This window comes from Macaca mulatta, chromosome 12, assembly GCF_049350105.2.
Source record: "Macaca mulatta isolate MMU2019108-1 chromosome 12, T2T-MMU8v2.0, whole genome shotgun sequence".
Taxonomy (NCBI): Eukaryota; Metazoa; Chordata; class Mammalia; order Primates; family Cercopithecidae; genus Macaca; species Macaca mulatta.
The window spans coordinates 30186711-30330889 of record NC_133417.1 but is presented as its reverse complement, the minus strand read 5'-3'; positions in this window follow the sequence as shown (position 1 = coordinate 30330889).

The following is a 144179-nucleotide window of genomic DNA, read 5'->3' as shown; positions in this document are numbered from 1 at the left end:
TGATATTTGGAAGCCCATAGAGTGGTATGGTGAAAAAGAAAATATCCTCAGAGAAAAAATGAAAAGAAGCTTACTGGGAAACTGCTTTTGATGTGTGACTTCCACTCCCAGAGTTTCATCTGTATGTCGTTGATCTGTTTGCTAGCCTTATTTTTGTGCAATCTGAGAACTGATATTTCGGATCCCTTTGAAGACTATAGGGCCAAAGGAAATATCCTCCGATAACAGAGAGAAAGAAGCTTTCTGAGAAACCTCTTTGAGTTCTGTGAAATCATCTCTCAGAGTTACAGCTTTCCACTCAAGAAGCCTTTCTCTACGGCTGTTCTTGTGGAATTGGCAAAGTGATATTTCGATGCCCTTAGAGGGCAAAAGTGAAAAAGGAAATATCCTCAGATGAAATCTGGAAAGAAGCTTTCTGAGTAACTGCTTTGTGATGTGTGGCTTCCACTCTCAGAGTTACATCTATATTTCGTGGACCTGTTTGGTAGCCTTATTTCTTTGGAATCTGAGAACTGATATTTCGGATCCCTTTGAAGACTATAGGGCCAACGGAAATATCTTCCTATAACAAAGAGAAAAAATCTTTCTGAGAAACTTCTTTGTGTTCTGTGAAATCATCTCACAGAGTTACAGCTTTCCCCTCAAGAACCCTTTCGCTAAGCCTGCTCTTGTGTAATTGGCAAAGTGATATTTCAATGCCCATAGAGGGATACCGTTAAAAACGAAATATCCTCAGATGAAATATGGAAAGAAGGTTTCTGAGAAACTGCTTAGTGTTCTGTGAAATCATCTCACAGAGTTACAGCTTTCCCCTCAAGAAGCCGTTCGCTAAGCCTGTTCTTGTGTAATAGGCAAAGTGATATTCGGAAGCCCTTAGAGGGCTATGGTGAAAGAGAAAATATCCTCCGAGAAAAACTGGAAAGAAGCTTTCAGAGAAACTGCTTTGTGATGTGTGACTTCCACTCACAGAGTTACATTTGTTTTTCGTGGACATGTTTGCTAGCCTTATTTCTGTGGAATTTGAGAACTGATATTTCGGATCCCTTTGAAGACTCTAGGGCCAAAGGAAATATCCTCCGATAACAAAGAGAAAGAGGTTTCTGGGAAATTTCTTCGTGTTCTGCGAAATCATCTCACAGAGTTACAGCTTTCCCCTCAAGAAGCCTTTCCCTAAGCCTCTTCTTGTGGAATTGGCAAAGTGATATTTCGATGCCCATAGAGGGCTATTGTGAAAAAAGGAAATATCCTCAGATGAAATCTGGAAAGAAGCTTTCGGAGAAACTGCTTAGTGTTCTGTTAATTCATCTCACAGAGTTACAGGTTTCCCTCATGAAGCCGTTCGCTAAGCCTGCTCTTGTGGAATTGGCAAAGTGATATTTGGAAGCCCATAGTGGGCAATGGTGAAAAAGAAAATATCCTCCGAGAAAAACTGGAAAGAAGCTTTCTGAGAAACTGCTTTGAGTTGTGTGACTTCCACTCACAGAGTAACATCTGTATTTCGTGGAACTGTTTGCTAGCCTTATTTTTGTGCAATGTGAGAACTGATATTTCAGATCCCTTTCAAGACTCTAGGTCCAAAGGAAATATCCTCCGATAACAAAGAGAATGAAGTTTTCTGAGAAAGTTCTTCGTTTTCTGTGAAATCATCTCACAGAGTTACATCTGTATTTCGTGGATCTGTTTGCTAGTCTTATTTTTGTGGAATCTGAGAACTGATATTTCGGATGCCACTGACGACTTTTGGGCCAAAGGGAATATCCTCTGAAAACAAAGAGAAAGAAGCTTTCTGAGAAATTTTTCGTCTTCTGTGAAATCATCTTACAGAGTTACAGCATTCCCCTCAAGAAGAATTTCGCTAAGACCTTCTTGTGGAATTGGCAAAGTGATATTTGGAAGCCCATAGAGGACTACGGTGAAAAGAAAATATCCTATGAGAAAAACTGGAAAGAAGCTTTCTGAGAAACTGCTTTGTGATGTGTGACTTCCACTCATAGAGTTACATCTGTATTTCGTGAACTGTTTGCTAAACTTATTTCTGTGGAATCTGAGAACTAATACTTCTTATCCCTCTGAAGACTATAGGGCAAAGGAAATATCCTCCGATAACAAAGGGAAAGAAGCTTTCTGAGAAACGTTATTGGTTCTGTGAAATAGACTCACAGAGTTACAGCTTTCCCCTCAAGAAGCCTTTCGCTAAGCTTCTTCATGTGGAATTGGCAAAGTGATATTTCGACTCCAATAGAGGGCTACGGTGAAAAAGGAAAAATCCTCATATGAAATCTGGAAAGAAACTTTCTGAGATACTGCTTAGTGTTCTGTTAATTCATCTCACAGAGTTACAGCTTTCTTCTCCAGAAGCCTTTCGCTAAGCCTGTTTTTGTGGAATAGGCAAAGTCATATTTGGAAGGCCATAGAGGACTATGGTGAAAAAGAAAATATTCTCCGAGAAAAACTGGAAAGAAGCTTTCTGAGAAATTGCTATGTGATGTGTGACTTCCACTCACAGAGTTACATCTGTATTTCGTGGAACTGTTTGCTAACCTTATTTCTGTGGAATCTGAGAACTGATACTTCTTATCAATCTGAAGACTATAGTTCAAAGGAAATATCCTCCGATAACAAAGAGAAAGAAGCTTTCTGAGAAACGTCATTGGTTCTGTGAAATAGACTGACAGAGTTACACCTTTCCCCTCAAGAAGCCTTTCACCAAGCCTCTTCTTGTTTAATTGGCAAAGTGATATTTCGATGCCCATAGAGGGCTACGTTGAAAAAGGAATTATCCTCAGATGAATTCTGGAAAGAAGCTTTCTGAGAAACTGCTTAGTGTTCTGTTAATTCATCTCACAGAGTTACAGCGTTTCCCTCAAGAAGCCGTTCGCTAAGCCTGTTCTTGTGATATTGGCAAAGTGATATTTCGATGCCCATAGAGGTCTTAGTTGAAAAAGGAAATATCATGAGATGAAATCTGGAAAATAGCTTTCTGAAAAACTGCTTAGTGTTCTGTTAATTCATCTCACAGAGTTGCAGCTTTCCCGTCAAGAAGCCGTTCGCTAAGCAAGTTCTTGTGGAATTGGCAAAGTGATATTTGGAAGGCCTTTGAGGGCTATGGTGAAAAAGAAAATAACCTCCGAGAAAAAATGGAAAGAAGCTTTCTGAGAAACTGCTTTGTGATGTGTGACTTCCACTCACAGAGTTACATTTGTATTTCCTGGATCTGTTAGCTAGCCTTATTTCTGTGGAATCTGAGATCTGATATTTCGGATCCCTTTGAAGACTCTAGGGCCAAAGGAAATATCCTCCGATAACAAAGAGAAAGAAGCTTTCTGAGAAATTTCTTCGTGTTCCGTGAAATCATCTCTCTGAGTTACATCTTTCCCCTCAAGAAGCCTTTCGCTAAGCCTCTTCTTGTGGAATTGGCAAAGTGATATTTCGACGCCAATAAAGGGCTACGGTGAAAAAGGAAAAATCCTCAGATGAAATCGGGAACGAAGCTTTCTGAGAAACTGCTTAGTGTTCTGTTAATTCATCTCACAGAGTTACAGCTTTCCTCTCAAGAAGCCTTTCGCTAAGCCTGTTCTTGTGGAATAGGCAAAGTGATATTTGGAAGCCCATAGAGGACTATGGTGAAAAAGAAAATATCCTCTGAGAAAAACTGGAAAGAAGCTTCCTGAGAAACTGCTTTGTGATGTGTGACTTCCACTCACAGAGTTACATCTGTATTTCGTGGAACTGTTTGCTAACCTTATTTCTGTGGAATCTGAGAACTGATACTTCTTATCCAACTGAAGACTATAGGGCAAAGGAAATATCCTCCAATAACAAAGAGAAAGAAGCTTTCTGAGAAACTTCTTCATGTTCTGCGAAATCGTCTCACAGAGTTACAGCTTTCCCCTCAAGAAGCCTTTCCCTAAGCCTCTTCTTGTGGAATTGGCAAAGTGATATTTCGCTGCCCATAGAGGGCCACAGTGAGAAAGGAAATATCCTTCCATGAAATCTGGAAAGAAGCTTTCTGAGAAACTGCTTAGTGTTCTGTTAATTCTTCTCACAGAGTTACAGCTTTCTCCTCAAGAAGCCGTTCGCTAAGCCTGTTCTTGTGGAATTGGCAAAATGATATTTGGAAGCCCATAGAGGGCTATGGTGAAAAAGAAAATATCCTCCGAGAAAAACAGGAAAGAAGCTTTCTGAGAAACTGCTTTGAGTTCTTTGACTTCCACTCACAGAGTTACATCTGTATTTCGTGGATCTGTTTGCTACCCTTATTTTTGTGCAATGTGAGAACTGATATTTCAGATCCCTTTGAAGACTCTAGGGCCAAAGGAAATATCCTCCGATAACAAAGAGAAAGAAGCCTTATGAGAAAACTCTTCGTTTTCTGTGAAATCATCTCACAGAGTTACATCTGTATTTCGTGGATCTGTTTGCTAGTCTTTTTTCTGTGGAATCTGAGAACTGATATTTCGGAATCCACTGAAGACTATTGGGCCAAAGGAAATATCCTCCGGTAACAAAGAGAAAGAAGTTTTCTGAGAAACTTCTTTGATTCTAAGAAATCATCTCACAGAGTTACAGCTTTCCCCTCAAGAAGCCTTTCGCTAAGCCTGTTCTTGTTTAATTGGCAACGTGATATTTCGATGCCCATAGAGGGCTACAGTGAAAAGGGAAATATCCTCAGATGAAATCTGGAAAGAAGCCTTCTGAGAAACTGCTTAGTGTTCTGTTAATTCATCTCACAGAGTTCCAGGTTTCCCCTCAAGAAGCCGTTCGCTAAGCCTTTTCTTGTGGAATAGGCAAAGTGATATTTGGGAGCCCATAGATGGCTATGGTGAAAAGGAAAATATCCTCAGAGAAAGACTGGAAAGAAGCTTTCTGAGAAACTGCTTTTGATGTGTGACTTCCACTCACAGAGTTACATCTGTATTTCGTGGATCTGTTTGCTAGCCTTATTTCTGTTGAATCTGAGAACTGATATTTCGGATCCCTTTGAACACTCTAGGACCAAAGGAAATATCCTCCGATAACAAAGAGAAAGGAGCTTTCTGAAAAACTTCTTTGTGTTCTGTGAAATCATCTCACAGAGTTACAGCTTTCCCCACAAGAAGCCCTTCGCTAAGCCTGTTCTTGTGGAATTGGCAAAGTGATATTTCGATGCCCAGAGAGGGCGGCGGTGAAAAAGGAAATAACCTCAGATGAAATCTGGAAAGAAGCTTTCTGAGAAACTGCTTAGTGTTCTGTTAATTGATCTCACAGAGTTACAGCTTTTCCCTCAAGAAGACGTTCGTTAAGCCTATTCTTGTGGAATTCCAAAGTGTTATTTGGAAGCCCATAGAGGTCTATGGTGAAAAAGAAAATATCCTCAGAGAAAAACTGGAAGGAAGCTTTCTGAGAAACTGCTTTGTTATGTGTGACTTCCACTCACAGAGTTACATCTGTATTTCGTGGAACTGTTTGCTAACCTTATTTCTGTGGAATCTGAGAACTGATATTTCGGATCCCTTAAAGACTCTAGGGCCAAAGGAAATATCCTTCAATAACAAAGAGAAAGAAGTTTTCTGAGAAACTTCTTCGTGTTCTGTGAAATCATTTCACAGGGATACAGCTTTCCCCTCAAGAAGCCTTTCGCTAAGCCTGTTCTTGTGGAATTGCCAAAGTGATATTTCGATACCCATAGAGTGCTACCTTTAAAAAGGAAATATCCTCAGATGAAATCTGGAAAAAAGCTTTCTGAGAAACTGCTTAGTGTCCTGTTAATTCTTGTCACAGAGTTATCGCTTTCCCCTCAAGAAGCCGTTCGCTAAGCCTGTTCTTGTGGAATTGGCAAAGTGATATTTGGAAGCCCATAGGGGGCTATGGTGAAAAAGAAAATATCCTCCGAGAAAAACTGGAAAGAAGTTTTCTGAGAAACTGCTTTGAGTTCTTTGACTTCCACTCACAGAGTTACATCTGTATTTCGTGGATCTGTTTGCTACCCTTATTTTTGTGCAATGTGAGAACTGATATTTCAGATCCCTTTGAAGACTCTAGGGCCAAAGGAAATATCCTCCGATAAAAAAGAGAAAGAAGCATTATGAGAAAATTCTTCGTTTTCTGTGAAATCATCTCACAGAGTTACATCTGTATTTCGTGGATCTGTTTGCTAGTCTTATTTCTGTGGAATCTGAGAACTGATATTTCGGAATCCACTGAAGACTATTGGGCCAAAGGAAATATCCTCCGGTAACAAAGAGAAAGAAGTTTTCTGAGAAACTTCTTTGATTCTAAGAAATCATCTCACAGAGTTACAGCTTTCCCCTCAAGAAGCCTTTCGCTAAGCCTGTTCTTGTTTAATTGGCAACGTGATATTTCGATGCCCATAGAGGGCTACAGTGAAAAGGGAAATATCCTCAGATGAAATCTGGAAAGAAGCCTTCTGAGAAACTGCTTAGTGTTCTGTTAATTCATCTCACAGAGTTCCAGCTTTCCCCTCAAGAAGCCGTTCGCTAAGCCTTTTCTTGTGGAATAGGCAAAGTGATATTTGGGAGCCCATAGATGGCTATGGTGAAAAGGAAAATATCCTCAGAGAAAGACTGGAAAGAAGCTTTCTGAGAAACTGCTTTTGATGTGTGACTTCCACTCACAGAGTTACATCTGTATTTCGTGGATCTGTTTGCTAGCCTTATTTCTGTTGAATCTGAGAACTGATATTTCGGATCCCTTTGAACACTCTAGGACCAAAGGAAATATCCTCCGATAACAAAGAGAAAGGAGCTTTCTGAAAAACTTCTTTGTGTTCTGTGAAATCATCTCACAGAGTTACAGCTTTCCCCACAAGAAGCCCTTCGCTAAGCCTGTTCTTGTGGAATTGGCAAAGTGATATTTCGATGCCCAGAGAGGGCGGCGGTGAAAAAGGAAATAACCTCAGATGAAATCTGGAAAGAAGCTTTCTGAGAAACTGCTTAGTGTTCTGTTAATTGATCTCACAGAGTTACAGCTTTTCCCTCAAGAAGACGTTCGTTAAGCCTATTCTTGTGGAATTCCAAAGTGTTATTTGGAAGCCCATAGAGGTCTATGGTGAAAAAGAAAATATCCTCAGAGAAAAAATGGAAGGAAGCTTTCTGAGAAACTGCTTTGTTATGTGTGACTTCCACTCACAGAGTTACATCTGTCTTTCGTGGAACTGTTTGCTAACCTTATTTCTGTGGAATCTGAGAACTGATATTTCGGATCCCTTGAAGACTCTAGGGCCAAAGGAAATGTCCTCCAATAACAAAGAGAAAGAAGTTTTCTGAGAAACTTCTTCGTGTTCTGTGAAATCATTTCACAGGGATACAGCTTTCCCCTCAAGAAGCCTTTCGCTAAGCCTGTTCTTGTGGAATTGCCAAAGTGATATTTCGATACCCATAGAGTGCTACCATTAAAAAGGAAATATCCTCAGATGAAATCTGGAAAAAAGCTTTCTGAGAAACTGCTTAGTGTCCTGTTAATTCTTGTCACAGAGTTATCGCTTTCCCCTCAAGAAGCCGTTCGCTAAGCCTGTTCTTGTGGAATTGGCAAAGTGATATTTGGAAGCCCATAGGGGGCTATGGTGAAAAAGAAAATATCCTCCGAGAAAAACTGGAAAGAAGCTTTCTGAGAAACTCCTTTGTGATGTGTGACTTCCACTCACAGAGTTACATCTGTATTTCGTGGTTCTGTTTGCTAGCCTTATTTTTGTGCAATCTGAGAACTGATATTTCAGATCCCTTTGAAGACTCTAGGGCCAAAGGAAACATCCTACGATAACAGAGAGAAAGAAGCTTTCTGAGAAAATTCTTGGTCTTCTGTGAAATCATCTCAGAGTTACTTCTGTATTTCGTGGATCTGTTTGCTAGTCTTATTTCTGTTGAATTTGAGAACTGATATTTCGGATCCCTTTGAAGACTCTAGTGCCAAAGGAAATATCCTCCGATAACAAAGAGAAAGAAGCTTTCTGAGAAACTTCTTTGTGTTCTGTGAAATCATTTCACAGAGTTACAACTTTCCCCTCAAGAAGACTTTCACTAAGCCTATTCTTGTGGAAATTCCAAAGTGATATTTTGATGCCCACACAGGGCTACGGTGAAAAAGGAAATATCCTCTGATGAAATCTAGAAAGAAGCTTTCTGAGGAACTGCTTCATATCTGTTAATTAATCTCACCGAGTTACAGCTTTCCCCTCAAGAAGCCGTTCGCTAAGCCTGTTCTTGTGGAATTGGCAAAGTGATATTTGGAACCCCATAGAGGGCTAAGGTGAAAAAGAAAATATCCTCCGAGAGAAACTGGAAAGAAGCTTTCTGAGAAACTGCTTTTGATGTGTGACTTCCACTCACAGAGTTACATCTGTATTTCGTGGATCTGTTTGCTAGCCTTATTTCTGTTGAATCTGAGAACTGATATTTCGGATCCCTTTGAACACTCTAGGACCAAAGGAAATATCCTCCGATAACAAAGAGAAAGGAGCTTTCCGAAAAAATTCTTTGTGTTCTGTGAAATCATCTCACAGAGTTACAGCTTTCCCCACAAGAAGCCCTTCGCTAAGCCTGTTCTTGTGGAATTGGCAAAGTGATATTTCGATGCCCAGAGAGGGCGGCGGTGAAAAAGGAAATAACCTCAGATGAAATCTGGAAAGAAGCTTTCTGAGAAACTGCTTAGTGTTCTGTTAATTCATCTCACAGAGTTACAGCGTTTCCCTCAAGAAGACGTTCGCGTAGCCTGTTCTTGTGGAATTGGCAAAGTGATATTTCGACGCCCATAGAGGGCTTTGGTGAAAAAGGAAATATCCTGAGATGAAATCTGGAAAATAGCTTTCTGAGAAACTGCTTAGTGTTTGTTAATTCATCTCACAGAGTTACACCTTTCCCCTCAAGAAGCCGTTCGCTAAGCCTGTTGTTGTGGAATTGGCAAAGTGATATTTGGAAGCCAACACAGGGCTATGGTGAAAAAGAAAATATCCTCTGAGAAAAACTGGAAAGAAGCTTTCTGAGAAACTGTTTTGTGATGTGTGACTTCCACTCACAGAGTTTTATCTGTATTTCGTGGATCTGTTTGCTAGCCTTATTTCTGTGGAAAATGAAAACTGATATTTCGGATGCCACTGAAGACTATTGGGCCAAAGGAAATATCCTCCGGTAACAAAGAGAAAGAAGCTTTCTGAGAAACTACTTTGGTTCTGTGAAATCATCTCACAGAGTTACAGCTTTCCCCTCAAGAAGCCGTTCACTAATCCTGTTACTGTGGAATAGGCAAAGTGATACTTGGAAGCCGATAGAGGATTATGGTGAAAAAGAAAATTTCCTCGGAGAAAAACTGAAAAGAAGCTTTCTGAGAAACTGCTTTGTGATGTGTGACTTCCACTCACAGAGTTACATCTGTATTTCGTGGATCGGTTTGCTAGCCATATTTCTGTGGAATCTGAGAACTGATATTCGGATACCTTTGAGGATTATAGGGCCAAAGGAAATATCCTCTGATAAAAAAGAGAAAAAGTCTTTCTGAGAAACTTCTTTGTGTTGTGTGAAATCATATCACAGAGTTACATCTTTCCCCTCAAGAAGCCTTTCGCTAAGCCTGTTCTTGTGGAATTGACAAAGTGATATTTCGATGCCCATGGAGGGCTGTGGTGAAAAAGGAAATATCCTCAGATGAAATCTGGAAAGAAGCTTTATGAGAAACCGCTTAGTGTTCTGTTAATTCTTCTCACAGAGTGACAGCTTTTCCCTCAAGAAGACTTTCGTGAAGCCTGTTCTTGTGGAATTGGCAAAGTGATATTTCGATGCCTATAGAGGGCTTTGGTGAAAAAGGAAATATCCTGAGATGAAAGCTGGAACATAGCTTTCTGAGAAACTGCTTAGTGCTCTGTTAGTTCATCTCACAGAATTACAGCTTTCCCCTCAAGAAGCCGTTCGCTAAGCCTGTTCTTCTGGAATTGGCAAAGTGACATTTGGAAGCCCATAGAGGGCTAGGGTGAGAAAGAAAATATCCTCTGAGAAAAACTGGAAAGAAGATTTCTGAGAAACTGCTTTGTGATGTGTGACTTCCACTCACAGAGTTACATTTGTATTTCGTGGATGTGTTTGGTAGCCTTATTTCTGTGGAATCTGACAACTGATATTTCGGATCCCTTTGAAGACTCTAGGGCCAAAGAAAATATCCTCCGATAACAAAGAGAAAGAAGCGTTCTGAGAAACGGCTTCGTGTTCTATGAAATCATCTCACAGTTACAGGTTTCCCCTCAAGAAGCCTTTCGCTAAGTCTCTTCTTTTGGAATTGGCAAAGTGATATTTCAATGCCCATAGAGGCTACGGTGAAAAAGGAATTATCCTCAGATGAAATCTGGAAAGAAGCTTTCTGAGTAACTGCTTAGTGTTCTGTTAATTCATGTCACAGAGTTACAGCTTTCTCTTCAAGAAGCCGTTCGCTAAGCCTATTCTTGTGGAATTGGCAAAGAGATATTTGGAAGCCCATAGAGGGCTATGGTGAAACAGAAAATATCCTCAGAGAACAACTGGAAAGAAACTTTCTGAGAAACTGCCTTGTGATGTGTGACTTCCACTCACACAGTTACATCTGTATTTCGTGCATCCGTTTACTAGCCTTATTTCTGTGGAATCAGAACTGATATTTCGGATCCCTTTGAAGACTCTAGGGCCAAAGAAAATATCCTCCGATAACAAAGAGAAAGAAGCTTTCTGCGAAACGCCTTCGTGTTCTGTGAAATCATCTCACAGTTACAGCTTTCCCCTCAAGAAGCCTTAGCTAAGTCTCTTCTTGTGAAATTGGCAAAGTGATATTTCCATGCTCATAGAAGGCTGCGGTGTAAAAGGAAATATCCTCAGGTGTAATCTGGAAGAAGCTTTCTGAGAAACTGCTTAGAGTTCTGTTAATTCAGCTCACAGAGTTACAGCTTTCTCCTCAAGAAGACGTTAGCTAAGCCTGTTCTTGTGGAATTGGCAAAGTGATATTTGGAAGCCCATAGAGGGCTATGGTGAAAAAGGAAATATCCTCAGATTAAATCTGGAAAGAAGCTTTCTGAGAAACTGCTTAGTGTTCTGTTAATTCACCTCACAGAGTTACATCTGTTTTTCATGGATCTCTTTGCTAGCCTTATTTCGGTGGAATCTGAGAGCAGATATTTCGTATCCCTTTGAAGACTATAGTGCCAAAGGAAATATCCTCCGATAACAAAGAGAAAGAAGCTTTCTGAGAAACTTCTTTGTGTTCTGTGAAATCGCCTTACAGAGTTACAGCTTTCCCTTCAAGAAGCTTTTCCCTAAGACAGTTCTTGTGGAATTGGCAAAGCGATATTTGGAAGCCCATAGAGGGCTACGGTGAAAAAGGAATTATCCTCAGATGAAATCTGGAAAGAAGCTTTCTGAGAAACTACTCTGTGATATTTGACTTCCACTCAGACAGTTACGTCTGTATTCCATGTATCTCTTTGCTAGCCTTATTTCTGTGGAATCTGAGAACAGATATTTCGCATCCCTTTGAATACTACAGGGCCAAAGGAAATATCCTCCGATAACAAAGAGAAAGAAGCTTTATGAGAAACTTCTTTGTGTTCTGTGAAATCATCTCACAGAGTTACAGCTTTCCCTTCAAGAAGCCTTTCGCTAAGACAGTTCCTGTGGAACTGACTAAGAGATATTTTGAAGCTCATAGAGGGCTATGGTGAAAAGGGAAATATCCTCTGATAAAATCTGGAAAGAAGCTTTCTGAGAAACTGCTTAGTGTTCTGTTAATTCATCTCACAGAGGTACATCTGTATTTCTTGGATCACTTTGCTAGCCTTATTTCTGTGGAATCTGAGAACAGCTATTTCGGATCCCTAAGGAGACTATAGGGCCAAAGGAAATATTCTCCGATAACAAAGAGAAAGAAGCTTTCTGAGAAACTTCTTTGTGTGCTGTGAAATCATGTCACAGAGTTACAACTTTCCCCTCAAGAAGCCTTTCGCTAAGACAGTTCTTGTGGAATTGGCAAAGTGATATTTGGGAGCCCATAGAGGGCTATGGTGAAAAAGGAAATATCCTCAGATGAAATCTGGAAAGATGCTTTCTGAGAAACTGCTCTGTGATATGTGACTTCCACTCACAGAGTTACATCTGTATTTCGTGGATCTCTTGGCTAGTCTTATATCTGTGGAATCTGAGAACAGATATTTCGGATCCCTCTGAAGTCTATAGGGCCAAAGATATATCCTCCGATAACAAAGAGAAAGAAGCTTTCTGAGAAACTTCTTTGTGTTCTGTGAAATCATCTCACAGAGTTACAGCTTTCCCCTAAAGAAGCCTTTCTCTGAGACAGTTCCTGTGGAACTGCCTAAGAGATATTTGGATGCCCATAGAGGGCTGTGGTGAAAACGGAAGTATCCTCAGATGAAATCTGGAAAGAAGCTCTCTGAGAAACTGCTTAGTGTCTGTTAATTCATCTCACAGAAGTACATCTGTATTTCTTGGATCACTTTGCTCGCCTTATTTCTGTGGAATCTGAAAACAGCTATTTCGGATCCCTTTGAAGACTATAGGGCCAAAGGAAATATTCTCCGATAACAAAGAGACAGAAGCTTTCTGAGAAACTTTTTTGTGTTCTGTGAAATCATGTCAGAGAGTTAAAACTTTCCCCTCAAGAAGCCTTTCGCTAAGACTGTTCTTGTGGAATTGGCAAAGTTATATTTGGAAGCCCATAGAGGGCTATTTTGAAAAACGAAATATCCTCAGATGAAATCTGGAAAGAAGCTTTCTGAGAAACTGCTCTGTGATATGTGACTTCCACTCACAGAGTTACATCTGTATTTCGTGGATCTCTTTGCTAGCCTTATTTCTGTGGAATCTGAGAACAGATATTTCGGATCCCTTTGAAGACTACAGAGCCAAAGGAAATATCCTCCGATAGCAAAGAGAAAGAAGCTTTTTGAGAAACTTCTTTGTGTTCTGTGAAATCATCTCACAGAGTTACAGCTTTCTGCTCAAAAACCCTTTCGCTAAGACAGTTCTTGTGGAATTGTCAAAGAGATATTTGGAAGCCTATAGAGGGCTATGGTGAAAAAGGAAATATCCTCAGATGAAATCTGGAAAGAAGCTCTCTGAGAAACTGCTCTGTGATATGTGACTTCCACTCACAGAGTTACATCTGTATTTCGTGGATCTCTTTGCTAGCCTTATTTCTGTGGAATCTGAGAACAGATATTTCGGATCCCTTTGAAGACTATAGGGCCAAAGGAAATATCCTCCTGTAACAAAGAGAAAGAAGCTTTCTGAGAAACTTCTTTGTGTTCTGTGAAATCATCTCACAGAGTTACAGCTTTCCCCTCAAGAAGCCGTTCACTAAGCCTGTTCTTGTGCAATTGGAAAAGTGATATTTGGAAGCCCATAGAGGGCTATGGTGAAAAAGAAAATATACCCAGAGAAAAACTGGAAAGAAGATTTCTGAGAAACTGCTTTGTGATGTGTGACTTCCACTCACAGACTTACATCTGTGTTTCGAGGATCTGTTTGCTAGCCTTATTTCTGTGGACTCTGAGAACTGATATTTCGGATCTCTTTGAAGGCTTTAGTGCCAAAGGAAATATCCTCCGATAACAAACAGAAAGAACCTTTCTGAGAAACTTCTTTGTGTTCTGTGAAATCATCTCACAGAGTTACAGCTTTCAACACAAGAAGCCTTTCGCTAAGCCTGTTCTTGTGGAATTGGCAAAGTGATATTTCGATGCCCTTAGAGGGCTGCGCTGAAAAAGGAAATATCCTCAGATTAAATCTGGAAAGAAGCTTTCTGAGAAACTGCTAAGTGTTCTTTTAACTCATCTCACAGAGTTATAGCTTTCCCGTGAAGAAGCCGTTCGCTAAGCCTGTCCTTGTGGAATTGGCAAAGTGATATTTGGAAGTCCATGTAGAGCTATGGTGAAAAAGAAAATATACTCAAAGAAAAACTGGAAAGAAGCTTTCTGACAAACTGCTTTGTGATGTGTGATTTCCACTCACAGAGTTACATCTGTATTTCGTGGATCTGTTTGCTAGCCTTATTTCTGTCGTTCTGACAACTGATATTTCTGATCACTTTGAAGATTATAGGTACAAAGGAAATATCCTCCGATAACAAAGAGAAAGAAGCTTTATGAGAAACTTGTTTGTGTTCTGTGTAATCATCTCACAGAGTTACAGCTTCCCCCACAAGAAGCCTTTCGCTAAGCCTGTTCTTGTGTGATTGGCAAAGTGATATTTCGATGCCCATAGAGGGCTGCGCTGAAAAAGGAAATATCCTCAGATGAAATCTGGAAAGAAGGTTTCTGAGAAACTGCTTAGTGTTCTACTAATTCATCTCACAGAGTTACACCTTTCCCCTCAAGAAGCCGTTCGCTAAGCCTTTTCTTCTGGAATTGGCAAAGTGATATTTGGAAGCCCATAGAGGGCTATGGTGAAAAAGAAAATATCCTCCGAGAAAAACTGGAAAGAAGTTTTCTGAGAAACTGCTTTGCGATGTGTGACTTCCACTCACAGAGTTACCGCTGTATTTCGTGGATTTGTTTGCTAGTCTTATTTCTGTGGAATCTGAGAACTGATATTTCGGATCCTTTTGAAGTCTATAGGGCCAAAGGAAATATCCTCCGATAACAAAGAGAAAGAAGCTTTCTGAGAAACTTCTTTGTGTTCTGTGAAAATATCTCACAGAGTTTCAGCATTCCCCTCAAGAAGCCTTACGCTAGCCTGTTCTTGTGGAATTGGCGAAGTGATATTTCAATGCCCATAAAGGGCTGCGGTGAAAAAGGAAATATCCTCAGATGAAATCTGGAAGGAAGCTTTCTGAGAAACTGCTTAGTGGTCTGTTAATTCATCTCACAGAGTTACAGCTTTCCGCTAAAGAAGGCGTTCGCTAAGCCTGTACTTGCTGAATTGACAAAGTGATATTTGGAAGCCCATAGAGTGCTATGGTGAGAAAAATATTATCCTCAGGGAAAATCTGGGAAGAAGCTCTTTGAGAAACTGCTTTGTGATGTGTGACTTCCACTCACAGAGTTACATCTGTATTTCGTGGATCTGTTTGCAAGGCCTTATTTCTGTCGAAGCTGAGAAATGATATTTCGGATCCCTTTGAAGACTACAGGGCCAAAGAAATATCCTCTGATAACAAAGAGAAAGAAGCTTTCTGAGAAACTTCTTTGTGTTCTGTGAAATCATATCACAGAATTAGAGCTTTCCCCACAAGAAGCCTTTCGCTAAGCCTGTTCTTGTGGAATTGGCAAAGTGATATTTCGATGCCCATAGAGGGCAGCGCTGAAAAAGGAAATATCCTCAGATGAAATCGGGAAAGAAACTTTCTGAGAAACTGCTTAGTATCCTGTGAATTCATCTCACAGAGTTACAGCTTTCCCCTCAAGAAGCCGTTCGCTAGGTCTGTTCTTGTGAAATTGGCAAAGTGACATTTGGAAGCCCATAGAGGGCTATGGTGAAAAAGAAAATATCCTCCGGGAAAAACAGGAAAGAAGCTTTTTGAGAAACTGCTTTGTGATGTGTGACTTCCACTCACAGAGTTACATCTGTATTACGTGGATCTGTTGGCTAGCCTTATTTCTGTGGAATCTGCGAACTGATATTTCGGATCCCTTTGAAGACTATAGGGTCAAAGGAAATATCCTCCGATAACAAAGAGAAAGAAGCTTTCTGAGAAACTTCTTTGTGTTCTGTGAAATCATATCACAGAGTTACAGCTTTCCCCTTAAGAAGCCTTTCGCTAAGCCTGTTCTTGTGGAATGGGCAAAGTGATATTTCGATTCCCATAGAGGGCTTCGCTTAAAAAGGAAATATCCTCAAATGAAATCTGGAAAGAAGCTTTCTGAGAAACTGCTTAGTGTCCTGTTAATTCATCACACAGAGTTACAGCTTTCCCCTTAAGAAGCCTTCCGCTACGCCTGTTCTTGTGGAATTGGCAATGTGATATTTGGAAGCCCATAGAGGGCTATGGTGAAAAACGAAATATCCTCCGAGAAAAACTGGAAAGAAGCTTTCTGAGAAACTTCTATGTGTTCTCTGAAATCATCTCACAGAGTTACAAATATCCCCTCAAGAAGCCTTTCGCTAAGACAGTTCTTGTGGAATTGGCAAAGTGATATTTGGAAGCCCATAGAGGGCTATGGTGAAAAAGGAAATATCCTCCGATGAAATCTGGAAAGAAGCTTTCTGAGAAACTGCTCTGTGATATGAGACTTCCACTCACAGAGTTACATCTGTATTTCGTGGATCCCTATGCTAGCCTTATTTCTGTGGAATCTGAGAACAGATATTTCGGATCCCTTTGAAGACTATAGGGCCAAAGGAAATATCCTCCGATAACAAAGAGAAAGAAGCTTTCTGAGAAACTTCTTTGTGTTCTTTGAAATCATCTCATAGAGTTACAGCTTTCCCCTCAAGAAGCCTTTCGCTAAGACAGTTCTTGTGGAATTGGCAAAGTGATATTTGGAAGCCCATAGAGGGCTATGGTGAAAAAGGAAATATCCTCCGATGAAATCTGGAAAGAAGCTTTCTGAGAAACTGCACTGTGATATGTGACTTCCACTCACAGAGTTACATCTGTATTTCGTGGATCTCTTTGCTAGCCTTATTTCTGTGGAATCTGAGAACAGATATTTCGGATCCCTTTGAATACTATAGGGCCAAAGGAAATATCCTCCGATAACAAAGAGAAAGAAGCTTTCTGAGAAACTTCTTTGTGTTCTGTGAAATCATCTCACAGAGTTACAGCTTTCCCCTCAAGAAGCCTTTCGCTAAGCCTGTACTTGTGGAAGTTGCAAAGTGATATTCCGATGCCCATAGTGGACTGCAGTGAAAAAGGAAATATCCTAAATGAAATCTGGAAAAAGCTTTCTGAGAAACTGCTCAGTGTTCTGTTAATTCATCTCACAGAGTTACAGCTTTCCCCTCAAGAAGTCGTTCGCTGAGCCTGTTCTTGTGGAATTGGCAAAGCGATATTTGGAAACCCATAGAGGGCTAGGGTGAAAAAGAAAATATCCTCCGAGAAAACCTGGAAAGAATCTTTGTGAGAAACTGCTGTGATGTGTAACTTCCACTCACCGAGTTACATCTGTATTTCGTGGATCTGTTTGCTAGCCTAATTTCTGTGGAATCTCAGAACTGATATTTCTGATCCCTTTGAAGACTATAGGTCCAAAGGAAATATCCTCCGATAACAATGAGAAAGAAACTTTCTGGGAAACTGCTTAGATTCCTGTAAATTCATCTCACAGAGTTACAGCTTTCCCCTCAAGAAGCCGTTCGCTAGGCCTGTTCTTGTGAAATTGGCAAAGTGACATTAGGAAGCCCATAGAGGGCTGCGGTGAAAAAGGAAATATCCTCAGATGCAATCTGTAAAGAAGCTTTCTGTGAAACTGCTTAGTATTCTGTTAATTCATCTCACAGAATTACAGCTTTCCCCTCAAGAAGCCGTTCGCTAAGCCTGTTCTTGTGGAATTGGCAAAATGATATTTGGAAGCCCATAGAGAGGTAAGGTGAAAAAGAAAATATCCTCCTGGAAAAACTGGAAAGAAGCTTTGTGACAAACTGCTTTGTGATGTGTGACTTCCACTCACAGAGTTACATCTGTATTTCGAGGATCTGTTTGCTAGCCTTATTTCTGTGGAATCTGAGAACTGATATTTCGGATCCCTTTCAAGAGTATAGGGCCAAAGGAAATATCCTCCGATAACAAAGAGAATGAAGCTTTCTGAGAAACTTCTTTGTGTTCTGTGAAATCATATCACAGAGTTAAAGCTTTCCCCACAAGAAGCCTTTCGCTAAGCCTGTTCTTGTGGAATTGGAAAGTGATATTTCGATGCCCATAGAGGGCAGCGCTGAAAAAGGAAATATCCTCAGATGAAATCGGGAAAGAAACTTTCTGAGAAACTGCTTAGTATCCTGTGAATTCATCTCACAGAGTTACAGCTTTCCCCTCAAGAAGCCGTTCGCTAGCCTGTTCTTGTGAAATTGGCAAGGTGACATTTGGAAGCCCATAGAGGGCTATGGTGAAAAAGAAAATATCCCCCGGGAAAAACAGGAAAGAAGCTTTTTGAGAAACTGCTTTGTGATGCGAGACTTCTACTCACAGCGTTACATCTGTATTACGTGGATCTGTTGCCTAGCCTTAATTCTGTGGAATCTGCGAACTGATATTTCGGATCCCTTTGAAGACCATAGGGCCAATGGAAATATCCTCCGATAACAAAGAGAAAGAAGCTTTCTGAGAAACTTCTTGGGGTTCTGTGAAATCATATCACAGAGTTACAGCTTTCCCCTTAAGAAGCCTTTCGCTAAGCCTGTTCTTGTGGAATGGGCAAAGTGATATTTCGATGCCCATAGAGAGCTTCGCTTAGAAAGGAAATATCCTCAAATGAAATCTGGAAAGAAGCTTTCTGAGAAACTGCTTAGTGTCCTGTTAATTCATCTCACACAGTTACAGCTTTCCCCTTAAGAAGCCTTTCGCTACGCCTGTTCTTGTGGAATTGGCAATGTGATATTTGGAAGCCCATAGAGGGCTATGGTGAAAAACGAAATATCCTCCGAGAAAAACTGGAAAGAAGCTTTCTGAGAAACTTCTATGTATTCTGTGAAATCATCTCACAGAGTTACAGCTTTCCCCTCAAGAAGCCGTTCCCTAAGCCTGTCCTTGTGGAATTGGCAAAGTGATATTTGGAAGTCCATGTAGAGCTATGGTGAAAAAGAAAATATACTCAAAGAAAAACTGGAAAGAAGCTTTCTGACAAACTGCTTTGTGATGTGTGATTTCCACTCACAGAGTTACATCTGTATTTTGTGGATCTGTTTGCTAGCCTTATTTCTGTCGTTCTGACAACTGATATTTCTGATCACTTTGAAGATTATAGGTACAAAGGAAATATCCTCCGATAACAAAGAGAAAGAAGCTTTATGAGAAACTTGTTTGTGTTCTGTGTAATCATCTCACAGAGTTACAGCTTCCCCCACAAGAAGCCTTTCGCTAAGCCTGTTCTTGTGTGATTGGCAAAGTGATATTTCGATGCCCATAGAGGGCTGCGCTGAAAAAGGAAATATCCTCAGATGAAATCTGGAAAGAAGGTTTCTGAGAAACTGCTTAGTGTTCTACTAATTCATCTCACAGAGTTACACCTTTCCCCTCAAGAAGCCGTTCGCTAAGCCTTTTCTTCTGGAATTGGCAAAGTGATATTTGGAAGCCCATAGAGGGCTATGGTGAAAAAGAAAATATCCTCCGAGAAAAACTGGAAAGAAGTTTTCTGAGAAACTGCTTTGCGATGTGTGACTTCCACTCACAGAGTTACCGCTGTATTTCGTGGATTTGTTTGCTAGTCTTATTTCTGTGGAATCTGAGAACTGATATTTCGGATCCTTTTGAAGTCTATAGGGCCAAAGGAAATATCCTCCGATAACAAAGAGAAAGAAGCTTTCTGAGAAACTTCTTTGTGTTCTGTGAAAATATCTCACAGAGTTTCAGCATTCCCCTCAAGAAGCCTTACGCTAGCCTGTTCTTGTGGAATTGGCGAAGTGATATTTCAATGCCATAAAGGGCTGCGGTGAAAAAGGAAATATCCTCAGATGAAATCTGGAAGGAAGCTTTCTGAGAAACTGCTTAGTGGTCTGTTAATTCATCTCACAGAGTTACAGCTTTCCGCTAAAGAAGGCGTTCGCTAAGCCTGTACTTGCTGAATTGACAAAGTGATATTTGGAAGCCCATAGAGTGCTATGGTGAGAAAAATATTATCCTCAGGGAAAATCTGGGAAGAAGCTCTTTGAGAAACTGCTTTGTGATGTGTGACTTCCACTCACAGAGTTACATCTGTATTTCGTGGATCTGTTTGCAAGGCCTTATTTCTGTCGAAGCTGAGAAATGATATTTCGGATCCCTTTGAAGACTACAGGGCCAAAGAAATATCCTCCGATGACAAAGAGAAAGAAGCTTTCTGAGAAACTTCTTTGTGTTCTGTGAAATCATATCACAGAATTAGAGCTTTCCCCACAAGAAGCCTTTCGCTAAGCCTGTTCTTGTGGAATTGGCAAAGTGATATTTCGATGCCCATAGAGGGCAGCGCTGAAAAAGGAAATATCCTCAGATGAAATCGGGAAAGAAACTTTCTGAGAAACTGCTTAGTATCCTGTGAATTCATCTCACAGAGTTACAGCTTTCCCCTCAAGAAGCCGTTCGCTAGGTCTGTTCTTGTGAAATTGGCAAAGTGACATTTGGAAGCCCATAGAGGGCTATGGTGAAAAAGAAAATATCCTCCGGGAAAAACAGGAAAGAAGCTTTTTGAGAAACTGCTTTGTGATGTGTGACTTCCACTCACAGAGTTACATCTGTATTACGTGGATCTGTTGGCTAGCCTTATTTCTGTGGAATCTGCGAACTGATATTTCGGATCCCTTTGAAGACTATAGGGTCAAAGGAAATATCCTCCGATAACAAAGAGAAAGAAGCTTTCTGAGAAACTTCTTTGTGTTCTGTGAAATCATATCACAGAGTTACAGCTTTCCCCTTAAGAAGCCTTTCGCTAAGCCTGTTCTTGTGGAATGGGCAAAGTGATATTTCGATTCCCATAGAGGGCTTCGCTTAAAAAGGAAATATCCTCCAATGAAATCTGGAAAGAAACTTTCTGAGAAACTGCTTAGTGTCCTGTTAATTCATCACACAGAGTTACAGCTTTCCCCTTAAGAAGCCTTCCGCTACGCCTGTTCTTGTGGAATTGGCAATGTGATATTTGGAAGCACATAGAGGGCTATGGTGAAAAACGAAATATCCTCCGAGAAAAACTGGAAAGAAGCTTTCTGAGAAACTTCTATGTGTTCTCTGAAATCATCTCACAGAGTTACAAATATCCCCTCAAGAAGCCTTTCGCTAAGACAGTTCTTGTGGAATTGGCAAAGTGATATTTGGAAGCCCATAGAGGGCTATGGTGAAAAAGGAAATATCCTCCGATGAAATCTGGAAAGAAGCTTTCTGAGAAACTGCTCTGTGATATGAGACTTCCACTCACAGAGTTACATCTGTATTTCGTGGATCCCTATGCTAGCCTTATTTCTGTGGAATCTGAGAACAGATATTTCGGATCCCTTTGAAGACTATAGGGCCAAAGGAAATATCCTCCGATAACAAAGAGAAAGAAGCTTTCTGAGAAACTTCTTTGTGTTCTTTGAAATCATCTCATAGAGTTACAGCTTTCCCCTCAAGAAGCCTTTCGCTAAGACAGTTCTTGTGGAATTGGCAAAGTGATATTTGGAAGCCCATAGAGGGCTATGGTGAAAAAGGAAATATCCTCCGATGAAATCTGGAAAGAAGCTTTCTGAGAAACTGCTCTGTGATATGTGACTTCCACTCACAGAGTTACATCTGTATTTCGTGGATCTCTTTGCTAGCCTTATTTCTGTGGAATCTGAGAACAGATATTTCGGATCCCTTTGAATACTATAGGGCCAAAGGAAATATCCTCCGATAACAAAGAGAAAGAAGCTTTCTGAGAAACTTCTTTGTGTTCTGTGAAATCATCTCACAGAGTTACAGCTTTCCCCTCAAGAAGCCTTTCGCTAAGCCTGTACTTGTGGAAGTTGCAAAGTGATATTCCGATGCCCATAGTGGACTGCAGTGAAAAAGGAAATATCCTAAATGAAATCTGGAAAAAGCTTTCTGAGAAACTGCTTAGTGTTCTGTTAATTCATCTCACAGAGTTACAGCTTTCCCCTCAAGAAGTCGTTCGCTGAGCCTGTTCTTGTGGAATTGGCAAAGCGATATTTGGAAACCCATAGAGGGCTAGGGTGAAAAAGAAAATATCCTCCGAGAAAACCTGGAAAGAATCTTTGTGAGAAACTGCTGTGATGTGTAACTTCCACTCACCGAGTTACATCTGTATTTCGTGGATCTGTTTGCTAGCCTTATTTCTGTGGAATCTGAGAACTGATATTTCTGATTCCTTTGAAGACTATAGGTCCAAAGGAAATATCCTCCGATAACAATGAGAAAGAAACTTTCTGGGAAACTGCTTAGATTCCTGTAAATTCATCTCACAGAGTTACAGCTTTCCCCTTAAGAAGCCGTTCGCTAGGCCTGTTCTTGTGAAATTGGCAAAGTGACATTAGGAAGCCCATAGAGGGCTGCGGTGAAAAAGGAAATATCCTCAGATGCAATCTGTAAAGAAGCTTTCTGTGAAACTGCTTAGTATTCTGTTAATTCATCTCACAGAATTACAGCTTTCCCCTCAAGAAGCCGTTCGCTAAGCCTGTTCTTGTGGAATTGGCAAAATGATATTTGGAAGCCCATAGAGAGGTAAGGTGAAAAAGAAAATATCCTCCTGGAAAAACTGGAAAGAAGCTTTGTGACAAACTGCTTTGTGATGTGTGACTTCCACTCACAGAGTTACATCTGTATTTCGAGGATCTGTTTGCTAGCCTTATTTCTGTGGAATCTGAGAACTGATATTTCGGATCCCTTTCAAGAGTATAGGGCCAAAGGAAATATCCTCCGATAACAAAGAGAATGAAGCTTTCTGAGAAACTTCTTTGTGTTCTGAGAAATCATATCACAGAGTTAAAGCTTTCCCCACAAGAAGCCTTTCGCTAAGCCTGTTCTTGTGGAATTGGAAAGTGATATTTCGATGCCCATAGAGGGCAGCGCTGAAAAAGGAAATATCCTCAGATGAAATCGGGAAAGAAACTTTCTGAGAAACTGCTTAGTATCCTGTGAATTCATCTCACAGAGTTACAGCTTTCCCCTCAAGAAGCCGTTCGCTAGCCTGTTCTTGTGAACTTGGCAAGGTGACATTTGGAAGCCCATAGAGGGCTATGGTGAAAAAGAAAATATCCCCCGGGAAAAACAGGAAAGAAGCTTTTTGAGAAACTGCTTTGTGATGCGTGACTTCTACTCACAGCGTTACATCTGTATTACGTGGATCTGTTGCCTAGCCTTAATTCTGTGGAATCTGCGAACTGATATTTCGGATCCCTTTGAAGACCATAGGGCCAATGGAAATATCCTCCGATAACAAAGAGAAAGAAGCTTTCTGAGAAACTTCTTTGTGTTCTGTGAAATCATATCACAGAGTTACAGCTTTCCCCTTAAGAAGCCTTTCGCTAAGCCTGTTCTTGTGGAATGGGCAAAGTGATATTTCGATGCCCATAGAGGGCTTCGCTTAGAAAGGAAATATCATCAAATGAAATCTGGAAAGAAGCTTTCTGAGAAACTGCTTAGTGTCCTGTTAATTCATCTCACAGAGTTACAGCTTTCCCCTTAAGAAGCCTTTCGCTACGCCTGTTCTTGTGGAATTGGCAATGTGATATTTGGAAGCCCATAGAGGGCTATGGTGAAAAACGAAATATCCTCCGAGAAAAACTGGAAAGAAGCTTTCTGAGAAACTTCTATGTATTCTGTGAAATCATCTCACAGAGTTACAGCTTTCCCCTCAAGAAGCCGTTCCCTAAGCCTGTACTTGTGGAAGTGGCAAAGTGATATTCCGATGCCCATAGTGGACTGCAGTGAAAAAGGAAATATCCTAAATGAAATCTGGAAAAAGCTTTCTGAGAAACAGCTTAGTGTTCTGTTAATTCATCTCACAGAGTTACAGCTATCCCTTCAAGAAGCCGTTCGCTGAGCCTGTTCTTGTGGAATTGGCAAAGTGATATTTGGAAACACATAGAGGGCTAGGGTGAAAAAGAAAATATCCTCCGAGAAAACATGGAAAGAAGCTTTGTGAGAAACTGCTTTGAGATGCGTAACTTCCACTCACCGAGTTACATCTCTGTTTCGTGGATCTGTTTGCTAGCCTTATTTCTGTGGAATCTGAGAACTGATATTTCGGATCCCTTTGAAGACTATAGGTCCAAAGGAAATATTCTCCGATAACAATGAGCAAGAAGCTTTCTGAGAAACTTCTTCGTGTTCTGTGAAATCATCTCACAGAGTTAGAGCTTTCCCCCAAGAAGCATTTCGATAAGCCTGTTCTTGTGGAACTGGCAAAGTCATATTTCGATGCCCATTGAGGGCTGCGCTGAAAAAGGAACTATCCTCAGATGAAATCTGGAAAGAAGCTGTCTGAGAAACTGCTTAGTGTTCTGTTCATTCATCTCACAGAGTAACAGCTTTCCCCTCAAGAAGCCGTTCGCTGTGCCTGGTCTTGTGGAATTGGCAAAATGATATTTGGAAGCCCATAGAGGGCTATGGTGGAAAGAGAAAATATCCTCCTAGGAAAACTGGAAATAAGCTTTCTGAGAAACTCCTTTGGAATGTGTGACTCCACTCACAGAGTTAAATCTGTATTTCGTGGATCTGTTTCCTAACCTTATTTCTTTGGAATCTGACAACTGATATTTTGGATCCACTTGAAGACCATAGGGTCAAAGGAAATATCCTCCGATAACAATGAGCAAGAAGCTTTCTGAGAAAGTTCTTTGTGTTCTGTGAAATCATCTCACAGAGTTACAGCTTTCCCCACAAGAAGCCTTTCGATAAGCCTGTTCTTGTGGAATTGGCAAAGTCATATTTCGATGCCCATAGAGGGCTGAGCTGAAAAAGGAAATATCCTCAAATGAAATCTGGAAAGAAGCTTTCTGAGAAACTGCTTAGTGTTCTGTTAATTCATCTCACAGATTTACAGCTTTAACCTCAAGAAGCCGTTCTCTATGCCTGATCTTTTGGAATTGGCAAAGTGATATTTGGAAGCCCATAGAGGACTATGGTGAAAAAGAAAATATATCCAGAGAAATACTGGAAAGAAAGTTTCTACGAAGCTGCTTTGTGATGTGTGACTTCCACTCACAGAGTTACATCTGTATTTCGTGGATCTGTTTGCTAGCCTTATTTCTGTGGAATCTGAGAACTGATATTTCGGATCCCTTTGAAGACTATAGGGCCAAAGGAAATATCCTCCGAAAACAAAGAGCAAGAAGCTTTCTGAGAAACTTCTTGGTGTTCTGTGAAATCATCTCACAGAGTTACAGCTTTCCCCACAAGAAGCCTTTCGCTAAGCCTGTTCTTGTGTAATTGGCAAAGAGATATTTCGATGCCCATAGAGGGCAGCGCTGAAAAAGGAAATATCCTCAGAAGAAATTTGTAAAGAAGCTTTCTGAGAAACTGCTCAGTGTCCTGTTAATTCATCTCACACAGTTACAGCTTTCCCCTCTAGAAGCCGTTCGCTAGGCCTGATCTTGTGGAATTGGCAAAGTGACCTTTGGAAGCCCATAGAGGGCTATGGTGAAAAAGGAAATATCCTCAGAGAAAAACTGGAACGAAGCTTTCTTAGAAACTGCTTTGTGATGTGTGACTTCCACTAACAGAGTTACATCTTTATATCGTGAATCTGTTTGCTAGCCTTATTACTGTGGAATCTGAGAACTGATATTTCGGATCCCTTAGAAGACTATGGGGCCAAATGAAATAGACTCCGATAACAAAGAGAAAGAAGCTTTCTGAGAAACTTCTTCGTGTTCTGTGAAATCATCTCACAGTTACAGCTTCCCCCTCAAGAAGCCTTTCGCTAAGCCTGTTCTTGTGGAATTGGCAAAGTGATATTTCGATGGCCATAGTGGGCTGCAGTGAAAAAGGAAATAACCTCAGAAGAAATCTGACAAGAATCTTTTTGAGAAACTGCTTAGTGTTCTGTTATTTCATCTCACAGAGTTACAGCTTTCCCCTCAAAAAGCCGTTCGCTAAGCCTGTTCTCGTGGAATTGGCAAAGTGATATTTCTATGCCCATAGAGGGCTGCAGTGAAAAAGGAAATATCCTCAGATGAAATCTGGAAAGAAGGTGACTGAGAAACAGCTTAGTGTTCTGTTAATTCATCTCACAGAGTTACAGCTTTCCCCTCAAGAAGCCGTTCGCTAAGCCTGTTCTTGTGGAATTGGCAAAGTGTTATTTGGAATCCCATAGAGGGCTATGGTGAAAAAGAAAATATCCTCCGAGAAAAACTGGAAAGAAGCTTTCTGAGAAACTGCTTTTGATGTGTGATTTCCACTCACAGAGTTACATCTGTATTTCGTGGATCTGTTTGCTAGCCTTATTTCTGTGGATTCTAAGAACTGATATTTCGGATCCCTTTGAAGCCTATAGGGCCAAAAGAAATATCCTCCGATAACAAAGAGAAAGAAGCTTTCTGAGAAACTTCTTTGTGTTCTGTGAAATCATCTCACAGAGTTACATCTTTCCCCTCAAGAAGCCTTTCGCTAAGCCTGTTCTTGTGGAATTGGCAAACTGATATTTCCTCGCCTATAGAGGGCTATGGAGACAAAGAAAATATCCTCAGATGAAATATGGAAAGCAGCTTTCTGAGAAACTGCTTAGTGTCCTGTTAATTCATCTCACAGAGTTACTGTTTCTCCTAAAGAAGCCGTTCGCTAATTCTGTTGTTCTGGAATTCTCAAAGTGATATTTGGAAGCCCATAGAGAGCAACGGTGAAAAACAAAATATCCTCAGAGAAAAACTGGAAAGAAGTTTTCTGAGAAACTGCTTTGTGATGTGTGACTTCCACTCACAGAGTTACATCTGTATTTCGTGGATCTCTTTGCTAGCCTTATTTCTGTGGAATCTGAGAAATGATATTTCGGATCCCTTTGAAGTCTATAGGGCCAAAGGAAATGTCCTCCGATAACAAGGAGAAAGAAGCTTTCTGAGAAACTTCTTTGTGTTCTGTGAAATCATCTCACAGAGTTACAGCTTTCCCCTTAAGAAGCCTTTCGATAAGCCTGTTCTTGTGGAATTGGCAAACTGATATGTCGATGCCCATAGAGAGCTGCGCTGAAAAAGGAAATATCCTCAGATGAAATATGGAAAGAAGCTTTCTGAGAAACTGCTTAGTGTCCTGTTAATTCGTCTCACAGTGTTACTGCTGTCCCCTCAAGAAGTCGTTCGCTACGCCTGTTCTTGTGGAATTGGCAAAGTGATATTTGGAAGCCCATAGAGGGCTATGGTGAAAAAGGAAATATCCTCCAAGAAAAACTGGAAAGAAGCTTCCTGAGAAACTTCTATGTGTTCTGTGAAATCATCTCACAGAGTTACAGCTTTCCCCTCAAGAAGCCTTTCGCTAAGCCTGTACTTGTGGAAGTGGCAAAGTGATATTCCAATGCCCATAGTGGACAGCAGTGAAAAAGGAATTATCCTAAATGAAATCTGGAAATAAGCTTTCTGAGAAACTGCTTAGTGTTCTGTTAATTCATCTCACAGAGTTACAGATTTCCCCTGAAGAAGCCTTTTGCTGAGCCTCTTCTTGTGGAATTGGCAAAGTGGTATTTGGAATTCCTTAGAGGGCTACGGTGAAAAAGAAAATATCCTCAAAGAAAAACTGAAAAGAAGCTTTCTGAGAAACTGCTTTGTGATGTGTGACTTCCACTCACAGAGTTACATCTGTATTTCGTGGATTTGTTTGCTAGCCTTATTTCTGTGGAGTCTGAGAACTGATATTTCGGATCCTTTTGAAGACTATAGGGCCACAGGAAATATCCTCCGATAACAAACAGAAAGAAGCTTTCTGAAAAACTTCTTTGGTTCTGTGAAATCATCTCACAGAGTTTCAGCATTCCCCTCAAGAAGCCTTTCGCTAAGCCTGTTCTTGTGGCATTGGCATGTGATATTTCGATGCCCTTAGAGGGCTGTGCTGAAAAAGGAAATATCCTCAGATGAAATCAAGAAAGAAACTTTCTCTGAAACTGCTTAGTGTCCTGTTAATTCATCTCACAGAGTTACAGCTTACCCCTCAAGAAGCCGTTCGCTACGACTGTTCTTGTGGAATTGGCAAAGTGACATTTGTAAGCCCATAGAGGGCTATGGTGAAAAAGAAAATATCCTCCGAGAAAAACTGGAACGAAGCTTTCTGAGAAACTGCTCTGTGATATGTGACTTCCACTCACAGAGTTACATCTGTATTTCGTGGATCTCTTTGCTAGCCTTATTTCTGTGGAATCTGACAAATGATATTTCGGATCACTTTGAAGACTATAGAGCCAAAGGAAATATCCTCCGATAACAAAGAGAAAGAAGCTTTCTGAGAAACTTCTTTGTGTTCTGTGAAATCATCTCACAGAGTTACAGCTTTTCCCTCAAGAAGCCTCTCACTAATCCTTTTCTTGTGGAATTGGCAAAGTGATATTTCGATGAACATAGAGGTCTACGGTGAAAAAGGAAATATCCTCCGATGAAATCTGGAAGAAGCTTTCTGAGAAACTGCTTAGTGGTCTTTTAATTCATCTCACAGGGTTACAGCCTTCCCCTCAAGAAGCCGTTCGCTGAGCCTGTTCTTGTAGAATAGGCAAAGTGATATTTGGAAGCCCATAGAGGGCTATGGTGAAACAGAAAATATCCTCAGAAAAAAACTGGAAAGAAGCTTTCTGAGAAACTGCTTTGTGATGTGTGACTTCCACTCACAGAGTTACATCTGTATTTCGTGGATCTGTTTGCTAGCCTTATTTCTGTGGAATCTGAAAACTGTTATTTCGGATCTGTTTGAGGACTATAGGGCCAAAGGAAATATCCTCCGATAACAAAGAGAATGAAGCTTTCTGAGAAACTTCTTTGTGTTCTGTGAAATCATCTCACAGAGTTACAGCTTTCCACTCAAAAAGCCTTTCGCTAAGCCTGTTGTTGTGGAATTGCAAAGTGATATTTCGATACCCATAGAGGGCTACGGTGAAAAAGGAAATATCCTCAGATGAAATCTGGAAGGAAGCTTTCTGAGAAACTGCTTTGTGAAGTGTGACTTCCACTCACAGAGTTACATCTGTATTTCGTGGATCTGTTTGCTAGCCTTATTTCTATGGAATCTGAGAACTGATATTTCGGATCCCTTTGAAGACTCTAGGGCCAGAGGAAATACCCTCCGAGAACAAAGAGAAAGAAGCTTTCTGAGAAACTTCTTTGTGTTCTGTGAAATCATCTCATAGAGTTAAAGATTTCCCCTCAAGAAGCCTTTCGCTAAGCCTGTTCTTGTGGAATTGGCAAAGTGAAATTTCGATGCCCATAGAGGGCTACTTTGAAAAAGGAAATATCATCAGATTAAATCTGGAAAGAAGCTTTCTGAGAAAATGCTTAGTGTTCTGTTAAATCATCTCACAGAGTTACAGCTTTTCCCTCAAGAAGACGTTCCCTAATACTGTTATTCTGGAAATGTCAAATGATATTTCGATGCCCATAGATGGCTACGGGGAGAAAGGAAATATCCTCAGATGAAATCTGGAAAGAAGCTTTCTGAGAAACTGCTTAGTGTTGTGTTAATTCATCTCACAGAGTTACAGCTTTCCCCTCAAGAAGCCGTTCGATAAGCCTGTTCTTGTGCAATTGGAAAAGTGATACTTTAATGCCCATAAATGGCTGCGGTGAAAAAGGAAATAGCCTCAGATGAAATCTGGAAAGAAGCTTACTGAGAAACTGCTTAGTGTTCTGCTAATTCATCTCACAGAGTTACAACTTTCACCTCAAGATGCCTTTCGCTCAGCCTGTTCTTGTGGAATTGGCAAAGCAACATTTGGAAGCCCATAGAGAGCTATAGTGAAAAAGTAAATATCCTCCGAGAAAAAACGGAAAGAAGCTTTCTCAGAAACTGCTTTGTGATGTGTGACTGCCACTCACAGAGTTACATCTGTATTTCGGGAATCTGTTTGCTAGCCTTATTCCTGTGGAATCGGAGAACTGATATTTCGGATCCCTTTTAAGACTATAGGGCCAAAGGAATTATTATCCGATAACAAAGAGAAAGAAGCTTTCTGAGAAACTTCTTTGTGTTCTGTGAAATCATCTCACAGAGTTACAACTTTCCCCTCAAGAAAGCTTTCGCTAAGCCTGTTCTTGTGGAATTGGCAATGTGATATTTCGACGCCCATAGAGGGCAACGGTGGAAACGGAAATATCCTCAGATAAAATCTGGAAAGAAGCTTTCTGAGAAACTGCTTAGTGTTCTGTTAATTCATCTCACAGAGTTACAGCTTTCCCCTCAAGAAGCCATTCGCTAAGCCTGTTCTTGTGGAATTGGCCAAGGGTAATTGGAAGCCCATAGGGGGCTATAGTGGAAAAGTAAATATCCTCCGAGAAAAACTGGAAAGAAGCTTTCTGAGAAACTGCTTTGTGATGTGTGACTTCCACTTACAGAGTTACAACTGTATTTCGTAGATCTGTTTCCTAGTCTTATTTCTGTGGAATCTGAAAACTGATATTTCGGATCCCTTTGAAGACTATATTGCCAAAGGAAAAATCCTCTGATAACAACGAGAAAGAATCTTTCTGAGAAACCTCTTCGTGTTCTGTGAAATCATCTCACAGTTACAGCTTTCCCCTCAAGAAGCCTTTCGCTAAGCCTGTTTTTCTGGAATTTGTAAAGTGATATTTCCATGCCTATAGAGGGCTACGGTGAAAAAGGAAATATCCTCAGATGAAATCTGGAAAGAAGCTTACTGAGAAACTGCTTTGTGATGTGTGATTTCCACTAACCGAGTTACATCTGTATTTCGTGGATCTGTTTGCTAGCCTTATTTCTCTGGAAACTGAGAAGTTATATTTCGCATCCCTTTGAAAACTCTAGGGCCAAAGGAAATATCCTCCGATAACATAGAGCAAGAAGCTTTCTGAGAAACTGCTTAGTATTCTGTTAATTCATCTAACAGAGTTACAGCTTTCTCCTCAAAAAGGCGTTAGCTAAGCCTGTTCTAGTGGAATTGGCAAAGTATTATTTGGAAGCCCATAGAGGGCTATGGTGAAAAAGAAAATATCTTCCGAGAAAAACTTGAAAGAAGCTTTCTGAGAAACTGCTTTGTGATGTGTGACTTCCACTCACAGAGTTACATCTGTATTTCGTGGATCTGTTTGCTAGCCTTATTTCTGTGGAATCTGAGAACTGATATTTCGGATCCCTTTGAAGAATCTAGGGCCAAAGGTACTATCCTCCAATAACAAAGAGAAAGAAGCTTTCTGAGAAACTTCTTCGTGTTCTGTGAAATCATCTCACAGAGTTACAGCTTTCCGCTCAAGAAGCCTTTCGCTAGGCCTGTTCTTGTGGAATTGGCAAAGTTATATTTGGAACCCCATAGAGGGCTATTTTGAAACAGAAAATATCCTCAGAGAAAATCTGGAAAGAAGCTTTCTGAGAAACTGCTTTGTGATTTGTGACTTCCACTAACAGAGTTAAAGCTGCATTTCGTGGATCTGTTTGCTAGGCTTATTTCTGTGGAATCTGAGAACTGATATTTCGGATCCCTTTGAAGACTCTAGGGCCAAAGGAAACATCCTCTGATAACAAAGAGAAAGAAGCTTTCTGAGAAAGTGCTTTGAGATGTGTGACTTCCACTACTAGAGTTACATCTGTGTTTTGTGGATCTCTTTGCTAGCCTTATTTCTCTGGAATCTGAGAACTGATATTTCGGATCCCTTTGAAGACTATAGGGCCAAAGGAAAAATCCTCTGATAACAAAGAGAAAGAAGCATTGTGAGAAACTTTTTCGTGATCTGTGAAATCATCTCACAGTTACAGCTTTCCCCTCAAGAAGCCTTTCGCTAAGCCTGTTTTTGTGAAATTGGCCAAGTGATATTTCGATGCCCATAGAGGGCTACGGTGAAAAAGGAAATATCCTCAGATAAAATCTGGAAAGAAGCTTTATGAGAAACTGCTTAGTGTTCTGTTAATACATCGCACAGAGTTACAGCTTTTCCCTCAAGAAGATGTTCGCTAAGCCTTTTCTTGTGGAATTGGTAAAGTGATATTTCGATGCCCATAGAGGCCTACGGTGAAAAAGGAAATATCCTCACATGAAATCTGGCAAGAAGTATTCTGACAAACTGCTTAGTGTTCTGTTAATTCATCTCACAGAGTTACAGCTTTGCCCTCAAGAAGCTGTTCGCTAATGCTGTTCTTGTGTAATTGGCTAAGTGATATTTGGAAGCCCATAGAGGGCTATGGTGAAACAGAATATATCCTCAGAGAAAAACTGGAAAGAAGCTTTCTGAGAAACTGCTTAGTGATGTGTGACTTCCACTCACAGTGTTACATCCGTATTTCGTGGATCTGTTTGCTAGCTTATTTTTGTGGAATCTGAGAACTGATATTTCGTATCCCGGCGAGGACTCTAGGGCCAAGGGAAATATCCTACGATAACGAAGAGAAAGAAGCTTTCTGAGAAACTTCTTCGTGTTCTGTGAAATCATCTGACAGAGTTACAGCTTTCCCATCAAGAATCCTTTCCCTAAGCCTTTTCTTGTGGAATTGACAAAGTGATATTTCGATGCCCATAGAGGGCTACGGTGAAAAAGGAAATATCCTCAGATAAAATCTGGAAAGAAGCTTTATGAGAAACTGCTTAGTGTTCTGTTAATTCAGCTCATGGAGTTACAGATTTTCCCTCAAGAAGACGTTCACTAAGCCTTTTCTTTTGGAATTGGCAAAGTGATATTTTGAAGCCCATAGAGGGGTTCGGTGAAAAAAGAAATATCCTCAGATGAAATCTGGAAAGAAGCTTTCTGAGAAACTGCTTAGTGTTCTGTTAATTCATCTCACAGGTTTATAGCTTTCCCCTCAAGAAGCCGTTCGCTAAGCCTGTTCTTGAGGAATTGGCAAAGTGATATTTGGAAGCCCGTAGACGACTACCGTGAAAGAGAAAATGTCCTCCGAGAAAAAACAGATAGAAGATTTCTGAGAAACTGCTTTGTGAAGTGTGACTTCCACTCACAGAGTTACATCTGTATTTCGTGGATTTGTTTCTTAGCCTTATTTCTGTGGAATCTGAGATCTGATATTTCGGATCCCTTTGAAGACTATACGACCAAAGAAAAAATCCTCTGATAACAAAGAGAAAGAAACTTTCTGAGAAACGTCTTCGTGTTCTGTAAAATCATCTCACAGTTACAGCTTTCCCCTCAAGAAGCCTTTCACTAAGCCTGTTTTTCTGCAATTGGCAAAGTGATATTTCCATGCCCATAGAGGACTACGGTGAAAAAGGAAATATCCTCAGATGAAATCTGGAAAGAAGCTTACTGAGAAATTGCTTTGTGATGTGTGATTTCCACTCACCGAGTTACATCTGTATTTCGTGGATCTGTTTGCTAGCCTTATTTCTGTGGAAACTGAGAACTTATATTTCGCATCCCTTTGAAGACTCTAGGGCCAAAGGAAATATCCTCCGATAACAAAGACAAAGAGGCTTTCTGAGAAACTTCTTCGTGTTCTGTGAAATCATCTCACAGTTACAGCTTTCCCCCAAGAAACCTTTCACTAAGCCTGTTCTTGTGGAATTGGCAAAGTGATATTTTGTTGCCCATAGAGGGCTACGGTGAAAAAGGAAATATCCTCAGATGAAATCTGGAAAGAAGCTTTCTGAGAAACTGCTTTGTGATGTGTGACTTCCACTCACAGAGTTACATCTGTATTTCGTGGATCTCTTTGCTAGCCTTATTTCTGTGGAATCTGAGAACTGATATTTGGGATCCCTTTGAAGACTCTAGGGCCAAAGGAAATATCTTCCGATAACATAGAGAATGAAGCTTTCTGAGAAACTGCTTAGTATTCTGTTAATTCATCTAACAGAGTTACAGCTTTCTCCTCAAGAAGGTGTTAGCTAAGCCTGTTTTAGTGGAATTGGCAAAGTGATATTTGGAAGCCCATAGAGGGCTATGGTGAAAACGAAAATATCTTCCGAGAAAACCTGGAAAGAAGCTTTCTGAGAAATTGCTTTGTGATGTGTGACTTCCACTCACACAATTACATCTGTATTTCGTGTATCTGTTTGCTATCGTTATTTCTGTGGAATCTGACAACTGATATTTCGGATCCCTTTGAAGACTAGGGCCAAAGGAAATATCCTCCAATAACAAAGAGAAAGAAGCTTTCTGAGAAACTTCTTCGTGTTCTGTGAAATCATCTCACAGAGTTACAGCTTTCCCCTCCAGAAGCATTTCCCTAGGCCTGTTCTTGTGGAATTGGCAAAGTTATATTTGGAAGCCCATAGAGGGCTATGGTGAAACAGAAAATATCCTCAGAGAAAATCTGGAAAGAAGCTTTCTGGAAAACTGCTTTGTGATTTGTGACTCCACTCACAGAGCTACGTCTCTTTTTCGTGGATCTCTTTGCTAACCTTATTTCTGCAGAATATGAGAACTGATATTTCGGATCCCTTTGAAGACTACAGGGCCAAAGGAAAAATCCTCCAATAACAAAGAGAAACAAGCTTTCTGAGAAACTTCTTCGTGTTCTCTGAAATCATCTCACAGTTACAGCTTTCCCCTCAAGAAGCCTTTTGCTAAGCCTGTTCTTCTGGAATTGGCAAAGTGATATTTTGATGCCCATTCAGGGCTACGGTGAAAAAGGATATATGCTCAGATGAAATCTGGAAAGAAGCTTTCTGAGAAACTGCTTAGTGTTCTGTTAATTCATCTCACAGAGTTACAGCTTTCCCCTCAAGAAGCCGTTCGCTAAGCTGTTTTTGTGGAATTGGCACCGTGATATTTGGAAGCCCATAGAGGGCTATGGTGAAAAAGAAAATATCCTCAGAGAAAAACTGGAAAGAAGCTTTCTGAGAAACTGCTTTGTGATGTGTGACTTCCACTCACAGAGTTACAGCTGCATTTCGTGGATCTGTTTGCTAGGCTTATTTCTGTGGAATCTGAGAACTGATATTTCGGATCCCTTTGAAGACTATAGGGCCAAAGGACATATCCCTTGATCAAAATGAGAACGAAGCTTTCTGAGAAACTTCTTTGTGATCTGTGAATTCATCTCACAGAGTTACAGCTGTCCCCTCAAGAAGTCTTTCGCTAAAACTGTTCTTGAGGAATTGGCAAAGTTATATTTGGAAGCCTCTGGAGTGCTATATTGAAAAGGGAAATATCCGTATTTAAAAACTGGAAAGAAACGTTCTGAGAAACTGCTCTGTGTTCTCTGAATTCATCTCACGGAGTTACAGCTTTCACCTCCAGAAACCGTTCGTTAAGACTGTTCTTGTGGAATTTACAAACGGATATTTTTAAGCTCTTAGAGACCTATGGTGAAACAGAAAACATCCACAGATGAAAACTGGAAAGAAGCTTTCTGAGCAACTGCCTTGTTATGTGTGACTTCCACTCACTACGTTCCAGCTGTGTTTCGTGAAGCTGTTTGCTATCCGTACTTCTGTGGAATCTGAGAACTGATATTTGGGGTCCCTTTGAAGACTATAGGGCCATAGGAAATATCCTATGATCAAAATGAGAAAGAAGCTTTCTGAGAAACTTCTTTGTGATCTGGGAATTCATCTCACAGAGTTACAGATTTCCCCTCAAGAAGCCTTTCACTAAGACTGTTCTTGTGGAATTGCAAAGTGATATTTTGAAGCCCATGGAAGGCTACGGTGAAAAGGGAAATATCCTCAGATTAAAACAGGAAAGAAGCTTTTTGAGGAACTGCTTTGTGTTCTGTGAATTCATCTCAAAGAGTTACAGAATTCCCCTCCAGAAGCCGGTCACTAAGACTGTTCTTGTGGAATTTGCAAACGATTATTTGGAAGCTCATACAGGCCTATGGTGAAAAAGAAAGTATCCTCAGATGAAAACTGAAAAGAGGCTTTCTGAGCAACTGCTTTGTGATAGGGGACTTCCACTCACGGAGTTACCACTGTATTTCGTGGAGCTGTTTCTAGCCTTATTCCTGTGTAATATGAGAACAGATATTTCGGATCCCTTTGAAGACTACAGGGCCAAAGGAACTATCCTCCAACCAAAATGAGAAAAAAGCTTTCTGAGAAACTTCTTTTTGATCTGTGAATTCATCTCACAGTGGTACAGCTTTCTCCTCAAGAAGCCTTTCGCTAAGACTGTCCTTGTGGAATTGGCAAAGTGATATTTGGAAGCCCATGGAGGGCTATGGTGAAAAGGGAAATATCCTCATATAAAAATTGGAAAGAAGGTTTCTGAGAAACTGCTCTGTGTTCTGTGAATTCGTCTCACAGAGTTACAGTTTTCCCTCCAGAAGCCGTTCGCTAAGACTGTTTTTGTGGAAATTCAAAAGGGATATTTGGGAGCCCATAGAGGCCTATGGTGAAAAAAAAATATATCCTCAGATGAACACTGGAAAGAAGCTTTCTGAGAAACTGCTTTGTGATGTGTGACTTCCACTCACTGAGTTACAGCTTTATTTCTTGGAGCTGTTTGACAGCCTTTTTTCTGTGTAATCTGACAACTGATATTTCAGATCCCTTTGAAGTCTCTAGGGCCTAAGGAAATATCCTCTGGTCAAAATGAGAGAGAAGCTTTCTGAGAAACTTCTTTGTCATCTGTGATTCATCTCACAGAGTTACAGCTTTCCCCTCCAGAAGCCGATCGCTAAGACTGTTCTTGTGGAATTTGCACAGGGATATTTGCAAGACCACAGAGGCCTATTATGAAAAAGAATATACCCTCCGATGAAAACTGGAGAGAAACTTTCTGAGCAACTGCTTTGTGATTTGTGACTTCCACTCACTGCGTTACAGCTGTATTTCGTGGAGCTGTTTGCTAGCCTTATTTCTTTGGAATCTGAGAACTGATATTTAGGGTATCTTTGAAGACTATAGGGCCAAAGGAATTATCCTCCGATCAAAATGAGAAAGAAGAGTTCTGAGAAACTTCTTTGTTATCTGTAAATTCATCTCACAGAGTTACAGCTTTCCCTTCAAGTAGCCTTTCGCTAAGACTTTCTTGTGGAATTGCAAAGTGATATTTGGAAGCTCATGGAGGGCTACGGTGAAAAGGGAAATATCCTCAGATAAAAACTGAATAGAAGCTTTGTGAGAAACTGCTCTGTCTTCTGTGAATTCGTCTCACAGAGGTACAGCTTGACCCTCCAGAAGTCGTACGCTAGGACTGTTGTTGTGGAATTTGCAAAGGGATATTTGGAACCCCAAAGAGGCCTATGGTGGAAGAGAAAATATCCTCAGATGAAAACAGGAAAGAAACTTTTTGAGCAACTGCTTTGCGAAGTGTGACTTCCACTCACTGAGTTACAGCTTTATTTCGTGGAGCTGTTTGCTTGTCTTATTTCTGTGGAATTTGAGAACGGATGTTTCGGATCTCTTTGAAGACTATAGGGCCAAAGGAAATATCCTCCGATCAAAATGAGAAAGAAGATTTCTGAGAAACTTCTTTGTGACCTGTGAATTCATCTCACTGATGTACAGCTTTCCCCTCAAGAAGCCTTTTGCTAAGACTATTCTGGTTGAATTGGCAAAATGATATTTGGAAGCCCGTGGAGGGCTATGGTGAAAAGGGAAATATCCTGAGATAAAAACTAGAAAGAAGCCTTCAGAGAAACTGCTCTGTGTTCTGTGAATTCATCTCACAGAATTATAGCTTTCACCTCCAGAAGCCGATCGCTAAGACTGTTCTTGTACAATTTGCAAAGGGATATTTGGAAACCCATAGAGGCCTATGATGAAAGAGAAAATATCCTCAGATGAAAACTGGAAAGAAGTTTTCTGAGCAACTGCTTTGTGACGTGTGACTTCCACTCGCTGAGTTACAGCTGTATTTCCTGGAGCTGTTTGCTAGCCTAATTTCTGTGGAAACAGAGGACTGATAGTTCGGATACCTTTGAAGACCATGGGGCCAAAGGAAATATCCTCTGATCAAAATGAGAAAGAAGCTTTCTGAGAAACTTCTTTGTGATCTGTGAATTCATCTCACAGAGTTACTGTTTTCCGATCAAGAAGCTTTTCGCTAAGTTTTTTCTTGTGGAATTTGCAAAGTGATATTTGGCAGCCCATGGAGGGCTATGGTGAAAAGGGAAATATAATCAGATAAAAACTGGAGAGAAGTTTTCTGAGAAACTGCTCTGTGTTCAGGGAATTCATCTCACAGAGTTACAGATTTCCCTTCCAGCAGCCGTTCGCTAAGACTGTTCTCGTGGAATTTGAAAAGGGATATTTGGAAGCCCGTAGAGGCCTATGGTAAAAAAGAAAGTATCCTCAGATGAAAACTGGAAAGAAGCTTTCTGAGCAACTGCTTTGTGATGTGTGACTTCCACTCACTATATTACAGCTGTATTTCGTGGAGCTGTTTGCTAGCCTTATTTCTGTGGAATCTGAGAACTGATATTTCGGATCCCTTTGAAGACTATAGGGCCAGGGAAATATCCTCCAATCAAAATGAGAAAGAAGTTTTCTGAGAAACGGCTTTGTGATCTGTGAATTCATCTCACAGAGCTACAGCTTTCCCCTCAAAAAGCCTTTCACTAAGACTGTTCTTGTGGAATTTGCAAAGTGATATTTGGAAACCCGTGGAGGGCTATGGTGAAAAGGAAAATATCCTCAGATAAAAAATGGAAAGAAGCTTTCTGAGAAACTGCTCTGTGTTCTGTGAATTCATCTCACAGAGTTACAGTTTCCCCTGCAGAAGCCGTTCGCTAAGACTGTTCTTGTGGAATTTGCAAAGGGATATTTGGAACCCATAGGGGCCTATGGTGAATAAGAGAATATCCTCACATGAAAACTGGAAAGAACCTTTCAGAGCAACTGCTTTGTGATGTGTGACTTCCACTCACTGAGTTACAGCTGTATTTCGTGGAGCTGTTTCCTAGCCTTATTTTTGTGGAATCTGAGAACTGATATTTCGGATCCCTTTGAAGACTATAGGGCCAAAGCAAATATCCTCCGATCAAAGTGAGGAAGAAGCTTTCTAGAAACTTCTTTGTGATCTGTGTATTCATCTCAGAGTTACAGCTTACCCCTCAAGAAGACTTTTGCTAAGACTATTCATGTGGAATTGGCAAAGTGATATTTGGAAGCCTGTGGAGGGCTATGGTGAAAAGGGAAACATCCTCAGATAAGAACTGGAAAGAAGCTTTCGAAGAAACTGCTCTATATTCTGTGAATACATCTCACAGAGTTACAGCTGTCGCCTCCAGCAGCCGTTCGCTAAGACTGTTCTTGTGGAATTTGCAAAGGGATATTTGGAAGCCCAAAGAGGCCTATGGTGAAAAAGAAAATATCCTCAGATGAAAACTGGAAAGAAGCTTTCTGAGCAACTGCTTTGTGATGTGTGACTTCCACTCACTGAGTTACAGCTGTATTTCGTGGTGCTGTTTGCTAGCCTTATATTTGTGGAATCTGAGAACGGATATTTCAGATCCCTTTGAAGGCTATAGAGCCAAAGGAAATATCCTCCGATGAAAATGATAAAGAAGCTTTCTGAGAAACTTCTTTGTGATCTGTGAATTCATTTCAGCGAGTTACAGCTTTCCCCTCAAGAAGCCTTTCGCTAATACTGTTCTTGTAGGATTTGCAAGGTGATATTTTGAAGCCCATGGAGGACTAGGGTGAAAAGGGAAATATCCTCAGAGAAAAACTCGAAAGAAGCTTTCAGAGAAACTGCTCTGGGTTCTATGAATTCATCTCACAGAGTTACAGCTTTCCCCTCCAGAAGTCGTTCGCTAAGACTGTTCTCGTGGAATTTGCAAAGGGATATTTAGAACCCCTAGAGGCCTATGTTGAAAAACAGAATATCCTCAGATGAAAACCGGAAAGCACATTTCAGAGCAACTGCTTTGTGATGTGTGAATTCCACTCACTGAGTTACAGCTGTATTTCGTGGAGCTGTTCCCTAGCCTTATTTTTGTGGAATCTGAGAACTGATATTTCGGATCCCTTTGAAGAGTATAGGGCCAAAGGAAATACCCTCCGATCAAAGTGAGGAAGAAGCTTTCTGAGAAACTGCTTTGTGATCTGTGAATTCATCTCACAGTGTTACAGCTTTCCCCTAAAAAGCCTTTCGCTAAGAATGGTCTTGTGGAATTTGCAAAGTGACATTTGGAAGCCCATGGTCGGCTATGGTGAAAAGGGAAATATCGTCAGATAAAAACTGGAAAGAAGGTTTCTGAGAAACTGCTCTGTGTTCTGTGAATTCATCTCACAGAGTTACAGCTTTCCCCTCCAGAAGCCGTTCGCTAAGACTGTTCTTGTGGAATATGCAAAGGGATATTTGGAAGCCCCTAGAAGCCTATGGTGAAACAGAGAATATCCTCAGATGAAAACTGAAAAGAAGCTGTCTGAGCAACTGCTTTGTGATGTGTGACTTCCACTCACTGAGTTACAGCTGTATTTCGTGGAGCTGTTTGCTAGCCTTATTTCTGTGGAATCTGAGAACGGATATTTCGGATCCCTTTGATGGGTAGAGCCAAAGGAAATACCCTCCAATCAAAATGAGAAAGAAGCTCTCTGAGAAACGGCTTTGTGATCTGTGAATTCATCTCACAGAGCTACAGCTTTCCCCTCAAAAAGCCTTTCACTAAGACTGTTCTTGTGGAATTTGCAAAGTGATATTTGGAAACCCGTGGAGGGCTATGGTGAAAAGGGAAATATCCTCAGATAAAAAATGGAAAGAAGCTTTCTGAGAAACTGCTCTGTGTTCTGTGAATTCATCTCACAGAGTTACAGCTTTCCCCTGCAGAAGCCGTTCGCTAAGACTGTTCTTGTGGAATTTGCAAAGGGATATTTGGAACCCATAGGGGCCTATGGTGAATAAGAGAATATCCTCACATGAAAACTGGAAAGAACCTTTCAGAGCAACTGCTTTGTGATGTGTGACTTCCACTCACTGAGTTACAGCTGTATTTCGTGGAGCTGTTTCCTAGCCTTATTTTTGTGGAATCTGAGAACTGATATTTCGGATCCCTTTGAAGACTATAGGGCCAAAGCAAATATCCTCCGATCAAAGTGAGGAAGAAGCTTTCTAGAAACTTCTTTGTGATCTGTGTATTCATCTCAGAGTTACAGCTTACCCCTCAAGAAGACTTTTGCTAAGACTATTCATGTGGAATTGGCAAAGTGATATTTGGAAGCCTGTGGAGGGCTATGGTGAAAAGGGAAACATCCTCAGATAAGAACTGGAAAGAAGCTTTCAAAGAAACTGCTCTATATTCTGTGAATACATCTCACAGAGTTACAGCTGTCGCCTCCAGCAGCCGTTCGCTAAGACTGTTCTTGTGGAATTTGCAAAGGGATATTTGGAAGCCCAAAGAGGCCTATGGTGAAAAAGAAAATATCCTCAGATGAAAACTGGAAAGAAGCTTTCTGAGCAACTGCTTTGTGATGTGTGACTTCCACTCACTGAGTTACAGCTGTATTTCGTGGTGCTGTTTGCTAGCCTTATATTTGTGGAATCTGAGAACGGATATTTCAGATCCCTTTGAAGGCTATAGAGCCAAAGGAAATATCCTCCGATGAAAATGATAAAGAAGCTTTCTGAGAAACTTCTTTGTGATCTGTGAATTCATTTCAGCGAGTTACAGCTTTCCCCTCAAGAAGCCTTTCGCTAATACTGTTCTTGTAGGATTTGCAAGGTGATATTTTGAAGCCCATGGAGGACTAGGGTGAAAAGGGAAATATCCTCAGAGAAAAACTCGAAAGAAGCTTTCAGAGAAACTGCTCTGGGTTCTATGAATTCATCTCACAGAGTTACAGCTTTCCCCTCCAGAAGTCGTTCGCTAAGACTGTTCTCGTGGAATTTGCAAAGGGATATTTAGAACCCCTAGAGGCCTATGTTGAAAAACAGAATATCCTCAGATGAAAACCGGAAAGCACATTTCAGAGCAACTGCTTTGTGATGTGTGAATTCCACTCACTGAGTTACAGCTGTATTTCGTGGAGCTGTTCCCTAGCCTTATTTTTGTGGAATCTGAGAACTGATATTTCGGATCCCTTTGAAGAGTATAGGGCCAAAGGAAATACCCTCCGATCAAAGTGAGGAAGAAGCTTTCTGAGAAACTGCTTTGTGATCTGTGAATTCATCTCACAGTGTTACAGCTTTCCCCTAAAAAGCCTTTCGCTAAGAATGGTCTTGTGGAATTTGCAAAGTGACATTTGGAAGCCCATGGTCGGCTATGGTGAAAAGGGAAATATCGTCAGATAAAAACTGGGAAGAAGGTTTCTGAGAAACTGCTCTGTGTTCTGTGAATTCATCTCACAGAGTTACAGCTTTCCCCTCCAGAAGCCGTTCGCTAAGACTGTTCTTGTGGAATATGCAAAGGGATATTTGGAAGCCCCTAGAAGCCTATGGTGAAACAGAGAATATCCTCAGATGAAAACTGAAAAGAAGCTGTCTGAGCAACTGCTTTGTGATGTGTGACTTCCACTCACTGAGTTACAGCTGTATTTCGTGGAGCTGTTTGCTAGCCTTATTTCTGTGGAATCTGAGAACGGATATTTCGGATCCCTTTGATGGGTAGAGCCAAAGGAAATACCCTCCAATCAAAATGAGAAAGAAGCTCTCTGAGAAACGGCTTTGTGATCTGTGAATTCATCTCACAGAGCTACAGCTTTCCCCTCAAAAAGCCTTTCACTAAGACTGTTCTTGTGGAATTTGCAAAGTGATATTTGGAAACCCGTGGAGGGCTATGGTGAAAAGGGAAATATCCTCATATAAAAATTGGAAAGAAGGTTTCTGAGAAACTGCTCTGTGTTCTGTGAATTCGTCTCACAGAGTTACAGTTTTCCCTCCAGAAGCCGTTCGCTAAGACTGTTTTTGTGGAAATTCAAAAGGGATATTTGGGAGCCCATAGAGGCCTATGGTGAAAAAAAAATATATCCTCAGATGAACACTGGAAAGAAGCTTTCTGAGAAACTGCTTTGTGATGTGTGACTTCCACTCACTGAGTTACAGCTTTATTTCTTGGAGCTGTTTGACAGCCTTTTTTCTGTGTAATCTGACAACTGATATTTCAGATCCCTTTGAAGTCTCTAGGGCCTAAGGAAATATCCTCTGGTCAAAATGAGAGAGAAGCTTTCTGAGAAACTTCTTTGTCATCTGTGATTCATCTCACAGAGTTACAGCTTTCCCCTCCAGAAGCCGATCGCTAAGACTGTTCTTGTGGAATTTGCACAGGGATATTTGCAAGACCACAGAGGCCTATTATGAAAAAGAAAATACCCTCCGATGAAAACTGGAGAGAAACTTTCTGAGCAACTGCTTTGTGATTTGTGACTTCCACTCACTGCGTTACAGCTGTATTTCGTGGAGCTGTTTGCTAGCCTTATTTCTTTGGAATCTGAGAACTGATATTTAGGGTATCTTTGAAGACTATAGGGCCAAAGGAATTATCCTCCGATCAAAATGAGAAAGAAGAGTTCTGAGAAACTTCTTTGTTATCTGTAAATTCATCTCACAGAGTTACAGCTTTCCCTTCAAGTAGCCTTTCGCTAAGACTTTCTTGTGGAATTGCAAAGTGATATTTGGAAGCTCATGGAGGGCTACGGTGAAAAGGGAAATATCCTCAGATAAAAACTGAATAGAAGCTTTGTGAGAAACTGCTCTGTCTTCTGTGAATTCGTCTCACAGAGGTACAGCTTGACCCTCCAGAAGTCGTACGCTAGGACTGTTGTTGTGGAATTTGCAAAGGGATATTTGGAACCCCAAAGAGGCCTATGGTGGAAGAGAAAATATCCTCAGATGAAAACAGGAAAGAAACTTTTTGAGCAACTGCTTTGCGAAGTGTGACTTCCACTCACTGAGTTACAGCTTTATTTCGTGGAGCTGTTTGCTTGTCTTATTTCTGTGGAATTTGAGAACGGATGTTTCGGATCTCTTTGAAGACTATAGGGCCAAAGGAAATATCCTCCGATCAAAATGAGAAAGAAGATTTCTGAGAAACTTCTTTGTGACCTGTGAATTCATCTCACTGATGTACAGCTTTCCCCTCAAGAAGCCTTTTGCTAAGACTATTCTGGTTGAATTGGCAAAATGATATTTGGAAGCCCGTGGAGGGCTATGGTGAAAAGGGAAATATCCTGAGATAAAAACTAGAAAGAAGCCTTCAGAGAAACTGCTCTGTGTTCTGTGAATTCATCTCACAGAATTATAGCTTTCACCTCCAGAAGCCGATCGCTAAGACTGTTCTTGTACAATTTGCAAAGGGATATTTGGAAACCCATAGTGGCCTATGATGAAAGAGAAAATATCCTCAGATGAAAACTGGAAAGAAGTTTTCTGAGCAACTGCTTTGTGACGTGTGACTTCCACTCGCTGAGTTACAGCTGTATTTCCTGGAGCTGTTTGCTAGCCTAATTTCTGTGGAAACAGAGGACTGATAGTTCGGATACCTTTGAAGACCATGGGGCCAAAGGAAATATCCTCTGATCAAAATGAGAAAGAAGCTTTCTGAGAAACTTCTTTGTGATCTGTGAATTCATCTCACAGAGTTACTGTTTTCCGATCAAGAAGCTTTTCGCTAAGTTTTTTCTTGTGGAATTTGCAAAGTGATATTTGGCAGCCCATGGAGGGCTATGGTGAAAAGGGAAATATAATCAGATAAAAACTGGAGAGAAGTTTTCTGAGAAACTGCTCTGTGTTCAGGGAATTCATCTCACAGAGTTACAGATTTCCCTTCCAGCAGCCGTTCGCTAAGACTGTTCTCGTGGAATTTGAAAAGGGATATTTGGAAGCCCGTAGAGGCCTATGGTAAAAAAGAAAGTATCCTCAGATGAAAACTGGAAAGAAGCTTTCTGAGCAACTGCTTTGTGATGTGTGACTTCCACTCACTATATTACAGCTGTATTTCGTGGAGCTGTTTGCTAGCCTTATTTCTGTGGAATCTGAGAACTGATATTTCGGATCCCTTTGAAGACTATAGGGCCAGGGAAATATCCTCCAATCAAAATGAGAAAGAAGTTTTCTGAGAAACTTCACTTTGATCTGTGAATTCATCTAACAGACTTACAGCTTTCCCTCAATAATCCTTTCACTAAGACTGTTCTTGTGGAATTGGCAAAAGGATATTTGGAAGCCCCTGGAGGGCTATGGCGGAAAGAGAAATATCCTGAGATAAAAACTGGAAAGAAACTTTCTGAGAAACCGCTCGGTGTTCTGTGAATTCATCTCACAGAAGTACAGCTTTCCCCTCAAGAAGCCGTTCGCTAAGCCTGTTCTTGGGGGATTGGCAAAGTGATGTTTGGAAGCCCATAGAGGGCTAAGGTGATAAAGAAAATATCCCACGAGAAAAACTGGAGAGAAGATTTGTGAGAAACTGCTTTGTGATGTGTGACTTCCACTCACAGAGTTACATCTGTATTTCGTGGATCTATTTGCTAGCCTTATTTCTGGGGAAGCTGAGAACTGATATTTCGGATCCCTTTGAAGACTATAGGGCCAAAGGAAATATCCTCTGATAACAAAGAGAAAGAAGCTTTCGGAGAAACTTCTTTGTGTTCTGTGAAATCATCTCACAGAGTTACAGCTTTCCCCTCAAGAAGCCTTTCGCTAAGCCTGTTCTTGTGGAATTGGAAAAGTGATATTTCGATGCCCATAGAGGGCTACGGTGAAAAAGGAAATATCCTCACATGAAATCTGGAAAGAAGCTTTTTGAGAAACTGCTTTGTGTTCTGTGAATCCATCTCACAGAGTTACAGCTTTCCCCTCAAGAAGCCGTTCGCTAAGCCTGTTCTTGTAGAATTGGCAAAGTGATATTTGGAAGCCCTTAGAGGCCTATGATGAAAAAGAAAATATAATCAGATGAAAACTGGAAAGAAGCTTTCTGAGCAACTGCTTTGTGTTGTGTGACTTCCACTCACTGAGTTACAGCTGAATTTGGTGGAGCTGTTTGCTTGCCTTACTTCTGTGGAATCTGAGAACTGATATTTGGGATCCCTTTGAAGAGTATAGGGCCAAAGGAAATATCCACCGATCAAAATGAAACAGAAGCTTTCTGAGAAACTTTTTTGTGATCTCGGAATTCATCTCACAGAGTTACAGCTTTTGCCTCCAGGAGCCGTTAGATAAGACCATTCTTGTGGAATTTGCATAGGGATATTTGGAAGCCCATAGAGGCCTTTTATGAAAAAGGAAATATCCTCAGATGAAAACTGGAAAGACACTTTCTGAGAAACTGTTCAGTGTTCTGTGAGTTCATCTCACGGAGTTACAGCATTCCCCTCCAGAAGCCGTTCGCTAAGACTGTACTTGTGGAATTTGCATAGGGATATTTGGAAGCCCATAGAGGCCTATGTTGAAAAAGAAAATATCGTCAAATGAAAACTGGAAAGAAGTTTTCTGAACAGCTGCTTTGTGATATGTAACTTCCACTCACTGAGCTAGAGCTGTATTTCGTGGAGCTGTTTGCTAGCCTTATTTCTGTGGAATCTGAGAACTGATATTTCGGATCCCTTTGAAGACTCTAGGGCCAAAGGAAATATCCTCTGATCAAAATGAGAAAGAATCTTTCTGAGATACTTCCTTGTGATCTGTGAATAAATCTCACAGACTTACCACTTTCCCCTCAAGAAGCCTTTCGCTAAGACTTTTGTGGAATTGGCAAAGTGATATTTGGAAGCCCATGTAGGGCGATGTTTCAAAGGGAAATATCCTCAGGTAAAAACTGGAAAGAAGCTTTCAGAGAAACTGCTCTGTGTTCTGTGAATTCATCCCACAGGGTTACAGATTTCCCCTCCAGAAGCCATTCACTAAGACTGTTCTTGAGAATTTGCAAAGGGCTAATTGGAAGCCCATAGAGGCCTATAGTGAAAAAGAAAATATCCTCAGATGAAAACTGACAAGAAGCTTTCTGAGCAACTGCTTTTTGATGTGTGACTTCCACTCACTGAGTTACAGCTGTATTTCCTGGAGGTGTTTGCTAGCCTTATTTCTGTGGAATCTGAGAACTGATATTTAGGATCCCTTTGAAGTGTATACGGCCAAAGGAAGTATACTCAGATCAAAATGAGAAAGTAGCTGTCTGAAAAACTTCTTTGTCATCTGTGAATTCATCTCACAGTGTTGCCTCAAGAAGCCGTTTGCTAAGAATGTTCTTGTGGAATTTGCAAAGTGATATTTGGAAGCCCATGGAGAGCTATGGTGGAAAGGGAAATATCCTCAGATAAAAATTGGAAAGAAGCTTTCTGAGAAACTTCTTTGTGATCTGTGAATTCATCTCACAGAGTTACAGCTTCCCTTCAAGAAGCCTTTTGCTAAGACTGTTCTTGTGGAATTGGCAAAGGGATATTTGAAAGCCCATGTAGGGATATGGTGAAAAGGGAAATATCCTCAGATAAAAACTGGTAAGAACCTTTCTGAGAAACTGCTCTGCGTTCTGTGATTCATCTCACAGCGTTACAGCTTTCCTCTCCAGAAGCCGTTCGCTAAGACTCTTTTTGTGGAACTTGCAAAGGGATATTTGGAAGCCCATAGAGGCCTAGGGTGAAAAAGAAAATATCGTCAAATGACAACTGGAAAGAAGCTTTCTGAGCAACTGCTTTGTGATGTGTGACTTCCAGTCACTGAATTATAGCTGTATTTCTTAAAGCTGTTTTCTATACGTATTTCTGTGGAATCTGAGAACTGATATTTCGGATCCCTTTGAAGACTATAGGGCCAAAGTAAATATCCTCCAATCAAAATGAGAAAGAAGCTTTCTGGGAAACTTCTTTGTGATCTGTGAATTCATCTCACGGAGTTACAGCTTTCCCCTCAAGAAGCCTTTCGCTAAGACTATTCTTGTGGAAATTGCAAAGTGATATTTGGAAGTCCATGGAGGGCTATTGTGAAAAGGGAAATACCCTCAGATAAAAACTGAAAAGAAGCTTTCTGAGAAACTGTTCTGTGTTCTGTGAATTCATCTCACAGAGTTATAGCTTTCCCCTCCAGAAGCCGTTCGCAAAGACTGTTGTTGTGGAATTTGCAAAGGGATATTCTGAACCCCTTAGAAGAGGCCTACGGTGAAAAAGAAAATATCCTCAGATGAAAACTGGATAGAAGCTTTCTAAGCAAGTGCTTTGTGAGGTGTGACTTCCACTCACTGAGTTACAGCTATATTTCTTGAAACTGCTTGCTAGCCTTATTTCTGTGGAATCAGAGAACTGATATTTCGGATCACTTTGAAGAGTATAGGGTCAAAAGAAATATCCTCTGATCAAAATGAGAAAGAAGCTTTCTGAGAAACTTCTTGGTGATCTATGAATTCATCTCATAGAGTTACAGCTTTTCCCTCAAGAAGCCTTTCGCTAAGACTGTTCTTGTGGAATTGGCAAAGTGATATTTGGAAACTCATTGAGGGCTATGTTGATAAGGGAAATATCCTGAGATAAAAACTGGAAAAAAGCTTTCTGACAAACTGCTCTGTGTTCTGTGAATTCATCTCACAGAGTTACTTCTTTCCCCTCCATAAGCCTTTCGCTAAGACTATTCTTGTGAAATTTGCAAAGGGATATTTGGAAGACCTTAGAATCCTATCGTGAAAAAAAGAATATCCTCAGGTGAAAACTGGAAGGAAGCTTTCTTAGCAACTGCTTTGTGTTGTGTTACTTCCACACACTGAGTTACAGCTGTATTTCGAGGAGCTGTTTGTTAGCCTTATTTCTGTGAAATCTGAGTTCTGATATTTCAGATCCCTTTGAAGACTATAGGGCCAAAAGAAATATCCTCCGATCAAAATGAGAAAGAAGATTCCTGAGAAACTTCTCTGTGATCTGTGAATTCATCTCACAGAGTTACAGCTTTCCCCTCAAGAAGCCTTTGGCTAAGACTGTTCTTGTGGAATTTGGAAAGTGATATTTAGAAGCCCATGTAGCGCTATGGTGAAAAGGGAAATATCCTGAGATAAAAACTGGAAAGAAGCTTTCTGAGAAACTGCTCTGTGTCCAGTGAATTCGTCTCACAGAGTTACAGCTTTTCCCTACCTAAGCTGTTCGCTAAGACTGTTTTTGTGGAATTTGCATAGGGATATTTGGAAGCCCATAGAGACCTATGGTGAAAAAGAAAATATCCTCAGATGAAAACTGGAAAGAAGCTTTCTGAGCAACTGCTTTGTGATGTGTGACTTCCACTCACTGAGTTACAGCTTTATTTCGTGGAGCTGTTTGGTAGCTTTATTTCTGTGGATTTTGAGAACTGATATTTCGGTTCACTTTGAAGACTATAGGGCCAAAGGGCCAAGGAAATATCCTCCGATCAAAATGAGAAAGAAGCTTTCTTGAAGCTTCTTTGTGATCTGTGAATTCATCTCACAGAGTTACAGATTTCCCCTCCAGAAGCCTTTCCCTAAGACTGTTCTTGTGGAATTGGCAAAGTGATATTTGGAAGCCCATGGAGGGCTATATTGAAAAGGGAAATATCCTAAGATAAAAACTGAAAAGAAGCTTTCTGAGAGACTACTCTGTGTCCTGTGAATTCATCTCACAGAGTTACAGCTTTTCTCTACAGAAGGCGTTCGCTAAGACTGTTCTTGTGGAATTTGCATAGGGATATTTTGAAGCCCTTAGAGGCCTATGGTGAAAAAGAAAATATCCTCAGATGAAAACTGGAAAGAAGCTTTCTGAGCAACTGCTTTGTGATGTGTGACTTCCACTCACTGAGTTACAGCTTTATTTCGTGGAGCTGTTTGCTTGCCTTATTTCTGTGGAATCTGAGAACGGATATTTCGGATCCCTTTGAAGAATTTAAGGCCAAATGAGATATCCTCCCATCAAAATGAGAAAGCAGGTTTCTGAGAAACTTCTTTGTGATCTGTGAATTCATCTCAAAGAGTTACAGCTTCCCCTCAAGAAGACTTTCGAGAAGACTGTTCTTGTGAAATTTGCTAAGTGATATTTGGAAGCCCATGGAGGGCTATGGTGAAAAGGGAAATATCCTCAGATAAAAACTGGAAAGAAGCTTTCTGAGAAACTGATCTCTGTTCTGCGAATTCATCTCACAGGGTTACAGCTTTCCACTCCAGAAGCCGTTTGCTAAGACAGTTCTTGTGGAATTTGCAAAGGGATATCTGGAAGCCAATAGCGGCCTATGGTGAAAAAGAAAATATCGTCAGATGAAAATTTGAAAGAAGCTTTCTGAGCAACTGCTTTGTCATGAGTGACTTCCACTCACTGAATTACAACTGTATTTAGTGGAGCAGTTTGCTCGCCTTATTTCTGTGTAATCTGAGAACTGATATTTTGGATAACACTGAACTCTATAGGGCCAAAAGAAATATACTCTGATCAAAATGAGAAAGAAGCTTTCTGAGAAACTTTTTTGTGATCTGTGAATTCATCTCTCAGAGTTACAGCTTTCCCCTCAAGAAGCCTTTCGCTAACACTGTTCTTGTGGAATTTGCAAAGTGATATTTGGAAGTCCATGGAGGGCTATGGTGAAAAGGGAATTATCCTCAGATAAAAACTGAAAAGAAGCATTCTGAGAAACTGCTCTGTGTCCTGTGAATTCATCTCACAGAGTTCCAGCGTTGCCCTCCAGAAGCCAATCGCTAAGATTGTTCTTGTGGAATTTGCAAAGGGATATTTGGAAGACATTAGGGACCTGTGGTGAAAAAGAAAATATCCTCAGATAAAAACTGGAAAGAAGCTTTCTGAGCAACTGCTTTGTCATGTGTGACTTCCACTCACTGAGTTACAGCTTTATTTCGTGGTGCTGTTTGCTCGCCTTATTTCTGTGGAATCTGAGAACTGATATTTCGGATCCCTTTGAAGACTCTAGGTCCAAAGGAGATATCCTCCGATCAAAATGAGAATGAAGCTTTCTGAGCAACTTCTTTGGGATCTGTGAATTCATCTCTCAGAGCTACAGCTTTCCCCTCAAGAAGCCTTTCGCTAAGCCTGTTCTTGTGGAATTGGCAAAGTGATATTTCGATGCCCATAGAGGGCTGCGCAGAAAAAGGAAATATCCTGAGATAAAAATGGAAAGAAGCTTTCTGAGAAACTGCTCTTTGTTCTGTGAATTCACCTCAGAGAGGTACAGCTTTCCCCTCCAGATGTCGTTCGCTAAGACTGTTCTTGTGGAATTTGCAAAGGGATATTTGGAAGCCCATAGAGGACTATGATGAAAAAGAAAATATCCTCAGATGAAAACAGGAAAGAGGCTTTCTGAGCAACTGGTTTGTGATGTGTGACTTCCACTCACTGAGTTACAGCTATATTTGCTGGAGCTGTTTCCTAACCTTATTTCTGTGGAATCTGAGAACTGATATTTCGGATGCCTTTGGAGAGTATAAGGCCAAAGTAATATCCTCCGATCAAATACAGAAAGAAGCTTTCTGAGAAACTTCTTTGTGATCTGTGAATTCATCTCACAGAGTTACAGCTTTCCACTCAGGAAGCCTTTCGCTAAGACTGTTGTTGTGGAATTTGCAAAGTGATATTTGGAAACCCATGGAGGGCTATGGTGAAAAAGAAAATATCCTCAGATGAAAACTGGAAAGAAGCTTTCTGCGCAACTGCTTTATGATGTGTGACTTCCACTCACTGAGTTATGGCTTTATTTCGTGGAGCTGTTTGCCAGCCTTATTTCTTTGGAAATTGAGAACTGATATTTCGGATCACTTTGAAGACAATAGGGCCAAAGGAAATATCCTCCGATCAAAATGAGAAAGGAGATTTCTGGAAACTTCTTTGTGATCTGTGAATTCATCTCACAGAGTTACAGCTTTCCCCTCCAGAAGCCGTTCGCTTAGACTATTCTTGTGGAAATTGCAAAGGGATATTTGGAAGCCCATGGATGGCTATGGTGAAAAGGGAAATATCCCCAGAAAAAAATTGAAAGAAGCTTTCTGAGAAACTTCTTTGTGATCTGTGAATTCATCTCACAGAGTTACATCTTACCCCTCAAGAAACTTTGGGCTAAGATTGTTCTTGTGGAATTGGCAAAGTGATATTTGGAAGCCCATGGAGGGCTATGGGAAAAGAGAAATATCGTCAGATAAAAACTGAAAAGAACCATTCTGAGAAACTGCTCTGTGTTATGTGAATTCATCTCACAGAGTTACAGCTTTCCCCTACAGAATCCCTTCAGAAAGGCTCTTCTTGTGGAATTTGCAAAGGGATATTTGGAAGCCCATCGAGGCCTATGGTGAAAAAGAGAATATCCTCAGATGAAAACTGGAAAGAAGCTATCGGAGCAACAGCTTTGTGATGTTTGACTTCCACTCATTGAGTTACAGCTAAATTTCAACGAGCTGTTTCTTGCCTAATTTCTGTGGAATCTGAGAACTGATATTTCAGATCCCTTTGAAGAGTATAGGGCCAAAGGAAATATCCTCCGATCAAAATGAGAAAGAAGCTTTTTGAGAACCTTCCTTGTGATCTGTGAATTCATCTCATAGAGGTATAGCTTTCGCCTCAAGAAGCTTTCCCTAAGACTATTCTGGTGGAATTGGCAAAGTGATATTTGGAAGCCATTGGAGGGCTATGGTGAAAAGGGAAATATCCTCAGATAAAAACTGGAAAGAAGCTTTCTGAGAAACTGCTCTGTGTTCTGTGAATTCATCTCACAGAGTTACAGCTTTCCCCACAGGAAGCCTTTCGCTAAGACAGTTGTTGTGGAATTTACAAAGTGATATTTGCAAGCCCATGGAGGGCTATGGTGAAAAGAAAATATTCTCAGATAAAAACTGGAAAGAAGCTTTCTGAAAAACTGCTCTGTGTCCTGTGAATTCATCTCACAGAGTTACAGCTTTTCCCTCCTGAAGCCGTTCGCTAACACTGTTCTTGTGGAACTTGCATAGGGATATTTGGAGGCCCATAGACTCCTATGGTGAAAAGAGAATTATCCCCAGAAAAAAACTGGAAAGAAGCTTTCTGAGAAACTTCTCTGTGTTCTGTGAATTCATCTCACAGAGTTACAGCTTTTCCCTCCAGAAGCCATTCGCTAAGACTGTTCTTGTGGAATTTGCAAAGGGATATTTGGAAGCCCCTAGAAGCCTATGGTGAAAAAGAAAAAATCCTCAGATACAAACTGGAAAGATGCTTTCTGAGGAACTGCTTTGTGATGAGTGACTTCCACTCACTGAGTTACAGCTGTATTTCCTGGTACTGTTTGCTAGCCTTATTTCTGTGGAATCTGAGAACTGATATTTCGGATCCCTTTGTAGAATACAGGGCCAAAGGAAATATCCTCCGATCAAAATGAGAAAGAAGCTTTCTGAGAAACCGCTTTGTGATCTGTGAATTCATCTCACTGAGTTACACGTTTCCCCTCAAGAAGCCTTTCGCTAAGACATTTCTTGAGGAATTTGCAAAGTGATATTTGGAAGCCCATGGAGGGCTATGGTGAAAAGAAAAATATTCTCGGATAAAAACTGGAAAGAAGCTTTCTGAGAAACTGCTCTGTGTTCTGTGAATTCATCTCACAGAGTTATAGCTTTGCCCTCAGAAGCCCTTCGCTAAGACTGTTCTTGTGGAATTTGCATAGGGATATTTGGAAGTCCATAGAGGCCTATGATGAAAAAGAAAATATCCTGAGATGAAAACTGAGAAGAAACTTTCTGAGCAACTGCTTTGTGAAGTGTGACTTCCACTTACTGAGTTACAGCTTTATTTGGTGGAGCTGTTTAGTAGCCTTATATCTGTGTAATCTGAGAACACATATTTCGGATCCCTTTGAAGACTATAGGGCCAAAGGAATTATCCTCTGATCAAAATGAGAAAGAAGCTTTCTGAGAAACTTCTTTGTGATCTGTAAATTCATCTCACAGATTTACAGCTTTCCCCTCAAGAAGCCTTTCACTGAGACTCTTCTTGTGGAATTGGCAAAGTGATATTTGGAAGCCCATGAGGGCTATGGTGAAAAGGGAAATATCCTCAGATAAAAACTGGAAAGAAGCTTTCTGAGAAACTGCTCTGTGTTCTGTGAATTCATCTCACAGTGTTACAGCTTTCCCCTTCAGAAGCCGTTCGCAAAGACTCTTCTTGTGGAATTGGCAAAGTGATATTTGGAAGCCCATGGAGGGCTATGGTGAAAAGGGAATATCGTGAGATAAAAACTGGAAAGAAGCTTTCTGAGATACTGCTATTGGTTCTGTGAATTCATCTCACAGAGTTACAGATTTCCGCTCCAGAAGCCGTTCGCTAAGACTGTTCTTGTGGAATTTGCAAAGGGATATTTGAAGACCATAGGGGCCCGTGGTGAAAAAGAAAATATCCTCAGATGAAAACTGGAAAGAAGCTTTCTGAGCAACTGCTTTGTGATGAGTGACTTCCACTCACTGAGTTACAGCTGTATTTCGTGGAGCTGTTTGCTCGCCTTATTTCTGTGGAATCTGAGAACTGATATTTCAGATCCCTTTGAAGACTGTAGTGCCAAAGGAAATATCCTCTGATAACAATGAGAAAGAAGCTTTCTGAGAAACTTCTTTGTGATCTGTGAATTCATCTCCCAGAGTGACAGCTTTCTCCTGAAGAAGCCTTTCGCTAAGACAGTTCTTGTGAAATTTCAAAAGTGATATTTGGAAGCCCATGGAGGGCTATTGTGAAAAGGGAAATATCCTGAGATAAAAACTGGAAAGAAGCTTTCTGAGAAACTGCTCTGTGTTATGTGAATTCATCTCACAGAGTTGCAGCTTTCCCCTCAAGAAGCCATTCGCTAAGACTGTTCTTGTGGAATTTGCAAAGGGATATTTGAAAGACCATAGGGGCCTGAGGTGAAAAAGAAATATCCTCAGATGAAAACTGGAAAGAAGCTTTCTGAGCAACTGCTTTGTGATGTGTGACTTCCACTCACTGAGTTACAGCTGTATTTCGAGGTGCTGTTTGCTGGCCTTATTTCTGTGGAATATGAGAACTGATATTTCGGATCCCTTTGAAGAGTATAAGGCCAAAGGAAATATCCTCCGATCAAATACAGAAAGAAGTTTTTGAGAAACTTCGTTGTGATCTGTGAATTCATCTCACAGAGTTACAGCTTTCCGCTCAAGAAGCCTTCTGCTAAACTCTTCTTGTTGAATTGGCAAAGTGATTTTGGAAGCCAATGGAGGGCTATGGTGAAAAGGGCAATATCCTGAGATAAAAACTAGAAAGAAGCTTTCTGAGAAACTGCTATGAGTTCTGTGAATTCATCTCACTGAGTTACAGATTTCCCCTCCAGAAGCCGTTCTCTAAGACTGTTGTTGTGGAATTTGCAAAGGGATATTTGGAAGCCCATACAGGCCTACGGTGATAAAGAAAATATCCTGAGATGAAAACTGGAAAGAAGCTTTCTGAGTAAGTGCTTTGTGACGTGTGACTTCCACTCACTGAGTTACAGCTGTATTTCCTGGAGCTGTTTGCTAGCCTAATTTCTGTGGAAACAGAGGACTGATAGTTCGGATACCTTTGAAGACCATGGGGCCAAGGGAAATATCCTCCGATCAAAATGAGAAAGAAGCTTTCTGAGAAACTTCTTTGTGATCTGTGAATTCATCTCACAGAGTTACTGCTTTCCGATCAAGAAGCTTTTCGCTAAGTTTTTTCTTGTGGAATTTCCAAAGTGATATTTGGCAGCCCATGGAGGGCTATGGTGAAAAGGGAAATATAATCAGATAAAAACTGGAGAGCAGCTTTCTGAGAAACTCCTCTGTGTTCAGGGAATTCATCTGACAGGGTTACCGATTTCCCTTCCAGCAGCCGTTCGCTAAGACTGTTCTCGCGGAATTTGCAAAGGGATATTTGGAAGCCCATAAAGGTCTATGGTGAAAAAGAAAATATCCTCAGATGAAAACTGGAAAGAAGCTTTCTGAGCAACTGCTTTGTGATGTGTGACTTCCACTCACTGTATTACAGCTGTATTTCGTGGAGCTGTTTGCTAGCCTTATTTCTGTGGAATCTGAGAACTGATATTTCGGATCCCTTTGAAGACTATAGGGCCAGGGAAATATCCTCCGATCAAAATGAGAAAGAAGTTTTCTGAGAAACTTCATTTTGATCTGTGAATTCATCTCACAGACTTACAGCTTGCCCTCAATAATCCTTTCGCTAAGACTGTTCTTGTGGAATTGGCAAAAGGATATTAGGAAGCCCATGGAGGGCTATGGTGGAAAGGGAAATATCCTGAGATAAAAACTGGAAAGAAACATTCTGAGAAACTACTCGGTGTTCTGTGAATTCATCTCACAGAATTACAGCTTTCCCCTCAAGAAGCCTTTGGCTAAGCCTGTTCTTGGGGAATTGGCAAAGGGATATTTGGAAGCCCATAGAGGGCTAAGGTGATAAAGAAAATATCCCCCGAGAAAAACTGGAAAGAAGATTTCTGAGAAACTGCTTTGTGATGTGTGACTTCCACTCACAGAGTTACATCTGTATTTCGTGGATCTGTGTGCTAACCTTATTTCTGGGGAATCTGAGAACTGATATTTCGGATCCATTTGAAGACTATAGGGCCAAAGGTAATATCCTCTGATAACAAAGAGAAAGAAGCTTTCGGAGAAACTTCTTTATGTTCTATGAAATCATCTCACAGAGTTACAGCTTTCCCCTCAAGAAGCCTTTCCCTAAGCCGGTTTCTGTGGAATTGGCAAAGTGATATATCGATGCCCATAGAGGGCTACGGTGAAAAAGGAAATATCCTCATATGAAATCTGGAAAGAAGCTTTTTGAGAAACTGCTTTGTGTTCTGTGAATCCATCTCACAGAGTTACAGCTTTCCCCTCAAGAAGCCGTTCGCTAAGCCTGTTCTTGTGGAATTGGCAAAGTGATATTTGGAAGCCAATAGAGGCCTGTGATTTAAAAGAAAATATCCTCAGATGAAAACTAAAAAGAAGTTTTCTGAGCAACTGCTTTGTGATGTGTGACTTCCACTCACTGAGTTACAGCTATATTTCGTGGAGGTGTTTGCTTGCCTTATTTCTGTGGAATCTGAGAACTGATATTTCGGATCCCTTTGTAGAGTATAGGGCCAAAGGAAATATCCTCCGATCAAAATGAGAAAGAAGCTTTCTGAGAAACCGTTTTGTGATCTGTGAATTCATCTCACTGAGTTACACGTTTCCCCTCAAGAAGCCTTTCGCTAAGACATTTCTTGAGGAATTTGCAAAGTGATATTTGGAAGCCCATGGAGGGCTATGGTGAAAAGAAAAATATTCTCGGATAAAAACTGGAAAGAAGCTTTCTGAGAAACTGCTCTGTGTTCTGTGAAGTCATCTCACAGAGTTATAGCTTTGCCCTCCAGAAGCCCTTCGCTAAGACTGTTCTTGTGGAATTTGCATAGGGATATTTGGAAGTCCATAGAGGCCTATGATGAAAAAGAAAATATCCTGAGATGAAAACTGAGAAGAAACTTTCTGAGCAACTGCTTTGTGAAGTGTGACTTCCACTAACTGAGTTACGGCTTTATTTGGTGGAGCTGTTTAGTAGCCTTATTTCTGTGTAATCTGAGAACACATATTTCGGATCCCTTTGAAGACTATAGGGCCAAAGGAATTATCCTCCGATCAAAATGAGAAAGAAGCTTTCTGAGAAACTTCTTTGTGATCTGTAAATTCATCTCACAGAGTTACAGCTTTCCCCTCAAGAAGCATTTCGCTAAGACTGTTTTTGTGTAATTTGCGAAGTTATATTTGGAAGCCCATGAGGGCTATGGTGAAAAGGGAAATATCCTCAGATAAAAACTGGAAAGAAGCTTTCTGAGAAACTGCTCTGTGTTCTGTGAATTCATCTCACAGTGTTACAGCTTTCCCCTCCTGAAGCCGTTCGCAAAGACTCTTCTTGTGGAATTGGCAAAGTGATATTTGGAAGCCCACGGAGGGCTATGGTGAAAAGGGAAATATCCTGAGATAAAAACTGGAAAGAAGCTTTCTGAGATACTGCTATTGGTTCTGTGAATTCATCTCACAGAGTTACAGATTTCCGCTCCAGAAGCCGTTCGCTAAGACTGTTCTTGTGGAATTTGCAAAGGGATATTTGAAGACCATAGGGGCCCGTGGTGAAAAAGAAAATATCCTCAGATGAAAACTGGAAAGAAGCTTTCTGAGCAACTGCTTTGTGATGAGTGACTTCCACTCACTGAGTTACAGCTGTATTTCGTGGAGCTGTTTGCTCGCCTTATTTCTGTGGAATCTGAGAACTGATATTTCGGATCCCTTTGAAGACTTCAGTGTCAAAGGAAATATCCTCTGATAACAATGAGAAAGAAGCTTTCTGAGAAACTTCTTTGTGATCTGTGAATTCATCTCCCAGAGTGACAGCTTTCTCCTGAAGAAGCCTTTCGCTAAGACAGTTCTTGTGAAATTTCAAAAGTGATATTTGGAAGCTCATGGAGGGCTATTGTGAAAAGGGAAATATCCTGAGATAAAAACTGGAAAGAAGCTTTCTGAGAAACTGCTCTGTGTTATGTGAATTCATCTCACAGAGTTACAGCTTTCCCCTCAAGAAGCCATTCGCTAAGACTGTTCTTGTGGAATTTGCAAAGGGATATTTGAAAGACCATAGGGGCCTGTGGTGAAAAAGAAATATCCTCAGATGAAAACTGGAAAGAAGCTTTCTGAGCAACTGCTTTGTGATGTGTGACTTCCACTCACTGAGTTACAGCTGTATTTCGAGGAGCTGTTTGCTGGCCTTATTTCTGTGGAATATGAGAACTGATATTTCGGATCCCTTTGAAGAGTATAAGGCCAAAGGAAATATCGTCCGATCAAATACAGAAAGAAGTTTTTGAGAAACTTCGTTGTGATCTGTGAATTCATCTCACAGAGTTACAGCTTTCCGCTCAAGAAGCCTTCTGCTAAACTCTTCTTGTGGAATTTGCAAAGTGATTTTGGAAGCCAATGGAGGGCTATGGTGGAAAGGGAAATATCCTGAGATAAAAACTAGAAAGAAGCTTTCTGAGAAACTGCTATGAGTTCTGTGAATTCATCTCACCGAGTTACAGCTTTCCCCTCCAGAAGCCGTTCTCTAAGACTGTTGTTGTGGAATTTGCAAAGGGATATTTGGAAGCCCATACAGGCTTAAGGTGATAAAGAAAATATCCTGAGATGAAAACTGGAAAGAAGCTTTCTGAGCAAGTGCTTTGTGACGTGTGACTTCCACTCACTGAGTTACAGCTGTATTTCCTGGAGCTGTTTGCTAGCCTAATTTCTGTGGAAACAGAGGACTGATAGTTCGGATACCTTTGAAGACCATGGGGCCAAGGGAAATATCCTCCGATCAAAATGAGAAAGAAGCTTTCTGAGAAACTTCTTTGTGATCTGTGAATTCATCTCACAGAGTTACTGCTTTCCGATCAAGAAGCTTTTCGCTAAGTTTTTTCTTGTGGAATTTCCAAAGTGATATTTGGCAGCCCATGGAGGGCTATGGTGAAAAGGGAAATATAATCAGATAAAAACTGGAGAGCAGCTTTCTGAGAAACTCCTCTGTGTTCAGGGAATTCATCTGACAGAGTTACAGATTTCCCTTCCAGCAGCCGTTTGCTAAGACTGTTCTCGCGGAATTTGCAAAGGGATATTTGGAAGCCTATAAAGGCCTATGGTGAAAAAGAAAATATCCTCAGATGAAAACTGGAAAGAAGCTTTCTGAGCAACTGCTTTATGATGTGTGACTTCCACTCACTATATTACAGCTGTATTTCGTGGAGCTGTTTGCTAGCCTTATTTCTGTGGAATCTGAGAACTGATATTTCGGATCCCTTTGAAGACTATAGGGCCAGGGAAATATCCTCCGATCAAAATGAGAAAGAAGTTTTCTGAGAAACTTCATTTTGATCTGTGAATTCATCTAACAGACTTACAGCTTGCCCTCAATAATCCTTTCACTAAGACTGTTCTTGTGGAATTGGCAAAAGGATATTAGGAAGCCCATGGAGGGCTATGGTGGAAAGGGAAATATCCTGAGATAAAAACTGGAAAGAAACATTCTGAGAAACTGCTCGGTGTTCTGTGAATTTATCTCACAGAATTACAGCTTTCCCCTCAAGAAGCCGTTGGCTAAGCCTGTTCTTGGGGAATTGGCAAAGGGATATTTGGAAGCCCATAGAGGGCTAAGGTGATAAAGAAAATATCCCCCGAGAAAAACTGGAAAGAAGATTTCTGAGAAACTCCTTTGTGATGTGTGACTTCCACTCACAGAGTTACATCTGTATTTCGTGGATCTGTTTGCTAGCCTTATTTCTGGGGAATCTGAGAACTGATATTTCGGATCCGTTTGAAGACTATAGGGCCAAAACAAATATCCTCTGATAACAAAGAGAAAGAAGCTTTTGGAGAGACTTCTTTATGTTCTGTGAAATCATCTCACAGAGTTACAGCTTTCCCCTCAAGAAGCCTTTCGCTAAGCCGGTTTCTGTGGAATTGGCAAAGTGATATATCGATGCCCATAGAGGGCTAAGGTGAAAAAGGAAATATCCTCATATGAAATCTGGAAAGAAGCTTTTTGAGAAACTGCTTTGTGTTCTCTGAATCCATCTCACAGAGTTACAGCTTTCCCCTCAAGAAGCCGTTCGCTAAGCCTGTTCTTGTGGAATTGGCAAAGTGATATTTGGAAGCCCATAGAGGTCTGTGATTAAAAAGAAAATATCCTCAGATGAAAACTAAAAAGAAGTTTTCTGAGCAACTGCTTTGTGATGTGTGACTTCCACTCACTGAGTTACAGCTATATTTGGTGGAGGTGTTTGCTTGCCTTATTTCTGTGGAATCTGAGAACTGATATTTCGGATCCCTTTGTAGAGTATAGGGCCAAAGGAAATATCCTCCGATCAATATGAGAAAGAAGCTTTCTGCGAAACTTCTTTGTGATCGTGAATTCATCTCACAGAGTTACAGCTTTCCCCTCCAGAAGCCTTTCGCTAAGACTATTCTGGTGGAATTTGCAAAGTGATACTGGAAACCCATGATGGCTATGGTGAAAAGGGAAATATCCTCAGATAAAAACTGGAGAGAAGCTTTCTGAGAAACTGCTCTGTGTTCTGTGAATTCATCTCACAGAGTTACAGCTTTCCCCTCAAGAAGCCTTTCGCTAAGATAGATGTTGTGGAATTTGCAAAGTTATATTTGGAAGCCCATTGAGGGCTATGGTGAAAAGAAAATATTCTAAGATAAAAACTGGAAAGAAGCTTTCTGAGAAACTGATGTGTGTCCTGTGAATTCATCTCTCAGAGTTACAGCTTTTCCCTCCAGAAGCCATTCGCTAAGACAGTTCTTGTGGAATTTGCATATTGATATTTTGAAGCCCATAGAGACCTATGGTGAAAAGGGAAATATCCCCAGATAAAAACTGGAAAGAAGCTTTCTGAGAAACTTCTCTCTGTTATGTGAATACATCTCACAATGTTACAGGTTTGCCCTCCAGAAGCCGTTCGCTAAGACTGTTCTTGTGGAATTTGGAAAGGGATATTTCGAAGACCATAGGGGCCTGTGGTGAAAAAGAAAATATTCTCAGATGAAAACTGGAAAGAAGCTTTCTGAGCAACTGCTTTGTTATGTGTGACCTCCACTCACTGAGTTACAGCTATATTTCGTGGAGCTGTTTGCTAGCCTTATTTCTGTGGAATCAGAAAACTGATATTTCGGTTCCCTTTGAAGACCATAGGGCCAAAGGAAATATCCTCCTATCAAAATGAGAAAGAAGCTTTCTGGGAAACTCTTTGTGACCTGTGAATTCATCTCACAGAGTTACAGCTTTCCCAAAATAATCCTTTCGCTAAGACTTTTCTTGTGGAATTGGCAAAGTGATATTTCGAAGCCCATGGAGGGCTATGAAGAAAAGAAAAATATTCTCAGATAAAAACTGGAAAGAAGCTTTCTGAGAAACTCCTCTGTGTCCTGTGAATTCATCTCACAGAGTTACAGCATTTCCCTCCAGAAACCGTTCGCTAAGTCTGTTCTTGTGGAATTTGCATAGGGATATTTGGAAGCCCATAGAAGCCTAGATGAAAAAGAAAATATCCTTAGATGAAAACTGAAAAGAAGCTTTCTAAGCAACTGCTTTGTGAAGTGTGACTTCCACTCACTGAGTTACAGCTGCATTTCCTGCAGCTGTTTGCTAGCCTTATTTCTGTGGAATATGAGAACTGATATTTCGGATCCCTTTGAAGAATATAAGGCCGAAGGAAGTATCCTCTGATCAAATACAGAAAGAAACTTTCTGAGAAACTTCTTTGTGATCTGTGAATTCATCTCACAGAGTTACAGCATTCCCCTCAAGAAGACTTTCCCTAAGACTGTACTTGTGGAATTTGCAAAGTGATTTTGGAAGCCTATGGAGGGCTATGTTGAAAAGGGAAATATCCTGACATAAAAACTAGAAGGAAGCTTTCTGAGAAACTGCTCTGAGTTCTGTGAATTCATCTCACAGAGTTGCAGCTTTCCCCTCCAGAAGCCATTCGCTAAGACTGTTCTTGTGGGATTTGTAAAGTGATATTTGGAAGCCCCTGGTGGGCTATGGTGAAAATGGAAATATCCTGAGATAAAAACTGGAAAGAAGCTTTCTTAGAAACTGCTATTTGTTCTGTGAATTCATCTCACAGAGTGACAGCTTTCTACTACAGAAGGCGTTTGATAAGACTTTTCTTGTGGAATTTGCAAAGGGATATTGGGAAGACCATCAGGCCTGTGGTGAAAAAGAAAATATCCTCACATGAAAACTGGAAAGAAGCTTTCTGAGCAACTGCTTTGTGATGTGTGACTTCTACTCACTGAGTTACAGCTGTGTTTCGTGGAGCTGTTTGCTATCCCTATTTTTGTGGAATCTGAGAACTGATATTTCAGATCCCTTTGAAGAGTATAAGGTCAAAGGAAGTATCCCCCGATCAAACACAGAAAGAATCTTTCTGAGAAACTTCTTTGTGATCTGTGAATTCATCTCACAGAGGTACAGCTTTCCCTTCAAAAAGCCTTTCGCTAAGACTGTTCTTCTGTCATTTGCAAAGTTATATTTGGAAGCCCATGAGGGCTATGTTGAAAAGGGAAATATCCTCAGATAAAAACTGGAAAGAAGCTTTCTGAGAAACTGCTCTTTTTTCTGTGAATTCATCTCACAGAGTTACAGCTTTCCCCTCGAGAAGCTGTTTGCTAATAATGTTCTTGTGGAATTTGCAAAGGGATATTTGGAAGCCCAAAGAGGCCTATGGTGAAAAAGAAAATATCCTCAGATGAAACTGGAAAGAAGCTTTATGAGCAACTGCTTTGTGATGTGTGACTTCCACTCACTGAGATACAGCTGTATTTCATGGATCTGTTTGCTAGCCTTATTTCTGTGGAATTTGAGAACTGATATTTCGGATCCCTTTGAAGACTATAGGACCAAAGGAAATATCCTCCGATCAAAATGAGAAAGAAGGTTTCTGAGAAACTTCTTTGTGATCTGTGAATTCATTTCACAGAGTTACAGCTTTACCCTCAAGAAGCCTTTCGCTAAGACTGTCCTTGTGGAATTTGCAAAGTGATATTTGGAAGCCCTTGGAGGGCTATGGTGAAAAGGGAAATATCCTCAGATAAAAACCAGACAGAAGCTTTCTGAGCAAATGCTTTGTGATGTGTGACTTCCACTCACTGAGTTACAGCTGTATTTCGTGGAGCTCTTTCCTAGCCTTATTTCTGTGAAATCTGAGTTCTGATATTTCGGATCCCTCTGAAGACTATAGGGCCAAAGGGAATTTCCTCCGATCAAAATGAGAAAGAAGCTTTCTGGGAAACTTCTTTGTGATCGGTGAATTCAGCTCACAGAGTTACAGATTTCCCCTCAAGTAGCCTTTCGCTAAGACTGTTCTTGTGGAATTGGCAAAGTGATATTTGGAAGCCCATGGAGGGCTATGGTGAAAAGGGAAATATCCTCAGATAAAAACTGGAAGGAAACTTTCTGAGAAACTGCTCTGTGTTCTGTGAATTCATCCAACAGAGTTACAGCATTCCCCTCCAGAAGCGGTTCGCTAAGGCCGTTCTTGTGGAAATTGCAAAGACATATTTTTAAGTCCATAGAGGCCTATGGTGAAAAAGAAAATATCCTGAGATGAAAACTGGAAAGAAGATTTCTGAGCAACTGCTTTGTGACATGTGACATCCACTCACTGAGTTACAGCTCTATTTCCTGGAGCTGTTTGCTAGCCTAATTTCTGTGGAATCAGAGCACTGATATTTCGAATACCTTTGAAGACCATAGGGCCAAAGGAAATATCCTCCGATCAAAATGCGAAAGAAGCTTTCTGAGAAACCTCTTTATGATCTGTGAATTCATCTCACAGAGTTATAGCTTTCCCTTAAAAAGACATTCGCTAAGACTGTTCTTGTGGAATTGGCAAAGTGATATTTGGAAGCCCATTGAGGGCTATGGTGAAAAGGTAAATATCCTCAGATAAAAACTGGAAAGAAGCTTTCTGATAAACTGCTCTGTGTTCTGCGAATTCATCTCACAGAGATACAGCTTTCCCCTCAAGAAGCCTTTCTCTAAGACTGTTCTTTGTGGAATTTGCAACGTGATATTTGGAAGCCCATGGAGGGCTAAGGTGAAAAGGGAAATATCCTGAGATAAAAACTAGAAAGAAGCTTTCTGAGAAAATGCTCTGTGTTCTGTGAATTCATCTCACAGAGTTACAGCTATCAACTCCAGAAGCCGTTCGCTAAGATTGTTCTTGTGGAATTTGCAAAGGGATATTTGGAAGACCACAGGGGCCTGTGGTGAAAAAGAAAATATCCTGAGATGAAAAGAGGAAAGAAGCTTTCTGAGCAACTGCTTTGTGATGTGTGACTTCCACTAACTGAGTTACAGCTGTATTTCGTGGAGCTCTTTGCTAGCCTTATTTTTGTGGAGTCTGAGAACTGATATTTCGGATCCCTTTGAAGACTATAGGGCCAAAGGAAATATCCTCCTATGAAAATGAGAAAGAAGCCTTCTGAGAAACTTCTTTGTGATCTGTGAATTCATCTCACTGAGGTACACCTTTCCCCTCAAGAAGCCTTTTGCTAAGACTATACTGGTGGAATTGGCAAAGTGATATTTGGAAGCCCATGGAGGGCTATGGTGAAAAGGGAAACATCCTCAGATAAAAACTGGAAAGAAGCTTTCTGAGAAACTGATCTATGTTCTACGAATTCATCTACAGAGTTACAGCTTTCCCCTCCAGAAGCCGTTTGCTAAGACTGTTCTGGTAAAATTGCAAAGGGATATTTTGAAGCCAATAGTGGCCTATGGTGAAAAAGAAAATATCGTCAGATGAAAATTGGAAAGAAGCTTTCTGAGCAACTGCTTTGTGATTAGTAATTTACACTCACTGAGTTACAACTATATTTATTGGAGCAGCTTGCTCGCCTTATATCTGTGGAATCTCAGAACTGATATTTTGGATGCCATTGAAGTCTATAGGGCCAAAGGTAATATACTCTGATCAAAATGAGAAAGAAGCTTTCTGAGAAACTTCTTTGTGATCTGTGAATTCATTTCACAGAGTTACAGCTTTCCCCTCAAGAAGCCTTTCTCTAAGACTATTCTTGTGGAATTTGCAAAGTGATATTTGGAAGCCCATGGAGGGCTAAGGTGAAAAGGGAAATATCCTCAGATAGAAACTGGAAAGAAGCTTTCTGAGAAACTGATCTGTGTTCTGTGAATTCTTCTCACAGAGTTACAGCATTCCCCTCCACAAACGATTCGCTAAGACTTTTCTTTTAGAATTTGCAAAGGGAAATTTAGAAGCCTATAGAGGCCAAAGGTGTAAAAGAAAATATCCTCAGATGAAAACTGGAAAGAAGCTTTCTGAGCAACTGCTTTGTGATGTGTGACTTCCACTAACTGAGTTGCAGCTGTAATTCGTAGAGCTGTTTGCTAGCCTTATTTCTGTGGAATCTGAGAACTGATATTTCGGATCCCTTTGAAGAGTATAGTACCAAAGGAAATATCCTCCGATCAAAATGAGAAAGAAGCTTTCTGAGAAACTTCTTTGTGATCTGTGAATTCATCTCACAGAGTTACAGCTGTCCCCTCAAGAAGCCTTTCGCTAAGAGAGTTCTAGTGGAATTTGCAAAGTGATATTTGGAAGCCCATAGAGGTCTGTGGTGAAAAGAAAAATATTCTCAGATAAAAACTAGAAAGAAGCTTTCTTAGAAACTGCTCTGTGTCCTGTGAATTCATCTCACTGAGTTACAGCTTTCCCCTCCAGAAGCCGTTCGATAAGACTCTTTTTGTGGAATTTGCAAAGTGATATGTGGAAGCCTATAGAGGGCTATGGTGAAAAGGGAAATATCCTGAGATAAAAACTAGAAAGAAACTTTCTGAAAAACTGCTCTGTGTTCTGTGAATTCATCTCACAGAGTTACAGCTTTCCACTCCAGAAGCCAATCGATAAGACTCTTCTTGTGGAATTTGCAAAGGGATATTTGGAAGAGCATACAGGCCTACGGTGAAAATGAAAATATCCTCAGATGAAAACTGGAAGGAAGCTTTCTGAGCAACTGCTTTGTGATATATGACTTCCACTCCCTGAGTTACAGCTGTGTTTCGTGGAGTTGTTTGCTAGCCTTATTTCTGTGGAATCTGAGAACTTATATTTCGGATCTCTTTGAAGACTATAGGACCTAAAGAAATATCCTCCGATCAAAATGAGAAAGAAGCTTTCTGATAGACTTCTTTGTGATCTGTGAATTCATCTCACAGTTGTACAGCTTTCCCCTCAAGAAGCCTTTCGCTAAGACAGTTCCTGTGAAATTTACAAAGTGATATTTGGAAGCCCATGGAGGTCTATGTTGAAATGGGAAATATCCTAAGATAAAAGCTGGAAAGAAGCTTTCTGAGAGGCTACTCTGTGTCCTGTGAATTCATCACACAGAGTTACAGCTTGTCCCTCCAGAAGCCATTCGCTAAGATTGTTCTTGTGGAATTTGCATAGGGATATTTGGAAGCCCTTAGAGGCCTATCGTGAAAAAGAAAATATCCTCAGATGAAAACTGGAAAGAAGCTTTCTGAGCAACTGCTTTGTGAAGAGTGAGTTCCACTCACTGAGTTACAGCTTTATTTCCTGGAGCTCTTTGCAAGCCTTATTTCTGAGGAATCTGAGAACTGATATTTCGGATCCCTTTGAAGACTATAGGACCAAAGGAAATATCCTCCGATCAAAATGAGAAAGAAGCTTTTTGAGAAACTTCCTTGAGATCTGTGAATACATCTCACAGAGGTACAGCTTTCCCCTCAAGAAGCCTTTCGCTAAGACTATTCTGGTGGAATTGGAAAAGTGATGTTTGGAAGCCCATGGAGGGCTATGGTGAAAAGGGAAATATCCTCAGATAAAAACTGGAAAGAAGTTTTCTGAGCAACTGCTTTGTGATGTGTGACTTCCATTCACTTAGTTACATCTGTATTTCGTGGAGCTGTTTGCTAGCCTTATTTCTGTGGAATCTCATAACTGATGTTTTGGATCCCTCTGAAGACTATAGGGCCAAATGTAATTTCCTCTGATCAAAATGAGAAAGAAGCTTTCTGAGAAACTTCTTTGTGATCTGTGAATTCATCTCACAGAGTTACAGCTTTCCCCTCAAGTAGCCTTTTGCTAAGTGTGTTCTTGTGGAATTGGCAAACTGATACTTGGAAGCCCCTGGTGGGCTATGGTGAAAAGGGAAATATCCTCAGATAAAAACTGGATAGCAGCTTTCTGAGTAACTGCTCTGTGTTCTATGAATTCATCTCACAGAGTTACAGCTTTCCCCTCCAGAAGTCGTTCGCTAAGACTGTTCTTGTGGAATTTGCAAAGGGATATTTGGAAGCCCATAGAGGCCTATAATGAAAAAGAAAATATCCTCAGAAGAAAATAGGAAAGACGATTTCTGAGCAACTGCTTTGTGATATGTGACTTCCACTCACTGAGGTACTGCTATATTTGCTGAGCTGTTTGCTAGCCTTATTTCTGTGGAATCTGAGAACAGATATTGCAGAGGTCTTTGAAGAGTGTAAGGTCAAAGTAATATCCTCCGATCAAATACAGAAAGAAGCTTTCTGAGAAACTTCTTTGTGATCTGTGAATTCATCTCACAGAGTTACAGCTTTCCAATCAGGAAGCCTTTCACTAATACTGTTCTTGTGGAATTTGCAAAGTAATATTTGGAAGCCCATGGAGGGCTATGGTGAAAAAGAAAATATCCTAAGATTAAAACTGGAAAGAAGCTTTCTGCGCAACTGCTTTGTGAAGTGTGACTTCCACTCACTGAGTTACAGCTTTATTTCGTGGAGCTGTTTGCTAGCCTTATTTCTGTGGAATTTGAGAACTGATATTTCGGATCACTTTGAAGACTATAGGGCCAAAGAAAATATCCTCTGATCAAAAGGAGAAAGAAGCTTTCTGGAAACTTCTTTGGGATCTGTGAATTCATCTCACAGAGTTACAGCTTTCCACTCAAGTTGCCTTTCGCTAAGACTGTTCTTGTGGAATTGGCAAAGTGATATTTGGAAGCTCATGGAGGGCTATGGTGAAAAGAAAAATATCCTCATATAAAAACTGGAAAGAACCTTTCTGAGAAATTGCCCTGTGTCCTGTGAATTCATCTCACAGTGTTACAACTTTCCCCTCCAGAAGCCATTCGCTAAGACTGTTCTTGTGGAAATTGCATAGAGATATTTGGAAGCCCATAGAGGCCTACGGTGAAAATGAAAATATCCTCTGATGAAAAGTGGAAAGAAGTTTTCTAAGCAACTACTTTGTGATGTGTAACTTCCGCTCACTGAGTTACAGCTGTATTTCGTGGTGCTGTTTGCTACCCTTATTTCTGTGGAAACTGAGAACTTATATTTCGGATCCCTTCGAAGACTATAGGGCCAAAAAAGGAAATATCCTCCGACCAAAATGACAAAGAAGCTTTCTGAGAAACTTCTGGTTATCTGTGAATTCATCTCACAGAGTTACAGCTTTCCCCTCAAGAAGCCTTTCGCTAAGACTGTTCTTGTGGAATTGGCAAAGTGATATTTGGAAGCCAAACGAGGGCTATAGTGAAAAGTAAAATATCCTCAGATAAAAACTGGAAAGAAGCTTTCTGAGAAACTACTATTTGTTCTGTGAGTTCACTCACAGAGTTACAGCTTTCCACTCCAGAAGCCGTTTGCTAAGACTGTTCTGATGGAATTTGCAAAGGGATATTTGGAAGACCTTAGGGGCCTGTGGTGAAAAATTAAATATCCTCATTTGAAAACTGGAAAGAAGATTTCTGAGCAACTGCTTTGTGATGTGTGACTTCCAATCACTGAGTTAAAACTGTATATCGTGGAGCTGTTTGCTAGCCTTATTCCTGTGGAATCTGAGAACTGATATTTCGGATCCCTTGGAAGACAATAGGGCCAAAGGAAATATCCTCCGATCAAAATGAGAAAGAAGTCTTCTGAGAAACTTCTTTGTGATCTGTGAATTCACCTCACAGAGTTACAGCTTTCCCCTCAAGAAGCCTTTCGCTAAGACTATTCTGGTGGAATTGACAAAGTTATATTTGGAAGCCCATGGAGGGCTAGGGTGAAAAGGGAAATATCCTCATATAAAAACTGGAAAGAAACTTCCTGAGAAACTACTGTGTGTTTTGTGAATTCATCTCACAAAGTTACAGCTTTCCCCTCAAGAAGGCTTTCGCTAAGACAGTTCTTGTGGAAATTGCAAAGTGATATTTCGAAGCCCACGGAGGGCTATGGTGAAAAGAAAAATATTCTCAGATAAAAACTGGAAAGAAGCTTTCTGAGAAACTGCTCTGTGTCCTGTGAATTCATCTCACAGAGTTACAGCTTTTCCCTCCAGATGCCGTTCGCTAAGACTGTTCTTGTGGAATTTGCATACGGATATTTGGAAGCCCAGAGAGGCCTATGATGAAAAGGGAACTATCCCCAGATAAAAACTGGAAAGAAGCTTTCTGAGAAACTGCTCTTTGTTCTGCGAATTCATCTCACAGAGATACAGCTTTCCCCTCAAGAAGCCTTTTGCTAAGACTGTTTTTGTGGAATTTGCAAAGGAATATTTGTAAGACCATAGGGGCCTGTGGTGAAAAAGTAAATATCCTCATTTGAAAACTGGAAAGAAGCTTTCTGAGCAACTGCTTGGTGATGTGTGACTTCCACTCACTGAGTTAAAACTGTATTACGTGGAGCTGTTTGCTACCCTTATTTCTGTGGAAACTGAGAACTGATATTTCGGATCCCTTGGAAGACTATAGGGCCAAAGGAAAAATCCTCCGATCAAAATGGGAAAGAAGCCTTCTGAGAAACTTCTTTGTGATCTGTGAATTCATCTCACAGAGTTCAGCTTTCCCCTCAAGAAGCCTTTCGCTAAGACTATTCTGGTGGAATTGGCAAAGTGATATTTGGATGCGCAACGAGGGCTATAGTGAAAAGTTAAATATCCTCAGATAAAAACTGGAAAGAAGCTTTCTGAGAATCTACTATTTGTTCTGTGAGTTCACTCACAGAGTTACAGCTTTCCCCTCGAGAAGCCGTTCATTAAGACTGTTCTGTCGGAATTTGCAAAGGGATATTTGGAAGACCTTTGGGGCCTGTGGTGAAAAATTAAATATCCTCATTTGAAAACTGGAAAGAAGCTTTCTGAGCAACTGCTTTGTGATGTGTGACTTCCACTCACTGAGTTAAAACTGTATATCGTGGAGCTCTTTGCTAGCCTTATTTCTGTGGAATCTGAGAACTGATATTTCGGATCCCTTGGAAGACAATAGGGCCAAAGGAAATATCCTCCGATCAAAATGAAAAAGAAGTCTTCTGAGAAACTTCTTTGTGATCTGTGAATTCACCTCACAGAGTTACAGCTTTCCCCTCAAGAAGCCTTTCGCTAAGACTATTCTGGTGGAATTGACAAAGTTATATTTGGAAGCCCATGGAGGGCTAGGGTGAAAAGGGAAATATCCTCACATAAAAACTGGAAAGAAACTTCCTGAGAAACTACTCTGTGTTTTGTGAATTCATCTCACAAAGTTACAGCTTTCACCTCAAGAAGCCTTTCGCTAAGACAGTTCTTGTGGAAATTGCAAAGAGATATTTGGAAGCCCACGGAGGGCTATGGTGAAAAGAAAAATATTCTCAGATAAAAACTGGAAAGAAGCTTTCTGAGAAACTGCTCTGTGTCCTGTGAATTCATCTCACAGAGTTACAGCTTTCCCCTCCAGAAGCCGTTCGCTAAGACAGTTCTTGTGGAATTTGCAAAGGGATATTTGGAAGCCCCTAGAGGCCTATAGTGAAAAAGAAAATATCCTCAGATGAAAACTGGAAAGAAGCTTTCTGAGCAACGGCTTTTTGACGTGTGACTTCCACTCACTGAGTTAGAGCTGTATTTCCTGGAGCTGTTTGCTAGCCTTATTTCTGTGGAATGAGAGAACTGACATTTCGGATCCCTTTGAAGACCATAGGGAAAAAGGAAATATCCTCTGATCAAAATGAGAAAGAAGCTTTCTGGGAAACTTCTTTGTGATCTGTGAATTCATCTCACAGAGTTACAGCTTTCCCCTCAAGAAGCCTTTTGCTAAGCCTCTTTTTGTGGAATTGGCAAAGTGATATTTCGATGCCCAAGGAGGGCTACGGTGAAAAAGTAAATATCCTTAGATGAAATCTGGAAAGAAGCTTTCTGAGAAACTGCTAAGTGTTGTGTTAGTTCATCTCACAGAGTTACAGCTTTCCCCTCAAGAAGCCGTTCGTTAAGCCTGTACTTGTGGAATTGGCAAAGTGATATTTGGAAGCCCCTGGATGGCTACGGTGAAAAAGAAAATCTCCTCCGAGAAAAACTGGAAAGAAGCTTTCTGAGAAACTGCTTTCTGATGTGTGACTTCCACTCACAGAGTTACATCTGTATTTCGTGGATATCTTTGCTCGCCTTATTTCTGTGAAATCTGAGAACTGATATTTTGGATCCCTTTGAAGACTATAGGACCAAAGGAAATATCCTCCGAAAACAAAGAGAAAGACGCTTTCTGAGAAACTTCTTTGTGTTCTGTGAAATCATCTCACAGAGTTACAGCTTTCACGTCAAGAAGCCATTCGCTAGGCCTGTTCTTGTGGAATTGGCAAAGTGATACTTGGAACCCCTAGAGGGCTATGGTGAGAAAGAAAATATCCTTAGAGAAAAGCTGGAAAGAATCTTTCTAAGAAACTGCTTTTTGATGTGTGACTTCCACTCACAGAGTTACATCTGTATTTCGTGGATCTGTTTGCTAGCCTTATTTCTGTGGAATCTGAGATCTGATATTTTGGATCCCTTTGAAGACTATAGGGCCAAAGGAAATATCCTCCGATATCAAAGACAAAAAGGCTTTCTGAGAAACTTCTTTGTGTTCTGTGAAAACATCTCACAGAGTTAGAGCTTTCCCCTCAAGAAGCCTTTCGCTAAGCCTGTTCTTGTGGAATTGGCAAAGTGATATTTTGATGCCCATAGAGGGCTACGGTGAAAAAGGAAATATCCTCGGATGAAATCTGGAAAGAAGCTTTCTGAGAAACTGCTTAGTGTTCTCTTAATTCATCTCACAGAGTAACAGCTTTCCCCTCAAGAAGTCGTCCGCTAAGCCTGTTCTTGTGGAATTGGCAAAGTGATATTTGGAATCCCATAGAGGGCTATGGTGAAAAAGAAAATATCCTCAGAGAAAAACGTAAAAGAAGCATTCTGAGGAACTGCTTTGTGATGTGTGACTTCCACTGACCGAGTTACATCTGTATTTCGTGGATCCGTTTGATAGCCTTACTTCTGTGGAATCTGAGAACTGATATTTCGGAACCCTTTGAAGACTATAGGACCAAAGGAAATATCCTCCGACAAAAAAGAGAAAGAAGCTTTCTGAGAAACTTCTTTGTGTTCATTGAAATAATCTCAGAGAGTGACTGCTTTCCCCTCAAGAAGCCTTTCGCTAAGCCTGTTCTTGTGGAATTGGCAAAGTGATATTTCGTTGCACTTACGGGGCTACGGTGAAAAAGGAAATATCCTCAGATGAAATTTGGAAAGAAGCTTTCTGAGAAACTGCTTAGTGTTCTGTTAATTCATCTCGCAGAGTTACAGCTTTCCCCTCAAGAAGCTGTTTGCTAAGCCTGTTCTTGTGGAATTGGCAAAGTGATATTTGGAAGCCCCTAGAGGGCTACGGTGAGAAAGAATATATCCTCAGAGAAAAACTAGAAAGAAGCTTCTTGAGAAACTGCTTTGTGATGTGTGATTTCCACTCAAAGAGTTACATGTGTATTTCGTGGATCAGTTTGCTAGCCTCATTTCTGTGGAATCTTTGAACTGATATTTCCGATCCCTTTGAAGACTATAGGGCCAAAGGAAATATCCTCCGATAACAAAGAGAAAGAAGATTTCTGAGAAACTTGTTTGTGTTCTGTTAAATCATCTCACAGAGTTACAGGTTTCCCCTCAAGAAGCCTTTCGCTAAGTCTGTTCTTGTGGAATTGGCAAACTGATATTTGAATTCCCCTAGAGGGCTATGGTGAAAAAGAAAATATCTTCTGAGAAAAACTAAAAATAAGCTTTCTGAGAAACTGCTTTGTGATGTGTGACTTCCACTCACAGACTTACATCTGTATTTCGTGGATCGCTTTGGTAGCCTTATTTCTGTGGAATCTGCACACTGATTTTACGGATCCCTTTGAAGACATTAGGGCCAAAGGAAGTATCCCCCGATAACAAAGAGAAAGAAGCTTTGTTAGAAACTTCTTTGTGTTCTGTGAAATCATCCCACAGAGTTACAGCTTTCCCCTCAAGAAGCCTTTCACTGAGCCTTTTTTTGTGCAATTGGCAAAGTGATATTTCAATGCACATAGAGGGCTATGGTGAAAAAGGAAATATCCTCAGATGAAATCTGGAAAGAAGCTTTCTGAGAAACTACTTAGTGTCCTGTTTACTCATCTCACAGAGTTACAGCTTTCCGCTCAAGAAGCCGTTCGCTAAGCCTGTTCTTGTGGAATTGGCAAAGTGATATTTGGAAGCCCTTTGAGGTCTTGGTGAAAAAGAAAATACCCTCCGAGAAAAACTGGAAAGAAGCTTTCTGAGACACTGCTTCGTGATGTGTGACTTCCACTCACAGAGTTACATCTGTATTTAGTGGTTCTGTTAGCTAGCCTTATTTCTGTGGAATCTTAGAACTGATATTTCGGATCCCTTTGAAGACTATAGGGCCAAAGGAAATATCCTCTGATAACAAAGATAAAGAAGCTTTATGAGAAACTTCTTTGTGTTCTGTGAAATCATCTCACAGAGTTACAGCTTTCACCTCCAGAAGCCTTTCGCTAAGCCTGTTCTTGTGGAATTGGCAAAGTGATATTTCGATGCCCATAGAGGGCTGCGCTGAAACAGGAAATATCCTCAGATGAAATCTGGAGAGAAGATTTCTGAGAAACTGCTTAGTGTTCTGTTAATTCATCTCACAGAGTTACAGCTTTCCGCTCAAGAAGCCGTTCGCTAAGCCTGTTCTTGTGGAATTGGCAAAGTGATATTTGGAAGCCCCTTGAGGGCTATGGTGAAAAAGAAAATATCCTCCGAGAAAAACTGGAAAGAAGCTTTCTGAGAAACTGCTTTGTGATGTGTGACTTCCACTGACAGAGTTACATCTGTATTTCGTGGATCTGTTTGATAGCCTTACTTCTGTGGAATCTGAGAACTGATATTTCGGATCCCTTTGAAGACTATAGGACGAAAGGAAATATCCTCCGACAAGAAAGAGAAAGAAGCTTTCTGAGAAACTTCTTTGTGTTCATTGAAATCATCTCAGAGAGTGACTGCTTTCCCCTCAAGAAGCCTTTCGCTAAGCCTGTTCTTGTGGAATTGGCAAAGTGATATTTCGATGCGCTTACGGGACTACGGTGAAAAAGGAAATATCCTCAGATGAAATTTGGAAAGAAGCTTTCTGAGAAACTGCTTAGTGTTCTGTTAATTCATCTCACAGAGTTACAGCTTTCCCCTCAAGAAGCTGTTTGCTAAGCCTGTTCTTGTGGAATTGGCAAAGTGATATTTGGAAGCCCCTAGAGGGCTACGGTGAGAAAGAATATATCCTCAGAGAAAAACTAGAAAGAAGCTTCTTGAGAAACTGCTTTGTGATGTGTGATTTCCACTCAAAGAGTTACATGTGTATTTCGTGGATCAGTTTGCTAGCCTCAATTCTGCGGAATCTTAGAACTGATATTTCCGATCCCTTTGAAGACTATAGGGCCAAAGGAAATATCCTCCGATAACAAAGAGAAAGACGCTTTCTGAGAAACTTCTTTGTGTTCTGTGAAATCATCTCACAGAGTTACAGCTTTCCCCTCCAGCAGCCGTTCACTAAGCTTGTTCTTGTGGAATTGGCAAAGTGATACTTGGAAGTCCTTAGAGGGCTATGGTGAGAAAGCAAATATCCTCAGAGAAAAACTGGAAAGAAGCTTTCTGAGAAACTGCTTTGTGATGTGTGACTTCCACTCACAGAGTTACATCTGTATTTCGTGAATCTGTTTGCTAGCCTTATTTCTGTGGAATCTGAGAACTGATATTTCGGATCCCTTTGAAAACTCTAGGGCCAAAGGAAATATCCTCCGATAACAAAGACAAAAAGGCTTTCTGAGAAACTTCTTTGTGTTCTGTGAAAACATCTCACAGAGTAACAGCTTTACCCTCAAGAAGCCTTTCGCAAAACACGTTCTTGTGGAATTCGCAAAGTGATATTTCGATGCGCTTAGAGGGCTACGGTGAAAAAGGAAATATCCTCAGATGAAATCTGGAAAGAAGCTTCCAGAGAAACTCCTTAGTGATCTGTTAATTCATCTCACAGAGTTACCGCTTTCCCCTCAGGAAGCCGTTTGCTAAGGTTGTTCTTGTGGGATTGGCAAAGTGATATTTGGAAGCCCATAGAGGGCTACGGTGAGAAAGAAAATATCCTCAGAGAAAAACTAGAAAGAAGCTTTTTGAGAAACTGCTTTGTGATGTGTGACATCCACTCAAAGAGTTACATCTGTATTTCGTGGATCAGTTTGCTAACCTTATTTCTGTGGAATCTGAGAACTGATATTTCGGATCCCTTTGAAGACTATAGGGCCAAAGGAAATATCCTCCGATAACAAAGACAAAGAAGCTTTCTGAGGAACTTCTTAGTGTTCTCTGAAATCATCTCACAGAGTTACGGCATTCCCCTCAAGAAGCCTTTCGCTAACTCTGTTCTTGTGGAATTCGCAAAGTGATATTTCGATGCCCATAGAGAGCTACGGTGAAAAAGGAAATATCCTCGCATGCAATTTAGAAAGAAGCTTTCTGAGAAACTGCTTAGTTTCTGTTAATTCATCTCACAGAGTTACAGCTTTCCCCTCAAGAAGCCGTTCGCTAAGCCTGTTCTTGTGGAATTGACAAAGTGATACTTGGAAGCCCATAGAGGGCTATGGTGAAAAAGAAAATATCCTCAGAGAAAAACTAGAAAGAAGCTTTCTGAGAAACTGCTTTGTGATGTGTGACTTCCACTCATTGAGTTACAGCTGTATTTCGTGGAGCTGTTTCTTAGCCTTATTTCTGAGGAATCTGAGAACTGATGTTTCAGAACCCTTTGAAGACTATAGGGCCAAAGGAAATAGCCTCCGATCAAAATGAGAAAGAAGCTTTCTGAAAACTTCTTTGTGATCTGTGAATTCATCTCAGAGAGGTACAGCTTTCCCCTCAAGAAGCCTTTCGCTAAAAGTGTTCTTGTGGAATTTGCATAGTGATATTTGGAAGCCCATGGAGGGCTATGGTGAAAAGGGAAATATCCTCACATAAAAAGTGGAACGAAGCTTTCTGAGACACTGCTCTGTGTTCTGTGAATTCATCTCACAGTGTTACAGCTTTCCCTTCCAGAAACCGCACGGTAAGACTGTTTTTGTCGAATTTTCAAAGGGATATTTGGAAGCCCATAGAGGCCTACGGTGAAAAAAAGAATATCCTCAGATGAAAAATGGAAAGAAGCATTCTGAGCAACTGCTTTGTGATGTGTGATTTCCACTCACTGAGTTTCACTTGTATTTCTTGGAGCTGTTTGCTAGCCTTATTTCTGTGGAATCTGAGAAATGATATTTCGGATCCCTTTGAAGACTGTAGGGCTGAAGGAAATATCCTCCGATCAAAATGAGAAAGAAGCTTTCTGAGAAACTTCTTTGTGATCTGCGAATTTATCTCACAGAGTTACAGCTTTTCCACAAGAAGCCTTTCGCTAAGACTGTTCTTGTGGAATTGGCAAAGTGATATTTGGAAACCGATGGAGGGCTATGGTGAAAAGGGAAATATCCTCAGATAATAACTGGAAAGAAGGTTTCTGAGAAGCTGCTCAGTGTTCTGTGAATTCATCTCACAGAGTTGCATCTTTCCCCTGCAGAAGCCGTTGGCTAAGACGGTTCTTGTGGAATGTGCAAACGAATATTTGGAAGCCCATAGAGTCCTATGGTGAAAAAGTAAATATCCTCAGATGAAAACTGGAAAGAAGCTTTTTGAGAAACTACTCGGTGTTTTGTGAATTCATCTCACAGAGTTAGAGATTTCCCTTCCATAAGCCGTACGGTAAGACTGTTCTTGTGGAATTTGCAAAGGGATATTTGGAAGCCCTTAGGGGCTTATGGTGAAAAAGAAAATATCCTCAGATGAAAACTGGAAAGAATCTTTCTGAGCATCTGCTTTGTGATGTGTGACTTCCATTCACTGAGTTCCAGCTGTATTTCGTGGAGTTGTTTGCCAGCCTTATTACTGTGGAATCTAAGAACTGATATTTCGGATCCCTTTGAAGACTATAGGGCCAAAGGAAATATCCTCCGATCAAAATGAGATAGAAGCTTCCTGAGAAACTTCTTTGTGATCTGTGAAGTCATCTCACTGAGTTACAGCTTTCCCCTTAAGAAGCACTTCGCGAAGACTGTTCTTGAGGAATAGGCAAAGTGATATTTGGAAGATCGTGGAGGGCTATGGTGAAAAGGGAAATATCCTCACATAAAAAGTGGAAAGAAGCTTTCTGAGATACTGCTCTGTGTTCTGTGAATTCATCTCACAGAGTTACAGCTTTCCCTCCAGAAACCGCATGGTAAGACTGTTCTTGTGGAATTTGCAAAGGGATATTTGAAAACCCATAGAGGCCTACAGTGAAAAGGAAAATATCCTCACATGAAACCTGGAAAGAAGCTTTCTGAGCAACTGCTTTGTGATGTGTGACATCCACTCACTGAGTTACAGCTGTGTTTCGTGGAGCTGTTTGCTAGCCTTGTTTCTGTGGAATATGAGAACTGATATTTCGGATCCCTTTGAAGACTATAGGGACAAAGGAAATATCCACCAATCAAAATGAGAAAGAAGCTTTCTGAGAAACTTCTTTGTGATCTGTGAATTCATCTCACAGAATTATAGCTTTCCCCTGAAGAAGCCTTTCGCTAAGAATGTTCTTGTGGAATTTGCAAAGTGATATTTGGAAGCCCATAGAGGGTTATGGTGAAAGGGAAATATCCTCTGATAAAAACTAGAAAGAAGCTGTTGAGAAACTGCTCTGTGTTCTGTGAATTCATCTCACAGAGTTACAGCTTTTCCCCCCCAGAAGGCGTTCGCTACGACTGTTCTTGTAATATTTCAAAGGGATATTTGGAAGCCCATAGAGGCCTATGCTGAAAAAGAAAATATCCTCCGATGAAAACTGGAAGGAAGCATTCTAAGCAACTGCTTTGTGATGTGTGATTTCAACTCACTGAGTTACAGCTGTATTTCATGGAACTGTTTGTGAGCCTTATTTCTGTGGAATCTGAGAGTTGATATTCAGATCCCTTTGAAGACAATAGGGCCAAAGGAAATATCCTCCGATGAAAATGAGAAAGCAGCTTTCTGAGAAACTTCTTTGTGATCTGAGAATCCATCTCACAGAGTTACAGCTTTCCCCTAAAGAACCCTTTCATTAAGACTGTTCTTGTGGAATTTGCAAAGTGATATTTGGAAGCCCATGGAAGGCTATGGTGAAAAGGGAAATATCCTCAGATAAAAACTGGAAAGAAGCTTTGTGAGAACCTGCTTTGTGTTCAATGAATTCATCTCACTGAGTTACAGCTTTTCCCTCCAGAAGCGGTTCGATAAGACTGTTCATGTGGAATTTTCAAAGGGATATTTGGAAGCCCATAGAGGCCTATGCTGAAAAAGAAAATATACTCAGATGAATACTGGAAAGAAGCTTTCTGAGCAACTGCTTTGTGATGTGGGACTTCCACTCACTGAGTTACAGCTGTATTTTGTGGAGCTGTTTGTTAGCCTTATTTCTGTGGAATCTGAGAACTGATATTTCGGATCCCTTTGAAGACTATAGGGCCAAAGGAAATATCCTCCGATCAAAATGAGAATGAAGCTTTCTGAGAAAGTTCTTTGGAATCTGTGAATTCATCTCACAGAGTTACAGCTTTAGCCTCAAGAAGCATTTCGCTAAGACTGTTCTTGAGGAATTGGCAAAGTGATATTTGGAAGCCCATGGAGGGCAATGGTTAAAAGGGAAATATCCTCAGATGAAAACTGGAAAGAAGCTTTCTGAGAAACTGCTCTGTGTTCTGTGAATTCATCTCACAGAGTAACAGCATTCCCCTCTAGAAGCCGTTCGTTAAGACTGTTCTTGTGGAATTTGAAAAGGGATATTTGGAACTCCATAGAGGCCTATAGTGAAAAACAAAATATCGTCAGATGAAAACTGGAAAGAAGCATTCTGAGCAACTGCTTTGGGATGTGTGACTTCCACTCACTGAGTTACAGCTGTATTTCGTGGAGCTGTTTGTGAGCCTTATTTCTGTGGAATATGAGAACTGATATTTCGGATCCCTTTGAAGAATATACGGCCAAAGGAAATATCCTCTGATCAAAATCAGAAAGAAGCTTTCTGAGAAACTTCTTTGTGATCTGTGAATTCATCTCAGTGAGGTACAGCTTTCCCCTCCAGAAGTCTTTCGCTAAGACTGTTCTTGTGCAATTGGCAAAGTGATATTTGGAAGCCCATGGAGGGCTAGGGTGAAAAGGGAAATAAACTCAGATAAAAACTGGAAAGAAGCATTCTGAGAAACTGCTCTGTGGTCTGTGAATTCATCTCACAGAGTTACAGCTTTCCCTTCCAGAAGCTGTTCGCTAAGACTGTTCTTGTGGAATTTGCAAAGTGATATTTGGGAGCCCATAGAGGGTTATGGTGAAAGGGAAATATCCTCTGATAAAAACTAGAAAGAAGCTGTCTGAGAAACAGCTGTGTGTTCTGTGAATTCATCTCACAGAGCTACAGCTTTCCCCCCCAGAAGGCGTTTGCTAAGACTGTTCTGGTGGTAATTGCAAAGGGATATTTGGAAGCCCATAGAGGCTTATGGTGAAAAAGAAAGTATACTCAGAAGAAAACTGGAAAGAAGCATTCTGAGCAAGTGTTTTGTGATGTGTGATTTCCAGTCACTGAGTTAGAGCTGTATTTCATGGAGCTGTTTGTGAGCCTTATTTCTGTGGAATCTGAGAGCTGATATTCAGATGCCTTTGAAGACAATAGGGTCAAAGGAAATATCCTCCGATCAAAATGAGAAAGCAGCTTTCTGAGAAACTTCTTTGTGATCTATGAAAACATCTCACAGAGTTACAGCTTTCCCCTAAAGAACACTTTCATTAAGACTGTTCTTGTGGAATTTGCAAAGTGATATTTGGAACCCCATGGAGGGCTATGGTGAAAAGGGAAATATCCTCAGATAAAAACTGGAAAGAAGCATTCTGAGAAACTGGTCTGTGTTCAATGAATTCACCTCACAGAGTTACAGATTTTCTCTCCAGAAGCGGTTCGCTAAGACTGTTCTTGTGGAATTTGCAAAGAGATATTTGGAAGCCCATAGATGCCTATGGTGAAAAAGAAAATATACTCAGATGAATACTGGAAAGAAGATTTCTGAGCAACTGCTTTGTGATGTGGGACTTCCACTCACTGAGTTTCAGCTGTATTTCTTGGAGCTGTTTGCTAGCCTTATTTCTGTGGAACGTGAAAACTGACATTTCAGATCACTTTGAAGACTATAGGGAAAAAGGAAATATCCTCTGATCAAAATGAGAAAGAAGCTTTCTGAGAAACTTCTTTGTGATCTGTGAATTCATCTCACAGAGTTACAGCTTTAGCCTCAAGAAGCATTTCGCTAAGACTATTCTTGAGGAATTGGCAAAGTGATATTTGGAAGCCCATGGAGGGCTATGGTGAAAAGGAAAATATCCTCAGATGAAAACTGGAAAGAAGCTTTCTGAGAAACTGCTCCGTGTTCTGTGAATTCATCTCACAGAGTTACAGCATTCCCCTCTAGAAGCCGTTCGCTAAGACTGTTCTTGAGGAATTTGGAAAGGGATATTTGGAAGCATATAGAGGCCTATAGTGAAAAACAAAATATCGTCAGATGAAAACTGGAAAGAAGCTTTCTGAGCAACTGTTTTGTGATGTGTGACTTCCACTCACTGAGTTACAGCTGTATTTCGTGGAGCTGTTTGTGAGGCTTATTTCTCTGGAATCTGGGAACTGATATTTCGGATCTCTTTGAAGAATATAGGGCCAAAGGAAATATCCTCCGATCAAAATCAGAAGGAAGTTTTCTGAGAAAATTCTTTGTGATCTGTGAATTCATCTCAGTGAGATACAGCTTTCCCCTCCAGAAGTCTTTCGCTAAGACTGTTCTTGTGCAATTGGCAAAGTGACATTTGGAAGCCCAAGGAGGGCTATGGTGAAAAGAGAAATATCCTCAGATAAAAACTGGAAAGAAGCATTCTGAGAAACTGCTCTGTGTTCTGTGAATTCATCTCACAGAGTTACAGCTTTCCCCTCCAGAAGCCGTTCGCTAAGACTGTTCTTGTGGAATTTGAAAGGGGATATTTTGAAGCCAATAGAGGCCTATGGTGAAAAAGACTATAGGGGCCTGTGGTGAAAAATTAAATATCCTCATTTGAAAACTGGAAAGAAGCTTTCTGAGCAACTGCTTTGTGATGTGTGACTTCCACTCACTGAGTTAAAACTGTATATCTTGGAGCTGTTTGCTAGCCTTATTTCTGTGGAATGTGAGAACTGATATTTCGGATTACTTTGAAGACTATAGGGCCAAAGGAAATATCCTCCGATCAAAGTGAGGAGGAAGTTTTCTGAGAAACTTCTTTGTTATCTGTGAATTCATCTCACAGAGTTACAGCTTTCCCCTCAAGAAGCCTTTCGCTAAGACTATTCTTGTGGAATTGGCGAAGTGATATTTGGAAGCCCATGGAGGCTATGGTGAAAAGGGAAACATCCTCAGATAAAAACTGGAAAGAAGCTTTCGGAGAAACTGCTCTATGTTCTGTGAATACATCTCACAGAGTTACAGCTTTCGCCTCCAGCAGCCGTTTGCTAAGACTGTTCTTGTGGAATTTGCAAAGGGATATTTGGAAGCCCATAGAGGCTTATGGTGAAAAAGAGAATATCCTCAAATGAAAACTGGAAAGAAGCTTTCTGAGCAACTGCTTTGTGATGTGTGACTTCCACTTACTGTGTTACAGCTGTATTTCGTGGAGCTGTTAGCTCGCCTTATTTCAGTGGAATCTGAGAACTGATATTTCGGATCCCTTTGAAGACTATAGGCCCAAAGGACTTATCCTCCGATCAAAATGATAAAGAAGCTTTCTGAGAACCTGCTTTCTGATATGTGAATTCATTTCACAGAGTTACAGCTTTCCCCTCAAGAAGCCTTTCGCTAAGACTGTTCTTGTGGAATTGGCAAAGTGATATTACAAAGCCCAAGGAGGGCTCTGGTGAAAAGGGAAATATCCTCACATAAAAACTGGAAAGAAGCTTTCTGAGAAACTGCTCTGTGTTCTCTGAATTCTTCTCACAGAGTTACAGCTTTCCCGTCCATAAGTCGTTCGCTAAGAATGTTCTTGTGGAATTTGCAAAGGGATATTTGGAAGCCCATACAGGCCTATGGTGAAAAAGAAAATATCCTCAGATGAAAACTGGAAAGAAGCTTTCTGAGCAACTGCTTTGTGATGTGTGACATCCATTCACTGAGTTACAGATGTATTTTGTGGAGCTGTTTGCTAGCCTTATTTCTGTGGAATCTGAGAACTGATATTTCGGATCCCTTTGAAGACTATGGTGCCAAAGGAAATATCCTCCGATCAAAATGAGAAAGAAGTTTTCTGAGAACCTGCTTTGTGATCTGTGAATTTATCTCACAGAGTTACAGCTTTCCCCTCAATAACCATTTCGCTAAGACTGTGCTTGTGGAATTTGCAAAGTGACATTTGGAAGCCCATGGTCGGCTATGGTGAAAAGGGAAATATCCTCAGATAAAAAATGGAAAGAAGCTTTCTCAGAAACTGCTCTGTGTTCTGGGAATTCATCTCACAGAGTTACAGCTTTCCCCTCCAGAAGAGGTTCGCTAAGTCTGTTCTTGTGGAATTTGCAAAGGGATATTTGGAAGCCCATAGAGGCATATGGTGAAAAAGAGAATATCCTCACACGAAAACTGGAAAAAAGCTTTCTGAGCAACTGCTTTGTCATGTGTGACATCCATTCACTGAGTTACAGCTGTATTTCTTGGGGCTGTTTGCTAGCCTTATTTCTGGGGAATCTGAGAACTGGCATTTCGGATCCCTTTGAAGACTGTAGGGAAAAAAGCAAATATCCACTGATCAAAATGAGAAAGAAGCTTTCTGAGAAACTTCTTTGTGATCTGTGAATTCATCTCACAGAGTTACAGGTTTCCCTCAAGAAGCCTTTCGCTAAGACTGTTCTTGGGGAATTGGCAATGTGATATTTGGAAGCCCTTGGAGGGCTATGGTGAAAAGGGAAATATCGTCAGAAAAAAATAGGATAGAAGCTTTCTGAGAAACTGCTCTGTGTTCTGTGAATTCACCTCACAGAATTACAGCTTTCCGTGCAGAAGCCGTTCGCTAAAACTCTTCTTGTGGATTTTGCAACGGGTATTTGGAAGCCCATATAGGACAACGTTGAAAAAGGAAATATCCTTAGATGAAAAGTGAAAAGAAGCTGCCTGAGCAACAGCTTTGTGATGTGTGACTTCCACTCACTGTGTTACAGCAGTATTTCGTGGAGTTGTCAGCTAGCCTTGTTTCTGTGGAATCTGAGAACTGATATTTCGGATCCCTTTGAATACTACAGGCCCAAAGGAAATATCCTCCGATCAAAATGAGTAAGAAGCTTTCTGAGAAACTTCTTTGTGATCTGTGAATTCATCTCACAGAGTTACAGCTTTCCCCTCAAGAAGCCTTTCACTAAGACTTTTCTTGTGGAATTGGCAAAGTGATATTAGGAAGCCCATCGAGGGCTCTGGTGAAAAGGGAAATATCCACACATAAAAACTGGAAAGAAGCTTTCTGAGAAACTGCTCTGTGTTCTGTGAATTCATCTGACAGAGTTACAGATTTCCCCTCCAGAAGTCATTGGCTAAGACTGTTCTTGTGGAATTTGCAAAGGGATATTTGGAAGCCCATACAGGCCTAAGGTGAAAAAGAAAATATTCTCAAATGAAAACTGGAAAGAAGCTTTCTGAGCAACTGCCTTGTGATGTGTGACATCCACTCACTGAGTTGCAGCTGTATTTTGTGGAGCTGTTTGCTAGCCTTATTTCTGTGGAATATGAGAACTGATATTTCGGATCCCTTTGAAGACTATAGTGCCAAAGGAAATATCCTCTGTTCAAAATGAGGAAGAAGCTTTCTGAGATCCTTCTTTGTGATCTGTGAATTCATCTTACAGAGTTACAGCTTTCCCCTAAAGAGGCCTTTCACTGAGACTCTTCTTGTGGAATTGGCAAAGTGATATTTAGAAGCCCCGGGAGGGCTCTGGTGAAAAGGGAAATATCCTCAGATAAAAAATGGAAAGAAGCTTTTTGAGAAACTGCTCTGTGTTCTGTGAATTCATCTCACAGAGTTACAGCTTTCCCCTCCAGAAGCCATTCGCTAAGACTATTCTTGTGGAGTTTGCAAAGGGATATTTGGAAGCCCATAAAGGCCTATGGTGAAAAAGAGAATATCCTCACATGAAAACTGGAAAGAAGCTTTCTGAGCAACTGCTTTGTGATGTGTGACTTCCACTCACTGAGTTACAGCTGTATTTCGTGGAGCTCTTTGCTAGCCTTATTTCTGTGGAATCTGAGAACGGATATTTCGGATCCCTTTGAAGACTATAGGGCCAAAGCAAATATCCTCCGATCAAAGTGAGGAAGAAGCTTTCTAGAAACTTCTTTGTGATCTGTGTATTCATCTCAGAGTTACAGCTTACCCCTCAAGAAGACTTTTGCTAAGACTATTCATGTGGAATTGGCAAAGTGATATTTGGAAGCCTGTGGAGGGCTATGGTGAAAAGGGAAATATCCTCAGATAAGAACTGGAAAGAAGCTTTCGAAGAAACTGCTCTATATTCTGTGAATACATCTCACAGAGTTACAGCTGTCGCCTCCAGCAGCCGTTCGCTAAGACTGTTCTTGTGGAATTTGCAAAGGGATATTTGGAAGCCCAAAGAGGCCTATGGTGAAAAAGAAAATATCCTCAGATGAAAACTGGAAAGAAGCTTTCTGAGCAACTGCTTTGTGATGTGTGACTTCCACTCACTGAGTTACAGCTGTATTTCGTGGTGCTGTTTGCTAGCCTTATATTTGTGGAATCTGAGAACGGATATTTCAGATCCCTTTGAAGGCTATAGAGCCAAAGGAAATATCCTCCGATGAAAATGATAAAGAAGCTTTCTGAGAAACTTCTTTGTGATCTGTGAATTCATTTCAGCGAGTTACAGCTTTCCCCTCAAGAAGCCTTTCGCTAATACTGTTCTTGTAGGATTTGCAAGGTGATATTTTGAAGCCCATGGAGGACTAGGGTGAAAAGGGAAATATCCTCAGAGAAAAACTCGAAAGAAGCTTTCAGAGAAACTGCTCTGGGTTCTATGAATTCATCTCACAGAGTTACAGCTTTCCCCTCCAGAAGTCGTTCGCTAAGACTGTTCTCGTGGAATTTGCAAAGGGATATTTAGAACCCCTAGAGGCCTATGTTGAAAAACAGAATATCCTCAGATGAAAACCGGAAAGCACATTTCAGAGCAACTGCTTTGTGATGTGTGAATTCCACTCACTGAGTTACAGCTGTATTTCGTGGAGCTGTTCCCTAGCCTTATTTTTGTGGAATCTGAGAACTGATATTTCGGATCCCTTTGAAGAGTATAGGGCCAAAGGAAATACCCTCCGATCAAAGTGAGGAAGAAGCTTTCTGAGAAACTGCTTTGTGATCTGTGAATTCATCTCACAGTGTTACAGCTTTCCCCTAAAAAGCCTTTCGCTAAGAATGGTCTTGTGGAATTTGCAAAGTGACATTTGGAAGCCCATGGTCGGCTATGGTGAAAAGGGAAATATCGTCAGATAAAAACTGGAAAGAAGGTTTCTGAGAAACTGCTCTGTGTTCTGTGAATTCATCTCACAGAGTTACAGCTTTCCCCTCCAGAAGCCGTTCGCTAAGACTGTTCTTGTGGAATATGCAAAGGGATATTTGGAAGCCCCTAGAAGCCTATGGTGAAACAGAGAATATCCTCAGATGAAAACTGAAAAGAAGCTGTCTGAGCAACTGCTTTGTGATGTGTGACTTCCACTCACTGAGTTACAGCTGTATTTCGTGGAGCTGTTTGCTAGCCTTATTTCTGTGGAATCTGAGAACGGATATTTCGGATCCCTTTGATGGGTAGAGCCAAAGGAAATACCCTCCAATCAAAATGAGAAAGAAGCTCTCTGAGAAACGGCTTTGTGATCTGTGAATTCATCTCACAGAGCTACAGCTTTCCCCTCAAAAAGCCTTTCACTAAGACTGTTCTTGTGGAATTTGCAAAGTGATATTTGGAAACCCGTGGAGGGCTATGGTGAAAAGGGAAATATCCTCAGATAAAAAATGGAAAGAAGCTTTCTGAGAAACTGCTCTGTGTTCTGTGAATTCATCTCACAGAGTTACAGCTTTCCCCTGCAGAAGCCGTTCGCTAAGACTGTTCTTGTGGAATTTGCAAAGGGATATTTGGAACCCATAGGGGCCTATGGTGAATAAGAGAATATCCTCACATGAAAACTGGAAAGAACCTTTCAGAGCAACTGCTTTGTGATGTGTGACTTCCACTCACTGAGTTACAGCTGTATTTCGTGGAGCTGTTTCCTAGCCTTATTTTTGTGGAATCTGAGAACTGATATTTCGGATCCCTTTGAAGACTATAGGGCCAAAGCAAATATCCTCCGATCAAAGTGAGGAAGAAGCTTTCTAGAAACTTCTTTGTGATCTGTGTATTCATCTCAGAGTTACAGCTTACCCCTCAAGAAGACTTTTGCTAAGACTATTCATGTGGAATTGGCAAAGTGATATTTGGAAGCCTGTGGAGGGCTATGGTGAAAAGGGAAACATCCTCAGATAAGAACTGGAAAGAAGCTTTCGAAGAAACTGCTCTATATTCTGTGAATACATCTCACAGAGTTACAGCTGTCGCCTCCAGCAGCCGTTCGCTAAGACTGTTCTTGTGGAATTTGCAAAGGGATATTTGGAAGCCCAAAGAGGCCTATGGTGAAAAAGAAAATATCCTCAGATGAAAACTGGAAAGAAGCTTTCTGAGCAACTGCTTTGTGATGTGTGACTTCCACTCACTGAGTTACAGCTGTATTTCGTGGTGCTGTTTGCTAGCCTTATATTTGTGGAATCTGAGAACGGATATTTCAGATCCCTTTGAAGGCTATAGAGCCAAAGGAAATATCCTCCGATGAAAATGATAAAGAAGCTTTCTGAGAAACTTCTTTGTGATCTGTGAATTCATTTCAGCGAGTTACAGCTTTCCCCTCAAGAAGCCTTTCGCTAATACTGTTCTTGTAGGATTTGCAAGGTGATATTTTGAAGCCCATGGAGGACTAGGGTGAAAAGGGAAATATCCTCAGAGAAAAACTCGAAAGAAGCTTTCAGAGAAACTGCTCTGGGTTCTATGAATTCATCTCACAGAGTTACAGCTTTCCCCTCCAGAAGTCGTTCGCTAAGACTGTTCTCGTGGAATTTGCAAAGGGATATTTAGAACCCCTAGAGGCCTATGTTGAAAAACAGAATATCCTCAGATGAAAACCGGAAAGCACATTTCAGAGCAACTGCTTTGTGATGTGTGAATTCCACTCACTGAGTTACAGCTGTATTTCGTGGAGCTGTTCCCTAGCCTTATTTTTGTGGAATCTGAGAACTGATATTTCGGATCCCTTTGAAGAGTATAGGGCCAAAGGAAATACCCTCCGATCAAAGTGAGGAAGAAGCTTTCTGAGAAACTGCTTTGTGATCTGTGAATTCATCTCACAGTGTTACAGCTTTCCCCTAAAAAGCCTTTCGCTAAGAATGGTCTTGTGGAATTTGCAAAGTGACATTTGGAAGCCCATGGTCGGCTATGGTGAAAAGGGAAATATCGTCAGATAAAAACTGGAAAGAAGGTTTCTGAGAAACTGCTCTGTGTTCTGTGAATTCATCTCACAGAGTTACAGCTTTCCCCTCCAGAAGCCGTTCGCTAAGACTGTTCTTGTGGAATATGCAAAGGGATATTTGGAAGCCCCTAGAAGCCTATGGTGAAACAGAGAATATCCTCAGATGAAAACTGAAAAGAAGCTGTCTGAGCAACTGCTTTGTGATGTGTGACTTCCACTCACTGAGTTACAGCTGTATTTCGTGGAGCTGTTTGCTAGCCTTATTTCTGTGGAATCTGAGAACGGATATTTCGGATCCCTTTGATGGGTAGAGCCAAAGGAAATACCCTCCAATCAAAATGAGAAAGAAGCTCTCTGAGAAACGGCTTTGTGATCTGTGAATTCATCTCACAGAGCTACAGCTTTCCCCTCAAAAAGCCTTTCACTAAGACTGTTCTTGTGGAATTTGCAAAGTGATATTTGGAAACCCGTGGAGGGCTATGGTGAAAAGGAAAATATCCTCAGATAAAAAATGGAAAGAAGCTTTCTGAGAAACTGCTCTGTGTTCTGTGAATTCATCTCACAGAGTTACAGTTTCCCCTGCAGAAGCCGTTCGCTAAGACTGTTCTTGTGGAATTTGCAAAGGGATATTTGGAACCCATAGGGGCCTATGGTGAATAAGAGAATATCCTCACATGAAAACTGGAAAGAACCTTTCAGAGCAACTGCTTTGTGATGTGTGACTTCCACTCACTGAGTTACAGCTGTATTTCGTGGAGCTGTTTCCTAGCCTTATTTTTGTGGAATCTGAGAACTGATATTTCGGATCCCTTTGAAGACTATAGGGCCAAAGCAAATATCCTCCGATCAAAGTGAGGAAGAAGCTTTCTAGAAACTTCTTTGTGATCTGTGTATTCATCTCAGAGTTACAGCTTACCCCTCAAGAAGACTTTTGCTAAGACTATTCATGTGGAATTGGCAAAGTGATATTTGGAAGCCTGTGGAGGGCTATGGTGAAAAGGGAAACATCCTCAGATAAGAACTGGAAAGAAGCTTTCGAAGAAACTGCTCTATATTCTGTGAATACATCTCACAGAGTTACAGCTGTCGCCTCCAGCAGCCGTTCGCTAAGACTGTTCTTGTGGAATTTGCAAAGGGATATTTGGAAGCCCAAAGAGGCCTATGGTGAAAAAGAAAATATCCTCAGATGAAAACTGGAAAGAAGCTTTCTGAGCAACTGCTTTGTGATGTGTGACTTCCACTCACTGAGTTACAGCTGTATTTCGTGGTGCTGTTTGCTAGCCTTATATTTGTGGAATCTGAGAACGGATATTTCAGATCCCTTTGAAGGCTATAGAGCCAAAGGAAATATCCTCCGATGAAAATGATAAAGAAGCTTTCTGAGAAACTTCTTTGTGATCTGTGAATTCATTTCAGCGAGTTACAGCTTTCCCCTCAAGAAGCCTTTCGCTAATACTGTTCTTGTAGGATTTGCAAGGTGATATTTTGAAGCCCATGGAGGACTAGGGTGAAAAGGGAAATATCCTCAGAGAAAAACTCGAAAGAAGCTTTCAGAGAAACTGCTCTGGGTTCTATGAATTCATCTCACAGAGTTACAGCTTTCCCCTCCAGAAGTCGTTCGCTAAGACTGTTCTCGTGGAATTTGCAAAGGGATATTTAGAACCCCTAGAGGCCTATGTTGAAAAACAGAATATCCTCAGATGAAAACCGGAAAGCACATTTCAGAGCAACTGCTTTGTGATGTGTGAATTCCACTCACTGAGTTACAGCTGTATTTCGTGGAGCTGTTCCCTAGCCTTATTTTTGTGGAATCTGAGAACTGATATTTCGGATCCCTTTGAAGAGTATAGGGCCAAAGGAAATACCCTCCGATCAAAGTGAGGAAGAAGCTTTCTGAGAAACTGCTTTGTGATCTGTGAATTCATCTCACAGTGTTACAGCTTTCCCCTAAAAAGCCTTTCGCTAAGAATGGTCTTGTGGAATTTGCAAAGTGACATTTGGAAGCCCATGGTCGGCTATGGTGAAAAGGGAAATATCGTCAGATAAAAACTGGAAAGAAGGTTTCTGAGAAACTGCTCTGTGTTCTGTGAATTCATCTCACAGAGTTACAGCTTTCCCCTCCAGAAGCCGTTCGCTAAGACTGTTCTTGTGGAATATGCAAAGGGATATTTGGAAGCCCCTAGAAGCCTATGGTGAAACAGAGAATATCCTCAGATGAAAACTGAAAAGAAGCTGTCTGAGCAACTGCTTTGTGATGTGTGACTTCCACTCACTGAGTTACAGCTGTATTTCGTGGAGCTGTTTGCTAGCCTTATTTCTGTGGAATCTGAGAACGGATATTTCGGATCCCTTTGATGGGTAGAGCCAAAGGAAATACCCTCCAATCAAAATGAGAAAGAAGCTCTCTGAGAAACGGCTTTGTGATCTGTGAATTCATCTCACAGAGCTACAGCTTTCCCCTCAAAAAGCCTTTCACTAAGACTGTTCTTGTGGAATTTGCAAAGTGATATTTGGAAACCCGTGGAGGGCTATGGTGAAAAGGGAAATATCCTCAGATAAAAAATGGAAAGAAGCTTTCTGAGAAACTGCTCTGTGTTCTGTGAATTCATCTCACAGAGTTACAGCTTTCCCCTGCAGAAGCCGTTCGCTAAGACTGTTCTTGTGGAATTTGCAAAGGGATATTTGGAACCCATAGGGGCCTATGGTGAATAAGAGAATATCCTCACATGAAAACTGGAAAGAACCTTTCAGAGCAACTGCTTTGTGATGTGTGACTTCCACTCACTGAGTTACAGCTGTATTTCGTGGAGCTGTTTCCTAGCCTTATTTTTGTGGAATCTGAGAACTGATATTTCGGATCCCTTTGAAGACTATAGGGCCAAAGCAAATATCCTCCGATCAAAGTGAGGAAGAAGCTTTCTAGAAACTTCTTTGTGATCTGTGTATTCATCTCAGAGTTACAGCTTACCCCTCAAGAAGACTTTTGCTAAGACTATTCATGTGGAATTGGCAAAGTGATATTTGGAAGCCTGTGGAGGGCTATGGTGAAAAGGGAAACATCCTCAGATAAGAACTGGAAAGAAGCTTTCAAAGAAACTGCTCTATATTCTGTGAATACATCTCACAGAGTTACAGCTGTCGCCTCCAGCAGCCGTTCGCTAAGACTGTTCTTGTGGAATTTGCAAAGGGATATTTGGAAGCCCAAAGAGGCCTATGGTGAAAAAGAAAATATCCTCAGATGAAAACTGGAAAGAAGCTTTCTGAGCAACTGCTTTGTGATGTGTGACTTCCACTCACTGAGTTACAGCTGTATTTCGTGGTGCTGTTTGCTAGCCTTATATTTGTGGAATCTGAGAACGGATATTTCAGATCCCTTTGAAGGCTATAGAGCCAAAGGAAATATCCTCCGATGAAAATGATAAAGAAGCTTTCTGAGAAACTTCTTTGTGATCTGTGAATTCATTTCAGCGAGTTACAGCTTTCCCCTCAAGAAGCCTTTCGCTAATACTGTTCTTGTAGGATTTGCAAGGTGATATTTTGAAGCCCATGGAGGACTAGGGTGAAAAGGGAAATATCCTCAGAGAAAAACTCGAAAGAAGCTTTCAGAGAAACTGCTCTGGGTTCTATGAATTCATCTCACAGAGTTACAGCTTTCCCCTCCAGAAGTCGTTCGCTAAGACTGTTCTCGTGGAATTTGCAAAGGGATATTTAGAACCCCTAGAGGCCTATGTTGAAAAACAGAATATCCTCAGATGAAAACCGGAAAGCACATTTCAGAGCAACTGCTTTGTGATGTGTGAATTCCACTCACTGAGTTACAGCTGTATTTCGTGGAGCTGTTCCCTAGCCTTATTTTTGTGGAATCTGAGAACTGATATTTCGGATCCCTTTGAAGAGTATAGGGCCAAAGGAAATACCCTCCGATCAAAGTGAGGAAGAAGCTTTCTGAGAAACTGCTTTGTGATCTGTGAATTCATCTCACAGTGTTACAGCTTTCCCCTAAAAAGCCTTTCGCTAAGAATGGTCTTGTGGAATTTGCAAAGTGACATTTGGAAGCCCATGGTCGGCTATGGTGAAAAGGGAAATATCGTCAGATAAAAACTGGGAAGAAGGTTTCTGAGAAACTGCTCTGTGTTCTGTGAATTCATCTCACAGAGTTACAGCTTTCCCCTCCAGAAGCCGTTCGCTAAGACTGTTCTTGTGGAATATGCAAAGGGATATTTGGAAGCCCCTAGAAGCCTATGGTGAAACAGAGAATATCCTCAGATGAAAACTGAAAAGAAGCTGTCTGAGCAACTGCTTTGTGATGTGTGACTTCCACTCACTGAGTTACAGCTGTATTTCGTGGAGCTGTTTGCTAGCCTTATTTCTGTGGAATCTGAGAACGGATATTTCGGATCCCTTTGATGGGTAGAGCCAAAGGAAATACCCTCCAATCAAAATGAGAAAGAAGCTCTCTGAGAAACGGCTTTGTGATCTGTGAATTCATCTCACAGAGCTACAGCTTTCCCCTCAAAAAGCCTTTCACTAAGACTGTTCTTGTGGAATTTGCAAAGTGATATTTGGAAACCCGTGGAGGGCTATGGTGAAAAGGGAAATATCCTCAGATAAAAAATGGAAAGAAGCTTTCTGAGAAACTGCTCTGTGTTCTGTGAATTCATCTCACAGAGTTACAGCTTTCCCCTGCAGAAGCCGTTCGCTAAGACTGTTCTTGTGGAATTTGCAAAGGGATATTTGGAACCCATAGGGGCCTATGGTGAATAAGAGAATATCCTCACATGAAAACTGGAAAGAACCTTTCAGAGCAACTGCTTTGTGATGTGTGACTTCCACTCACTGAGTTACAGCTGTATTTCGTGGAGCTGTTTCCTAGCCTTATTTTTGTGGAATCTGAGAACTGATATTTCGGATCCCTTTGAAGACTATAGGGCCAAAGCAAATATCCTCCGATCAAAGTGAGGAAGAAGCTTTCTAGAAACTTCTTTGTGATCTGTGTATTCATCTCAGAGTTACAGCTTACCCCTCAAGAAGACTTTTGCTAAGACTATTCATGTGGAATTGGCAAAGTGATATTTGGAAGCCTGTGGAGGGCTATGGTGAAAAGGGAAACATCCTCAGATAAGAACTGGAAAGAAGCTTTCGAAGAAACTGCTCTATATTCTGTGAATACATCTCACAGAGTTACAGCTGTCGCCTCCAGCAGCCGTTCGCTAAGACTGTTCTTGTGGAATTTGCAAAGGGATATTTGGAAGCCCAAAGAGGCCTATGGTGAAAAAGAAAATATCCTCAGATGAAAACTGGAAAGAAGCTTTCTGAGCAACTGCTTTGTGATGTGTGACTTCCACTCACTGAGTTACAGCTGTATTTCGTGGTGCTGTTTGCTAGCCTTATATTTGTGGAATCTGAGAACGGATATTTCAGATCCCTTTGAAGGCTATAGAGCCAAAGGAAATATCCTCCGATGAAAATGATAAAGAAGCTTTCTGAGAAACTTCTTTGTGATCTGTGAATTCATTTCAGCGAGTTACAGCTTTCCCCTCAAGAAGCCTTTCGCTAATACTGTTCTTGTAGGATTTGCAAGGTGATATTTTGAAGCCCATGGAGGACTAGGGTGAAAAGGGAAATATCCTCAGAGAAAAACTCGAAAGAAGCTTTCAGAGAAACTGCTCTGGGTTCTATGAATTCATCTCACAGAGTTACAGCTTTCCCCTCCAGAAGTCGTTCGCTAAGACTGTTCTCGTGGAATTTGCAAAGGGATATTTAGAACCCCTAGAGGCCTATGTTGAAAAACAGAATATCCTCAGATGAAAACCGGAAAGCACATTTCAGAGCAACTGCTTTGTGATGTGTGAATTCCACTCACTGAGTTACAGCTGTATTTCGTGGAGCTGTTCCCTAGCCTTATTTTTGTGGAATCTGAGAACTGATATTTCGGATCCCTTTGAAGAGTATAGGGCCAAAGGAAATACCCTCCGATCAAAGTGAGGAAGAAGCTTTCTGAGAAACTGCTTTGTGATCTGTGAATTCATCTCACAGTGTTACAGCTTTCCCCTAAAAAGCCTTTCGCTAAGAATGGTCTTGTGGAATTTGCAAAGTGACATTTGGAAGCCCATGGTCGGCTATGGTGAAAAGGGAAATATCGTCAGATAAAAACTGGAAAGAAGGTTTCTGAGAAACTGCTCTGTGTTCTGTGAATTCATCTCACAGAGTTACAGCTTTCCCCTCCAGAAGCCGTTCGCTAAGACTGTTCTTGTGGAATATGCAAAGGGATATTTGGAAGCCCCTAGAAGCCTATGGTGAAACAGAGAATATCCTCAGATGAAAACTGAAAAGAAGCTGTCTGAGCAACTGCTTTGTGATGTGTGACTTCCACTCACTGAGTTACAGCTGTATTTCGTGGAGCTGTTTGCTAGCCTTATTTCTGTGGAATCTGAGAACGGATATTTCGGATCCCTTTGATGGGTAGAGCCAAAGGAAATACCCTCCAATCAAAATGAGAAAGAAGCTCTCTGAGAAACGGCTTTGTGATCTGTGAATTCATCTCACAGAGCTACAGCTTTCCCCTCAAAAAGCCTTTCACTAAGACTGTTCTTGTGGAATTTGCAAAGTGATATTTGGAAACCCGTGGAGGGCTATGGTGAAAAGGGAAATATCCTCAGATAAAAAATGGAAAGAAGCTTTCTGAGAAACTGCTCTGTGTTCTGTGAATTCATCTCACAGAGTTACAGCTTTCCCCTGCAGAAGCCGTTCGCTAAGACTGTTCTTGTGGAATTTGCAAAGGGATATTTGGAACCCATAGGGGCCTATGGTGAATAAGAGAATATCCTCACATGAAAACTGGAAAGAACCTTTCAGAGCAACTGCTTTGTGATGTGTGACTTCCACTCACTGAGTTACAGCTGTATTTCGTGGAGCTGTTTCCTAGCCTTATTTTTGTGGAATCTGAGAACTGATATTTCGGATCCCTTTGAAGACTATAGGGCCAAAGCAAATATCCTCCGATCAAAGTGAGGAAGAAGCTTTCTAGAAACTTCTTTGTGATCTGTGTATTCATCTCAGAGTTACAGCTTACCCCTCAAGAAGACTTTTGCTAAGACTATTCATGTGGAATTGGCAAAGTGATATTTGGAAGCCTGTGGAGGGCTATGGTGAAAAGGGAAACATCCTCAGATAAGAACTGGAAAGAAGCTTTCGAAGAAACTGCTCTATATTCTGTGAATACATCTCACAGAGTTACAGCTGTCGCCTCCAGCAGCCGTTCGCTAAGACTGTTCTTGTGGAATTTGCAAAGGGATATTTGGAAGCCCAAAGAGGCCTATGGTGAAAAAGAAAATATCCTCAGATGAAAACTGGAAAGAAGCTTTCTGAGCAACTGCTTTGTGATGTGTGACTTCCACTCACTGAGTTACAGCTGTATTTCGTGGTGCTGTTTGCTAGCCTTATATTTGTGGAATCTGAGAACGGATATTTCAGATCCCTTTGAAGGCTATAGAGCCAAAGGAAATATCCTCCGATGAAAATGATAAAGAAGCTTTCTGAGAAACTTCTTTGTGATCTGTGAATTCATTTCAGCGAGTTACAGCTTTCCCCTCAAGAAGCCTTTCGCTAATACTGTTCTTGTAGGATTTGCAAGGTGATATTTTGAAGCCCATGGAGGACTAGGGTGAAAAGGGAAATATCCTCAGAGAAAAACTCGAAAGAAGCTTTCAGAGAAACTGCTCTGGGTTCTATGAATTCATCTCACAGAGTTACAGCTTTCCCCTCCAGAAGTCGTTCGCTAAGACTGTTCTCGTGGAATTTGCAAAGGGATATTTAGAACCCCTAGAGGCCTATGTTGAAAAACAGAATATCCTCAGATGAAAACCGGAAAGCACATTTCAGAGCAACTGCTTTGTGATGTGTGAATTCCACTCACTGAGTTACAGCTGTATTTCGTGGAGCTGTTCCCTAGCCTTATTTTTGTGGAATCTGAGAACTGATATTTCGGATCCCTTTGAAGAGTATAGGGCCAAAGGAAATACCCTCCGATCAAAGTGAGGAAGAAGCTTTCTGAGAAACTGCTTTGTGATCTGTGAATTCATCTCACAGTGTTACAGCTTTCCCCTAAAAAGCCTTTCGCTAAGAATGGTCTTGTGGAATTTGCAAAGTGACATTTGGAAGCCCATGGTCGGCTATGGTGAAAAGGGAAATATCGTCAGATAAAAACTGGAAAGAAGGTTTCTGAGAAACTGCTCTGTGTTCTGTGAATTCATCTCACAGAGTTACAGCTTTCCCCTCCAGAAGCCGTTCGCTAAGACTGTTCTTGTGGAATATGCAAAGGGATATTTGGAAGCCCCTAGAAGCCTATGGTGAAACAGAGAATATCCTCAGATGAAAACTGAAAAGAAGCTGTCTGAGCAACTGCTTTGTGATGTGTGACTTCCACTCACTGAGTTACAGCTGTATTTCGTGGAGCTGTTTGCTAGCCTTATTTCTGTGGAATCTGAGAACGGATATTTCGGATCCCTTTGATGGGTAGAGCCAAAGGAAATACCCTCCAATCAAAATGAGAAAGAAGCTCTCTGAGAAACGGCTTTGTGATCTGTGAATTCATCTCACAGAGCTACAGCTTTCCCCTCAAAAAGCCTTTCACTAAGACTGTTCTTGTGGAATTTGCAAAGTGATATTTGGAAACCCGTGGAGGGCTATGGTGAAAAGGGAAATATCCTCAGATAAAAAATGGAAAGAAGCTTTCTGAGAAACTGCTCTGTGTTCTGTGAATTCATCTCACAGAGTTACAGCTTTCCCCTGCAGAAGCCGTTCGCTAAGACTGTTCTTGTGGAATTTGCAAAGGGATATTTGGAACCCATAGGGGCCTATGGTGAATAAGAGAATATCCTCACATGAAAACTGGAAAGAACCTTTCAGAGCAACTGCTTTGTGATGTGTGACTTCCACTCACTGAGTTACAGCTGTATTTCGTGGAGCTGTTTCCTAGCCTTATTTTTGTGGAATCTGAGAACTGATATTTCGGATCCCTTTGAAGACTATAGGGCCAAAGCAAATATCCTCCGATCAAAGTGAGGAAGAAGCTTTCTAGAAACTTCTTTGTGATCTGTGTATTCATCTCAGAGTTACAGCTTACCCCTCAAGAAGACTTTTGCTAAGACTATTCATGTGGAATTGGCAAAGTGATATTTGGAAGCCTGTGGAGGGCTATGGTGAAAAGGGAAACATCCTCAGATAAGAACTGGAAAGAAGCTTTCGAAGAAACTGCTCTATATTCTGTGAATACATCTCACAGAGTTACAGCTGTCGCCTCCAGCAGCCGTTCGCTAAGACTGTTCTTGTGGAATTTGCAAAGGGATATTTGGAAGCCCAAAGAGGCCTATGGTGAAAAAGAAAATATCCTCAGATGAAAACTGGAAAGAAGCTTTCTGAGCAACTGCTTTGTGATGTGTGACTTCCACTCACTGAGTTACAGCTGTATTTCGTGGTGCTGTTTGCTAGCCTTATATTTGTGGAATCTGAGAACGGATATTTCAGATCCCTTTGAAGGCTATAGAGCCAAAGGAAATATCCTCCGATGAAAATGATAAAGAAGCTTTCTGAGAAACTTCTTTGTGATCTGTGAATTCATTTCAGCGAGTTACAGCTTTCCCCTCAAGAAGCCTTTCGCTAATACTGTTCTTGTAGGATTTGCAAGGTGATATTTTGAAGCCCATGGAGGACTAGGGTGAAAAGGGAAATATCATCAGATAAAAACTGGAAAGAAGGTTTCTGAGAAACTGCTCTGTGTTCTGTGAATTCATCTCACAGAGTTACAGCTTTCCCCTCCAGAAGTCGTTCGCTAAGACTGTTCTCGTGGAATTTGCAAAGGGATATTTAGAACCCCTAGAGGCCTATGTTGAAAAACAGAATATCCTCAGATGAAAACCGGAAAGCACATTTCAGAGCAACTGCTTTGTGATGTGTGAATTCCACTCACTGAGTTACAGCTGTATTTCGTGGAGCTGTTCCCTAGCCTTATTTTTGTGGAATCTGAGAACTGATATTTCGGATCCCTTTGAAGAGTATAGGGCCAAAGGAAATACCCTCCGATCAAAGTGAGGAAGAAGCTTTCTGAGAAACTGCTTTGTGATCTGTGAATTCATCTCACAGTGTTACAGCTTTCCCCTAAAAAGCCTTTCGCTAAGAATGGTCTTGTGGAATTTGCAAAGTGACATTTGGAAGCCCATGGTCGGCTATGGTGAAAAGGGAAATATCGTCAGATAAAAACTGGAAAGAAGGTTTCTGAGAAACTGCTCTGTGTTCTGTGAATTCATCTCACAGAGTTACAGCTTTCCCCTCCAGAAGCCGTTCGCTAAGACTGTTCTTGTGGAATATGCAAAGGGATATTTGGAAGCCCCTAGAAGCCTATGGTGAAACAGAGAATATCCTCAGATGAAAACTGAAAAGAAGCTGTCTGAGCAACTGCTTTGTGATGTGTGACTTCCACTCACTGAGTTACAGCTGTATTTCGTGGAGCTGTTTGCTAGCCTTATTTCTGTGGAATCTGAGAACGGATATTTCGGATCCCTTTGATGGGTAGAGCCAAAGGAAATACCCTCCAATCAAAATGAGAAAGAAGCTCTCTGAGAAACGGCTTTGTGATCTGTGAATTCATCTCACAGAGCTACAGCTTTCCCCTCAAAAAGCCTTTCACTAAGACTGTTCTTGTGGAATTTGCAAAGTGATATTTGGAAACCCGTGGAGGGCTATGGTGAAAAGGGAAATATCCTCAGATAAAAAATGGAAAGAAGCTTTCTGAGAAACTGCTCTGTGTTCTGTGAATTCATCTCACAGAGTTACAGCTTTCCCCTGCAGAAGCCGTTCGCTAAGACTGTTCTTGTGGAATTTGCAAAGGGATATTTGGAACCCATAGGGGCCTATGGTGAATAAGAGAATATCCTCACATGAAAACTGGAAAGAACCTTTCAGAGCAACTGCTTTGTGATGTGTGACTTCCACTCACTGAGTTACAGCTGTATTTCGTGGAGCTGTTTCCTAGCCTTATTTTTGTGGAATCTGAGAACTGATATTTCGGATCCCTTTGAAGACTATAGGGCCAAAGCAAATATCCTCCGATCAAAGTGAGGAAGAAGCTTTCTAGAAACTTCTTTGTGATCTGTGTATTCATCTCAGAGTTACAGCTTACCCCTCAAGAAGACTTTTGCTAAGACTATTCATGTGGAATTGGCAAAGTGATATTTGGAAGCCTGTGGAGGGCTATGGTGAAAAGGGAAACATCCTCAGATAAGAACTGGAAAGAAGCTTTCGAAGAAACTGCTCTATATTCTGTGAATACATCTCACAGAGTTACAGCTGTCGCCTCCAGCAGCCGTTCGCTAAGACTGTTCTTGTGGAATTTGCAAAGGGATATTTGGAAGCCCAAAGAGGCCTATGGTGAAAAAGAAAATATCCTCAGATGAAAACTGGAAAGAAGCTTTCTGAGCAACTGCTTTGTGATGTGTGACTTCCACTCACTGAGTTACAGCTGTATTTCGTGGTGCTGTTTGCTAGCCTTATATTTGTGGAATCTGAGAACGGATATTTCAGATCCCTTTGAAGGCTATAGAGCCAAAGGAAATATCCTCCGATGAAAATGATAAAGAAGCTTTCTGAGAAACTTCTTTGTGATCTGTGAATTCATTTCAGCGAGTTACAGCTTTCCCCTCAAGAAGCCTTTCGCTAATACTGTTCTTGTAGGATTTGCAAGGTGATATTTTGAAGCCCATGGAGGACTAGGGTGAAAAGGGAAATATCCTCAGAGAAAAACTCGAAAGAAGCTTTCAGAGAAACTGCTCTGGGTTCTATGAATTCATCTCACAGAGTTACAGCTTTCCCCTCCAGAAGTCGTTCGCTAAGACTGTTCTCGTGGAATTTGCAAAGGGATATTTAGAACCCCTAGAGGCCTATGTTGAAAAACAGAATATCCTCAGATGAAAACCGGAAAGCACATTTCAGAGCAACTGCTTTGTGATGTGTGAATTCCACTCACTGAGTTACAGCTGTATTTCGTGGAGCTGTTCCCTAGCCTTATTTTTGTGGAATCTGAGAACTGATATTTCGGATCCCTTTGAAGAGTATAGGGCCAAAGGAAATACCCTCCGATCAAAGTGAGGAAGAAGCTTTCTGAGAAACTGCTTTGTGATCTGTGAATTCATCTCACAGTGTTACAGCTTTCCCCTAAAAAGCCTTTCGCTAAGAATGGTCTTGTGGAATTTGCAAAGTGACATTTGGAAGCCCATGGTCGGCTATGGTGAAAAGGGAAATATCGTCAGATAAAAACTGGAAAGAAGGTTTCTGAGAAACTGCTCTGTGTTCTGTGAATTCATCTCACAGAGTTACAGCTTTCCCCTCCAGAAGCCGTTCGCTAAGACTGTTCTTGTGGAATATGCAAAGGGATATTTGGAAGCCCCTAGAAGCCTATGGTGAAACAGAGAATATCCTCAGATGAAAACTGAAAAGAAGCTGTCTGAGCAACTGCTTTGTGATGTGTGACTTCCACTCACTGAGTTACAGCTGTATTTCGTGGAGCTGTTTGCTAGCCTTATTTCTGTGGAATCTGAGAACGGATATTTCGGATCCCTTTGATGGGTAGAGCCAAAGGAAATACCCTCCAATCAAAATGAGAAAGAAGCTCTCTGAGAAACGGCTTTGTGATCTGTGAATTCATCTCACAGAGCTACAGCTTTCCCCTCAAAAAGCCTTTCACTAAGACTGTTCTTGTGGAATTTGCAAAGTGATATTTGGAAACCCGTGGAGGGCTATGGTGAAAAGGGAAATATCCTCAGATAAAAAATGGAAAGAAGCTTTCTGAGAAACTGCTCTGTGTTCTGTGAATTCATCTCACAGAGTTACAGCTTTCCCCTGCAGAAGCCGTTCGCTAAGACTGTTCTTGTGGAATTTGCAAAGGGATATTTGGAACCCATAGGGGCCTATGGTGAATAAGAGAATATCCTCACATGAAAACTGGAAAGAACCTTTCAGAGCAACTGCTTTGTGATGTGTGACTTCCACTCACTGAGTTACAGCTGTATTTCGTGGAGCTGTTTCCTAGCCTTATTTTTGTGGAATCTGAGAACTGATATTTCGGATCCCTTTGAAGACTATAGGGCCAAAGCAAATATCCTCCGATCAAAGTGAGGAAGAAGCTTTCTAGAAACTTCTTTGTGATCTGTGTATTCATCTCAGAGTTACAGCTTACCCCTCAAGAAGACTTTTGCTAAGACTATTCATGTGGAATTGGCAAAGTGATATTTGGAAGCCTGTGGAGGGCTATGGTGAAAAGGGAAACATCCTCAGATAAGAACTGGAAAGAAGCTTTCGAAGAAACTGCTCTATATTCTGTGAATACATCTCACAGAGTTACAGCTGTCGCCTCCAGCAGCCGTTCGCTAAGACTGTTCTTGTGGAATTTGCAAAGGGATATTTGGAAGCCCAAAGAGGCCTATGGTGAAAAAGAAAATATCCTCAGATGAAAACTGGAAAGAAGCTTTCTGAGCAACTGCTTTGTGATGTGTGACTTCCACTCACTGAGTTACAGCTGTATTTCGTGGTGCTGTTTGCTAGCCTTATATTTGTGGAATCTGAGAACGGATATTTCAGATCCCTTTGAAGGCTATAGAGCCAAAGGAAATATCCTCCGATGAAAATGATAAAGAAGCTTTCTGAGAAACTTCTTTGTGATCTGTGAATTCATTTCAGCGAGTTACAGCTTTCCCCTCAAGAAGCCTTTCGCTAATACTGTTCTTGTAGGATTTGCAAGGTGATATTTTGAAGCCCATGGAGGACTAGGGTGAAAAGGGAAATATCCTCAGAGAAAAACTGGAAAGAAGCTTTCAGAGAAACTGCTCTGGGTTCTATGAATTCATCTCACAGAGTTACAGCTTTCCCCTCCAGAAGTCGTTCGCTAAGACTGTTCTCGTGGAATTTGCAAAGGGATATTTAGAACCCCTAGAGGCCTATGTTGAAAAACAGAATATCCTCAGATGAAAACCGGAAAGCACATTTCAGAGCAACTGCTTTGTGATGTGTGAATTCCACTCACTGAGTTACAGCTGTATTTCGTGGAGCTGTTCCCTAGCCTTATTTTTGTGGAATCTGAGAACTGATATTTCGGATCCCTTTGAAGAGTATAGGGCCAAAGGAAATACCCTCCGATCAAAGTGAGGAAGAAGCTTTCTGAGAAACTGCTTTGTGATCTGTGAATTCATCTCACAGTGTTACAGCTTTCCCCTAAAAAGCCTTTCGCTAAGAATGGTCTTGTGGAATTTGCAAAGTGACATTTGGAAGCCCATGGTCGGCTATGGTGAAAAGGGAAATATCGTCAGATAAAAACTGGAAAGAAGGTTTCTGAGAAACTGCTCTGTGTTCTGTGAATTCATCTCACAGAGTTACAGCTTTCCCCTCCAGAAGCCGTTCGCTAAGACTGTTCTTGTGGAATATGCAAAGGGATATTTGGAAGCCCCTAGAAGCCTATGGTGAAACAGAGAATATCCTCAGATGAAAACTGAAAAGAAGCTGTCTGAGCAACTGCTTTGTGATGTGTGACTTCCACTCACTGAGTTACAGCTGTATTTCGTGGAGCTGTTTGCTAGCCTTATTTCTGTGGAATCTGAGAACGGATATTTCGGATCCCTTTGATGGGTAGAGCCAAAGGAAATACCCTCCAATCAAAATGAGAAAGAAGCTCTCTGAGAAACGGCTTTGTGATCTGTGAATTCATCTCACAGAGCTACAGCTTTCCCCTCAAAAAGCCTTTCACTAAGACTGTTCTTGTGGAATTTGCAAAGTGATATTTGGAAACCCGTGGAGGGCTATGGTGAAAAGGGAAATATCCTCAGATAAAAAATGGAAAGAAGCTTTCTGAGAAACTGCTCTGTGTTCTGTGAATTCATCTCACAGAGTTACAGCTTTCCCCTGCAGAAGCCGTTCGCTAAGACTGTTCTTGTGGAATTTGCAAAGGGATATTTGGAACCCATAGGGGCCTATGGTGAATAAGAGAATATCCTCACATGAAAACTGGAAAGAACCTTTCAGAGCAACTGCTTTGTGATGTGTGACTTCCACTCACTGAGTTACAGCTGTATTTCGTGGAGCTGTTTCCTAGCCTTATTTTTGTGGAATCTGAGAACTGATATTTCGGATCCCTTTGAAGACTATAGGGCCAAAGCAAATATCCTCCGATCAAAGTGAGGAAGAAGCTTTCTAGAAACTTCTTTGTGATCTGTGTATTCATCTCAGAGTTACAGCTTACCCCTCAAGAAGACTTTTGCTAAGACTATTCATGTGGAATTGGCAAAGTGATATTTGGAAGCCTGTGGAGGGCTATGGTGAAAAGGGAAACATCCTCAGATAAGAACTGGAAAGAAGCTTTCGAAGAAACTGCTCTATATTCTGTGAATACATCTCACAGAGTTACAGCTGTCGCCTCCAGCAGCCGTTCGCTAAGACTGTTCTTGTGGAATTTGCAAAGGGATATTTGGAAGCCCAAAGAGGCCTATGGTGAAAAAGAAAATATCCTCAGATGAAAACTGGAAAGAAGCTTTCTGAGCAACTGCTTTGTGATGTGTGACTTCCACTCACTGAGTTACAGCTGTATTTCGTGGTGCTGTTTGCTAGCCTTATATTTGTGGAATCTGAGAACGGATATTTCAGATCCCTTTGAAGGCTATAGAGCCAAAGGAAATATCCTCCGATGAAAATGATAAAGAAGCTTTCTGAGAAACTTCTTTGTGATCTGTGAATTCATTTCAGCGAGTTACAGCTTTCCCCTCAAGAAGCCTTTCGCTAATACTGTTCTTGTAGGATTTGCAAGGTGATATTTTGAAGCCCATGGAGGACTAGGGTGAAAAGGGAAATATCCTCAGAGAAAAACTCGAAAGAAGCTTTCAGAGAAACTGCTCTGGGTTCTATGAATTCATCTCACAGAGTTACAGCTTTCCCCTCCAGAAGTCGTTCGCTAAGACTGTTCTCGTGGAATTTGCAAAGGGATATTTAGAACCCCTAGAGGCCTATGTTGAAAAACAGAATATCCTCAGATGAAAACCGGAAAGCACATTTCAGAGCAACTGCTTTGTGATGTGTGAATTCCACTCACTGAGTTACAGCTGTATTTCGTGGAGCTGTTCCCTAGCCTTATTTTTGTGGAATCTGAGAACTGATATTTCGGATCCCTTTGAAGAGTATAGGGCCAAAGGAAATACCCTCCGATCAAAGTGAGGAAGAAGCTTTCTGAGAAACTGCTTTGTGATCTGTGAATTCATCTCACAGTGTTACAGCTTTCCCCTAAAAAGCCTTTCGCTAAGAATGGTCTTGTGGAATTTGCAAAGTGACATTTGGAAGCCCATGGTCGGCTATGGTGAAAAGGGAAATATCGTCAGATAAAAACTGGAAAGAAGGTTTCTGAGAAACTGCTCTGTGTTCTGTGAATTCATCTCACAGAGTTACAGCTTTCCCCTCCAGAAGCCGTTCGCTAAGACTGTTCTTGTGGAATATGCAAAGGGATATTTGGAAGCCCCTAGAAGCCTATGGTGAAACAGAGAATATCCTCAGATGAAAACTGAAAAGAAGCTGTCTGAGCAACTGCTTTGTGATGTGTGACTTCCACTCACTGAGTTACAGCTGTATTTCGTGGAGCTGTTTGCTAGCCTTATTTCTGTGGAATCTGAGAACGGATATTTCGGATCCCTTTGATGGGTAGAGCCAAAGGAAATACCCTCCAATCAAAATGAGAAAGAAGCTCTCTGAGAAACGGCTTTGTGATCTGTGAATTCATCTCACAGAGCTACAGCTTTCCCCTCAAAAAGCCTTTCACTAAGACTGTTCTTGTGGAATTTGCAAAGTGATATTTGGAAACCCGTGGAGGGCTATGGTGAAAAGGGAAATATCCTCAGATAAAAAATGGAAAGAAGCTTTCTGAGAAACTGCTCTGTGTTCTGTGAATTCATCTCACAGAGTTACAGCTTTCCCCTGCAGAAGCCGTTCGCTAAGACTGTTCTTGTGGAATTTGCAAAGGGATATTTGGAACCCATAGGGGCCTATGGTGAATAAGAGAATATCCTCACATGAAAACTGGAAAGAACCTTTCAGAGCAACTGCTTTGTGATGTGTGACTTCCACTCACTGAGTTACAGCTGTATTTCGTGGAGCTGTTTCCTAGCCTTATTTTTGTGGAATCTGAGAACTGATATTTCGGATCCCTTTGAAGACTATAGGGCCAAAGCAAATATCCTCCGATCAAAGTGAGGAAGAAGCTTTCTAGAAACTTCTTTGTGATCTGTGTATTCATCTCAGAGTTACAGCTTACCCCTCAAGAAGACTTTTGCTAAGACTATTCATGTGGAATTGGCAAAGTGATATTTGGAAGCCTGTGGAGGGCTATGGTGAAAAGGGAAACATCCTCAGATAAGAACTGGAAAGAAGCTTTCGAAGAAACTGCTCTATATTCTGTGAATACATCTCACAGAGTTACAGCTGTCGCCTCCAGCAGCCGTTCGCTAAGACTGTTCTTGTGGAATTTGCAAAGGGATATTTGGAAGCCCAAAGAGGCCTATGGTGAAAAAGAAAATATCCTCAGATGAAAACTGGAAAGAAGCTTTCTGAGCAACTGCTTTGTGATGTGTGACTTCCACTCACTGAGTTACAGCTGTATTTCGTGGTGCTGTTTGCTAGCCTTATATTTGTGGAATCTGAGAACGGATATTTCAGATCCCTTTGAAGGCTATAGAGCCAAAGGAAATATCCTCCGATGAAAATGATAAAGAAGCTTTCTGAGAAACTTCTTTGTGATCTGTGAATTCATTTCAGCGAGTTACAGCTTTCCCCTCAAGAAGCCTTTCGCTAATACTGTTCTTGTAGGATTTGCAAGGTGATATTTTGAAGCCCATGGAGGACTAGGGTGAAAAGGGAAATATCCTCAGAGAAAAACTCGAAAGAAGCTTTCAGAGAAACTGCTCTGGGTTCTATGAATTCATCTCACAGAGTTACAGCTTTCCCCTCCTGAAGTCGTTCGCTAAGACTGTTCTCGTGGAATTTGCAAAGGGATATTTAGAACCCCTAGAGGCCTATGTTGAAAAACAGAATATCCTCAGATGAAAACCGGAAAGCACATTTCAGAGCAACTGCTTTGTGATGTGTGAATTCCACTCACTGAGTTACAGCTGTATTTCGTGGAGCTGTTCCCTAGCCTTATTTTTGTGGAATCTGAGAACTGATATTTCGGATCCCTTTGAAGAGTATAGGGCCAAAGGAAATACCCTCCGATCAAAGTGAGGAAGAAGCTTTCTGAGAAACTGCTTTGTGATCTGTGAATTCATCTCACAGTGTTACAGCTTTCCCCTAAAAAGCCTTTCGCTAAGAATGGTCTTGTGGAATTTGCAAAGTGACATTTGGAAGCCCATGGTCGGCTATGGTGAAAAGGGAAATATCGTCAGATAAAAACTGGAAAGAAGGTTTCTGAGAAACTGCTCTGTGTTCTGTGAATTCATCTCACAGAGTTACAGCTTTCCCCTCCAGAAGCCGTTCGCTAAGACTGTTCTTGTGGAATATGCAAAGGGATATTTGGAAGCCCCTAGAAGCCTATGGTGAAACAGAGAATATCCTCAGATGAAAACTGAAAAGAAGCTGTCTGAGCAACTGCTTTGTGATGTGTGACTTCCACTCACTGAGTTACAGCTGTATTTCGTGGAGCTGTTTGCTAGCCTTATTTCTGTGGAATCTGAGAACGGATATTTCGGATCCCTTTGATGGGTAGAGCCAAAGGAAATACCCTCCAATCAAAATGAGAAAGAAGCTCTCTGAGAAACGGCTTTGTGATCTGTGAATTCATCTCACAGAGCTACAGCTTTCCCCTCAAAAAGCCTTTCACTAAGACTGTTCTTGTGGAATTTGCAAAGTGATATTTGGAAACCCGTGGAGGGCTATGGTGAAAAGGGAAATATCCTCAGATAAAAAATGGAAAGAAGCTTTCTGAGAAACTGCTCTGTGTTCTGTGAATTCATCTCACAGAGTTACAGCTTTCCCCTGCAGAAGCCGTTCGCTAAGACTGTTCTTGTGGAATTTGCAAAGGGATATTTGGAACCCATAGGGGCCTATGGTGAATAAGAGAATATCCTCACATGAAAACTGGAAAGAACCTTTCAGAGCAACTGCTTTGTGATGTGTGACTTCCACTCACTGAGTTACAGCTGTATTTCGTGGAGCTGTTTCCTAGCCTTATTTTTGTGGAATCTGAGAACTGATATTTCGGATCCCTTTGAAGACTATAGGGCCAAAGCAAATATCCTCCGATCAAAGTGAGGAAGAAGCTTTCTAGAAACTTCTTTGTGATCTGTGTATTCATCTCAGAGTTACAGCTTACCCCTCAAGAAGACTTTTGCTAAGACTATTCATGTGGAATTGGCAAAGTGATATTTGGAAGCCTGTGGAGGGCTATGGTGAAAAGGGAAACATCCTCAGATAAGAACTGGAAAGAAGCCTTCGAAGAAACTGCTCTATATTCTGTGAATACATCTCACAGAGTTACAGCTGTCGCCTCCAGCAGCCGTTCGCTAAGACTGTTCTTGTGGAATTTGCAAAGGGATATTTGGAAGCCCAAAGAGGCCTATGGTGAAAAAGAAAATATCCTCAGATGAAAACTGGAAAGAAGCTTTCTGAGCAACTGCTTTGTGATGTGTGACTTCCACTCACTGAGTTACAGCTGTATTTCGTGGTGCTGTTTGCTAGCCTTATATTTGTGGAATCTGAGAACGGATATTTCAGATCCCTTTGAAGGCTATAGAGCCAAAGGAAATATCCTCCGATGAAAATGATAAAGAAGCTTTCTGAGAAACTTCTTTGTGATCTGTGAATTCATTTCAGCGAGTTACAGCTTTCCCCTCAAGAAGCCTTTCGCTAATACTGTTCTTGTAGGATTTGCAAGGTGATATTTTGAAGCCCATGGAGGACTAGGGTGAAAAGGGAAATATCCTCAGAGAAAAACTCGAAAGAAGCTTTCAGAGAAGCTGCTCTGGGTTCTATGAATTCATCTCACAGAGTTACAGCTTTCCCCTCCAGAAGTCGTTCGCTAAGACTGTTCTCGTGGAATTTGCAAAGGGATATTTAGAACCCCTAGAGGCCTATGTTGAAAAACAGAATATCCTCAGATGAAAACCGGAAAGCACATTTCAGAGCAACTGCTTTGTGATGTGTGAATTCCACTCACTGAGTTACAGCTGTATTTCGTGGAGCTGTTCCCTAGCCTTATTTTTGTGGAATCTGAGAACTGATATTTCGGATCCCTTTGAAGAGTATAGGGCCAAAGGAAATACCCTCCGATCAAAGTGAGGAAGAAGCTTTCTGAGAAACTGCTTTGTGATCTGTGAATTCATCTCACAGTGTTACAGCTTTCCCCTAAAAAGCCTTTCGCTAAGAATGGTCTTGTGGAATTTGCAAAGTGACATTTGGAAGCCCATGGTCGGCTATGGTGAAAAGGGAAATATCGTCAGATAAAAACTGGAAAGAAGGTTTCTGAGAAACTGCTCTGTGTTCTGTGAATTCATCTCACAGAGTTACAGCTTTCCCCTCCAGAAGCCGTTCGCTAAGACTGTTCTTGTGGAATATGCAAAGGGATATTTGGAAGCCCCTAGAAGCCTATGGTGAAACAGAGAATATCCTCAGATGAAAACTGAAAAGAAGCTGTCTGAGCAACTGCTTTGTGATGTGTGACTTCCACTCACTGAGTTACAGCTGTATTTCGTGGAGCTGTTTGCTAGCCTTATTTCTGTGGAATCTGAGAACGGATATTTCGGATCCCTTTGATGGGTAGAGCCAAAGGAAATACCCTCCAATCAAAATGAGAAAGAAGCTCTCTGAGAAACGGCTTTGTGATCTGTGAATTCATCTCACAGAGCTACAGCTTTCCCCTCAAAAAGCCTTTCACTAAGACTGTTCTTGTGGAATTTGCAAAGTGATATTTGGAAACCCGTGGAGGGCTATGGTGAAAAGGGAAATATCCTCAGATAAAAAATGGAAAGAAGCTTTCTGAGAAACTGCTCTGTGTTCTGTGAATTCATCTCACAGAGTTACAGCTTTCCCCTGCAGAAGCCGTTCGCTAAGACAGTTCTTGTGGAATTTGCAAAGGGATATTTGGAACCCATAGGGGCCTATGGTGAATAAGAGAATATCCTCACATGAAAACTGGAAAGAACCTTTCAGAGCAACTGCTTTGTGATGTGTGACTTCCACTCACTGAGTTACAGCTGTATTTCGTGGAGCTGTTTCCTAGCCTTATTTTTGTGGAATCTGAGAACTGATATTTCGGATCCCTTTGAAGACTATAGGGCCAAAGCAAATATCCTCCGATCAAAGTGAGGAAGAAGCTTTCTAGAAACTTCTTTGTGATCTGTGTATTCATCTCAGAGTTACAGCTTACCCCTCAAGAAGACTTTTGCTAAGACTATTCATGTGGAATTGGCAAAGTGATATTTGGAAGCCTGTGGAGGGCTATGGTGAAAAGGGAAACATCCTCAGATAAGAACTGGAAAGAAGCTTTCGAAGAAACTGCTCTATATTCTGTGAATACATCTCACAGAGTTACAGCTGTCGCCTCCAGCAGCCGTTCGCTAAGACTGTTCTTGTGGAATTTGCAAAGGGATATTTGGAAGCCCAAAGAGGCCTATGGTGAAAAAGAAAATATCCTCAGATGAAAACTGGAAAGAAGCTTTCTGAGCAACTGCTTTGTGATGTGTGACTTCCACTCACTGAGTTACAGCTGTATTTCGTGGTGCTGTTTGCTAGCCTTATATTTGTGGAATCTGAGAACGGATATTTCAGATCCCTTTGAAGGCTATAGAGCCAAAGGAAATATCCTCCGATGAAAATGATAAAGAAGCTTTCTGAGAAACTTCTTTGTGATCTGTGAATTCATTTCAGCGAGTTACAGCTTTCCCCTCAAGAAGCCTTTCGCTAATACTGTTCTTGTAGGATTTGCAAGGTGATATTTTGAAGCCCATGGAGGACTAGGGTGAAAAGGGAAATATCCTCAGAGAAAAACTCGAAAGAAGCTTTCAGAGAAGCTGCTCTGGGTTCTATGAATTCATCTCACAGAGTTACAGCTTTCCCCTCCAGAAGTCGTTCGCTAAGACTGTTCTCGTGGAATTTGCAAAGGGATATTTAGAACCCCTAGAGGCCTATGTTGAAAAACAGAATATCCTCAGATGAAAACCGGAAAGCACATTTCAGAGCAACTGCTTTGTGATGTGTGAATTCCACTCACTGAGTTACAGCTGTATTTCGTGGAGCTGTTCCCTAGCCTTATTTTTGTGGAATCTGAGAACTGATATTTCGGATCCCTTTGAAGAGTATAGGGCCAAAGGAAATACCCTCCGATCAAAGTGAGGAAGAAGCTTTCTGAGAAACTGCTTTGTGATCTGTGAATTCATCTCACAGTGTTACAGCTTTCCCCTAAAAAGCCTTTCGCTAAGAATGGTCTTGTGGAATTTGCAAAGTGACATTTGGAAGCCCATGGTCGGCTATGGTGAAAAGGGAAATATCGTCAGATAAAAACTGGAAAGAAGGTTTCTGAGAAACTGCTCTGTGTTCTGTGAATTCATCTCACAGAGTTACAGCTTTCCCCTCCAGAAGCCGTTCGCTAAGACTGTTCTTGTGGAATATGCAAAGGGATATTTGGAAGCCCCTAGAAGCCTATGGTGAAACAGAGAATATCCTCAGATGAAAACTGAAAAGAAGCTGTCTGAGCAACTGCTTTGTGATGTGTGACTTCCACTCACTGAGTTACAGCTGTATTTCGTGGAGCTGTTTGCTAGCCTTATTTCTGTGGAATCTGAGAACGGATATTTCGGATCCCTTTGATGGGTAGAGCCAAAGGAAATACCCTCCAATCAAAATGAGAAAGAAGCTCTCTGAGAAACGGCTTTGTGATCTGTGAATTCATCTCACAGAGCTACAGCTTTCCCCTCAAAAAGCCTTTCACTAAGACTGTTCTTGTGGAATTTGCAAAGTGATATTTGGAAACCCGTGGAGGGCTATGGTGAAAAGGGAAATATCCTCAGATAAAAAATGGAAAGAAGCTTTCTGAGAAACTGCTCTGTGTTCTGTGAATTCATCTCACAGAGTTACAGCTTTCCCCTGCAGAAGCCGTTCGCTAAGACAGTTCTTGTGGAATTTGCAAAGGGATATTTGGAACCCATAGGGGCCTATGGTGAATAAGAGAATATCCTCACATGAAAACTGGAAAGAACCTTTCAGAGCAACTGCTTTGTGATGTGTGACTTCCACTCACTGAGTTACAGCTGTATTTCGTGGAGCTGTTTCCTAGCCTTATTTTTGTGGAATCTGAGAACTGATATTTCGGATCCCTTTGAAGACTATAGGGCCAAAGCAAATATCCTCCGATCAAAGTGAGGAAGAAGCTTTCTAGAAACTTCTTTGTGATCTGTGTATTCATCTCAGAGTTACAGCTTACCCCTCAAGAAGACTTTTGCTAAGACTATTCATGTGGAATTGGCAAAGTGATATTTGGAAGCCTGTGGAGGGCTATGGTGAAAAGGGAAACATCCTCAGATAAGAACTGGAAAGAAGCTTTCGAAGAAACTGCTCTATATTCTGTGAATACATCTCACAGAGTTACAGCTGTCGCCTCCAGCAGCCGTTCGCTAAGACTGTTCTTGTGGAATTTGCAAAGGGATATTTGGAAGCCCAAAGAGGCCTATGGTGAAAAAGAAAATATCCTCAGATGAAAACTGGAAAGAAGCTTTCTGAGCAACTGCTTTGTGATGTGTGACTTCCACTCACTGAGTTACAGCTGTATTTCGTGGTGCTGTTTGCTAGCCTTATATTTGTGGAATCTGAGAACGGATATTTCAGATCCCTTTGAAGGCTATAGAGCCAAAGGAAATATCCTCCGATGAAAATGATAAAGAAGCTTTCTGAGAAACTTCTTTGTGATCTGTGAATTCATTTCAGCGAGTTACAGCTTTCCCCTCAAGAAGCCTTTCGCTAATACTGTTCTTGTAGGATTTGCAAGGTGATATTTTGAAGCCCATGGAGGACTAGGGTGAAAAGGGAAATATCCTCAGAGAAAAACTCGAAAGAAGCTTTCAGAGAAACTGCTCTGGGTTCTATGAATTCATCTCACAGAGTTACAGCTTTCCCCTCCAGAAGTCGTTCGCTAAGACTGTTCTCGTGGAATTTGCAAAGGGATATTTAGAACCCCTAGAGGCCTATGTTGAAAAACAGAATATCCTCAGATGAAAACCGGAAAGCACATTTCAGAGCAACTGCTTTGTGATGTGTGAATTCCACTCACTGAGTTACAGCTGTATTTCGTGGAGCTGTTCCCTAGCCTTATTTTTGTGGAATCTGAGAACTGATATTTCGGATCCCTTTGAAGAGTATAGGGCCAAAGGAAATACCCTCCGATCAAAGTGAGGAAGAAGCTTTCTGAGAAACTGCTTTGTGATCTGTGAATTCATCTCACAGTGTTACAGCTTTCCCCTAAAAAGCCTTTCGCTAAGAATGGTCTTGTGGAATTTGCAAAGTGACATTTGGAAGCCCATGGTCGGCTATGGTGAAAAGGGAAATATCGTCAGATAAAAACTGGAAAGAAGGTTTCTGAGAAACTGCTCTGTGTTCTGTGAATTCATCTCACAGAGTTACAGCTTTCCCCTCCAGAAGCCGTTCGCTAAGACTGTTCTTGTGGAATATGCAAAGGGATATTTGGAAGCCCCTAGAAGCCTATGGTGAAACAGAGAATATCCTCAGATGAAAACTGAAAAGAAGCTGTCTGAGCAACTGCTTTGTGATGTGTGACTTCCACTCACTGAGTTACAGCTGTATTTCGTGGAGCTGTTTGCTAGCCTTATTTCTGTGGAATCTGAGAACGGATATTTCGGATCCCTTTGATGGGTAGAGCCAAAGGAAATACCCTCCAATCAAAATGAGAAAGAAGCTCTCTGAGAAACGGCTTTGTGATCTGTGAATTCATCTCACAGAGCTACAGCTTTCCCCTCAAAAAGCCTTTCACTAAGACTGTTCTTGTGGAATTTGCAAAGTGATATTTGGAAACCCGTGGAGGGCTATGGTGAAAAGGGAAATATCCTCAGATAAAAAATGGAAAGAAGCTTTCTGAGAAACTGCTCTGTGTTCTGTGAATTCATCTCACAGAGTTACAGCTTTCCCCTGCAGAAGCCGTTCGCTAAGACTGTTCTTGTGGAATTTGCAAAGGGATATTTGGAACCCATAGGGGCCTATGGTGAATAAGAGAATATCCTCACATGAAAACTGGAAAGAACCTTCCAGAGCAACTGCTTTGTGATGTGTGACTTCCACTCACTGAGTTACAGCTGTATTTCGTGGAGCTGTTTCCTAGCCTTATTTTTGTGGAATCTGAGAACTGATATTTCGGATCCCTTTGAAGACTATAGGGCCAAAGCAAATATCCTCCGATCAAAGTGAGGAAGAAGCTTTCTAGAAACTTCTTTGTGATCTGTGTATTCATCTCAGAGTTACAGCTTACCCCTCAAGAAGACTTTTGCTAAGACTATTCATGTGGAATTGGCAAAGTGATATTTGGAAGCCTGTGGAGGGCTATGGTGAAAAGGGAAACATCCTCAGATAAGAACTGGAAAGAAGCTTTCGAAGAAACTGCTCTATATTCTGTGAATACATCTCACAGAGTTACAGCTGTCGCCTCCAGCAGCCGTTCGCTAAGACTGTTCTTGTGGAATTTGCAAAGGGATATTTGGAAGCCCAAAGAGGCCTATGGTGAAAAAGAAAATATCCTCAGATGAAAACTGGAAAGAAGCTTTCTGAGCAACTGCTTTGTGATGTGTGACTTCCACTCACTGAGTTACAGCTGTATTTCGTGGTGCTGTTTGCTAGCCTTATATTTGTGGAATCTGAGAACGGATATTTCAGATCCCTTTGAAGGCTATAGAGCCAAAGGAAATATCCTCCGATGAAAATGATAAAGAAGCTTTCTGAGAAACTTCTTTGTGATCTGTGAATTCATTTCAGCGAGTTACAGCTTTCCCCTCAAGAAGCCTTTCGCTAATACTGTTCTTGTAGGATTTGCAAGGTGATATTTTGAAGCCCATGGAGGACTAGGGTGAAAAGGGAAATATCCTCAGAGAAAAACTGGAAAGAAGCTTTCAGAGAAACTGCTCTGGGTTCTATGAATTCATCTCACAGAGTTACAGCTTTCCCCTCCAGAAGTCGTTCGCTAAGACTGTTCTCGTGGAATTTGCAAAGGGATATTTAGAACCCCTAGAGGCCTATGTTGAAAAACAGAATATCCTCAGATGAAAACCGGAAAGCACATTTCAGAGCAACTGCTTTGTGATGTGTGAATTCCACTCACTGAGTTACAGCTGTATTTCGTGGAGCTGTTCCCTAGCCTTATTTTTGTGGAATCTGAGAACTGATATTTCGGATCCCTTTGAAGAGTATAGGGCCAAAGGAAATACCCTCCGATCAAAGTGAGGAAGAAGCTTTCTGAGAAACTGCTTTGTGATCTGTGAATTCATCTCACAGTGTTACAGCTTTCCCCTAAAAAGCCTTTCGCTAAGAATGGTCTTGTGGAATTTGCAAAGTGACATTTGGAAGCCCATGGTCGGCTATGGTGAAAAGGGAAATATCGTCAGATAAAAACTGGAAAGAAGGTTTCTGAGAAACTGCTCTGTGTTCTGTGAATTCATCTCACAGAGTTACAGCTTTCCCCTCCAGAAGCCGTTCGCTAAGACTGTTCTTGTGGAATATGCAAAGGGATATTTGGAAGCCCCTAGAAGCCTATGGTGAAACAGAGAATATCCTCAGATGAAAACTGAAAAGAAGCTGTCTGAGCAACTGCTTTGTGATGTGTGACTTCCACTCACTGAGTTACAGCTGTATTTCGTGGAGCTGTTTGCTAGCCTTATTTCTGTGGAATCTGAGAACGGATATTTCGGATCCCTTTGATGGGTAGAGCCAAAGGAAATACCCTCCAATCAAAATGAGAAAGAAGCTCTCTGAGAAACGGCTTTGTGATCTGTGAATTCATCTCACAGAGCTACAGCTTTCCCCTCAAAAAGCCTTTCACTAAGACTGTTCTTGTGGAATTTGCAAAGTGATATTTGGAAACCCGTGGAGGGCTATGGTGAAAAGGGAAATATCCTCAGATAAAAAATGGAAAGAAGCTTTCTGAGAAACTGCTCTGTGTTCTGTGAATTCATCTCACAGAGTTACAGCTTTCCCCTGCAGAAGCCGTTCGCTAAGACTGTTCTTGTGGAATTTGCAAAGGGATATTTGGAACCCATAGGGGCCTATGGTGAATAAGAGAATATCCTCACATGAAAACTGGAAAGAACCTTTCAGAGCAACTGCTTTGTGATGTGTGACTTCCACTCACTGAGTTACAGCTGTATTTCGTGGAGCTGTTTCCTAGCCTTATTTTTGTGGAATCTGAGAACTGATATTTCGGATCCCTTTGAAGACTATAGGGCCAAAGCAAATATCCTCCGATCAAAGTGAGGAAGAAGCTTTCTAGAAACTTCTTTGTGATCTGTGTATTCATCTCAGAGTTACAGCTTACCCCTCAAGAAGACTTTTGCTAAGACTATTCATGTGGAATTGGCAAAGTGATATTTGGAAGCCTGTGGAGGGCTATGGTGAAAAGGGAAACATCCTCAGATAAGAACTGGAAAGAAGCTTTCGAAGAAACTGCTCTATATTCTGTGAATACATCTCACAGAGTTACAGCTGTCGCCTCCAGCAGCCGTTCGCTAAGACTGTTCTTGTGGAATTTGCAAAGGGATATTTGGAAGCCCAAAGAGGCCTATGGTGAAAAAGAAAATATCCTCAGATGAAAACTGGAAAGAAGCTTTCTGAGCAACTGCTTTGTGATGTGTGACTTCCACTCACTGAGTTACAGCTGTATTTCGTGGTGCTGTTTGCTAGCCTTATATTTGTGGAATCTGAGAACGGATATTTCAGATCCCTTTGAAGGCTATAGAGCCAAAGGAAATATCCTCCGATGAAAATGATAAAGAAGCTTTCTGAGAAACTTCTTTGTGATCTGTGAATTCATTTCAGCGAGTTACAGCTTTCCCCTCAAGAAGCCTTTCGCTAATACTGTTCTTGTAGGATTTGCAAGGTGATATTTTGAAGCCCATGGAGGACTAGGGTGAAAAGGGAAATATCCTCAGAGAAAAACTCGAAAGAAGCTTTCAGAGAAACTGCTCTGGGTTCTATGAATTCATCTCACAGAGTTACAGCTTTCCCCTCCTGAAGTCGTTCGCTAAGACTGTTCTCGTGGAATTTGCAAAGGGATATTTAGAACCCCTAGAGGCCTATGTTGAAAAACAGAATATCCTCAGATGAAAACCGGAAAGCACATTTCAGAGCAACTGCTTTGTGATGTGTGAATTCCACTCACTGAGTTACAGCTGTATTTCGTGGAGCTGTTCCCTAGCCTTATTTTTGTGGAATCTGAGAACTGATATTTCGGATCCCTTTGAAGAGTATAGGGCCAAAGGAAATACCCTCCGATCAAAGTGAGGAAGAAGCTTTCTGAGAAACTGCTTTGTGATCTGTGAATTCATCTCACAGTGTTACAGCTTTCCCCTAAAAAGCCTTTCGCTAAGAATGGTCTTGTGGAATTTGCAAAGTGACATTTGGAAGCCCATGGTCGGCTATGGTGAAAAGGGAAATATCGTCAGATAAAAACTGGAAAGAAGGTTTCTGAGAAACTGCTCTGTGTTCTGTGAATTCATCTCACAGAGTTACAGCTTTCCCCTCCAGAAGTCGTTCGCTAAGACTGTTCTCGTGGAATTTGCAAAGGGATATTTAGAACCCCTAGAGGCCTATGTTGAAAAACAGAATATCCTCAGATGAAAACCGGAAAGCACATTTCAGAGCAACTGCTTTGTGATGTGTGAATTCCACTCACTGAGTTACAGCTGTATTTCGTGGAGCTGTTCCCTAGCCTTATTTTTGTGGAATCTGAGAACTGATATTTCGGATCCCTTTGAAGAGTATAGGGCCAAAGGAAATACCCTCCGATCAAAGTGAGGAAGAAGCTTTCTGAGAAACTGCTTTGTGATCTGTGAATTCATCTCACAGTGTTACAGCTTTCCCCTAAAAAGCCTTTCGCTAAGAATGGTCTTGTGGAATTTGCAAAGTGACATTTGGAAGCCCATGGTCGGCTATGGTGAAAAGGGAAATATCGTCAGATAAAAACTGGAAAGAAGGTTTCTGAGAAACTGCTCTGTGTTCTGTGAATTCATCTCACAGAGTTACAGCTTTCCCCTCCAGAAGCCGTTCGCTAAGACTGTTCTTGTGGAATATGCAAAGGGATATTTGGAAGCCCCTAGAAGCCTATGGTGAAACAGAGAATATCCTCAGATGAAAACTGAAAAGAAGCTGTCTGAGCAACTGCTTTGTGATGTGTGACTTCCACTCACTGAGTTACAGCTGTATTTCGTGGAGCTGTTTGCTAGCCTTATTTCTGTGGAATCTGAGAATGGATATTTCGGATCCTTTTGATGGGTAGAGCCAAAGGAAATACCCTCCAATCAAAATGAGAAAGAAGCTCTCTGAGAAACGGCTTTGTGATCTGTGAATTCATCTCACAGAGCTACAGCTTTCCCCTCAAAAAGCCTTTCACTAAGACTGTTCTTGTGGAATTTGCAAAGTGATATTTGGAAACCCGTGGAGGGCTATGGTGAAAAGGGAAATATCCTCAGATAAAAAATGGAAAGAAGCTTTCTGAGAAACTGCTCTGTGTTCTGTGAATTCATCTCACAGAGTTACAGCTTTCCCCTGCAGAAGCCGTTCGCTAAGACTGTTCTTGTGGAATTTGCAAAGGGATATTTGGAACCCATAGGGGCCTATGGTGAATAAGAGAATATCCTCACATGAAAACTGGAAAGAACCTTTCAGAGCAACTGCTTTGTGATGTGTGACTTCCACTCACTGAGTTACAGCTGTATTTCGTGGAGCTGTTTCCTAGCCTTATTTTTGTGGAATCTGAGAACTGATATTTCGGATCCCTTTGAAGACTATAGGGCCAAAGCAAATATCCTCCGATCAAAGTGAGGAAGAAGCTTTCTAGAAACTTCTTTGTGATCTGTGTATTCATCTCAGAGTTACAGCTTACCCCTCAAGAAGACTTTTGCTAAGACTATTCATGTGGAATTGGCAAAGTGATATTTGGAAGCCTGTGGAGGGCTATGGTGAAAAGGGAAACATCCTCAGATAAGAACTGGAAAGAAGCTTTCGAAGAAACTGCTCTATATTCTGTGAATACATCTCACAGAGTTACAGCTGTCGCCTCCAGCAGCCGTTCGCTAAGACTGTTCTTGTGGAATTTGCAAAGGGATATTTGGAAGCCCAAAGAGGCCTATGGTGAAAAAGAAAATATCCTCAGATGAAAACTGGAAAGAAGCTTTCTGAGCAACTGCTTTGTGATGTGTGACTTCCACTCACTGAGTTACAGCTGTATTTCGTGGAGCTGTTCCCTAGCCTTATTTTTGTGGAATCTGAGAACTGATATTTCGGATCCCTTTGAAGAGTATAGGGCCAAAGGAAATACCCTCCGATCAAAGTGAGGAAGAAGCTTTCTGAGAAACTGCTTTGTGATCTGTGAATTCATCTCAAAGTGTTACAGCTTTCCCCTAAAAAGCCTTTCGCTAAGAATGGTCTTGTGGAATTTGCAAAGTGACATTTGGAAGCCCGTGGTCGGCTATGGTGAAAAGGGAAATATCGTCAGATAAAAACTGGAAAGAAGGTTTCTGAGAAACTGCTCTGTGTTCTGTGAATTCATCTCACAGAGTTACAGCTTTCCCCTCCAGAAGTCGTTCGCTAAGACTGTTCTCGTGGAATTTGCAAAGGGATATTTAGAACCCCTAGAGGCCTATGTTGAAAAACAGAATATCCTCAGATGAAAACCGGAAAGCACATTTCAGAGCAACTGCTTTGTGATGTGTGAATTCCACTCACTGAGTTACAGCTGTATTTCGTGGAGCTGTTCCCTAGCCTTATTTTTGTGGAATCTGAGAACTGATATTTCGGATCCCTTTGAAGAGTATAGGGCCAAAGGAAATACCCTCCGATCAAAGTGAGGAAGAAGCTTTCTGAGAAACTGCTTTGTGATCTGTGAATTCATCTCACAGTGTTACAGCTTTCCCCTAAAAAGCCTTTCGCTAAGAATGGTCTTGTGGAATTTGCAAAGTGACATTTGGAAGCCCATGGTCGGCTATGGTGAAAAGGGAAATATCGTCAGATAAAAACTGGAAAGAAGGTTTCTGAGAAACTGCTCTGTGTTCTGTGAATTCATCTCACAGAGTTACAGCTTTCCCCTCCAGAAGCCGTTCGCTAAGACTGTTCTTGTGGAATATGCAAAGGGATATTTGGAAGCCCCTAGAAGCCTATGGTGAAACAGAGAATATCCTCAGATGAAAACTGAAAAGAAGCTGTCTGAGCAACTGCTTTGTGATGTGTGACTTCCACTCACTGAGTTACAGCTGTATTTCGTGGAGCTGTTTGCTAGCCTTATTTCTGTGGAATCTGAGAACGGATATTTCGGATCCCTTTGATGGGTAGAGCCAAAGGAAATACCCTCCAATCAAAATGAGAAAGAAGCTCTCTGAGAAACGGCTTTGTGATCTGTGAATTCATCTCACAGAGCTACAGCTTTCCCCTCAAAAAGCCTTTCACTAAGACTGTTCTTGTGGAATTTGCAAAGTGATATTTGGAAACCCGTGGAGGGCTATGGTGAAAAGGGAAATATCCTCAGATAAAAAATGGAAAGAAGCTTTCTGAGAAACTGCTCTGTGTTCTGTGAATTCATCTCACAGAGTTACAGCTTTCCCCTGCAGAAGCCGTTCGCTAAGACAGTTCTTGTGGAATTTGCAAAGGGATATTTGGAACCCATAGGGGCCTATGGTGAATAAGAGAATATCCTCACATGAAAACTGGAAAGAACCTTTCAGAGCAACTGCTTTGTGATGTGTGACTTCCACTCACTGAGTTACAGCTGTATTTCGTGGAGCTGTTTCCTAGCCTTATTTTTGTGGAATCTGAGAACTGATATTTCGGATCCCTTTGAAGACTATAGGGCCAAAGCAAATATCCTCCGATCAAAGTGAGGAAGAAGCTTTCTAGAAACTTCTTTGTGATCTGTGTATTCATCTCAGAGTTACAGCTTACCCCTCAAGAAGACTTTTGCTAAGACTATTCATGTGGAATTGGCAAAGTGATATTTGGAAGCCTGTGGAGGGCTATGGTGAAAAGGGAAACATCCTCAGATAAGAACTGGAAAGAAGCTTTCGAAGAAACTGCTCTATATTCTGTGAATACATCTCACAGAGTTACAGCTGTCGCCTCCAGCAGCCGTTCGCTAAGACTGTTCTTGTGGAATTTGCAAAGGGATATTTGGAAGCCCAAAGAGGCCTATGGTGAAAAAGAAAATATCCTCAGATGAAAACTGGAAAGAAGCTTTCTGAGCAACTGCTTTGTGATGTGTGACTTCCACTCACTGAGTTACAGCTGTATTTCGTGGTGCTGTTTGCTAGCCTTATATTTGTGGAATCTGAGAACGGATATTTCAGATCCCTTTGAAGGCTATAGAGCCAAAGGAAATATCCTCCGATGAAAATGATAAAGAAGCTTTCTGAGAAACTTCTTTGTGATCTGTGAATTCATTTCAGCGAGTTACAGCTTTCCCCTCAAGAAGCCTTTCGCTAATACTGTTCTTGTAGGATTTGCAAGGTGATATTTTGAAGCCCATGGAGGACTAGGGTGAAAAGGGAAATATCCTCAGAGAAAAACTCGAAAGAAGCTTTCAGAGAAACTGCTCTGGGTTCTATGAATTCATCTCACAGAGTTACAGCTTTCCCCTCCAGAAGTCGTTCGCTAAGACTGTTCTCGTGGAATTTGCAAAGGGATATTTAGAACCCCTAGAGGCCTATGTTGAAAAACAGAATATCCTCAGATGAAAACCGGAAAGCACATTTCAGAGCAACTGCTTTGTGATGTGTGAATTCCACTCACTGAGTTACAGCTGTATTTCGTGGAGCTGTTCCCTAGCCTTATTTTTGTGGAATCTGAGAACTGATATTTCGGATCCCTTTGAAGAGTATAGGGCCAAAGGAAATACCCTCCGATCAAAGTGAGGAAGAAGCTTTCTGAGAAACTGCTTTGTGATCTGTGAATTCATCTCACAGTGTTACAGCTTTCCCCTAAAAAGCCTTTCGCTAAGAATGGTCTTGTGGAATTTGCAAAGTGACATTTGGAAGCCCATGGTCGGCTATGGTGAAAAGGGAAATATCGTCAGATAAAAACTGGAAAGAAGGTTTCTGAGAAACTGCTCTGTGTTCTGTGAATTCATCTCACAGAGTTACAGCTTTCCCCTCCAGAAGCCGTTCGCTAAGACTGTTCTTGTGGAATATGCAAAGGGATATTTGGAAGCCCCTAGAAGCCTATGGTGAAACAGAGAATATCCTCAGATGAAAACTGAAAAGAAGCTGTCTGAGCAACTGCTTTGTGATGTGTGACTTCCACTCACTGAGTTACAGCTGTATTTCGTGGAGCTGTTTGCTAGCCTTATTTCTGTGGAATCTGAGAACGGATATTTCGGATCCCTTTGATGGGTAGAGCCAAAGGAAATACCCTCCAATCAAAATGAGAAAGAAGCTCTCTGAGAAACGGCTTTGTGATCTGTGAATTCATCTCACAGAGCTACAGCTTTCCCCTCAAAAAGCCTTTCACTAAGACTGTTCTTGTGGAATTTGCAAAGTGATATTTGGAAACCCGTGGAGGGCTATGGTGAAAAGGGAAATATCCTCAGATAAAAAATGGAAAGAAGCTTTCTGAGAAACTGCTCTGTGTTCTGTGAATTCATCTCACAGAGTTACAGCTTTCCCCTGCAGAAGCCGTTCGCTAAGACTGTTCTTGTGGAATTTGCAAAGGGATATTTGGAACCCATAGGGGCCTATGGTGAATAAGAGAATATCCTCACATGAAAACTGGAAAGAACCTTCCAGAGCAACTGCTTTGTGATGTGTGACTTCCACTCACTGAGTTACAGCTGTATTTCGTGGAGCTGTTTCCTAGCCTTATTTTTGTGGAATCTGAGAACTGATATTTCGGATCCCTTTGAAGACTATAGGGCCAAAGCAAATATCCTCCGATCAAAGTGAGGAAGAAGCTTTCTAGAAACTTCTTTGTGATCTGTGTATTCATCTCAGAGTTACAGCTTACCCCTCAAGAAGACTTTTGCTAAGACTATTCATGTGGAATTGGCAAAGTGATATTTGGAAGCCTGTGGAGGGCTATGGTGAAAAGGGAAACATCCTCAGATAAGAACTGGAAAGAAGCTTTCGAAGAAACTGCTCTATATTCTGTGAATACATCTCACAGAGTTACAGCTGTCGCCTCCAGCAGCCGTTCGCTAAGACTGTTCTTGTGGAATTTGCAAAGGGATATTTGGAAGCCCAAAGAGGCCTATGGTGAAAAAGAAAATATCCTCAGATGAAAACTGGAAAGAAGCTTTCTGAGCAACTGCTTTGTGATGTGTGACTTCCACTCACTGAGTTACAGCTGTATTTCGTGGTGCTGTTTGCTAGCCTTATATTTGTGGAATCTGAGAACGGATATTTCAGATCCCTTTGAAGGCTATAGAGCCAAAGGAAATATCCTCCGATGAAAATGATAAAGAAGCTTTCTGAGAAACTTCTTTGTGATCTGTGAATTCATTTCAGCGAGTTACAGCTTTCCCCTCAAGAAGCCTTTCGCTAATACTGTTCTTGTAGGATTTGCAAGGTGATATTTTGAAGCCCATGGAGGACTAGGGTGAAAAGGGAAATATCCTCAGAGAAAAACTCGAAAGAAGCTTTCAGAGAAACTGCTCTGGGTTCTATGAATTCATCTCACAGAGTTACAGCTTTCCCCTCCAGAAGTCGTTCGCTAAGACTGTTCTCGTGGAATTTGCAAAGGGATATTTAGAACCCCTAGAGGCCTATGTTGAAAAACAGAATATCCTCAGATGAAAACCGGAAAGCACATTTCAGAGCAACTGCTTTGTGATGTGTGAATTCCACTCACTGAGTTACAGCTGTATTTCGTGGAGCTGTTCCCTAGCCTTATTTTTGTGGAATCTGAGAACTGATATTTCGGATCCCTTTGAAGAGTATAGGGCCAAAGGAAATACCCTCCGATCAAAGTGAGGAAGAAGCTTTCTGAGAAACTGCTTTGTGATCTGTGAATTCATCTCACAGTGTTACAGCTTTCCCCTAAAAAGCCTTTCGCTAAGAATGGTCTTGTGGAATTTGCAAAGTGACATTTGGAAGCCCATGGTCGGCTATGGTGAAAAGGGAAATATCGTCAGATAAAAACTGGAAAGAAGGTTTCTGAGAAACTGCTCTGTGTTCTGTGAATTCATCTCACAGAGTTACAGCTTTCCCCTCCAGAAGCCGTTCGCTAAGACTGTTCTTGTGGAATATGCAAAGGGATATTTGGAAGCCCCTAGAAGCCTATGGTGAAACAGAGAATATCCTCAGATGAAAACTGAAAAGAAGCTGTCTGAGCAACTGCTTTGTGATGTGTGACTTCCACTCACTGAGTTACAGCTGTATTTCGTGGAGCTGTTTGCTAGCCTTATTTCTGTGGAATCTGAGAACGGATATTTCGGATCCCTTTGATGGGTAGAGCCAAAGGAAATACCCTCCAATCAAAATGAGAAAGAAGCTCTCTGAGAAACGGCTTTGTGATCTGTGAATTCATCTCACAGAGCTACAGCTTTCCCCTCAAAAAGCCTTTCACTAAGACTGTTCTTGTGGAATTTGCAAAGTGATATTTGGAAACCCGTGGAGGGCTATGGTGAAAAGGGAAATATCCTCAGATAAAAAATGGAAAGAAGCTTTCTGAGAAACTGCTCTGTGTTCTGTGAATTCATCTCACAGAGTTACAGCTTTCCCCTGCAGAAGCCGTTCGCTAAGACTGTTCTTGTGGAATTTGCAAAGGGATATTTGGAACCCATAGGGGCCTATGGTGAATAAGAGAATATCCTCACATGAAAACTGGAAAGAACCTTTCAGAGCAACTGCTTTGTGATGTGTGACTTCCACTCACTGAGTTACAGCTGTATTTCGTGGAGCTGTTTCCTAGCCTTATTTTTGTGGAATCTGAGAACTGATATTTCGGATCCCTTTGAAGACTATAGGGCCAAAGCAAATATCCTCCGATCAAAGTGAGGAAGAAGCTTTCTAGAAACTTCTTTGTGATCTGTGTATTCATCTCAGAGTTACAGCTTACCCCTCAAGAAGACTTTTGCTAAGACTATTCATGTGGAATTGGCAAAGTGATATTTGGAAGCCTGTGGAGGGCTATGGTGAAAAGGGAAACATCCTCAGATAAGAACTGGAAAGAAGCTTTCGAAGAAACTGCTCTATATTCTGTGAATACATCTCACAGAGTTACAGCTGTCGCCTCCAGCAGCCGTTCGCTAAGACTGTTCTTGTGGAATTTGCAAAGGGATATTTGGAAGCCCAAAGAGGCCTATGGTGAAAAAGAAAATATCCTCAGATGAAAACTGGAAAGAAGCTTTCTGAGCAACTGCTTTGTGATGTGTGACTTCCACTCACTGAGTTACAGCTGTATTTCGTGGTGCTGTTTGCTAGCCTTATATTTGTGGAATCTGAGAACGGATATTTCAGATCCCTTTGAAGGCTATAGAGCCAAAGGAAATATCCTCCGATGAAAATGATAAAGAAGCTTTCTGAGAAACTTCTTTGTGATCTGTGAATTCATTTCAGCGAGTTACAGCTTTCCCCTCAAGAAGCCTTTCGCTAATACTGTTCTTGTAGGATTTGCAAGGTGATATTTTGAAGCCCATGGAGGACTAGGGTGAAAAGGGAAATATCCTCAGAGAAAAACTCGAAAGAAGCTTTCAGAGAAACTGCTCTGGGTTCTATGAATTCATCTCACAGAGTTACAGCTTTCCCCTCCTGAAGTCGTTCGCTAAGACTGTTCTCGTGGAATTTGCAAAGGGATATTTAGAACCCCTAGAGGCCTATGTTGAAAAACAGAATATCCTCAGATGAAAACCGGAAAGCACATTTCAGAGCAACTGCTTTGTGATGTGTGAATTCCACTCACTGAGTTACAGCTGTATTTCGTGGAGCTGTTCCCTAGCCTTATTTTTGTGGAATCTGAGAACTGATATTTCGGATCCCTTTGAAGAGTATAGGGCCAAAGGAAATACCCTCCGATCAAAGTGAGGAAGAAGCTTTCTGAGAAACTGCTTTGTGATCTGTGAATTCATCTCACAGTGTTACAGCTTTCCCCTAAAAAGCCTTTCGCTAAGAATGGTCTTGTGGAATTTGCAAAGTGACATTTGGAAGCCCATGGTCGGCTATGGTGAAAAGGGAAATATCGTCAGATAAAAACTGGAAAGAAGGTTTCTGAGAAACTGCTCTGTGTTCTGTGAATTCATCTCACAGAGTTACAGCTTTCCCCTCCAGAAGTCGTTCGCTAAGACTGTTCTCGTGGAATTTGCAAAGGGATATTTAGAACCCCTAGAGGCCTATGTTGAAAAACAGAATATCCTCAGATGAAAACCGGAAAGCACATTTCAGAGCAACTGCTTTGTGATGTGTGAATTCCACTCACTGAGTTACAGCTGTATTTCGTGGAGCTGTTCCCTAGCCTTATTTTTGTGGAATCTGAGAACTGATATTTCGGATCCCTTTGAAGAGTATAGGGCCAAAGGAAATACCCTCCGATCAAAGTGAGGAAGAAGCTTTCTGAGAAACTGCTTTGTGATCTGTGAATTCATCTCACAGTGTTACAGCTTTCCCCTAAAAAGCCTTTCGCTAAGAATGGTCTTGTGGAATTTGCAAAGTGACATTTGGAAGCCCATGGTCGGCTATGGTGAAAAGGGAAATATCGTCAGATAAAAACTGGAAAGAAGGTTTCTGAGAAACTGCTCTGTGTTCTGTGAATTCATCTCACAGAGTTACAGCTTTCCCCTCCAGAAGCCGTTCGCTAAGACTGTTCTTGTGGAATATGCAAAGGGATATTTGGAAGCCCCTAGAAGCCTATGGTGAAACAGAGAATATCCTCAGATGAAAACTGAAAAGAAGCTGTCTGAGCAACTGCTTTGTGATGTGTGACTTCCACTCACTGAGTTACAGCTGTATTTCGTGGAGCTGTTTGCTAGCCTTATTTCTGTGGAATCTGAGAATGGATATTTCGGATCCCTTTGATGGGTAGAGCCAAAGGAAATACCCTCCAATCAAAATGAGAAAGAAGCTCTCTGAGAAACGGCTTTGTGATCTGTGAATTCATCTCACAGAGCTACAGCTTTCCCCTCAAAAAGCCTTTCACTAAGACTGTTCTTGTGGAATTTGCAAAGTGATATTTGGAAACCCGTGGAGGGCTATGGTGAAAAGGGAAATATCCTCAGATAAAAAATGGAAAGAAGCTTTCTGAGAAACTGCTCTGTGTTCTGTGAATTCATCTCACAGAGTTACAGCTTTCCCCTGCAGAAGCCGTTCGCTAAGACTGTTCTTGTGGAATTTGCAAAGGGATATTTGGAACCCATAGGGGCCTATGGTGAATAAGAGAATATCCTCACATGAAAACTGGAAAGAACCTTTCAGAGCAACTGCTTTGTGATGTGTGACTTCCACTCACTGAGTTACAGCTGTATTTCGTGGAGCTGTTTCCTAGCCTTATTTTTGTGGAATCTGAGAACTGATATTTCGGATCCCTTTGAAGACTATAGGGCCAAAGCAAATATCCTCCGATCAAAGTGAGGAAGAAGCTTTCTAGAAACTTCTTTGTGATCTGTGTATTCATCTCAGAGTTACAGCTTACCCCTCAAGAAGACTTTTGCTAAGACTATTCATGTGGAATTGGCAAAGTGATATTTGGAAGCCTGTGGAGGGCTATGGTGAAAAGGGAAACATCCTCAGATAAGAACTGGAAAGAAGCTTTCGAAGAAACTGCTCTATATTCTGTGAATACATCTCACAGAGTTACAGCTGTCGCCTCCAGCAGCCGTTCGCTAAGACTGTTCTTGTGGAATTTGCAAAGGGATATTTGGAAGCCCAAAGAGGCCTATGGTGAAAAAGAAAATATCCTCAGATGAAAACTGGAAAGAAGCTTTCTGAGCAACTGCTTTGTGATGTGTGACTTCCACTCACTGAGTTACAGCTGTATTTCGTGGTGCTGTTTGCTAGCCTTATATTTGTGGAATCTGAGAACGGATATTTCAGATCCCTTTGAAGGCTATAGAGCCAAAGGAAATATCCTCCGATGAAAATGATAAAGAAGCTTTCTGAGAAACTTCTTTGTGATCTGTGAATTCATTTCAGCGAGTTACAGCTTTCCCCTCAAGAAGCCTTTCGCTAATACTGTTCTTGTAGGATTTGCAAGGTGATATTTTGAAGCCCATGGAGGACTAGGGTGAAAAGGGAAATATCCTCAGAGAAAAACTCGAAAGAAGCTTTCAGAGAAACTGCTCTGGGTTCTATGAATTCATCTCACAGAGTTACAGCTTTCCCCTCCAGAAGTCGTTCGCTAAGACTGTTCTCGTGGAATTTGCAAAGGGATATTTAGAACCCCTAGAGGCCTATGTTGAAAAACAGAATATCCTCAGATGAAAACCGGAAAGCACATTTCAGAGCAACTGCTTTGTGATGTGTGAATTCCACTCACTGAGTTACAGCTGTATTTCGTGGAGCTGTTCCCTAGCCTTATTTTTGTGGAATCTGAGAACTGATATTTCGGATCCCTTTGAAGAGTATAGGGCCAAAGGAAATACCCTCCGATCAAAGTGAGGAAGAAGCTTTCTGAGAAACTGCTTTGTGATCTGTGAATTCATCTCACAGTGTTACAGCTTTCCCCTAAAAAGCCTTTCGCTAAGAATGGTCTTGTGGAATTTGCAAAGTGACATTTGGAAGCCCATGGTCGGCTATGGTGAAAAGGGAAATATCGTCAGATAAAAACTGGAAAGAAGGTTTCTGAGAAACTGCTCTGTGTTCTGTGAATTCATCTCACAGAGTTACAGCTTTCCCCTCCAGAAGCCGTTCGCTAAGACTGTTCTTGTGGAATATGCAAAGGGATATTTGGAAGCCCCTAGAAGCCTATGGTGAAACAGAGAATATCCTCAGATGAAAACTGAAAAGAAGCTGTCTGAGCAACTGCTTTGTGATGTGTGACTTCCACTCACTGAGTTACAGCTGTATTTCGTGGAGCTGTTTGCTAGCCTTATTTCTGTGGAATCTGAGAACGGATATTTCGGATCCCTTTGATGGGTAGAGCCAAAGGAAATACCCTCCAATCAAAATGAGAAAGAAGCTCTCTGAGAAACGGCTTTGTGATCTGTGAATTCATCTCACAGAGCTACAGCTTTCCCCTCAAAAAGCCTTTCACTAAGACTGTTCTTGTGGAATTTGCAAAGTGATATTTGGAAACCCGTGGAGGGCTATGGTGAAAAGGGAAATATCCTCAGATAAAAAATGGAAAGAAGCTTTCTGAGAAACTGCTCTGTGTTCTGTGAATTCATCTCACAGAGTTACAGCTTTCCCCTGCAGAAGCCGTTCGCTAAGACTGTTCTTGTGGAATTTGCAAAGGGATATTTGGAACCCATAGGGGCCTATGGTGAATAAGAGAATATCCTCACATGAAAACTGGAAAGAACCTTTCAGAGCAACTGCTTTGTGATGTGTGACTTCCACTCACTGAGTTACAGCTGTATTTCGTGGAGCTGTTTCCTAGCCTTATTTTTGTGGAATCTGAGAACTGATATTTCGGATCCCTTTGAAGACTATAGGGCCAAAGCAAATATCCTCCGATCAAAGTGAGGAAGAAGCTTTCTAGAAACTTCTTTGTGATCTGTGTATTCATCTCAGAGTTACAGCTTACCCCTCAAGAAGACTTTTGCTAAGACTATTCATGTGGAATTGGCAAAGTGATATTTGGAAGCCTGTGGAGGGCTATGGTGAAAAGGGAAACATCCTCAGATAAGAACTGGAAAGAAGCTTTCGAAGAAACTGCTCTATATTCTGTGAATACATCTCACAGAGTTACAGCTGTCGCCTCCAGCAGCCGTTCGCTAAGACTGTTCTTGTGGAATTTGCAAAGGGATATTTGGAAGCCCAAAGAGGCCTATGGTGAAAAAGAAAATATCCTCAGATGAAAACTGGAAAGAAGCTTTCTGAGCAACTGCTTTGTGATGTGTGACTTCCACTCACTGAGTTACAGCTGTATTTCGTGGTGCTGTTTGCTAGCCTTATATTTGTGGAATCTGAGAACGGATATTTCAGATCCCTTTGAAGGCTATAGAGCCAAAGGAAATATCCTCCGATGAAAATGATAAAGAAGCTTTCTGAGAAACTTCTTTGTGATCTGTGAATTCATTTCAGCGAGTTACAGCTTTCCCCTCAAGAAGCCTTTCGCTAATACTGTTCTTGTAGGATTTGCAAGGTGATATTTTGAAGCCCATGGAGGACTAGGGTGAAAAGGGAAATATCCTCAGAGAAAAACTCGAAAGAAGCTTTCAGAGAAACTGCTCTGGGTTCTATGAATTCATCTCACAGAGTTACAGCTTTCCCCTCCAGAAGTCGTTCGCTAAGACTGTTCTCGTGGAATTTGCAAAGGGATATTTAGAACCCCTAGAGGCCTATGTTGAAAAACAGAATATCCTCAGATGAAAACCGGAAAGCACATTTCAGAGCAACTGCTTTGTGATGTGTGAATTCCACTCACTGAGTTACAGCTGTATTTCGTGGAGCTGTTCCCTAGCCTTATTTTTGTGGAATCTGAGAACTGATATTTCGGATCCCTTTGAAGAGTATAGGGCCAAAGGAAATACCCTCCGATCAAAGTGAGGAAGAAGCTTTCTGAGAAACTGCTTTGTGATCTGTGAATTCATCTCACAGTGTTACAGCTTTCCCCTAAAAAGCCTTTCGCTAAGAATGGTCTTGTGGAATTTGCAAAGTGACATTTGGAAGCCCATGGTCGGCTATGGTGAAAAGGGAAATATCGTCAGATAAAAACTGGAAAGAAGGTTTCTGAGAAACTGCTCTGTGTTCTGTGAATTCATCTCACAGAGTTACAGCTTTCCCCTCCAGAAGCCGTTCGCTAAGACTGTTCTTGTGGAATATGCAAAGGGATATTTGGAAGCCCCTAGAAGCCTATGGTGAAACAGAGAATATCCTCAGATGAAAACTGAAAAGAAGCTGTCTGAGCAACTGCTTTGTGATGTGTGACTTCCACTCACTGAGTTACAGCTGTATTTCGTGGAGCTGTTTGCTAGCCTTATTTCTGTGGAATCTGAGAACGGATATTTCGGATCCCTTTGATGGGTAGAGCCAAAGGAAATACCCTCCAATCAAAATGAGAAAGAAGCTCTCTGAGAAACGGCTTTGTGATCTGTGAATTCATCTCACAGAGCTACAGCTTTCCCCTCAAAAAGCCTTTCACTAAAACTGTTCTTGTGGAATTTGCAAAGTGATATTTGGAAACCCGTGGAGGGCTATGGTGAAAAGGGAAATATCCTCAGATAAAAAATGGAAAGAAGCTTTCTGAGAAACTGCTCTGTGTTCTGTGAATTCATCTCACAGAGTTACAGCTTTCCCCTGCAGAAGCCGTTCGCTAAGACTGTTCTTGTGGAATTTGCAAAGGGATATTTGGAACCCATAGGGGCCTATGGTGAATAAGAGAATATCCTCACATGAAAACTGGAAAGAACCTTTCAGAGCAACTGCTTTGTGATGTGTGACTTCCACTCACTGAGTTACAGCTGTATTTCGTGGAGCTGTTTCCTAGCCTTATTTTTGTGGAATCTGAGAACTGATATTTCGGATCCCTTTGAAGACTATAGGGCCAAAGCAAATATCCTCCGATCAAAGTGAGGAAGAAGCTTTCTAGAAACTTCTTTGTGATCTGTGTATTCATCTCAGAGTTACAGCTTACCCCTCAAGAAGACTTTTGCTAAGACTATTCATGTGGAATTGGCAAAGTGATATTTGGAAGCCTGTGGAGGGCTATGGTGAAAAGGGAAACATCCTCAGATAAGAACTGGAAAGAAGCTTTCGAAGAAACTGCTCTATATTCTGTGAATACATCTCACAGAGTTACAGCTGTCGCCTCCAGCAGCCGTTCGCTAAGACTGTTCTTGTGGAATTTGCAAAGGGATATTTGGAAGCCCAAAGAGGCCTATGGTGAAAAAGAAAATATCCTCAGATGAAAACTGGAAAGAAGCTTTCTGAGCAACTGCTTTGTGATGTGTGACTTCCACTCACTGAGTTACAGCTGTATTTCGTGGTGCTGTTTGCTAGCCTTATATTTGTGGAATCTGAGAACGGATATTTCAGATCCCTTTGAAGGCTATAGAGCCAAAGGAAATATCCTCCGATGAAAATGATAAAGAAGCTTTCTGAGAAACTTCTTTGTGATCTGTGAATTCATTTCAGCGAGTTACAGCTTTCCCCTCAAGAAGCCTTTCGCTAATACTGTTCTTGTAGGATTTGCAAGGTGATATTTTGAAGCCCATGGAGGACTAGGGTGAAAAGGGAAATATCCTCAGAGAAAAACTCGAAAGAAGCTTTCAGAGAAACTGCTCTGGGTTCTATGAATTCATCTCACAGAGTTACAGCTTTCCCCTCCTGAAGTCGTTCGCTAAGACTGTTCTCGTGGAATTTGCAAAGGGATATTTAGAACCCCTAGAGGCCTATGTTGAAAAACAGAATATCCTCAGATGAAAACCGGAAAGCACATTTCAGAGCAACTGCTTTGTGATGTGTGAATTCCACTCACTGAGTTACAGCTGTATTTCGTGGAGCTGTTCCCTAGCCTTATTTTTGTGGAATCTGAGAACTGATATTTCGGATCCCTTTGAAGAGTATAGGGCCAAAGGAAATACCCTCCGATCAAAGTGAGGAAGAAGCTTTCTGAGAAACTGCTTTGTGATCTGTGAATTCATCTCACAGTGTTACAGCTTTCCCCTAAAAAGCCTTTCGCTAAGAATGGTCTTGTGGAATTTGCAAAGTGACATTTGGAAGCCCATGGTCGGCTATGGTGAAAAGGGAAATATCGTCAGATAAAAACTGGAAAGAAGGTTTCTGAGAAACTGCTCTGTGTTCTGTGAATTCATCTCACAGAGTTACAGCTTTCCCCTCCAGAAGCCGTTCGCTAAGACTGTTCTTGTGGAATATGCAAAGGGATATTTGGAAGCCCCTAGAAGCCTATGGTGAAACAGAGAATATCCTCAGATGAAAACTGAAAAGAAGCTGTCTGAGCAACTGCTTTGTGATGTGTGACTTCCACTCACTGAGTTACAGCTGTATTTCGTGGAGCTGTTTGCTAGCCTTATTTCTGTGGAATCTGAGAACGGATATTTCGGATCCCTTTGATGGGTAGAGCCAAAGGAAATACCCTCCAATCAAAATGAGAAAGAAGCTCTCTGAGAAACGGCTTTGTGATCTGTGAATTCATCTCACAGAGCTACAGCTTTCCCCTCAAAAAGCCTTTCACTAAGACTGTTCTTGTGGAATTTGCAAAGTGATATTTGGAAACCCATGGAGGGCTATGGTGAAAAGGGAAATATCCTCAGATAAAAAATGGAAAGAAGCTTTCTGAGAAACTGCTCTGTGTTCTGTGAATTCATCTCACAGAGTTACAGCTTTCCCCTGCAGAAGCCGTTCGCTAAGACTGTTCTTGTGGAATTTGCAAAGGGATATTTGGAACCCATAGGGGCCTATGGTGAATAAGAGAATATCCTCACATGAAAACTGGAAAGAACCTTTCAGAGCAACTGCTTTGTGATGTGTGACTTCCACTCACTGAGTTACAGCTGTATTTCGTGGAGCTGTTTCCTAGCCTTATTTTTGTGGAATCTGAGAACTGATATTTCGGATCCCTTTGAAGACTATAGGGCCAAAGCAAATATCCTCCGATCAAAGTGAGGAAGAAGCTTTCTAGAAACTTCTTTGTGATCTGTGTATTCATCTCAGAGTTACAGCTTACCCCTCAAGAAGACTTTTGCTAAGACTATTCATGTGGAATTGGCAAAGTGATATTTGGAAGCCTGTGGAGGGCTATGGTGAAAAGGGAAACATCCTCAGATAAGAACTGGAAAGAAGCTTTCGAAGAAACTGCTCTATATTCTGTGAATACATCTCACAGAGTTACAGCTGTCGCCTCCAGCAGCCGTTCGCTAAGACTGTTCTTGTGGAATTTGCAAAGGGATATTTGGAAGCCCAAAGAGGCCTATGGTGAAAAAGAAAATATCCTCAGATGAAAACTGGAAAGAAGCTTTCTGAGCAACTGCTTTGTGATGTGTGACTTCCACTCACTGAGTTACAGCTGTATTTCGTGGTGCTGTTTGCTAGCCTTATATTTGTGGAATCTGAGAACGGATATTTCAGATCCCTTTGAAGGCTATAGAGCCAAAGGAAATATCCTCCGATGAAAATGATAAAGAAGCTTTCTGAGAAACTTCTTTGTGATCTGTGAATTCATTTCAGCGAGTTACAGCTTTCCCCTCAAGAAGCCTTTCGCTAATACTGTTCTTGTAGGATTTGCAAGGTGATATTTTGAAGCCCATGGAGGACTAGGGTGAAAAGGGAAATATCCTCAGAGAAAAACTCGAAAGAAGCTTTCAGAGAAACTGCTCTGGGTTCTATGAATTCATCTCACAGAGTTACAGCTTTCCCCTCCAGAAGTCGTTCGCTAAGACTGTTCTCGTGGAATTTGCAAAGGGATATTTAGAACCCCTAGAGGCCTATGTTGAAAAACAGAATATCCTCAGATGAAAACCGGAAAGCACATTTCAGAGCAACTGCTTTGTGATGTGTGAATTCCACTCACTGAGTTACAGCTGTATTTCGTGGAGCTGTTCCCTAGCCTTATTTTTGTGGAATCTGAGAACTGATATTTCGGATCCCTTTGAAGAGTATAGGGCCAAAGGAAATACCCTCCGATCAAAGTGAGGAAGAAGCTTTCTGAGAAACTGCTTTGTGATCTGTGAATTCATCTCACAGTGTTACAGCTTTCCCCTAAAAAGCCTTTCGCTAAGAATGGTCTTGTGGAATTTGCAAAGTGACATTTGGAAGCCCATGGTCGGCTATGGTGAAAAGGGAAATATCGTCAGATAAAAACTGGAAAGAAGGTTTCTGAGAAACTGCTCTGTGTTCTGTGAATTCATCTCACAGAGTTACAGCTTTCCCCTCCAGAAGCCGTTCGCTAAGACTGTTCTTGTGGAATATGCAAAGGGATATTTGGAAGCCCCTAGAAGCCTATGGTGAAACAGAGAATATCCTCAGATGAAAACTGAAAAGAAGCTGTCTGAGCAACTGCTTTGTGATGTGTGACTTCCACTCACTGAGTTACAGCTGTATTTCGTGGAGCTGTTTGCTAGCCTTATTTCTGTGGAATCTGAGAACGGATATTTCGGATCCCTTTGATGGGTAGAGCCAAAGGAAATACCCTCCAATCAAAATGAGAAAGAAGCTCTCTGAGAAACGGCTTTGTGATCTGTGAATTCATCTCACAGAGCTACAGCTTTCCCCTCAAAAAGCCTTTCACTAAGACTGTTCTTGTGGAATTTGCAAAGTGATATTTGGAAACCCGTGGAGGGCTATGGTGAAAAGGGAAATATCCTCAGATAAAAAATGGAAAGAAGCTTTCTGAGAAACTGCTCTGTGTTCTGTGAATTCATCTCACAGAGTTACAGCTTTCCCCTGCAGAAGCCGTTCGCTAAGACTGTTCTTGTGGAATTTGCAAAGGGATATTTGGAACCCATAGGGGCCTATGGTGAATAAGAGAATATCCTCACATGAAAACTGGAAAGAACCTTTCAGAGCAACTGCTTTGTGATGTGTGACTTCCACTCACTGAGTTACAGCTGTATTTCGTGGAGCTGTTTCCTAGCCTTATTTTTGTGGAATCTGAGAACTGATATTTCGGATCCCTTTGAAGACTATAGGGCCAAAGCAAATATCCTCCGATCAAAGTGAGGAAGAAGCTTTCTAGAAACTTCTTTGTGATCTGTGTATTCATCTCAGAGTTACAGCTTACCCCTCAAGAAGACTTTTGCTAAGACTATTCATGTGGAATTGGCAAAGTGATATTTGGAAGCCTGTGGAGGGCTATGGTGAAAAGGGAAACATCCTCAGATAAGAACTGGAAAGAAGCTTTCGAAGAAACTGCTCTATATTCTGTGAATACATCTCACAGAGTTACAGCTGTCGCCTCCAGCAGCCGTTCGCTAAGACTGTTCTTGTGGAATTTGCAAAGGGATATTTGGAAGCCCAAAGAGGCCTATGGTGAAAAAGAAAATATCCTCAGATGAAAACTGGAAAGAAGCTTTCTGAGCAACTGCTTTGTGATGTGTGACTTCCACTCACTGAGTTACAGCTGTATTTCGTGGTGCTGTTTGCTAGCCTTATATTTGTGGAATCTGAGAACGGATATTTCAGATCCCTTTGAAGGCTATAGAGCCAAAGGAAATATCCTCCGATGAAAATGATAAAGAAGCTTTCTGAGAAACTTCTTTGTGATCTGTGAATTCATTTCAGCGAGTTACAGCTTTCCCCTCAAGAAGCCTTTCGCTAATACTGTTCTTGTAGGATTTGCAAGGTGATATTTTGAAGCCCATGGAGGACTAGGGTGAAAAGGGAAATATCCTCAGAGAAAAACTCGAAAGAAGCTTTCAGAGAAACTGCTCTGGGTTCTATGAATTCATCTCACAGAGTTACAGCTTTCCCCTCCAGAAGTCGTTCGCTAAGACTGTTCTCGTGGAATTTGCAAAGGGATATTTAGAACCCCTAGAGGCCTATGTTGAAAAACAGAATATCCTCAGATGAAAACCGGAAAGCACATTTCAGAGCAACTGCTTTGTGATGTGTGAATTCCACTCACTGAGTTACAGCTGTATTTCGTGGAGCTGTTCCCTAGCCTTATTTTTGTGGAATCTGAGAACTGATATTTCGGATCCCTTTGAAGAGTATAGGGCCAAAGGAAATACCCTCCGATCAAAGTGAGGAAGAAGCTTTCTGAGAAACTGCTTTGTGATCTGTGAATTCATCTCACAGTGTTACAGCTTTCCCCTAAAAAGCCTTTCGCTAAGAATGGTCTTGTGGAATTTGCAAAGTGACATTTGGAAGCCCATGGTCGGCTATGGTGAAAAGGGAAATATCGTCAGATAAAAACTGGAAAGAAGGTTTCTGAGAAACTGCTCTGTGTTCTGTGAATTCATCTCACAGAGTTACAGCTTTCCCCTCCAGAAGCCGTTCGCTAAGACTGTTCTTGTGGAATATGCAAAGGGATATTTGGAAGCCCCTAGAAGCCTATGGTGAAACAGAGAATATCCTCAGATGAAAACTGAAAAGAAGCTGTCTGAGCAACTGCTTTGTGATGTGTGACTTCCACTCACTGAGTTACAGCTGTATTTCGTGGAGCTGTTTGCTAGCCTTATTTCTGTGGAATCTGAGAACGGATATTTCGGATCCCTTTGATGGGTAGAGCCAAAGGAAATACCCTCCAATCAAAATGAGAAAGAAGCTCTCTGAGAAACGGCTTTGTGATCTGTGAATTCATCTCACAGAGCTACAGCTTTCCTCTCAAAAAGCCTTTCACTAAGACTGTTCTTGTGGAATTTGCAAAGTGATATTTGGAAACCCGTGGAGGGCTATGGTGAAAAGGGAAATATCCTCAGATAAAAAATGGAAAGAAGCTTTCTGAGAAACTGCTCTGTGTTCTGTGAATTCATCTCACAGAGTTACAGCTTTCCCCTGCAGAAGCCGTTCGCTAAGACTGTTCTTGTGGAATTTGCAAAGGGATATTTGGAACGCATAGGGGCCTATGGTGAATAAGAGAATATCCTCACATGAAAACTGGAAAGAACCTTTCAGAGCAACTGCTTTGTGATGTGTGACTTCCACTCACTGAGTTACAGCTGTATTTCGTGGAGCTGTTTCCTAGCCTTATTTTTGTGGAATCTGAGAACTGATATTTCGGATCCCTTTGAAGACTATAGGGCCAAAGCAAATATCCTCCGATCAAAGTGAGGAAGAAGCTTTCTAGAAACTTCTTTGTGATCTGTGTATTCATCTCAGAGTTACAGCTTACCCCTCAAGAAGACTTTTGCTAAGACTATTCATGTGGAATTGGCAAAGTGATATTTGGAAGCCTGTGGAGGGCTATGGTGAAAAGGGAAACATCCTCAGATAAGAACTGGAAAGAAGCTTTCGAAGAAACTGCTCTATATTCTGTGAATACATCTCACAGAGTTACAGCTGTCGCCTCCAGCAGCCGTTCGCTAAGACTGTTCTTGTGGAATTTGCAAAGGGATATTTGGAAGCCCAAAGAGGCCTATGGTGAAAAAGAAAATATCCTCAGATGAAAACTGGAAAGAAGCTTTCTGAGCAACTGCTTTGTGATGTGTGACTTCCACTCACTGAGTTACAGCTGTATTTCGTGGTGCTGTTTGCTAGCCTTATATTTGTGGAATCTGAGAACGGATATTTCAGATCCCTTTGAAGGCTATAGAGCCAAAGGAAATATCCTCCGATGAAAATGATAAAGAAGCTTTCTGAGAAACTTCTTTGTGATCTGTGAATTCATTTCAGCGAGTTACAGCTTTCCCCTCAAGAAGCCTTTCGCTAATACTGTTCTTGTAGGATTTGCAAGGTGATATTTTGAAGCCCATGGAGGACTAGGGTGAAAAGGGAAATATCCTCAGAGAAAAACTCGAAAGAAGCTTTCAGAGAAACTGCTCTGGGTTCTATGAATTCATCTCACAGAGTTACAGCTTTCCCCTCCAGAAGTCGTTCGCTAAGACTGTTCTCGTGGAATTTGCAAAGGGATATTTAGAACCCCTAGAGGCCTATGTTGAAAAACAGAATATCCTCAGATGAAAACCGGAAAGCACATTTCAGAGCAACTGCTTTGTGATGTGTGACTTCCACTCACTGAGTTACAGCTGTATTTCGTGGAGCTGTTTCCTAGCCTTATTTTTGTGGAATCTGAGAACTGATATTTCGGATCCCTTTGAAGACTATAGGGCCAAAGCAAACATCCTCCGATCAAAGTGAGGAAGAAGCTTTCTAGAAACTTCTTTGTGATCTGTGTATTCATCTCAGAGTTACAGCTTACCCCTCAAGAAGACTTTTGCTAAGACTATTCATGTGGAATTGGCAAAGTGATATTTGGAAGCCTGTGGAGGGCTATGGTGAAAAGGGAAACATCCTCAGATAAGAACTGGAAAGAAGCTTTCGAAGAAACTGCTCTATATTCTGTGAATACATCTCACAGAATTACAGCTGTCGCCTCCAGCAGCCGTTCGCTAAGACTGTTCTTGTGGAATTTGCAAAGGGATATTTGGAAGCCCAAAGAGGCCTATGGTGAAAAAGAAAATATCCTCAGATGAAAACTGGAAAGAAGCTTTCTGAGCAACTGCTTTGTGATGTGTGACTTCCACTCACTGAGTTACAGCTGTATTTCGTGGTGCTGTTTGCTAGCCTTATATTTGTGGAATCTGAGAACGGATATTTCAGATCCCTTTGAAGGCTATAGAGCCAAAGGAAATATCCTCCGATGAAAATGATAAAGAAGCTTTCTGAGAAACTTCTTTGTGATCTGTGAATTCATTTCAGCGAGTTACAGCTTTCCCCTCAAGAAGCCTTTCGCTAATACTGTTCTTGTAGGATTTGCAAGGTGATATTTTGAAGCCCATGGAGGACTAGGGTGAAAAGGGAAATATCCTCAGAGAAAAACTCGAAAGAAGCTTTCAGAGAAACTGCTCTGGGTTCTATGAATTCATCTCACAGAGTTACAGCTTTCCCCTCCAGAAGTCGTTCGCTAAGACTGTTCTCGTGGAATTTGCAAAGGGATATTTAGAACCCCTAGAGGCCTATGTTGAAAAACAGAATATCCTCAGATGAAAACCGGAAAGCACATTTCAGAGCAACTGCTTTGTGATGTGTGAATTCCACTCACTGAGTTACAGCTGTATTTCGTGGAGCTGTTCCCTAGCCTTATTTTTGTGGAATCTGAGAACTGATATTTCGGATCCCTTTGAAGAGTATAGGGCCAAAGGAAATACCCTCCGATCAAAGTGAGGAAGAAGCTTTCTGAGAAACTGCTTTGTGATCTGTGAATTCATCTCACAGTGTTACAGCTTTCCCCTAAAAAGCCTTTCGCTAAGAATGGTCTTGTGGAATTTGCAAAGTGACATTTGGAAGCCCATGGTCGGCTATGGTGAAAAGGGAAATATCGTCAGATAAAAACTGGAAAGAAGGTTTCTGAGAAACTGCTCTGTGTTCTGTGAATTCATCTCACAGAGTTACAGCTTTCCCCTCCAGAAGCCGTTCGCTAAGACTGTTCTTGTGGAATATGCAAAGGGATATTTGGAAGCCCCTAGAAGCCTATGGTGAAACAGAGAATATCCTCAGATGAAAACTGAAAAGAAGCTGTCTGAGCAACTGCTTTGTGATGTGTGACTTCCACTCACTGAGTTACAGCTGTATTTCGTGGAGCTGTTTGCTAGCCTTATTTCTGTGGAATCTGAGAACGGATATTTCGGATCCCTTTGATGGGTAGAGCCAAAGGAAATACCCTCCAATCAAAATGAGAAAGAAGCTCTCTGAGAAACGGCTTTGTGATCTGTGAATTCATCTCACAGAGCTACAGCTTTCCCCTCAAAAAGCCTTTCACTAAGACTGTTCTTGTGGAATTTGCAAAGTGATATTTGGAAACCCGTGGAGGGCTATGGTGAAAAGGGAAATATCCTCAGATAAAAAATGGAAAGAAGCTTTCTGAGAAACTGCTCTGTGTTCTGTGAATTCATCTCACAGAGTTACAGCTTTCCCCTGCAGAAGCCGTTCGCTAAGACTGTTCTTGTGGAATTTGCAAAGGGATATTTGGAACCCATAGGGGCCTATGGTGAATAAGAGAATATCCTCACATGAAAACCGGAAAGAACCTTTCAGAGCAACTGCTTTGTGATGTGTGACTTCCACTCACTGAGTTACAGCTGTATTTCGTGGAGCTGTTTCCTAGCCTTATTTTTGTGGAATCTGAGAACTGATATTTCGGATCCCTTTGAAGACTATAGGGCCAAAGCAAATATCCTCCGATCAAAGTGAGGAAGAAGCTTTCTAGAAACTTCTTTGTGATCTGTGTATTCATCTCAGAGTTACAGCTTACCCCTCAAGAAGACTTTTGCTAAGACTATTCATGTGGAATTGGCAAAGTGATATTTGGAAGCCTGTGGAGGGCTATGGTGAAAAGGGAAACATCCTCAGATAAGAACTGGAAAGAAGCTTTCGAAGAAACTGCTCTATATTCTGTGAATACATCTCACAGAGTTACAGCTGTCGCCTCCAGCAGCCGTTCGCTAAGACTGTTCTTGTGGAATTTGCAAAGGGATATTTGGAAGCCCAAAGAGGCCTATGGTGAAAAAGAAAATATCCTCAGATGAAAACTGGAAAGAAGCTTTCTGAGCAACTGCTTTGTGATGTGTGACTTCCACTCACTGAGTTACAGCTGTATTTCGTGGTGCTGTTTGCTAGCCTTATATTTGTGGAATCTGAGAACGGATATTTCAGATCCCTTTGAAGGCTATAGAGCCAAAGGAAATATCCTCCGATGAAAATGATAAAGAAGCTTTCTGAGAAACTTCTTTGTGATCTGTGAATTCATTTCAGCGAGTTACAGCTTTCCCCTCAAGAAGCCTTTCGCTAATACTGTTCTTGTAGGATTTGCAAGGTGATATTTTGAAGCCCATGGAGGACTAGGGTGAAAAGGGAAATATCCTCAGAGAAAAACTCGAAAGAAGCTTTCAGAGAAACTGCTCTGGGTTCTATGAATTCATCTCACAGAGTTACAGCTTTCCCCTCCAGAAGTCGTTCGCTAAGACTGTTCTCGTGGAATTTGCAAAGGGATATTTAGAACCCCTAGAGGCCTATGTTGAAAAACAGAATATCCTCAGATGAAAACCGGAAAGCACATTTCAGAGCAACTGCTTTGTGATGTGTGAATTCCACTCACTGAGTTACAGCTGTATTTCGTGGAGCTGTTCCCTAGCCTTATTTTTGTGGAATCTGAGAACTGATATTTCGGATCCCTTTGAAGAGTATAGGGCCAAAGGAAATACCCTCCGATCAAAGTGAGGAAGAAGCTTTCTGAGAAACTGCTTTGTGATCTGTGAATTCATCTCACAGTGTTACAGCTTTCCCCTAAAAAGCCTTTCGCTAAGACTGTTCTTGTGGAATTTGCAAAGTGATATTTGGAAGCCCATGGTCGGCTATGGTGAAAAGGGAAATATCCTCAGATAAAAAATGGAAAGAAGCTTTCTGAGAAACTGCTCTGTGTTCTGTGAATTCATCTCACAGAGTTACAGCTTTCCCCTGCAGAAGCCGTTCGCTAAGACTGTTCTTGTGGAATTTGCAAAGGGATATTTGGAACCCATAGGGGCCTATGGTGAATAAGAGAATATCCTCACATGAAAACCGGAAAGAACCTTTCAGAGCAACTGCTTTGTGATGTGTGACTTCCACTCACTGAGTTACAGCTGTATTTCGTGGAGCTGTTTCCTAGCCTTATTTTTGTGGAATCTGAGAACTGATATTTCGGATCCCTTTGAAGACTATAGGGCCAAAGCAAATATCCTCCGATCAAAGTGAGGAAGAAGCTTTCTAGAAACTTCTTTGTGATCTGTGTATTCATCTCAGAGTTACAGCTTACCCCTCAAGAAGACTTTTGCTAAGACTATTCATGTGGAATTGGCAAAGTGATATTTGGAAGCCTGTGGAGGGCTATGGTGAAAAGGGAAACATCCTCAGATAAGAACTGGAAAGAAGCTTTCGAAGAAACTGCTCTATATTCTGTGAATACATCTCACAGAGTTACAGCTGTCGCCTCCAGCAGCCGTTCGCTAAGACTGTTCTTGTGGAATTTGCAAAGGGATATTTGGAAGCCCAAAGAGGCCTATGGTGAAAAAGAAAATATCCTCAGATGAAAACTGGAAAGAAGCTTTCTGAGCAACTGCTTTGTGATGTGTGACTTCCACTCACTGAGTTACAGCTGTATTTCGTGGTGCTGTTTGCTAGCCTTATATTTGTGGAATCTGAGAACGGATATTTCAGATCCCTTTGAAGGCTATAGAGCCAAAGGAAATATCCTCCGATGAAAATGATAAAGAAGCTTTCTGAGAAACTTCTTTGTGATCTGTGAATTCATTTCAGCGAGTTACAGCTTTCCCCTCAAGAAGCCTTTCGCTAATACTGTTCTTGTAGGATTTGCAAGGTGATATTTTGAAGCCCATGGAGGACTAGGGTGAAAAGGGAAATATCCTCAGAGAAAAACTCGAAAGAAGCTTTCAGAGAAACTGCTCTGGGTTCTATGAATTCATCTCACAGAGTTACAGCTTTCCCCTCCAGAAGTCGTTCGCTAAGACTGTTCTCGTGGAATTTGCAAAGGGATATTTAGAACCCCTAGAGGCCTATGTTGAAAAACAGAATATCCTCAGATGAAAACCGGAAAGCACATTTCAGAGCAACTGCTTTGTGATGTGTGAATTCCACTCACTGAGTTACAGCTGTATTTCGTGGAGCTGTTCCCTAGCCTTATTTTTGTGGAATCTGAGAACTGATATTTCGGATCCCTTTGAAGAGTATAGGGCCAAAGGAAATACCCTCCGATCAAAGTGAGGAAGAAGCTTTCTGAGAAACTGCTTTGTGATCTGTGAATTCATCTCACAGTGTTACAGCTTTCCCCTAAAAAGCCTTTCGCTAAGAATGGTCTTGTGGAATTTGCAAAGTGACATTTGGAAGCCCATGGTCGGCTATGGTGAAAAGGGAAATATCGTCAGATAAAAACTGGAAAGAAGGTTTCTGAGAAACTGCTCTGTGTTCTGTGAATTCATCTCACAGAGTTACAGCTTTCCCCTCCAGAAGCCGTTCGCTAAGACTGTTCTTGTGGAATATGCAAAGGGATATTTGGAAGCCCCTAGAAGCCTATGGTGAAACAGAGAATATCCTCAGATGAAAACTGAAAAGAAGCTGTCTGAGCAACTGCTTTGTGATGTGTGACTTCCACTCACTGAGTTACAGCTGTATTTCGTGGAGCTGTTTGCTAGCCTTATTTCTGTGGAATCTGAGAACGGATATTTCGGATCCCTTTGATGGGTAGAGCCAAAGGAAATACCCTCCAATCAAAATGAGAAAGAAGCTCTCTGAGAAACGGCTTTGTGATCTGTGAATTCATCTCACAGAGCTACAGCTTTCCCCGCAAAAAGCCTTTCACTAAGACTGTTCTTGTGGAATTTGCAAAGTGATATTTGGAAACCCGTGGAGGGCTATGGTGAAAAGGGAAATATCCTCAGATAAAAAATGGAAAGAAGCTTTCTGAGAAACTGCTCTGTGTTCTGTGAATTCATCTCACAGAGTTACAGCTTTCCCCTGCAGAAGCCGTTCGCTAAGACTGTTCTTGTGGAATTTGCAAAGGGATATTTGGAACCCATAGGGGCCTATGGTGAATAAGAGAATATCCTCACATGAAAACTGGAAAGAACCTTTCAGAGCAACTGCTTTGTGATGTGTGACTTCCACTCACTGAGTTACAGCTGTATTTCGTGGAGCTGTTTCCTAGCCTTATTTTTGTGGAATCTGAGAACTGATATTTCGGATCCCTTTGAAGACTATAGGGCCAAAGCAAATATCCTCCGATCAAAGTGAGGAAGAAGCTTTCTAGAAACTTCTTTGTGATCTGTGTATTCATCTCAGAGTTACAGCTTACCCCTCAAGAAGACTTTTGCTAAGACTATTCATGTGGAATTGGCAAAGTGATATTTGGAAGCCTGTGGAGGGCTATGGTGAAAAGGGAAACATCCTCAGATAAGAACTGGAAAGAAGCTTTCGAAGAAACTGCTCTATATTCTGTGAATACATCTCACAGAGTTACAGCTGTCGCCTCCAGCAGCCGTTCGCTAAGACTGTTCTTGTGGAATTTGCAAAGGGATATTTGGAAGCCCAAAGAGGCCTATGGTGAAAAAGAAAATATCCTCAGATGAAAACTGGAAAGAAGCTTTCTGAGCAACTGCTTTGTGATGTGTGACTTCCACTCACTGAGTTACAGCTGTATTTCGTGGTGCTGTTTGCTAGCCTTATATTTGTGGAATCTGAGAACGGATATTTCAGATCCCTTTGAAGGC